At 44.0% G+C, this 137,404-nt stretch overlaps 6 protein-coding genes across 17 annotated transcripts; 2 read left to right on the top strand and 4 right to left on the bottom strand.

The window, feature by feature from the left end:
* Positions 1 to 3,838: 3,838 nt before the first annotated feature.
* ube2j1 (ubiquitin-conjugating enzyme E2, J1) lies at positions 3,839 to 29,210 on the bottom strand. The gene is made up of 8 exons (XM_068343206.1): positions 28,856 to 29,210; positions 17,818 to 17,891; positions 11,520 to 11,651; positions 10,979 to 11,063; positions 9,591 to 9,696; positions 7,663 to 7,792; positions 6,482 to 6,610; positions 3,839 to 5,778 (listed from the first exon to the last, which is right to left on the bottom strand). Exons 1-8 carry the CDS (start codon positions 28,884 to 28,886, stop codon positions 5,500 to 5,502), a joined length of 966 nt encoding a protein of 321 aa, XP_068199307.1. The 5' UTR covers positions 28,887 to 29,210; the 3' UTR covers positions 3,839 to 5,499.
* A 37,235-nt stretch (positions 29,211 to 66,445) lies between these two features.
* LOC137613669 (cilia- and flagella-associated protein 206-like) lies at positions 66,446 to 75,446 on the top strand. The gene is made up of 9 exons (XM_068343050.1): positions 66,446 to 66,586; positions 67,188 to 67,355; positions 68,553 to 68,761; positions 68,874 to 68,993; positions 69,649 to 69,847; positions 69,947 to 70,087; positions 74,327 to 74,502; positions 74,803 to 74,946; positions 75,033 to 75,446. The coding sequence occupies exons 1-9, from the start codon at positions 66,544 to 66,546 to the stop codon at positions 75,252 to 75,254; spliced, it is 1,422 nt and encodes a 473-aa protein (XP_068199151.1). The 5' UTR covers positions 66,446 to 66,543; the 3' UTR covers positions 75,255 to 75,446.
* A 1,196-nt stretch (positions 75,447 to 76,642) lies between these two features.
* On the bottom strand, positions 76,643 to 87,123 carry cfap206 (cilia and flagella associated protein 206). Of its 5 annotated transcripts, none has more exons than XM_068342993.1 (12): positions 86,880 to 87,123; positions 86,188 to 86,271; positions 82,836 to 82,926; positions 82,279 to 82,467; positions 81,510 to 81,677; positions 80,123 to 80,331; positions 79,891 to 80,010; positions 78,506 to 78,704; positions 78,169 to 78,309; positions 77,463 to 77,656; positions 77,038 to 77,181; positions 76,643 to 76,940 (listed from the first exon to the last, which is right to left on the bottom strand). In XM_068342993.1, the coding sequence occupies exons 1-12, from the start codon at positions 86,985 to 86,987 to the stop codon at positions 76,719 to 76,721; spliced, it is 1,869 nt and encodes a 622-aa protein (XP_068199094.1). In that variant the 5' UTR covers positions 86,988 to 87,123; the 3' UTR covers positions 76,643 to 76,718. The 5 variants fall into 5 exon arrangements, with proteins under 5 accessions (XP_068199094.1, XP_068199095.1, XP_068199097.1 ...); XM_068342994.1 differs by having other exon boundaries at positions 77,481 to 77,656; positions 86,880 to 87,119; XM_068342996.1 differs by lacking the exons at positions 86,188 to 86,271; positions 86,880 to 87,123 and adding an exon at positions 85,194 to 86,171.
* A 561-nt stretch (positions 87,124 to 87,684) lies between these two features.
* On the bottom strand, positions 87,685 to 113,053 carry LOC137613737 (uncharacterized). 5 transcript variants are annotated; one of them, XM_068343153.1, is made up of 23 exons: positions 112,843 to 113,053; positions 112,486 to 112,566; positions 112,245 to 112,368; positions 111,994 to 112,096; positions 107,835 to 107,936; positions 107,646 to 107,762; positions 106,006 to 106,166; positions 105,398 to 105,544; positions 105,059 to 105,161; positions 103,615 to 103,743; positions 103,343 to 103,525; positions 102,084 to 102,337; positions 100,607 to 101,446; positions 97,188 to 97,284; positions 96,859 to 96,963; positions 94,586 to 95,851; positions 93,551 to 93,673; positions 92,774 to 92,902; positions 92,203 to 92,395; positions 91,926 to 92,050; positions 91,591 to 91,781; positions 89,257 to 89,390; positions 87,685 to 89,139 (listed from the first exon to the last, which is right to left on the bottom strand). In XM_068343153.1, exons 1-23 carry the CDS (start codon positions 112,859 to 112,861, stop codon positions 88,910 to 88,912), a joined length of 4,956 nt encoding a protein of 1,651 aa, XP_068199254.1. In that variant the 5' UTR covers positions 112,862 to 113,053; the 3' UTR covers positions 87,685 to 88,909. The 5 variants fall into 5 exon arrangements, with proteins under 5 accessions (XP_068199254.1, XP_068199253.1, XP_068199252.1 ...); XM_068343152.1 differs by having other exon boundaries at positions 103,343 to 103,503; positions 103,599 to 103,743; positions 112,486 to 113,053; XM_068343151.1 differs by having other exon boundaries at positions 112,486 to 113,053.
* A 4,423-nt stretch (positions 113,054 to 117,476) lies between these two features.
* Positions 117,477 to 129,573, top strand: rmdn3 (regulator of microtubule dynamics 3). Its single transcript, XM_068343159.1, has 12 exons — positions 117,477 to 117,908; positions 118,467 to 118,656; positions 118,864 to 119,007; positions 120,172 to 120,508; positions 122,606 to 122,708; positions 123,326 to 123,386; positions 123,475 to 123,550; positions 123,643 to 123,720; positions 126,975 to 127,073; positions 128,034 to 128,087; positions 128,826 to 128,900; positions 129,001 to 129,573. Exons 1-12 carry the CDS (start codon positions 117,710 to 117,712, stop codon positions 129,070 to 129,072), a joined length of 1,488 nt encoding a protein of 495 aa, XP_068199260.1. The 5' UTR covers positions 117,477 to 117,709; the 3' UTR covers positions 129,073 to 129,573.
* Positions 129,574 to 129,828: 255 nt separating this feature from the next.
* Positions 129,829 to 136,493, bottom strand: rad51 (RAD51 recombinase). Of its 4 annotated transcripts, none has more exons than XM_068342230.1 (10): positions 136,306 to 136,493; positions 135,157 to 135,257; positions 134,634 to 134,771; positions 134,299 to 134,416; positions 133,985 to 134,076; positions 133,706 to 133,800; positions 133,320 to 133,433; positions 132,271 to 132,400; positions 132,011 to 132,132; positions 129,829 to 130,445 (listed from the first exon to the last, which is right to left on the bottom strand). In XM_068342230.1, exons 2-10 carry the CDS (start codon positions 135,238 to 135,240, stop codon positions 130,322 to 130,324), a joined length of 1,017 nt encoding a protein of 338 aa, XP_068198331.1. In that variant the 5' UTR covers positions 135,241 to 135,257; positions 136,306 to 136,493; the 3' UTR covers positions 129,829 to 130,321. The 4 variants fall into 4 exon arrangements, with proteins under 4 accessions (XP_068198331.1, XP_068198332.1, XP_068198330.1 ...); XM_068342231.1 differs by having other exon boundaries at positions 135,157 to 135,254; XM_068342229.1 differs by lacking the exon at positions 136,306 to 136,493 and adding an exon at positions 136,034 to 136,271 and having other exon boundaries at positions 135,157 to 135,254.
* Positions 136,494 to 137,404: the final 911 nt, after the last annotated feature.

The raw sequence follows: 137,404 nt of genomic DNA, 5'->3' as shown, positions 1-137,404 counted from the left end.
AATAACTGATTAGAGTGTCGAAGAAGGAGAGGAGGAAAGTGTGTTCGTAGGAAAAGAGAGAAGAGGAACAACAAGAGTATAGGACTGAGAGTAGGGACGTTGAATGTTGGAGCTATGACAGGAAAAGGTAGAGAGTTGGTTGACATGATGCAGAGGAGAAAGGTAGACATACTGTGTGTCCAGGAGACCAGGTGGAAAGTTAGCAAGGCTAGAAGTTTAGGAGCAGGGTTCAAGTTGTTCTATCATGGTGTAGATAGGAAGAGAAATGGAGTAGGAGTTATCTTGAAGGAGGAGTTTGTTAGGAATGTCCTAGAGGTAAAACAAGTGTCAGATAGAGTGATGAGTCTGAAGCTACAAATAGAAGGTGTGATGTTCAATGTTGTTAGTGGGTATGCTCCACAGGTAGAATGTGAACTGGAGGAGAAGGAGAAATTCTGGTTGGACTTTGATGAAGTGATGCAGAGCATACCTAGAAGTGAAAGAGTTGTCATTGGTGCAGACTTCAATGGACATGTTGGTGCAGGAAACAGAGGTGATGAGAAGGTGATGGGTAGGTTTGGTATCCAGGAGAGGAACGCAGAAGGACAGATGACAGTTGACTTTGCAAAAAGGATGGAACAAAGCTTATGACAGAGTGCCCAGAGAGGAACTGTGGTATTGTATGAGGAAGTCTGAAGTGGCAGAGAAGTATTGTTAACATGTGTTGTTCTATATTGCACAATTTACAACAGTTCTCCTTTACGGCATTGCCTGTGTGGTGCGCATGCGCAGCGAGGACATGAGTTCAGTTTACTATGGTTTTTGGAGGGAACCTGTTTTCATGTCAGCTGCTGCTGTGGAGAAATAAAAGTCAATGAAACTGAATAAACGTCGTGTTTACGAAATGAATATCAACATCGGTAGCAGAGGATGGTTCAAAGATGGCTGCAAACTACAGAGTACCGCCGAAGTTTGACGAAACCAGACCGTATGAATGTTGGAAAAATGAAGTTGATATATGGGCGCGGGTCACTGAACTCGACAAGAAGAAGCAAGCACTGGCCGTGGCTTTGGGACTGGAAGGACGAGCCAAAGAAATCGCTATGGAAATACCAGCAGATGACTTGGATGAGGATAACGGTATGAAGACATTATTAGACAAACTGGATGACATGTTTCAACAAGAGGAAAAGGACCGGGCGTATGAAGCATATGCGCAGTTCAATCGTTTAATGAAAGACAGTTCGGTTTCAATGGCAGACTACATAATTGGACTTTGAGCAGCGATACAACCGAATGAAAAAGTATAACATGGAGCTCCCAGATGCGGTGCTAGCATTCAAGCTGTTGGACACGGCCTGCCTCGATAAGACCAACAGACAGCTTGCACTAACGCCGTGCCCCGACTTAAAGTTTGCCGATGAAGTCGGCACTCAATCGGATCTTTGGAGGGAAGAAGGCAACATGTTCGACGCCCCGGATACAACTGAACCAGGAGGATGCAGCTTTCTTCACAGAACAACGCCAGGGACCGCAACGACAAGGAAGACGGAACACAACTTTTCAACAAAGGAATGAAAGGACACTGTTAGAGCGGTGTAGGACATGTATGAGGACTGTAAGACAGTGGTGAGGTGGGCTGTAGGTGTGACAGAGGAGTTCAAGGTGGAGGTGGGACTGCATCAGGGATCAGCTCTGAGCCCCTTCTTGTTGCTATGGTGATGGACAGGCTGACAGGCGAGGTTAGACAGGAATCTCCATGGACTATGATGTTTGCAGATGACATTGTGATCTGCAGCAAGAGCAGGGAACAGGTGGAGGAGAAGCTAGAGAGGTGGAGATTTGTCCTGGAAAGGAGAGGAATGAAGGTTAGCTGCAGTAAGACAGAGTACATGTGTGTGAATGAGAGGGACCCAAGTGGAAGAGTGAGTTCACAGGGAGAAGAGATCAAGAAGGTGGAGGATTTAAAGTACTTAGGGTCAACAGTCCAGAGCAATGGAGAGTGTGGAAAAGAGGTGAAGAAGCGTGTCCAGGCAGGATGGAACGGGTGGAGAAAAGTGTCAGGTGTGATAGAAGAGTTTCAGCTAAAATGAAAGGAAAGGTGTACAAAACTGTGGTGAGACCAGCGATGTTGTTTGGTCTAGAGACAGTGTCACTGAGGAAAAGACAGGAGACAGAGCTGGAAGTAGCAGAGATGAAGACAAGACAAAGAGCTTTATTTGTCATTATACACAGGGCTGGTACAATGAAACTGAAAGGCCAGATGGAAAGTCGGTCTAGAGCCGCTGCACCCTGGGAGCGCCGCCACTACGGGCAAACATGACCTAATATTCCTTAGATGCATGTTTTTCCTGATAATGGGGGGAAACCAGAGAACCCGGAGAAAACCTATTCAGACATGGAGAGAACATGCAAACTCTTCACAGAAAGGCCACGTAGGAAATGATGGGGTTTGAACCCCTGACCTTCTTGCTGTGAGGCAGCAGTACTAACCACTACTCCACCGTGCTGCCAATGCTGAGGTTCTCTCTGGGAGTGACCAGGATGGATAGGATCAGGAATGAGTACATCAGAGGGACAGCACATGTTAGAGGTTCTGGAGATAAAGTCAGAGAGGCCAGACTGAGATGGTTTGGACATGTCCAGAGGAGAGATAGTGAATATATTGGTAGAAGGATGCTGAGTTTTGAACTGCCAGGCAGGAGGCCTAGAGGAAGACCAAAGAGGAGGTTTATGGATCTAATGAGGGAGGACATGAAGGTAGTTGGTGTGAGAGAAGAGGATGCAGAAGACAGGGTTAGATGGAGGCAACTGATTCGCTGTGGCGACCCCTGAAGGGAAAAGACGAAAGGAAAAGAAGAAGAAGAATAACTGATTAGAGTGTGCTCTATGATGGGCATTGCAAAGAATTCTTACAGCTTTTTTCTAGAATAAGAATCAAGGCTTTATACCTACTTTTATGTGTTTCCCCACACCTCAGAATAGTTCAGATAGGGTAGAACTAATGCACAATAAATTATATAAAACGCTCTGATTTAGTAGTTTCTGAGTTTTCCACAGTATGGACACACTCCTGGCTAGTTTATTACACCCCACTTCAAAGCGGTGATGTATTGTAATTGTCAGTGTTTGTCCGTCCGTCTGTTAGTTCACCAAATATCTTCACAACCGTTGCAGATAGAAAAATGAAACAAAAAGCATATTACTCAGGCAGCAAAGAGGATGAAAATGACCTTGAGAAAACTAGGTCAAGGTCAAATTTGAATTTTTTTTACACTCAGGAACCGGATAAGATAGAAAGACGAGGGAGAAGGCCAGCGCAAGACCATAGATCAAAGCTACTACTTTGATCAATCATAGCAGGTCAGAGCACTAGCTTTGATCCTACTTAATCTTCAACTTATGCAAGTAGGTCAGGGGAAAATTTTGAAATCAGGGGTGTCGCGGGATGTTGCAGTCTCTGACTGCATTGGTTATGTTTATTTTGTACTTGTCTTACATGAGGCTTCCAGGTTAGCATCTCATCAATGATCACCGCTAGCATTTTGTATTCAGTAACCCACTCAATACCTTGTTCACCTGGATATTTATACTCTTTGCTGCTTCATTTCCCAAATAATGTGTATTTGGTTTTACTCAGATTCAGCACTTGGACAAATTCCTCATTAACTGTCAGGGCTAATCGATGTATATTATCTCCTGTGCATAAAACAGTCCCATCAGCATGTTGGGAGATTTATATAGTTATATATACTCACAAAGCTGCACAAGAAAAGGTGAGATGGGTGACGCAAGTATATTTATACTTCCCACACGGAGTATGTGAAGGTAACAACCCTTTGGAGGGAGGTGTTAGACGACACTGTAAATCATGGAAACATTTCTTTCTTTCAAGCCATTTATTTTCCATTCATGTCACAGTAACCAGCCTTGGGCACAATGACTGAAGCCAGAGACAGGGAGAGCATGGATATTCGTAATATTCACCTTTGCTGCTTTCAAAAAACAGCTGGACGCATGCAGGCGTGAGATGCCGTTCAAATAAAGTAAACTACAGACGCTTTATTCCCGTGAGGAGCAGCTAGATTGCCATGACTACCTCTGCTATTTGTATTCTGCCACAGTGCTGCATGTGCCAAACAACTGTCAGCTATGGGCAACCAGTGAATTCAAACTGCTTCCCTGGTCCTGATCAGGGTCTCAGCAGAGAGAAATACCCCCACTCACATTGGGTTTAGACTGAAAAACACAAAACAGTGGAGGAGGGGGAGAGATTAATTCATGCAAACTCATGAATTTACCGAATCTACAGTAAAATTTACTTTTCAATTGACATTAAATTGAAAATCAATAAATCAATATTTCTGTTCCCCAATTATTACATGTTAAAGAATGAGTCGACTCTTTCTGGACATCAACCTGTAGCAGCTGGAAGACCCTCTTTAGACAGTTGTCTCCTCTGTAGGTGACAATTGGATTCACGTCAGGCAGCATCAAGCTGCTATTTTACTGGTTGAAGTTGAGCAGACATCAAGAATGACACACACACACACACACACACACACACACACACACACACACACACACACACACACGAGAGAGAGCAAGATTTAATCAACAAAGAAAAACAAAATGAAGATTGGAATAGTTTAGAAATAGACTTGGAAAGAAAAGACAAGGTATAAATAAATATTGATGTGGTCCGATGAGGAAGACAGACGTCACAGGGAAAAACAGAAAATCTAGGAGCTTTTAATATATTTTCTCTGAGGACGCATGAGGGGTTAGACACGCTGGTCTACTAGCTCACCAGGAGACGGCCCGTGTAGGTGACGATGAAGGACGAAGGTCCTTCACTGGAGGTTCTACAGTGTGTTTGAACAACTGTAATGTGGAACAAAAGCACACAAATTGCACAAATAAAACGCGATAAACACTGAAACTCTGATTAAATTTGGGTTCAGACTTTTCGTTTGGAGGCGCTCCTCAATGCCCCTAACAGCAACTGCTACAGAGAACTGTGTGTGTGTGTGTGTGTGTGTGTGTGTGTGTGTGTGTGTGTGTGTGTGTGTGTGTTTGCGCGGAAAGACTAACCCTAACAGAAAGTTAAAGCACATAAATAACAATTGATTATACCGCCTACATTCAGCACATTCTTAATTGATTAGATAACAGCAATTAGACTAAATCTCCCCATAACTGTTTTGCTGACATATTACAAGTGTAATTAGATCATAGAAACAAATGTCAGTCTTACGGAACACAATATACAATGGGGGGGGGGGTCCGGCTGCTGATCACAACAAAGCTTCTTGTTTGAAAAAAAATAAAATCATGAAACTGGGAAGTAAAACATTGATTAAAAGACACCCTGGTGGTGGGTGGGGGTGGGGTTGGTGGTGTGGGTGGAGGTGGGTCAAGTTCCTCCCCTCGAGCCCTCTGCTGATGAAGACCAGCGGCTCGTCCTTCTGTCTGCTGGTGTCGCGGGGATTTGGAGAACAGGCGGTGGGTGCTGGCGGGTCACAGCTCGTAGTCGAACTTGTAGTCTTGAGCCAGGTAGATCCTGCGGAGGATGAGGACAGCCAGCGCCAGAGCCAGCACCACGATGAGGAGCGCCGACCCCGTGTGGCTCTCCTGGTGAGGGGGGCGAGGAGCTGGGGGGAAGGTCAGCCTGCTGGCCGCGTCTCTCCCCTCCCTCTGGTGGTGCTGCTGGGCGCGCCGCTGCCGCGGGCTGATTGGGCGCCCGCTCGGGGTCCCAGGGGGCCGAGGTCCCACTACTCCAGTGCCTGGAGATTCCTCCTGTGGAGGAAGATGGTGTCAGATCAGTGTACCCCATAGAAGGTCCCTGCTGCAGTCAGAACACACTGATGGTGAACGCTGGCCACACGAGACCAAACGGCCATCAGGTCCTGACAGGTGCAGCCCCACATCCAAGCATCGCAGCACTCCATCGTTTCTCCAGTCTGAACCACATAACTGATGAGTCAGCCACAGAACGCTGACTCATCCATTTCTGTCTCATGTCTCCACTTTGATCCACCCACCATCAAACATGGAGGCCCTTTGTCTCTGGTGCTGGACCAGCAGACGAACCAGTGAGCAGGGCTGGACCAGCTTTCAGAGAACACATACATTTACTCAATCACAAATAGTGATGTTTGCCTTGCCACCATAATCCAGATGGATAAAAGTACAGAAGTAAAAAATAATTTCAATTTTTAACATTTTCTTACTGTGACATCCTAAAATTAGAGATTTTAATTTTTCTTTGTCTATTATTTGCAACCACAGAGCAGCGGTTCAACACCTATTGACCTGTGTGACCCCAGAGCAGCGGTTCAACACCTATTGACCTGTGTGACCCCAGAGCAGCGGTTCAACACCTATTGACCAGTGTGACCCCAGAGCAGCGGTTCAACCCGTATCTGACCTGTGTGACCCCAGAGCAGCGGTTCAACACCTATGGACCTGTGTGACCCCAGAGCAGCGATTCAACACCTACCTGTTGAGCCTGACTACTTTCAGCAGTTTCCTGGTGTGGAGACACGGATGCGTCTTCCTGGGGGGGTGATGGAGCCTTCCTTTCTGGAACATTGCTCTCACTGGGCTGTCTGGATAAAGTGGACTCTGCCTGTGTGGACACATGATGTTAGTCATCTCCACTGTGCTGGGCTCATGTCTCAGGACTGAACTAATGAACATCATAACAGATTAAGTGTATGCACATCACCACTCACTTTTACTGTACAAATTATTGTACTAGTTAATCCTTCTGGACCGGACCGTGAGCTGATTCTTTGGTGAGTCACTGGTTATTTTAGTTACCATGTGAATTCATCAAAAGAAGCCATTTAGACAGCAATGGATGAATCTCAAACACAAGATGCTGTAGCACATTCAAATAAAAATACCTGCTTGTTGCAAAAGGTGGCATTGCCAATACCATAATATTTCATGCACTGCCAGAGACGTGACCCATAAATAGTCCAACGCAGCACTGCTACACCCTGGCCTCTACTTAGACTAGCAGCTCTGACTACAGGAGGGATCTCAACATTAACTCGATTCCATCACAGCAATTCAATATTTATCTGTATAGTGTTTTTCTCTCTAACAAAAATAATCACAAGAAAAATAAGAATGTGGATTCATTTTAAGCTCAGTGACAAAACAGACATGCTGCAACTTTCTTTTGTATTGCTTTACAATAAAAAACAGATAAACTAAAGTAGAAGGCTAAAGCACAAAGATGATCGGGAGACCGTATCAACACATGTCTAAACTGTAAATGCCCAGTTAAAATCAGCAATAGTAGCCCGAGCTTCTCAGGGTCAGCTGTGGGTCAGTGGTAGAGTGGTTGTCTGTTTATCAGATGTTGGTGGATCGATCTCCAGCCCAGCAGTCCACACGTCAAAGTATCCCTGGGTAAGATAATTAACACCACATTGCTCCCAGTGGCTGTTCCACTGGTGTGAACGGTTCTCGCTGTCACCACCACCGTATGAACGTTTGTGTGAATGGGTGAATGTGAGTCTTAAGGCTAGGATACATAAGTTAAAAAACTCCATTTCTTCTCTGCACTGAGAGGAAAGGAAGCACATAGTAGTAGGTAACGGACGCTGTCAGCTCTCCAACACTGAAATCTGAATCAACTTTGGATCATACATCAGTATGGGGACACACCTTGAAGTTGATCTGCTGGGCCAGTTCTTTAGCCTTGTGATCTTCTGCACTGGGGTTGCTGTTGGGTGTCAGAGCCAGCAGGGCGGAGCGCATGGAGCAGCCACACGTCTCACAGCAGAATTCCTGGGATCTGCCACACGGCAGACAGAAGACAGTGAGGACAACGTGCCTGGAGAGACCCTTTCAGTCTATACAGTACTCAGAGACACGTTTTTACTTCTGCATTCAATGAATCACCAAGTTTCCAAGTGAACAACATGCCTCAGAAATGAAGATGCTACTGTAAACAACAACAACTAAGTTAACGACATATTAATTAAGACTGACACCCAGCATTAATGCATTCCCAGTTAGGCTTGCATGCCAGGCTAAGTGACAAATGAGCCTCTCAGTCATTTTTAAGCACCAGCCCATTCCATTATTACATTTTTCTTTAATATGTCATCAGATCACACGGATGGCTTGTCATGAAGTGAAATAAATGTCTTCCACAATACCAAGAGCACCTGTTATGTAAATGTATTGTATTTATATCCATCCATCCATCCGTCCATCCATCCATCTGATGGCAGTGGAAAACATGGTACACTCTGACTCAATGTCGCCAGCATCCATATTGTACTTATAGAACCCTGAAATGCATTGGTGCTTAAATTCTTCTGCTTTTACTTTACTCGATCAGTAAAAAAAAAGTAAGCAATATGTAAAAACAAAAATGTACGCCTGAAATGTTTTTACAAAAGACAAAGTGCAGCAACATGACTTTGTTGTGCATGCTGTTCACAGTGTTGTGGTAAGTGGAAGACAGCATGAAATCAGACAAAGTGACTGTGACAACAAGTTTTAGAAAGTTAGCAGCCTGCGGAGAGATTCTTTTATTGATTTATCTGCCACAGAAAAGTGTGCTGTCGTCTGGTGCACAGACGTCTGTAATTTGGCTCCTAGATCATGACGCCATGACTTTCAGATGAAGCTGCCAATACATTTCAGGGCTGTGAGAATCCTGCAAACAAATTGGTTTATAACTGGGCTTCAAATTCTGTGTGCAATTATGTGTCTACAACAGTCTTTGTTTGGCATTAAGGGTCTGTTGGCTGTAGTTTTGCTCTCAGTCCATTTGTTCCAACTACATTCACCTTTAGACTTTCACACCAGGCAAGAGCAGCGCCAGTGACAGTATTACCAAGAAAATCTTGTGACTGAAGCTATAAAAACATAAATAAAAGTATAATAAACTGGTGACTTCAAGACACAGCTGTTATTTTTTGAAAACATATTCTTGTTTGAGATTTCCCACTGCCCACCTCAGTTGATTTGTGAGTCACATACTGAGTTTCACAGAAAATAAACTAAAATGGGGAATGACAGAAGAGTGCTGCCTCCATCTCAAACTGAGTAGAGGGACAAACCGTTTTTTCATCAAGGCGATAAACAGCTATGTATTTATAGCAGTGTTCCCTGCCTGTTTAATCTGTGTGCTAATGAAACAGACCCTTGTCTGTCCTTCCAACAGTGCAGTGACGTTTAAACGGACCCAGAGAGTTCCCTGAGAGCATTGTGGTGTGAAATGAAAAGCAACGTGCCAACTCTTGCTCTCTCTAGAGACTAGGTATTCTGGTGATTCTGTAAAACCAGCACTGGCTTGGACAAGCCACTTTCTGCGTTGTGACTCAGAAGTAATCAGCAGGTGACATCTCAGTCCAGGCTCAGGTGTTGATGACAGTACAAGCTAGTATGCAGTGTGTGTTATAACAAAAAACCACATACCAAGCATTTAATGTCAGCAATGATCATATCTGAACCCGTGCAGCCCAAAACACAATATCACATCTCAATGTCTCGCACCATTCATACTCATCTTATCACCACAACAGGGGAACATACATATGCTCTGCAGAATAAACAGATATTCATTTAGCAGTTCTTACTTTTTGGCAAGGGCCCTCCTCTCTTCTGGGGTATAATCAAGAGACCCTATCGCGCCCTCTCCTTTTGTTGGCATGAATCCAATTATAGCTATGAGGGCAGTTCGGACTGGAGGAAGAACACATAAAGACAGGACACAATGAAAACAAGAAATACTTTGAAACAGAATGTTCAACGTTGCTGGGTAAAACAGAGACAGTTAAATAACTCGACAGGCTGCACATGTCATGGTGTTCACCGGCTGTGTTACATAAGTTGGGATGATGCTTTGTTGCCTGAGCTTAAGCCTGGATTTACCCTGGCCTCTGTGAGGACATCCACCACGCATCTGCAGTCACACGTTCTCCAGCTGGCACGAGACGCCACCTACGACGCGGTCGGGTCTGGGGTTTGTTTGCGTCCATCATGACGGACTGTGTTTCACCCAGTCTGTACAACACGACCACTATATCTGACTGTCTGTACATATACACCAGTATGTAGCACGTGTGTGTGTGTGTGTGTGTGTGTGTGTGTGTGTGTGTGTGTGTGTGTGTGTGTGTGTGTGTGTGTGTGTGTGTGTGTGTGTGTGTGTGTGTGTCTGTGTGTCTGTGTGTGTCTGTGTGTGTCTGTGTGTGTGTGTGTGTGTTGAAACTTGTCTTCCGGCATAGGATATGAACTGAAGCAGGAGCCGTCAGTAGGGAGTCTAATCCTGGAATCATCACAGCGGGCCTGCCTCTGTACAATTATCCAGCTAGACCTCCTGTGGTCACTTGAAACAGGATGAGACTCAACACGTACAGTACAACACTACACAACACTTTACCAGCCCAGAGGGGTAAGTCAAATTTCTACGGCATGGCCGGCCATGTACATTATGCTGGGACAGTTTGAGAACAGTTCTTGTCTTTGATTTGATAATATCGATTGAGTCTTTTTGAGTTATAAACATCCGACATCAGGAGAAATGAAAGTATTCCCTTCTGCCAGTAAAGATAGTCTCCATTTGGTAGCAGAGATGTGTGAAATTAGTTGACTTGTTTAGTGAATATGATCGCACCAGAACAACACCCTTTTCATGTACTGTATACTGTTTAAATAACATTTCAATGTCTAAATCTTCATCAACTGGGAATTCATGTCATTCATTAACACTGCATGTACAACACACGTTGCCCGAAAATACTGCAGATTCACTGTAACTCCTGAGAGAAGCTGCTGCTAAATCATGAATATTTTTGCCCAACCAACACAGGACCTTAACGTAATTAATACTCAAGTGGTACAGCACTGCTCTAGGAGGAAAAATATTCATTCTTGATAACTCTCCACATTCTCTCCACAAAACACTGACCTTTAGTTGGTGGAAGAAAAGGAAAATGGGCTGCATGCAGAGAACCTGGATACTTACTGCTCCATGAGGGCTGCCAAGTTTCTGGATGGTGTCCAGAGATGCTCAAACAAATCTTCTTCCCAACTTCAAATCTTCCATTCGGCTAGAAGGAAAGGAAAAAAAGAAGACGAGGTTGGCAATTCAATGAAGAAACAGTAAAACACACTTTCAAGGGTTATGACAAGTAGACAGGAAATACCTGTTTGACACAGTAGAGTGTTGTGAAAGACGAAATGAAAATTCAGACAGTGAAGGAAAACTGAGAAATTAACATATAAAGGAGAAAAAGAAAGTGGACGGTGTCTGTCATGACAATTCAGAGTCCTCTGGCTGACTTTCCTACGCGTTAAAAATACCTCACTTCCCCCCCTGACAGTGGGATGACAACCGAGGCTTTCATCTGATAACTGCCACTTCATCTGTTCCAAACAGAAGACTCTGAGGGTTGAAAGATGACGTCCATTTTTCGCTCTTTGATCATATTATTTGAGAACATCAGGTTCTTCCTCAGCAGGAAGATAATGAGAAAGGATCCAGCCTTGGCCTGGTTCTGTCTTACCGTGAGGAGGATAATGCTAGGGGGCTTCATGGGGTACTCTGGTGGAAGCACAATCCTTCCGTGGTAAACCCCATCATCAAAATCAGAATCTGGGGGTCCTCGCACAGAGAAGTGCCATTCAAAGAGGTTGTCCTGTAAAAAGAGCCAAGAAAAGACAAACTGGGCTCATAAAACCTTTGACTCCACAAAAAACTGTGATGCTTGGTAAAATAACAGATTGTTTATGTGTAATAATCCAAACTCAAGAGAAAACAGTAGAAAGATAATAAATTAAATTCTGACCCCATCAATTGCATCAAATTTTGTTAATACATGTTACTTGAATTAAAGTTTCCTGAATTGGATGTTAGCAACACATTTCAAACAGGTTGGAACAGGGAAAGAAGACGAGAAAAGTAGCAGAACTGTCAGCAGTTCATACAGAGACATGGTTTCTTGTTGATTGCATCAAGGGAGGGAACAAGGCTCAATTCACAAGCATGTGTGAAACACAACTGAATGAAGGACAGTGGACATGGACGTTTTGTAAAACTATGTACGTAATCACATTTTTGTCAATAAAAGTTAGATTTTAGCTTGAATTAATTAACAATTTAGTGTCCTGACAACCAGGCGAAGACAATCATCAGTGGCTCTAGTTTTTGGGTTGAGTCCCTCACTGTTGGCTCTAGTCGTTCTGTGTGGCTTTCTGCTGATTGTACTTATTGAATCTCTCAGCAGCTCCACAACAGAAATCACTTTGCAGCTTAAAGAGAATTAATGGATGAGATGAGAAATGCTGTGAGCAAAAGGAGGGCAAACATTAGAGACTCATCTGGTTTTCACAAAGAAATGACCATCAGGAATAAAGAAACCAAGGACCATCTATGCCTTACAGCAATAGCCAGAGAAACACTGCTTTACCATAACAACCATTAGTATACCCAGTACTTGGGTTTCATTAGATGCTGTATCACTGCAAAAGCTAAGCTACACTGAGCATTGTGTGTACAATGCATATGTGTTCTCAGACATGACAGGTTTATGACTCTGAAAACAAAGATTTGATACAAATTGCATCGATGAGCTTAAAGCGGACAAAACTTTCACATTCCAAAACACACATTCCTGGGAGCGCAATGCTTCTATATACCTTCACACAACTGAAACAATTTGGCATTAAGTTTCACATCAAAGCACCTGAATATATAAGTAATCCTCAACCTATGAACAAAATTGATTCAAAGAGAATGTTTGTAAGTTGAATTGGTCTTAAGTCGTTATTTACTAGATTTCATTCTATAATCATCATTTGAGGTCATTTTATTGTCATTCCTAATCTAAATCTTCTTCTTTTCCTTTCGGCTTTTCCCTTCAGCGGTCGCCACAGCGAATCAATTGCCTCCATCTAGCCCTGTCCTTTGCATCCTCTTCTCTCACACCAACTACCTTCATGTCCTCTTTCAATACATCCATAAACCTCCTCTTTGGTCTTCCTCTAGGCCTCCTGTCTGACAGTTCAAAACTCAGCATCCTTCTACCAATATATTCCCTATCTCTCCTCTGGACATGTCCAAACCATCTCAGTCTGGCCTCTCTGACTTTATCTCCACAACCTCTAACATGTGCTGTCCCTCTGATGTACTCATTCCTGATCCTATCCATCCTGGTCACTCCCAGAGAGAACCTAAGCATCTTCATCTCTGCTACCTCCAGCTCTGTCTCCTGTCTTTTCCTCAGTGACACTGTCTCTAGACCAAACAACATCACTGGTCTCACCACAGTTTTGTACACCTTTCCTTTCATTTTAGCTGAAACTCTTCTATCACACCTGACACTTTTCTCCACCCGTTCCATCCTGCCTGTACATGCTTCTTCACCTCTTTTCCACACTCTCCATTGCTCTGGACTGTTGACCCTAAGTACTTAAAATCCTCCACCTTCTTGAGCTCTTCTCCCTGTAACCTCACTCTTCCATTTGGGTCCCTCTCATTTACACACATGTACTCGGTCTTACTACAGCTAACCTTCATTCCTCTCCTTTCCAGGACAAACCTCCACCTCTCTAGCTTCTCCACCACCTGTTCCTTGCTCTCACTGCAGATCACATTGTCAGCTGCAAACATCAGAGTCCATGGAGATTCCTGTCTAGCCTCGTCTGTCAACCTGTCCATCACCATAGCGAACAAGAAGGGGCTCAGAGCTGATCCCTGATGCAGTCCCACCTCCACCTTGAACTCCTCTGTCACACCTACAGCCCACCTCACCACTGTCTTACAGTCCTCATACATGTCCTACACCACTCTAACGGTGTCCTTTCATTCCTTTGTTGAAAGGTTGTATTCCGTCTTCCTTGTCGTTGCTGTCCCTGGCGTTGTTCTGTGAAGAAAGCTGCATCCTCCTGGTTCAGTTGTATCCGGGGCGTCGAACATGTCGCCTTCTTCCCTCCAAAGATCCGATTGAGTGCCGACTTCATAGGCAAACTTTAAGTCAGGGCACGCCGTTAGTGCAAGCTGTCTGTTTTTCTCATCGAGGCAGGCCGTGTCCAAAAGCTTGAACGCTAGCACCGCATCTGGAAGCTCCATGTTATACTTTTTCATTCGGTTGTATCGCTGCTCAAAGTCCAATTATGTAGTCTGCCATTGAAACCGAACTGTCTTTCATTAAACGATTGAACTGCACATATGCTTCATACGCCCGGTCCTTTTCCTCTTGTTGAAACACGCCATCCAGTTTGTCTAATAATGTCTTCATACCGTTATCCTCATCCAAGTAATCTGCTGGTATTTCCATAGCAATTTCTTTGGCTCGTCCTTCCAGTCCCAAAGCCAAGGCCAGTGCTTGCTTCTTCTTCTCGAGTTCGGTGACCCGCGCCCATATATCAACGTCATTTTTCCAACATTCATACGGTCTGGTTTCGTCAAACTTCGGCGGTACTCTATAGTTTGCAGCCATCTTTGAACCATCCTCTGCTACCAATGTTGATATTCATTTAGTAAACACGTTTATTCAGTTTCATTGACTTTTATTTCTCCACAGCAGCAGCCGACATGCAAACAGTTTTCCTCCAAAAACCATAGTAAACTGAACTCATGCTCTCGCTGCACATGCAATTCCGTAAAGGAGAACTGTTGTAAAGTGTGCAATATAGAACAACACATGTTAACAATACTTCTCTGCCACTCCAGACTTCCTCATACAATACCACAGTTCCTCTCTGGACACCCTGTCATAAGCTTTGTCCAGATCTACAAAAACACAATGCAGCTCCCTCTGGCCTTCTCTGTACTTCTCCATCAACATCCTCAAAGCAAATACTGCATCTGTAGTACTGTTTTTTGGCATGAAACCATACTGCTGCTCACAAATGTTCACTTCTGCCCTTAGCCTAGCTTCCACTACTCTTTCCCATAACTTCATTGTATGGCTCATCAGCTTTATTACTCTGTAGTTGCCACAACTCTGCACATCTCCCTTGTTCTTAAAAATGGGCACCAGCACACTTCTCCTCCATTCCTCAGGCATCTTCTCACTATCTAAGATCCTGTTGAACAACCCAGTCAGAAACTCTACTGCCACCTTTCCTAGACACTTCCAAACCTCTACAGGTATATCATCAGGACCGACTGCCTTTCCACTCTTCATCCTCTTCAGTGCCCTCCTCACTTCATCCTGACTAGTCTTTGCTACATCCTGGTCCACAACAGTCACCTCTTCCAGTCTTTGTTCTCTCTCATTTTCCACGTTCATCAACTCTTCAAAGTACTCTTTCCATCTTCCCATCACACTACTGGCACCTGTCAATAGACTTCCTGCTGCATGTCCTTGCCATCTCTATCTCTCTGTCTTGCCAACCGGTATAGATCAGTCTCTCCCTCCTTACTGTCCAACCTAGCATACAAGTCATCATAAGCCCCTTGTTTGACCTTTGCTACCTCTACCTTCACCTTACGCTGCATCTCCCTGTACTCCTGTGTACTCTCCTCCGTCCTCTCAGTGTCCCACTTCCTCTTGGCTAACCTCTTTCTCTGTATACACTCCTGTACTTCCTCATTCCACCACCAAGTCTCCTTATCTACTTTCCTTCCAGATGACACACCAAGTACTCTCTTACCTGTCTCCCTGATCACATTAGCTGTAGTTTTCCAGTCATCTGGAAGCACCTCCTGACCACCCAGAGCCTGTCTTAACCCCTTCCTAAAAGTCATGCAACACTCTTCCTTTTTCAGCTTCCACCATTTCGTCATCTGCTCTGGCTTTGTCCTCTTCATCTTCCTCACCACCGGAGTCATCCTACACACCACCATCCTATGCTGTTTGGCTACATTCTCACCTGCCACTACTTTGCAGTCACTGATCTCCTTCAGGTTACACCGCCTACACAAGATGTAGTCTACCTGTGTGCTCCTACCACCACTCTTATAGGTCACCCTATGTTCCTGCCTCTTCTGGAAGAAAGTATTCACTACAACCACTTCCATCCTTTTTGCAAAGTCAACTACCATCTGTCCTGTGTATTCCTCTCCTGGATATCAAACCTGCCCATCACCTCCTCATCACCTCTGTTTCCTGCACCAACATGTCCATTGAAGTCTGCACCAATGACAACTCTCTCACCTCTAGGCATGCTCTGCATCACTTCATCAAAGTTCACCCACAATTTCTCCTTCTCCTCTAGCTCACATCCTACCTGTAGAGCATACCCACTAACAAAGTTGAACATCACACCTTCTATTTCTATCTTCAGACTCATCACTCTATCTGACACTCTTTTTACCTCCAGGACATTCCTAACAAACTCCTCCTTCAAGATAACTCCTACTCCATTTCTCTTCCTATCTACACCATGATAGAACAACTTGAACCCTGCTCCTAAACTTCCAGCCTTGCTACCTTTCCACCCGGTCTCCTGGACACACAGTATGTCTACCTTCCTCCTCTGCGTCATTCCTACTTTAAATACTACAGTACTATTCCCTAAGAATGACCAGAAACAATTACAGGACATCAAAACAACACATAATAAACAATAACCAATGCAGTTATGTTCCCGAGTGTACAAAGTTAAAATTTGACCTTGACCTTGTTTTTTCAAGGTCAAGGTCATCATCTCATTTTCATCCCCTTTGCTGCCCGAGTAATGTGCTTTTTGTTTCATCTTTCTATCTGCAACGGTTGCGAAGATATTTGGTGGGCTAACTAACAGACGGATAGACAAACCAACACACAAACACTGAAAATTACAATATATCGCCGCTTTGAAGCTGGATGTAATAAAATACTATAGTACTATAATGTAACTGTATACACTGACGTGAATGTCACTTCCTGGTCATCAAAAGTCAGACATGCTTTATGTTCGATTACTGTGTTTTATTTAATTTTCTCAGCTCACTCAACCAATAGTTAATGTCAACTGGCAAAACATTTAGAGTTCAGCCGTTAATCATTCTGGGCAGAAACCTAACCTGGCCAACATTGGTTCCTACATCATTTAGTTCCTACAGGAGGATGACCCTGTCAAAAATTAATAAAATATGAACTAACTGCAAGCAGGTTGAAACAGAGTTTTCTTATAGGTAGTCTATCGTCTACATTGCTGCTCTAACTTTCGCCCTAACCTGAATTGTCTTCAATCTCCATGTTGGTGAACGTCTCTATGAACACATACATGAACACTAACACTTTTTTTTGTTTTGTTTCCCGCTCAGAAGTTCACAGAGATGTGGATAAAAGAAAGACGAAACGCTGCAGATGAGACCCCATCAGGAAAGACCACAGAAGTCTGACAATAGAGAAAACAGTATACTTAGTCTGATATTTTAACATGACATGAAATCTTAGGGGTGTTAATGTTACGCTGCTCTGTTGTGGCAGAAAGGGGAACTACAGTAGCCGGACATGGCAGTGCATGGTTGTTCATATCTGTGAATGGTTATAGGTCGGATGTTCCTATCTTGAGGACTACCTGTATATGAAGTAAATAATAAGAACCTAAGGCTAAGTGGTATGAAAACAAAATTTTCATTCTTCTTTAATTGACAGCACAACCTAACGACAGGTGCACTGATCACAAACTAGGAAGAGAAAGGGTGTGTCTATGTACGTGTGTATTTGTGTAAACCCGACTGTTTTCTGTTTAGTTATCTCAGGTTAAGGAACAGTTAGTTAGTGTTAGTGTTCATGTTAGAGAATGGCATTGTTTTATTATTCCCTATATATGCAAAGCATGTTGTGTTTCTTTGAAATGAATGGTGGCAGTTAAATGAAACCTGTCTCCTTCTAGGTCCTTCAGTGCAGGTGCATGACGGTAGCTTACCTCCAGTGGTTGTGCATGATAGTGCTCTGTGGGTTCCCTCAGCTCAGCAGCCTCCTTCATCAGCCTCTTTACCGCTGGTTAGTCAAAGGAAACAAAGGCAAAACGACTGATGACACTTTGTGTAGGGTTCACCTCATCACTAGTTTACAAACTCATTGCTAGCATTAAGCAACCCAAATAGCAAGCCTTGTTTGGAAAACACTAAAATTCCAAATTTTGAACAAGAGAAATAAACTACCCCTGATTTCCAGATACAGAGAGCTGCACATGTGCTGCCCCCCTGGGTAACAGGATGCTAACACAGATGGAAAACAAATGGGAAGAGCATGCAGATGGACTTGGCTGTATCTAAACACAATACAGAAAGTCAATACAGAAAGCTAAAACTCACGTTGACTCACACATTCATACAACCATGAGGAAAATCCTACAACATCCAAGTAGGTAGAGCTGAAATGATTGGATAACTACTTAAACAATCCTTCAACAAAAACTATACACAGCAATATGAAGACTGAATAATCATTTCAATTATTGCTTTAGCAAAAAGAATAAATTTACCCCATAGAGATACTGTCAGTGCACTTTGTAAATGCATGGACATATCAGATTAAAACTTTGCCTATTAGTTGCATGTAAAAGATGAGCAGACACTGAGCAGATGATATCAGGAGTCCTGATCCTGCTGTATGCTACAAACACAGCTGAACCACTGAATTATTATTTTTTTATGCGCTTAAGGGGTCTCCTTCTACCCACGGCAGCATTTTGTGAGTTTCTGTTCTGACAAGCTCTCAGAATGAGGCACCAGGAAAACATCTGCTGGCATTAACCCTTGTGTTCTAACCCCAGCCTGCATCACACCCAGGCCTGCTGGGTTAATCTGACCACAAACAACCTCATCTGTCATGGAAGGATTCTCACACAAGTCCTGATGATGATGGTGATGATTAAATCACTGTCCTGACAGTAAAGGACACACACAAGCTCCTTGGTATAATGCTTACTACCAGCTCCACGACTCACAGCTAAGAATGGCTGTGAGTCCTATATAAATATGTGTATTTATATATATAAACACACACACACACACATACACATGTACAGTTGCGATCAAAGTAATAGCAGTGTCTTTAAAAAGGTGAGTAATTGTCAAAATGAAATAAATTGTACTTTAATGAACAAATGCATTGGGAACACTGCACATTCTATTTCAAGGCAAAAAAATTGGAAAAAGTAATTACATTTTATAATATTTCACAGAAAGTCAAGAAAAGTAATGTTCAAAAAAATAGCAGCGCTGAAGAAGAAGAAGTGTACTTTATTAATCCCCACAAGGGGAAATTACATAGAAATTGACATCTGTCTTTGGAAACTCAAAAATGTATAAAGAATTTATTTGCTGAATATCCTAAACTAATATTTAGTGTGATAACCACAGTTTCTGATAACTGCTTCACATTTGTGGTTCATGGAGTCGGCCGACTTCCTGCACCGGTCAACAGGAACTCCAGCCCAGGACAATTGTTCTAGGTTCCACAATTCCTCTACATTTGCCTCTTGAACAGCATTTTCAATGAATGAATGAAAATTTGATAGTTTATCATGAGGTCATGAGTAATACGAACACGTGCTGATGTCACAGTCTCAGAACCATGTGGGCAAAAACCTAATAGAAACTTCAGAAAAGCTGCTGCACCATTGGACGGTAACATCAATTAGTATGCTTCAAATGTTTAACGCTCAACTAGTAGAGCTCTACCAGCTACCAGCCAACTGCAAAGGGGAAAAAGGATGCGGCTGAAAATGAAAGTAATTGTGAAGAGGAAACTGGAACTAAGAGGTATTCATCGAGGCAAAATTGCTTCAGGACGACTAGGATACTGAGCTGGAAATGGAGACTGTGAAATGGGCACCGCAGAAGACGATGTAGGGCAGCAGTTGGGATGGGTGGGAAACCCAATGAGAGGAATGAAGGTGAGGCATCAGCAGAAGGGTTGTGAAACAGTGGAGCTGAGACATGGTCTGTGTTCCATCGGATTTCAAACCAGCCACAGTAATCCCTCAGTGCATACACATGAACAGCGAGGAGTCTGCGTGCATATGTGTTTGTGTGTGTGTGTGTGTGTGTGTGTGTGTGTGTGTGTGTGTGTGTGTGTGTGTGTGTGTGTGTGTGTGTGTGTATTTACAGGGAGGCGGACGGGAAGCAGATCCCTTTTTTACTGCATCATCTGCATCCAAGCATCACATGATCTGGATGCTGTGCATTGAAAGAACCGTTCAGACAGCTGCATTCCAGGGTGATGAAACTCCAGAATGATTTATGGCAGGAGGTGAGCTGATTCTACAGTCACTTTCTAATGCAGAACTCCACACAGATTAATGTGTCAGTGGAAGAAAACTAAAAAATGAGTTAAGACCTGAGCTGAGCTACATTTCCATGAAAAAAATTAATTTGTTTGGTAGATGTTAGCTTTTGGGAATGATGGTGTACTCCTTACAGCCCTGGACCACAACTGGAAAGGCAGGTCTGTTCTAGAACTTCATTTGTCCCCATGGGCATCTGCTTACTTAAAAAACATTTTGTGGGTAAAAATAAATAAATAAAAGATAAAATAATAAATACAACAGATAATTTAAAAAAGTTGAGAGAAAATTTAAATCTCACTGAATCTTCACTGGATGCATGGAGGAACTTAACTGGTTAAGTTAGCTGGGATAGGCTCCAGAAACACCTGTGACCCACTGACGGAAAAGTGACTGAACACAATCATAGTTGTCTTGTCTGTAAGAAAATGGATGGATGAACTTCCTTTCAGAATTTTTCCTTTTACTTGACATTACACTACTGAGCCCTCCTAACAAAGGTGTTTACAGGTGTTAAACCTCTTCATTGTACTCAGCATCTCAACCCTGTTGATAGTCTGATGAAGAACTCAAAACTTGAACTATGAACTATTTAGCATTGACCGATTGTGATTGATTGTGGGATGACACTGGGAGGAATAGTGGGACAATACCGAGAGGAATAGTGGGACAACACTGGGAGGAGACCATGACTTCCCAGTTCACCTCAGGTTGATGTTAATGATCAATAAATCAATCAAGTTCTATTTATAAAGTGCTAGATCATGGAAACATATTTCAAAGCACTTTAACAGACAGAAAAACCCAACTGAACCCTCCAGAGCAAGCATAAAGCGACAGTGGCGGGGAAAAACTCCCTCATTGAGGAAGAAACTTCGGGCATGACCCAGACTCTTTTTGGTGGCCATCCGCCTTGACCAGTTGGATGGAAAGTCTAGTGTAATCTCTGCTCACTTCTATACATACGATATGTAATTCCACTTCCATCACTGATAAACTATTAGATAAATTAAGAATCAACAGAAACCATAGAAAGTGCAGGACGTTTCTCCGTGCAGCTCCATATGTACAAACTAACACATTCAAGAACAGCCAGGAAGTTTAACTGTGCAGCAGCCTGTGAACAATCAAACATGCAGCTGTCAGTGCAGTGACAGCTCCATCCATCACTAATGGACAAATACACGCATGAGGAAAACCTCAGAAGATTTTGCATGAAGAATATTAATGCTTTCAGAATAAGTCTGAAGTTGGGTGAATGACATCTGAGCAAGTAGGATTCAATCACTCTTCTATTCACTCATACATGAGGTATGCTGGTGGAGCATGAAGGGTCTTGCTGGCCCTTCACCATAACAGATTAGAACCCTGGTCTATATGTGTATATACATACACAGACACAGATGTAAATACCATAAACACACCAGTTCCATCCTAAACATTTCAAGAACACCTGAACTACAGAAGCCACTGGCTTCACAAATGAAAACGCTACTCAAGATGTTTGTGAGAACACAGAATAATTATTAATCAGAGGAGACAGCAACACTTACAAAAAACTAAAAGGAAGCAGTAATTATAATGAAAACAGGAATTTGGTGAATTACCAAGGAGAAATGACATGAGGTATGTTTTAAAATTAATTTTTTACCTATGAGAGTAGGTGCAAGGGAAAAATTCATTCTGCCAATGTGACCCCAGGAGGGAAACTTGAGAATGGAGGACATGTGCTGCATAACGGAGTGTGAGGAGGAAATAGACATTTGTCGAGGTTTAGTGATGTGTATGTGTCTATCTCTCGCCTGCCTGAAAAGTGTGTAACAGGCTACCAGATCTGAGAGACAGGAAACATGAAGTCACGTGAATCAGGACAGTTTCGGCTATCATTTATTTCGATGCAATGTGGCAAATATATGATTACAGTCCACCAGATTAAATTAGTTCCATATACTTTAATCTTAAACTATTGTGACCTGGTAATGACTTTTTATTTTAGACAAAGTGCATCATATGAGGATCACTCTCCTACCTATGCTACAGACAGCCCCCTCTTCCCTGCTCTTGCTCTGTCAAGCACAGCAGCATCCTCTACAGGTCCAGTCAAACAGAATGAGAACGCCTCTCACTGGCAGCTGTACTGTCAAAATGTGGACATCAGGAGCTTAAAAGGTGCCAATTCCTTTGTTTGCCACAGAAACACAAAAGTCTCCATCTACTCCTAACATCTGCCGTCTTGATTTTCAAATGTAGCTTTCTTAGAAAAATGATGCTTGTATGTATTTCACTTAATTGGACTGCATTATTAATGAGACTCAGCATACAGGTCAAGCTCATAGATAGGTGGCTATCGGTAAAAAGTGGAGCAGTCATCTTCTAATCACCAAGAGCCTGTGTGGAACGGATGGAGGAAACATCCCAGACACAAAGGCGATGCTGGGTCAGGCCATACTTTAATCCAAATGACCAACATTTCATTGATGTATGCCTGTCTTTACAGCCAGGTCAGTGAGGTGCAGCTGCTCTTGGCAAAATGCAGATTCTGACATCAATCAGTCAATCAGTCTATATTTGTATAGCGCTTAATCACATCAGCAGGCAGTTCAAAGAGCTTTCACAGACAAAACTTGATGGAAACCCAACAGAACCGAACAGACATGAATACCACACATTATCTCATTACAAAATATTTTAATTGCTTTACACGTTTTTCAAAGATTACAGAAGTACCACCCATCAATAAACAGGCAGGTCATAACTTTACTTAAGACTGATCTGACATGTTTTGTTTGTTCAGTACGCCCTCGTTCCTTTCTGTTAATGTGTTCCACAAAGCACACGCAATTAACAAATAGCAATAGAGCAAAAAAACTATTTATTTTATTATTTACGGTAATTTAAAAGTTTATGAACCCTCCCCATACTGATATTAAACCACATTCTATCAGTATTACCTTTTCCCACAGTATTATAAACTGCAATTTTGTGTCTCACATAAGTCCGAGACTGACGGAACAGAGTGCACTTCTGGATGCCGTCAGCCAATAGAATGCAGGTACTGTATCACTTGACTGCCTACCAAAAATCCGCGATAAGGTGAAGTCGCAAGTGTTGATGCGCGAATGTGTGTACCTTGTTGTTCCATAGTTTATGATGTTGAATTTTGCCCCTGAGTGGGAGTGGGATCCTGGAACACAACGCTATATTGGGACAGACATCAGAGGTGGCAGCAGCTCAGTCCATCAAGTTTTGGGCTGGTGACCAGAGGATGGCCGGTTTGAGACCCGCATGTGCCAAAACATTTGGAGTGAGGTGCCAGTTCACCTTTTAAGCACTACCGAGAAGCCCATGAGCAAGACATCGTCCCCAACTTGCTCATTTGGGTGCACCATAAAGGAGCTGCCTGCCGCTCTACCTCCCCATTACTTGCATGCCCACAGGCCCCTGGTGTGTGTTAACGGCCTGTAGCCACATATATATGTGTGGGATTAATAAAGTTGATTTCATATCATTTCAATAAAACTGAAGTACATCCTTAATGATACTGGAAAAATATTATGCAGTTGTTTTTGTTTTATGCAACACCTGCTGCAAAATGCAAGAGGAATTTTCACTACATATCTTGAAATGCTATAAACCTTTTGGGAAAGACTGAATGATTCTAAAAGATTTTTTCCAATGCCATAAAATGCACATCAGCAAATTCGAGATAACAATCACAACAGTAGTTGTATGCATGTCTGAAACTGTTTTAAAGTTGCTTCGTATGAATATTTGCACTGCTGTCACCTGGTTGGCATTAGCTTTGTTGCTACATGCTGCTTTGTGTGTGCCTATGTTTTCCTGCAGCAGGTATGTTTAATCAATAGTAACCTGTATGCTTACCCATTTTGTGGATTTCTACAAGAAATGCATGTAGATGCTGTACATTACTACCTCTCATACTGAAAATCAGAGGGGACCACAGTATCTCTGATCTCCACACATCTCTTACCACCACTGTCCCTGTCAGAGCCTGCACACAAAATTTGGCAGGGAATTCTTCATATCCTCTGCTAAATTTGGTGTCCTATGAACATTTGAGCTCCAATTATAAGTAGGCATGACATGGGAAAGCCCTCTCCACACAGGACCCTCTGGCCTCTATTGGGTTAGCACAGGCCCAAGGCAATAGGGTGATAATCCTTGCATGCCAAATCATATTATGCAACACATATTTTGAGTGTTTGCCACTGGGAATGGTTCAGAGTGGGCCAGAGGAGAGGAAACACGGTTGCATAATAAGGACTCGAAAGATGTGAAAGGTTGAAAGCATAGAGGAGGGGCAGAAAAACTTCTCAGCACTTTCCTTATCGTTCTTTTCTTTGAGATGCTTCCACCATATGGAGCTAGATGGTAATGCCAGAATTAAAAATGAGAGTTGATTGAATTGACTCTTGAATGAGGTGAAAATAACATGGTATGTTCAAATACAGTACATATGGAACACTGTAAAATTTACATACCAGTGAATGACCTGTAACCATTAAGCGACAATGGGCGGAAATGTGGATGTGATCTGAAGGAATGTACAAAGGGCTGTCATTGATCAAAAGAAAAAGGCTGGGGGTTTTTTAATTTCCTATTTCAGGCTGTTAACATTTTCTAGTATTTCTCTTTCATGAGTGCAAAGAATTTAAAACTGTATTGAACTTTTGTCAATGCCGGACATGGACCAGCAATCCTCCAATGTAATTGTGGACTGACCTACTGCCTATCCGTTAAAAACCCTACTATGTTTTGTAAAGATTCACTGTGTACCTGTTTAGACCACTTCATTCATCTTCTATACTCAGTTCTTCCGCTGTCGAGGGTAACGAGTGTTTGACTGCGACAGAAGCCTATCTCGGCCAACTGGGGGCATGAGGCAGGGCACACTCTGGGCATGACGCCAGTACACAGTGGGGCCACACAGAGAAAAACCATGCACGCACATCACATCTACAGGCAATTTGGATCAGCCAATTAACCTGAGGCTCATCTTTTTGGAGGTGTGAGGAATCTGAAGAGAACCCACGCAGACACAGGGAGAACACGCAAACTCCACACAGAGCGGGACTCGAACCGAGAACCGCCTTGCTGTGCGGCCACAGCACTACCCACTGCACAATTTAGCCGCCCACATCTTATATTATAAATGAAAATAGTGACAATTAGTCACCACCACTGTATTTGTGCAAATTTTAAAATTACTTCTACATAATACAGAGGAGTAAGGATTTGGTGCAGTCCATGAGTTATCCAAACTTATGCTGTGAACTTTAGACAGATGTTCCCTCTTCTGCCATTTTCTCCCATCTGGAACAGCTCCATCATTTTACTAACGCTATAGATTCAGATTATTGCACAAAAGTGAATTAATCTGTAATTAAAATATACAATTACAGATTAGAATATCCCCCCAAATACTGTACTCCACTCCCCTGTTGGTATGGAAGACTTCAGAGTGATTAACCTCTAACTTGTGCTGAGTAACCAATCACACACTCATGAAGGGAGGGTTAAGAGTAAGAGCGCAGGCCGAGAGGGGGTGTTGATTCAGAGCCAATTTATTTGATCAACAATCACACAACGTTAATGTTTGATTGATGATAATTCTTTTACACATGACTTGATAAATGCCGTATACGTCCCCTATACCAGTATCTCTACTGGTTTCAGGGATATACTACACAAGACTCCAACACCACATCAATGTCATCAATTACTCCACATACATAAATAAATGGAATTTCCTCCAACGTGTAATGTTACGTTCCTCCCTGCTGAAGAGGGCTACTCTGACTCCAGATTAGGAAAATAAACCACGGGGCCCCCAAAACCAACCCAATCATCCAAATTGTGGGAATTCTTCAAACACAGAGATGGGATAACACTAAGTTTGAGACCTTAAAGAGCATGTTGATATCTTTTGACAATATAATAGCATCTGAAACTGTTAAAGTGTCTAACCAACAGGTTACTGTCTGCTGAAGAGATGGATATGATCATTATATTCTTGTAGAGAACACTGGCAAGATCATCTTCTTGTTTTGACTATCTATGATGTTAACAAACCTCGTTGTTCCAGGAAGAATGTAAATACGGTTATGCTCTTAAAAGGCTAATATCTGGAAGTGGATAAGAGTATGAACATCTGTCAAAATGCAACGGATGAACTAGTTGAAAACATTTTATGTCTGGGCTTGCACTAGGAGGTAGTATGACTAAGCCACTGTGGCTCAGTGTAAAATAATTGAGTAAGCCACAAAAAGCCACATTCTGTGTCCAAGACAGCGATGCAGCGTGCCGCACCAACGAGCAACACTTGTCACGGGGTATTGCATAGTTTTGTACTAATATTTTTTTTCTCAATATTCGATAGTATGATTTTTTGTGTATGTGTGAGGGAAGGGGGGGTATCCTGCCGTGGAACCCCACCACCACCACCACCAACACCATTGGTATGCCATAGTTTAGTTTTGTTTGTTTTTTAATTCGATAATGATTTTTCATTTCAATTTAAAAAAGCATGAAAAATAGCGAGCGAGGTGAATACACATTTACATGCATCGCTGTTTATTCCTGCTGGTCATAGGGATCAAAAGTCTAAGACTACAAAAAAGTACTGATATTATCTTTCATTTACCTTCTGATCGGTCTGTCACCACTCCTACCCCCTCTCAGCATTCACCATTTGTTGTTCAATTAGAGTTTTAATACAAAAACTACTATAAAACACTATTTTCAATTTCTTTCAATCGATAGTCCTCGCCTTGTCGTACACCAATTCCCAGATTTAGCTTGTAAAAATAGAATCCTTTTTTTTTCATTGGACGAGATGAGGTCATGACCCATGTGCATATTTACTGATCGGCAGCGTTCGGGTCACTTCGGCTATTTTCGTCGGTATGCGGAAATAGCTGCATGCTTTTGTTTTCTTATGTTATCGCTCGGGGATTTTCGTGAGTCCAAAAAGTTGTAAGTTTTAGCCTTTTTTTCCTAAAAATAAGAACGCCACTGTGGCTACACGGGCTAAAAACCTTGTAGCCACTCTGGGATTTACTTTGCCTATGGCGTAGTGGCAATTGGCTAGCACAAGCCCAGCATGTCTGAGTTTGTTGATTACATGTTGTAATGAGAGAGATGATTGTTGATTCTGAGGGACGGGAATTCCACAAGTCTATTGGCTTCTACCAGTCAGTCCTTTTTTTTTTCGGATGTTATTGTTGATGTTGTAAATGTGATGAAGGTGTGAAGTCTGTTATATTAACATGTCCAACAACAATAAACTAAATAAATAAAAAAATTAAATTAAATTAAATCTAATGAAACAGTCTCCTACGTGCTTTGTAAAACTGAAAGATTGCCTTAATTCTACGTTATGCAACGCCCAAATCACACACTGTTTCAAGTGGTCTTAGTGAGATAATTAGTGTGTCGGTGGGTGAAGTGAAAGATCTTATTAGTACTGTATTACAACTCTCTGCTCAACATGGAGCCAATCAGCATACATCAGCAAAACTGACAGCTCGCTGACTCCAAGTGACACGATTAACTAGAAAAAGCTGACAAGCTAACTCCTGGTAGTTTAACACAGAATGGAAATAAATTAGGTTTACACAATTTGACTCTTCTGTTTTGGTCATTTTTACAAGTTTTGACTGGATAGATATGTAAGGAGAAGGAGGTGAATATCTGGTGAATACAGATGGAGACAGAACAAGTGTAATGAATGGAGCATTCAATGCAAAATTTTAAAAAATTAAAATTTTTATAAAAAGTTGAATTTAACCTGACAGCATTACTGCTTCATTGTGTCACAACTCACCGACATGGATTTATATTTATTATCATCTGATTTCTGCCCTCCAAACATCTCAAAATGCAAATCAGAGAACTAAAGGCGGCCTTGCCCCTGAACTCCTTATAGTCAGCTCAGTTTTTTGCCTATGTATTTCTATTTCTCTTTCTCTTTGTGACGATAAAAAATAACATTACTATTTAATACTAAACTCGACACTTAAGCTAATTATATTTCAACAGCTGGGATAGGTTCCAGCTCCCGTGACAGCTTTATCTGCAGTCGCGGGTCACAGGGAAAATGGATGAAAATTTTAGCATTTAATGCTAAAAGTAATCTACAGACTAATCAAATAATACATCAAAATTGATCAAAAAGAGTCATCAGTCGCAGCCGTAATTCTGAACATGAGAAACCACCTGATAATTCCACCTGAGCAGCACCAGTAGATCTAGAATCCAGCTGTAACCCAACATTTTAACGTGTTTTCTAACAGTCTGGGACTCACTGGTCACAAGGACAAGAACTGATCTACAGTGAAAGTCACAGAAATGTTCTCTCTTCTTTGTGACCCCATCCAGTCTTCTGTTACACATCCTCTGCTGTTATTACAACGTTGAACATCCACACAAGCACCACGTAGCCCTTCAGGTCTGGAAGTAGCGTGAGCACTGGGGGCTGGGGGGGATCCCGGTGGACACCCCTCCTGTCTGAAGATGAACATCAACTACAGACAGGCCACAGTGTGAACACACAGTAGATAAAACACACATCACTGCCTGTTTACAGTGTCTCTGAGCCTTATCATCGTGTAAACTGGCAGTGGAACACAGCTGCTGGAGTGTAGTTTACCTGGACTCTTCAGATTGTATTTGCTCTCCATGCTGACAGGTGTGAACACCTGCTAGGTGATCAGCTGCTCTCGAGTTCCTCTGCTAACTGCAGAGCTAGCCACAGCTAGCTACAACACAGCTAGCTACAGCACGTAATAGCCCGGCTGGCTACAACACGTATTAGCCCGGCTAGCTTCCGGAGCAGGTCGGGTGTAGTGTCGGCTGTTCCGCTCCCCGGTGTGTCGGTACGTAGATTAAATAAAACCTCCACTAAACTCTGTCGAAAAAATATTCAGAGTTGTTTCTAAAGTGTTGTTTCCGAGCTTTCGGCTTTGAAGCGGTTTGTTAAACATTTCCTGCATGACGTCATTTGTGGAAACGTAAACAGGAAGTGAGCGATAAGGAGACTTCCGGAGAGTGAACCAAAATTGAGATTGGTTTTATTTGTTTTTTTTATTTTATTTATTTATTTAATCTGGATATTTATTGTTAATAAATACGCTACAGATAATAAAATGTATGAATTTAATCCTGAATGGCAAATATTTATTTATTTATATATTTATTTATGTACAGAGCCCCTTCGCGCATTATGCCATCAACATTTGCGACTTCACCTCATTGCGGATTTTTTGGTAGACAGTCACGTGATACTGTACACGCATTCTATTGGTAGACGGCATCCGGAAGTGCGCAGCGTTCCGTGAGTTTCGGACTTCCGTGAGACAGAAAAGTGCTTTAAACAGTCTTTCAGAGTATTTTAAAGGTAATACAGATAGAAGGTGGTTTAATGTCAGTATGGGGAGAGTTCATAAACATTTAAATTACCATAAATAATAAGATAAATAGTTCATCATTCTATCCCAGAATTTGTTAATCGTGTGTGGTTCCTGGAACGCATTAACCGCGAGTAACGGGGGCTTATTGTATGTATTTATTTATTTATTCATTCATTCATTCATTTTGCAGGAACCTATCCAAGCCAACTGGAGTTGTGAGGCAGGGCGACGCCAGAGCACCACGTATGGACAGACAAGCACGCTTGCAAAGTTAATTTTGCGTCAGGAAAGTAGTGCATCCCTGGATGCATTCCGACATGATATTTATTGATCCCAAAAATAATAACAGAATCTACAGTAGAAGCCATACACAAAGATTGAATTTTGCCAATAGACCAATATAACTAATTTAATTTTAATGATTTTATTAATAACAACGTCACCACAGTTTAAATAAAAAGAAAAAAAAGAATCAAATTGTATATTATTTTTATCAAGATGTTAATTCCTGGTAGACATTCTTAAAAACACAGTTTTAGTAATGACGAGATTTAAATACATGCTATTCATTATTTTGCTGGTTGCATAAGTATTTAGTTTTAATTATGCAATAAACTTTTCTATTACTCTGTCTCAGTAAATTTCCACACACTTGAACTCATCTAATTTGACACATACACACATAAATACACACACACACACATTCACACACACACACACACATAGGACATAGACAGCGGTCTCAGTTCTCTTTAGTCTGACACACACTCACATACACACATACATACAACACACACACACACACACATGGTTGCAGAGGCAGTTCCATTTGGAGGACGTAGGCAAATTAATCTGACACACACACCTACACCTACACACCCCCACACACTCAAAGAAATGTTCCACTTTTGGAAGTCTTCACACTCATGGGGTGATCAGGAATTAGGCAGGATTGTTGACAGGATGAGACCGGAGACGGAAACTACGTCGAGAAGATTCGGCCGAAAACCTGTCATGATCGGATTGGTCCAGAAGACACCACATCCCCTCATGCATATTCTTAATCTGAATTGTTTAAATTTGACCGGGCCAAGATAGAATTTGCTGTTCTTCAGCTGCGTCTGATGTAAGACCCATGTAGTACCGGCAGTCAGGGACTGTGGTATAGCCCGGATATCTGTATTAGACTTGTCAGGAATAAACTTTTTAAACTTATGACGATCGGCTATGTCTCCTACTTTACCTCAATAACAAGAACCCACGGAATAAAGAAGCTTTGAAAAGACTTTGCTTCAGTAGTAAAGAAAGATGTAATAGGTTTTTTTTTCACTTTCACTTTTTTTCACTTTTCACTCAATTTGCCATTAAATAATATTTTCTCCTCTTCACACTGCACCAAGCTGAATGAGCCTTCTCAACACACAGATTTCTAAAAGCTGAACCTCAATTATTTTTTCTTGGGTGCTGACATTTTAGCCATGCATAACCCATGGAAACAATCGAGTCCATTGCGGCACAAATGTTCAGATTTTTGCTTGGCTTCAGCATCTTTATCCATACCATCCACAGTAATATCTATCTCTGTTTCTTCATTAACTTTTGATTGATATTTATTCAAGAAAGCACTCATTGGCACATGGTTTTTCTCCTACTTTTGCTTCTGTTTTGGAGGCCTGGTGATAATGTAAGACTCACTTCTCGTTCTCCCACTGCAAGCGTGTAAAACAAGCAGACGTGCTACCGTGTGGTCGATTGTGATAAGGCTGTATTACACAGAGGAGTCTCAAGATGAGACTCTCGCGCGAGATCAAAACTTAACCACAATTTCTGGATTTTGAAATTTAAGTGGAGAAGTGGATAACTTGTGAATATTTTTGTTGAATGGAAGTTCATTTTTTCCCCATTATATATTATACTAGCAGGAATGTACTGTACTGTTATTACAAACCAAGCGCACCCAACATAGTCAAATATCAACATGGTTACGTAACGACTTTGTGTTGGCAAATCATGGATTGCGTTGGGCGGGCATTGTGAAGCTGTAGATGAATGTTAGCAGGCTAACTGGGGAAAGAAAGCTAACTAATGGTGAGATTGGGAAAGGAGCTAACGCTAAAGGAAAAGGCACCTGTCAAAAGAGCAATTGGAAAAGAAATTTTAGAGAAGTGATAGTAGTAGCTGACTACATGAACACAACTGTATGGAGTGTTTTTGTCAGATGCCCCAGGAGCATTTTGGATACAACATCGATTGTCCCATTTCAAACGGAAACCATAGCTGGACAGACTGTTGGTGCTAGCCAGCTGGTTTCGCTCAGAAATCGTTGTTTTCTGTGTCGTTCCTGCTGTTTTAGACATGAAAATTGTTGGAACAGTTATGACATTCTAAAATGATGTTAACTGAAGTCCATGTATAGTTAGTGGTGGGCAGATGAAGCCCCATGGAGCTTTGAAGCTTTTCATCCCAATCGGTTCACTGCGGTTCGAAGCTTCATGAGGCTTCATTTGCTCTAGTACAACATCTACTGGAGGGTAAAATATCAGCTGGCATGAGTTTCAAGTGTGTTGCATTTAGCAGAAAGCCTGTGAATAAAACTGTCAGCGAAATAAGGAAGTATGAAAGTATATTTTAGTGAAGGCAGTACAGTGTGTGTGTGTGTGTGTGTGTGTGTGTGTGTGTGTGTGTGTGTGTGTGTGTGTGTGTGTGTGTGTGTGTGTGTGTGTGTGTGTGTGTGTGTGTGTGTGTGTAAAAAATAAAAAATAAAATCTTAATAATTCCTGTAGGGAAATTACTTTTGTTTAACTCCAAATGTTTGCACACGTAAACAGTACACACACACACACACACACACACACACACACACACACACACACACACACACACACTGGCAGTATGGAAAATGATCATTTGGACATGAAAAAAATGTAAATCCAGTAAACATGTCTAGTGAGGGGTGGGGTGGTTGGGGTCTGGACAATGATTGTGCTTTTGTAATGTTGAGGTATAGCCGGTGATCATTTTTGGGTCATATCATCATTGGTTTTTATTTAAAAACAACATTCTTGTTCACTGTGGCAGGTCTTAGGTGATTTTTTTTTTTTTTTTTTACAATATCTCCCCTGCTTTAGAAAACACCCGCCTTACATCGCTGTCAAAACTTGTAGCACAAACCGAACTGACGAAAGACATAACCGCAACAAAAAGCCTCGCTGACCGATGCCTTGCACCATATTGTTCACGTGATTCCTTCTGGCAGATGCACTGTGATTGGTTGGGTGCTTGATTGACAGGTAGTGGGTGGAGTTAAAACGTGACAGTTTGAGGTTTTCAAGTGAGCTTATTCAAATATATAGGTGGGGAGATTATATTATATCGTGGAAAAAGGTAGAATCAATTTGTTTTTATCGTAAGTATTCTAACCTTACATTCAAGGTTGTCTGATGGAAGTTAACGAGAACCCTGCACACACAACTACAGGCAATTTGGGACCAGTCAATTCACCTGAAGTGCATGTTTTTGCAGGTGGGAGAGAGCCAGAGAACCCACGCAGATACGGGGAGAACATGCAAACTCCGCACAGATCGGGATTCGAACCAAGAACCGCAAAAATGTTATGTCTAGTCATGGTTCACTGTATATTTAGTTGATTTCAGTATGATATTATTTCTCAGAGGTCTGAAAATCATAAGTAGAAGCTACTCAGTTCAGTAGTGGAATACTGTAAAAATCCATGGAATTTTTTTAAACAACTAGATTGCTATATTCTATGCAATTTACTGCAACACTTGTTTCAACTCCATCATTTTCAATTTAAAATCAGTGTAATCCGGGTTAATCTTGGACTCTTTTTTCAGTTTTTTCCACTTAAACCTCATCCAGCTGAACTTTTCATTTTGTCAGACTAAGCAAGACGAGAGCAATCAGTTACATTGATGAAGACAAAGAGAGGGAAAGTGCGTCTGCATGTGTTGACAGAAACTTGGAGATAGTATTAGACTTTGATATCTCATATTTTATTGCACATTTTGGGAAACATAGCTTTTTCTCCCTGAAATCATCGCTGCATCAAAGTATTCACACAAATAATTTTATTTCTTTTCTTTTTTTCATCTCGTTTTAACACCATCAGTGTTTTTTTTAACATATGGATTAATTTAGTAAATTTATGGGAACCATTATTGCAGTGTAATCATTGTTAAGGGCTGTTACGACATAAATCCCAGTTTGTTGTCACAAACATGCATTATTTAAGTGTTTTGTTTGTTTATGATGTTCCTACATGTAATGGAAATTTGCATTGTGTGTGTCCTGATTGACTCTCATCATATCATTACTGAAAACATGCTTCAAAACCTCTCCATGCAACTGCTGGGCTGCGTTACATCTTTGTTTGGACACAGAGAGGTCACAGCAGGTCACCGCCAATCAAACCATATAGGGATCAGACACAGTACCAGGGTTACTCCTCTCTAAGGAGAGGAAATGGGGAGGAGATGGAGACCTGTTCTCAGTTCACTCTGTTCATTTAAGTTTTTTTGGTCCATTCCAGTGTGCAAGGTCGCCTGATAAGGATGTTTTTCTCGGGGTATGTGAACGCATCCTACACTGCATTCCCAGGTGTAGGGAGGGCTTCCCCATACTGCCTGTTTTTTCCAGCAGTGTGGTGTCACCGAAAGGAGGGGTGCCTGCAGGATGGGGCTGGCCACACCGACTCACAGGCAGGCCTTGTTTGTTTAGATGTATAAAGGCGGAGAGTTTCCGGTTCCAGGTTAGAGTCAGCTGCAGGATGCATATGTGACATACACAAAAGTGTAGTCACATTTTTGTAATATTAGATAATTGTCTTGTACTTAGAATAGCCTTCATGTGGATTGTGAATAAATAGGGATCTATATTCTAGGAATACACCTATTCCACATTCCGCCACAAGGTGGCCGCTACGTTTCCAGAGACAGGTTAGCTAGGTGCCTACGTGACGTTCTTCTTCAGATGACCAAGAAAGAGAGGATAACGAACACCAAAACTGACTCTGTCTCGTGTTTTTCCCTGTTTATTCAGGTAGGTATAACGCTGGCACATGAAAAACGTTTATTATGAGTACTTTGTATTATAAAACAAAACTTGACTCAGTTTTATGCCAGAAATGACATTACTTTGTAGTAGTTTAATGTATGTAGCGGAATCTAGGGTTTTATGCTAACTTTCATGGCAACAGCCATTACGGCCGTCCGCTACCGTGACATGTAGGTGGTTTTCACTGATGTTATTTTTGTTGCTCCTTTAGTCTTACAAGCTCCTGTTTTATGTTTTGGATGTGTGATTTATTGTTTACATTGAAAGAGTACATTTCCGTTTTTTGTATATTGTTAATTCTCTCCAGTTTTGCCTTGAAGTGCATCCAGTTGTCTTTATTCACTATATTATACTGATACAGTGTTAGCCTGTTAGCAGAACAGAAGGGATATTGTGTTTTGTTCATGATTATTTCTTGATTTATCTAGTTACATGATGATAGAAATGATTACATGATTCTACAAATACTTTAATAGTGATGTGATGATTAAAAACAATAGTCATTAGGGATGTGATGGTAAAAAAACAGAATGGACTAATTCTATGCAGTAAGTAACATGATTGGTAAAAATCAAACATTATTACAGTATATGGATGCTGAGAAATGAAAACATATGGGAATATGGACATGTATGTAAAGAAGAATGTATTGAATTGATGATGAAACTATGGAGAAAATATGTGTCATTGATATTTTGTGAACATGATTTATGATTGAAATGATTGAACCTCTTTAAAACAAAGAACAGTAAAGTGATTTAAGATACATGATTGTTAATAAATAGAGATGACCAAGGAAGAGAGGATAACGTACACCAAAACTGACTCTGTCTCGTGTTTTTCCCTGTTTATTCAGGTCTACCTAGCAGAGCAGTTTAAAATATAATCTGTTTTACTAGCCACACCCCTGGGGCGTGTAACAGATTCTTGGGGGCTCGTCCGGGATCAGTTCCTCCCACCAACCTGGAGCGGATCCAAAAATCCATACCAGTGACCCAGAGACTTGACGAAGGCAACGTACTGATGAACCTGCAACACAGAGCTGGTGATGTGGCGTGCTGAATGTGTGGCGTGCTGAATGTGGGGCCGAAGAGAGCTGTGATTCGCTGCGAGAAGAGACTGTGAGAGACTTGGACTGAGCGACGAGTGGTGAGGAAAGGACTTTTATCATGGCAGACAGTGGGAGGAGAGACCTGGTCTGGGAGATCAGGAAAAACCTGCTTGCGTTGTCACCTGATTAACTGTTCCAAATTGCCAAGGAGGTCGGCCCAGTTCCAGGTGAAGACCCGTCAACGCTTGACCGTGAAGACACAGAAGGGTGTTTCAATCACATCCAAGGGTTCATGTACAGTAAGCACTTGCTAGAATCTGAAGATACGGGTATGGTTAAATTACTTAATTTGAATGATGCTATTGTTAAGATCCTGCCGTCTCGCAGCAATGTTGCTTTACCTGTTGATTCAACTGTAAATGAAGAGTCCACAGATGTAGCCATTCAGTCTTGTGGGTTAGCCCATTCAGACACCATTAATATGCCTGCCACTAGTTCAGCTATTGGGACCTCTGACAATGTAGCACGTTCTCAGTCACTCAGCATCTGAGGTACTGCTACCACAGCTAGCATAGACAGTGATATACCAGATGATGTTCAGAAAATGCTTGAAAGTTTTGAGGAATTGGGTAAGAAACTACATCAGTTCATGACCAGTCCTACAACCCAGCCTACCTCACGAACCACAACCGTACAACCTGCTTTACAGAACAATAACACAACACACATGGATGTGGCCATTTCACATTCCACGCAGCACTCCACATCTGCACACTTTACACCCCAAAGCAATAACACACACAATTTGAACATGTCCACCTCACACCCTACTACACACACCACACCTGGACACACACTTGTACACCCTCCTCCACAGAACCATGACACACCACACCATGCCCATCAGTCAGACACAACTCACTCATTCCACACACATGAGAAGATGGTGTCCCTGAAAGACCTGCCCTACCTTCACCGCCGTGAGTTTAAAGTACAAGGGGGCCAGATTGGTGATCATTCATCTGACATCAGCTACAACAGCGTCTGTCGGCAGATGGAGGAAGGATTAAAGGGCAATTTCGGACGTTGAAGTGGTGAGAGGTGTGCTGCGGATCATTAGGTCTGGCAATTTCAAGGATATGCTCATGAATAAGGAAGATATGACTGTAGCAGAACTCAAGGGGTTTCTTCAGTCTCACTTGGGAGAAAAGAGCAGCACAGAACTCTTCCAAGAACTGATGTGTGCAAAGAAGAATGGGCACGAAACTACAGTTCCTGTATTGTGTAATCGGCCTGAAGCAGAGAATCCTGTTCACATCGAGACAGGCTGAAACTGAGATTAAGTGCAGCCCAGAGACAGTTCAGGGAGTCTTCCTGCACACCGTATACCAGGGATTAGGCCACAAGCACAACGACATTCGCAGAGAGCTAAAGCCATTACTCTCTGACAGCACGGTGGCAGATGAGACCATCTTGAGGCATGTCATGAAAATAACAAGCGATGAGAGTGAACAACAGCGCAGATTGGGCTCAACCCCCCGTCAGAAGCACACAGCTGCACACAGTGCACAAGTCGACGCAGCACCTGTGAAAGAGTCCAATCCAAAGAAAGAGACTGCTGATCGCAGGAACAAGACAGTGTACAGCAGCTCACAGAGAGAATAGACTTGCTGACTAAGTTGGTTGACTCATTGGCTGAGACAGTGCAGAAAGACCGTGCTTGCCGCTGTTCTTCTCCTAAATCCCAAGTGGCCAAAAAGGAAAGACAGTACGGCTGCCAAAAGTGTCTCGAGAAGGGTTTACAGGACTGTAGACACTGCTTTTATTGTGGCGACGAGGGTCACAGAGCAGTGGGCTGCTTAAAGAAAACGAGGCGTCAGGGAAACGAGAACCGGTCACTGAGGGGGGACAACCAGTGACCAGGATGCCCTCTACGTCCCATCCTGAAGATGTGCAACCACAGGATCACCATGGCGGTGGTGAAAATAGTCCTCAAAGACTGAATGCGGATGCAGTTACTGTGAACAAAGAACGCCGTCACAGAAAGGCGACTGCCCGGTCCCCAGTACATCCTTCACCCCCCAATGAACCGATTGCCAGACTGATAGGAAGGAAAGCAGAAACTAAGTGTCTCTTTAATGGCTTGGCAGTCAGTGCCCTGGTGGACACTGGTGCCCAAGTGAGCATCATTGACCATTCTTGGAGAGAGAGATACTTACCTGACCTGGACATTCGACCACTGGCTGAGCTGATGGAGGATGAAGAAAAGCTTAAAGTATATGCGGTGAATGGAGACCTTATTCCTTTTGATGGTTGGGTCCATATAACTGTAAACCTGCCGGAAAACCAAGACCCCGACTTGGCAATCAAAGTGCCATTCCTCGTAGGCCACTTGCCCTTGGAAACGCCACTGATTGGGTTCAACGTGGTGGAAGAATTGATAAAGGGGAAGCCAGACAGACTATTCCCAGTATTAACCCAGCTGCTCATGGGAGCTATGTCAATCCCCAATGACACTGCTGAGACCATAGTGCACTTTGTCCAGGCCAAGAAACCCGATGTGCATCAGGGACGTCTGAGGACAGGGCAGCAGGACAAAGTCATCCCCGCTGGCAGTGTCGCCTGGGTAAAGTGCAGACTCCCACCTAACCTTGACCCGTCTGATGCTCTGGTGTTATTTGAGCCTGATGAGAGTAATGTTCAGTTGCAGCAGCTTGATGTCGGCGAGGGTCTGCTGGAAATCCAAAACGAGAACAGCCCATATGTAGCGGTTCCTGTGGGAAACCACATGAAACATGACATAACCTTGCCACGCAAATCAGCCATGGGTAGTGTCCAGCCAATTAAGAAGATAATTGACACTGACTCACCTGGAAAGGACACAAGAGCCCACAGTGTCACTGCCTCTCCTGCTGATGCAAGTCCGTCACCGCTAAAATGGGAGCCGCCAGTCGACATAAGTCACCTCGATGAAGAACAGCAAAGGGTTGCAAGGAAGATGCTGTATGAGGAATCAGCAGTGTTTGCCAGGGACGCCAATGATATCTGGTGCATCCCAAGTCTACAGATGGCGATAAATCTGAAAGACAACATCCCTGTGCAAAAGGCATACTCGTCAATACCAAAGCCCTTGATTGCCGAAGTGAAGGAGTACATCCAAGATCTCCTTGCAAAGGGATGGATCGTAAAATCGAAGTCTCCTTATTCAGCTCCTGTCCTGTGCGTCCGCAATAAGGATGGCTCGCTTCGCCTTTGCATCGATAATCGACTTCTGAACCAGAAAACTGTTCCATGACAGACACCCGTTACCCCGGATCCAAGATCTGACTGACACCCTGGGTGGTCATTCATGGTTCAGCATCCTGGATCAGGGCAAGGCGTACCATCAAGGTTTCATTGACGAAGGTTCAAGACACCTCACCGCATTCATAACGCCCTGGGGGTTATACGAGTGGGTGAGGATACCATTTGGCCTGTCAAACGCACCCGCAGCCTTCCAGAGGAGCATGGAAGAGATGTTATGCTCCCTCAGAGATGAATCCTGTATACCGTATCTGGACGACATTCTATGCTATGCAAAAACATTCGAGGAGCATGTAGAAGGAGTCCGCAAAGTCCTGAAAGCGCTTCAAGAACATGGCGTGAAACTGAGACCCGAAAAGTGCGAACTGTTTCGAAGACAAGTCCGGTATGTGGGTCGTCTAGTATCGGCAGATGGTGTGCAAATTGATCCAAAAGACCTGGAGGCTGTGCAGTCCCTCAAAAATAAGACTCCACAGACTGTTGGCGATGTCAGAAGACTCCTAGGATTCCTGAGTTACTACCGCAGTTACATCCAGGACTTCTCCCGCATTGCAAAACCAGTATATGAGCTTCTCCAAGTTAAACCGAACCAGTCACAAGTCCAGACCCAGCAAGGAAAGAGCAAAGGCCCTCAATTGGCCTCTAGAACTCCTGTGAACTGGACCGGCGGACACCAAAGAGTTCTCGAACAGCTCATTGACCTACTTACCAACCCACCAGTATTGGCCTACCCAGACTTCAGCCTGCCATTCTCATTGCACACTGACGCCTCAGAGCAGGGTCTCGGCGCTGTACTCTACCAGCGGCAGGAAGGCAAGTTGAGAGTGCTGGGTTATGGCTCCCGAACGTTGTCCCAGGCAGAGAAGAACTATCGTCTGCACAGTGGGAAGCTGGAATTCTTGGCACTAAAATGGGCAGTGTGCGAGAAATTTAGAGACTATCTGTATTATGCTCCACACTTCACCATTTACACAGATAACAAGCCCCTAACGTACGTTATGAGCACGGCAAAGCTCAACGCCGTTGGACACCGTTGGGTCGGGGAGTTGTCTGACTTCCGGTTCGAGATCAAGTACAGACCTGGGAAGGTGAACGTAGATGCAGACACCCTGTCACGTCTACCCCTTGACATGGACAAGTATGTAGCTGAGTGCAGTGAGGAGCTGTCACAGGAAGTTGTGCGTGCAACCTGGGATGGAAGCATGGCAGCCCAGAAGCAGGATGTAGCCTGGATTGCAGCCCTCACACTCACCACAGACACTATGCCGGAGCCCTCAGTCATCCCAACCATACGCCGGGATGAGCTGATCAAAGCTCAAAGGGAAGACACAGCGATAGGAGAGGTTATCAAGCTGAAAGAGACCAACGCAGTGTTGAACAACGACACAAGACAGACCACAAGTAGGGCAGCAAGCAAGCTCCTCCATGAATGGAACAAACTGCACCTGGAGAGTGGACTTCTTTTCAGACAGACCTATGAAAGGAAACAGTTGGTTCTCCCTGCCAAATACAAGTCTATGGTTCTGAAGCACCTTCATGATGATATGGGGCACGTAGGAACAGAACGAGTACTGTCCTTGGCAAGAGAACGCTTTTACTGGCCGTTTATGAAGAAGGAAGTGGTCGACTATGTCACGAGGAAATGTCCCTGTATAAAAGAGAAAAAGCCAGTTAACCATGTCCGTGCTCCTATGGGGACAATCACGTCAAACTCACCATTAGACCTTGTATGTATTGACTATCTGCACCTGGAGACCAGCCGAGGCGGGTACGAATACATCTTGGTCGTTGTGGACCATTTCACAAGATTCGCGCAAGCTTATCCAACAAAGAACAAGTCCGGGCGGACAGCAGCTGAGCGCATCTTTGATGATTTCATCCAACGCTTCGGATACCCTGGCCGCCTACACCACGACCAGGGGCGTGAGTTTGAAAATGAGCTCAAGACCCTCCGCCAGAAGTCTGGAGTTAGACATTCACGAACGACACCGTACCACCCACAATGCAACCCAGCAGAGAGGTTTAACCGAACACTCTTGCAGATGTTGAGGACACTCGGTGCAAAGGAGAAGGAACGCTGGAAAGACCACCTCCAACATACTGTACACGCCTATAACTGTACGCGTCACGAGTCTACTGGATATTCACCCTATTATCTCCTGTTTGGGCGACATCCCCGTCTCCCTGTAGACTTGTTGTTTGGTCTGATGGAAGAGAAAGACACTGTGCCACACAAGAGTTATGCAGAGAAGTGGGCAAGAAAGATGTCTGAAGCGTACAAGATTGCCAGCGAGAACAGTAGACAATCAAGTGCACGTGGCAAGTCCTACTACGACAAGAAACTGAGAGGTGTAGTCCTACGTCCTGGAGATAGAGTCCTAGTAAGGAATATCAACGAGCGTGGTGGCCCAGGAAAGCTCCGATCTTACTGGGAAAAGAAGATCTATATTGTCAGAAGTCAACTGTCTACGTCGAGTGCCTGTAAGGGAAAAGATACAAGTCACAGCACCTGTGAGGAGAAAAAGAACTGATGAAATACTCACAAGGGGAGAACAAAGTCAAGAACAAATTCAAGTGGAAACGCAACCAAGCACATCGTACCTACCCGACACTGATCAAGTGTTACTTGAACCTGGAAGTGAAGTTGATGAAAATGTTATTCCTGTGGAAGGAGAGATCATTGCTCCCTCCCCTGCACTTGACACACCTGATGGGATCAGGCGGTCCACAAGAGAAAGGAGACCAAGAAAGATGTTTACCTACCAGACACTTGGTGAACCTTCGCTACAACCATATTCCAATGTCAATACAGTCCATGCATACACCACGCCATACATACCAACCTACTCATCTTACCATATTCAACCATCCTTCCTATTTCTACCATACATGCCATACTCTTACACACCCTACACATGCACTACACCCACACTTTATTGAGTAGTTGAAGTTTTGTTTTGATTTTCTAAGAAAGAGATTTGGTTTGAAATGCCAGGAGCCATTTCTTATTTTGTCAGAGAGCGTGTGACATACACAAAAGTGTAGTCACATTTTTGTAATATTAGATAATTGTCTTGTACTTAGAATAGCCTTCATGTGGATTGTGAATAAATAGGGATCTATATTCTAGGAATACACCTATTCCACATTCCACCACAAGGTGGCCGCTACGTTTCCAGAGACAGGTTAGCTAGGTGCCTACGTGACGTTCTTCTTCAGATGACCAAGGAAGAGAGGATAACGAACACCAAAACTGACTCTGTCTCGTGTTTTTCCCTGTTTATTCAGGTAGGTATAACGCTGGCACATGAAAAACGTTTATTATGAGCACTTTGTACTATAAAACAAAACTTGACTCAGTTTTATGCCAGAAATGACATTACTTTGTAGTAGTTTAATGTATCTAGGGTTTTATGCTAACTTTCATGGCAACAGCCATTACGGCCGTCCGCTACCGTGACATGTAGGTGGTTTTCACTGAGGTTATTTTTGTTGCTCCTTTAGTCTTACAAGCTCCTGTTTTGTGTTTTGGATGTGTGATTTATTGTTTACATTGAAAGAGTACATTTCCGTTTTTTGTATATTGTTAATTCTCTCCAGTTTTGCCTTGAAGTGCATCCAGTTGTCTTTATACACTATATTATACTGATACAGTGTTAGCCTGTTAGCAGAACAGAAGGGATATTGTGTTTTGTTCATGATTATTTCTTGATTTACCTAGTTACATGATGATAGAAATGATTACATGATTCTACAAATACTTTAATAGTGATGTGATGATTAAAAACAATAGTCATTAGGGATGTGACGGTACAAAAACAGAATGGACTAATTCTATGCAGTAAGTAACATGATTGGTAAAAATCAAACATTATTACAGTATACGGATGCTGAGAAATGAAAACATATGGGAATATGGACATGTATGTAAAGAAGAATGTATTGAATTGATGATGAAACTATGGAGAAAATATGTGTCATTGATATTTTGTGAACATGATTTATGATTGAAATGATTGAACCTCTTTAAAACAAAGAACAGTAAAGTGATTTAAGATACATGATTGTTAATAAATAGAGATGACCAAGGAAGAGAGGATAACGTACACCAAAACTGACTCTGTCTCATGTTTTTCCCTGTTTATTCAGGTCTACCTAGCAGAGCAGTTTAAATTATAATCTGTTTTACTAGCCACACCCCTGGGGCGTGTAACACGTACGGACGCCCAGCATTGGTTGATGCTATTCTGCCTGGGTCGTTGGCTCTCCAATCCGTGTGTCAAGGTAAAATACGAAGCACATTTGGAATGACACCATATGATTGCTTTAGCTCAACCAAAGAATTGCCTGTACAGTGCTATGCTCTGCGGGGACTAAACGACACATTTAGTCTAACATCATAGAAGTGATTTTGGGTTCTGTGCTCTGAGGAGGATGAAATACACTTTTATTCTAACAACACAGACATGTTTGTTTGTTTGTTTGCTTGCTTGTTTGTTTGTTTTTGCTATGCACTGCGGGGGGGAAAAACTACACGTTTATTCTAGCATCATAGAGGTCTTTTGACTTATCGTTTGTTTGTTTGTACCTATTGTTTGTTTGTGTTGCTATGCTCTGAGGTGAAAAAACCACTCATTTATTCTAGCATCATAGGAGTCTTGTTGCTTTATTGTGTGAGTTTTCTGTGTACCTACCTCTGCGGACCTGTATAAAAGTTTTTCACAAAACACTACATTACAAGGTGAACGAATGTATGTAGCAGACAGCTAAGTCATTACTGACCCTTCATCAGGCAATGCAAAAGTACATGTTACACTCAACATGCAATAGTTGAAACATCAAAATGGTGCATAATTATTACATGACATTTACTATTCATGACATTTACTATACATGAATCCTTAACAGCAAAACATTCAACATTCAGCCTCATAATTTCTAACTGAACAGTATGTCAGATCAGGAAATCATGTTGCAGAACCGCAAATGGATGTTTGACCAGAGGCTCATGTCACACTAAATCATGTGTTATCCACTTATTCTGCATGTGCGCCCACACACTTTAATCCATTCAGTAGATCTCTCTTGCCACACACAGATGCCAATGGCATTAAAATACACACTGCGGCAAAGTCAAAACCAAAGGGAATCAAGCACAGTGACCCTTTCCTGTGCGTTTGATGCATGATCTATGGTTCTATAGTACTGATGCTGAATGTAGAGATTTTCTTCTGTGGCTGATTGTTCCTCTATGTCCAAGTATTTGTAGCATTGTAAGCTAGGAGCAATGCAATTGCAACTTATTCCTCAGTGTAAATCTTCACCACCAGCAATAAAATCAAACTCTATGTATCAATATACAGTAGTCATTTTTTATGACAAAGGATAATGAACAAAACTGTGACCATAAAGCCTTGTGTTTGAACCACCCTGAAGGGAGGATGCAAGAGAAATATATGAACCACTTTCTGTCAAAATTTTGACCTCTAGATCCTGGGCCTTGTTGGACCTGTACCTCTTCCCAGAGGGCAACAGTGAGAACAGACTGTGGGTGGGTTGTGAACTATCACTGGTGATACTTGTGGCCCTATGCAGACATCTGGTGTTATAGATGTCTAACAGAGAGGATAACTGTACACCTACAACCTTCCGAGCTGACTTCCGGACCCTTTCCAGAGCCTTCCTGTCAGCCTGAGAGCAGCTGTTAAACCACACCAGGATATTGTTGATGAGGATACTCTCCACAGAACACCGGTAGAAGGACAGCAACACTTCTCAGGGACCTTAGACAGTAAAGGCGCTGTTGTACCTTTTTCACGAGGGCATTGGTGTTGGTGCCCCACGTAAGGTCCTCTGAGATGTATGTTCCCAGGATCTTGAGCATCACTGAACCGTTCCACCAGGTCCCCTCAGATTTGAAGAGGTGGGGGATCCTCGCTCTTCCTCCTGAAGTTCAGCACCATCTCCTTGGTTTTGGAGGAGCTCGGTGCCAGGTTTTGATGGAGGTGGTGAGGTTCAGGACGTCCTCCCTGTAGGCTGATTCATCATTGTTTTTAATCAGCCCCAGAATAGCTATGTCGTAAGCAAATTTCACAAGGAAGTTGTTGCTGTTGGTCGGGGTGCAGTCATGCATGTCCAGGGTGTACAGCATTGGACTAAGCATACAGCCCTGGGGTGCCCCAGTGCTCACAACCACGGTTGTGGAGTAGTAATCCCCAGGTCTGACTGACTGCCTGCAGTTTGTGAGAAAGCTCCCGATCCATGAGCAGGTAGGTGTGCTCGTCAGTACCCAAACCGCAGAGCTGAAGTCCACGAACAAGATCCTCGCATAGCTGCCCGGGTGTTCCAGGAGTTCACACACTGTGTGGAGCACTTCCATTCAACAAACTAACTAATGAAAATTGTTGCTGTAATTTGATCTTTTAATAAGCCATGTATCTTGCTATGATCCAAGGTTTTGAACAAGTGCGATGGTGGTGTGTGGCCACAGCGTGCACATCTGATGTTGCTCACAGTGGTCCTCAGTGTGCTCAGGAAGCTTACGTGTATGCCCAGACACATGAAAAATTAGAGGGAACATTGCCCATACTCCCTTAAAACGCTCTCACCCATCGGAGCATTGGTATTACTGGACAGCAGATCAGAAAAAGAAAAGGTAGACCCCTAAGAAAACAAAATGATAGTGTGGATAGCACAGATAAAGACACAGAAAAAGCATAGCAAAAACATAGCTTTTACGGGACAACACCCTCAGTGACAGAACACACCTAAACCCTGATCAGATCTGACAACTTCTGGTCCTTCTGGTCCTGAACACCACGTATTTCCAGTACAGAGAGAGCTTCTATAGGTAGAAACATAGATGGGCCATGAGCTCGCCGTTGTCTCCTATTGTGACCAATTTGTACATGGAAAAAGTGGAACACAGGGCCCTGACCTTGTTCAACAGAACAACACCAAGCCACTGGTTCCACTACTGTGACGACACATGGGTCAAGATCAGAATCCACTAGGTGCAAACTTTGACTGAACACATCAACTCGGTGAACAGCAACATAAAGTTCACCAGAGAGGATGTAAAGGACAAACAGTTTGCCCTTTTTGAATTGTGAGGTCCACAGAGAAGGAGGTTCACCTTCCAACAGGACAACGATCCTAAACATTAAGCCAAATCTACAATGGAATGGTTTAAAACTAACCATAAAAAGGTGTTAAGTCCAGACCTAAATCCAATAGAGCATCTGTGGAAAGATCTGAAAATTGCTGTGCACAAATGATCTCCATCAAACCTTAAGGAACTTGAGCTGTTTTGTAAGGAGGAATGGGCAAATATTTCTGTCACAAGTTGTACAAAACTCAGAGACATACCCAAAAAGACATGCAACTGTGATCACAGCAAAAGGAGGTTGTACAAAGTATTAACTCAAGGGGGCCAATATTTTTGCACGTCCTACTTTTCAGTTTTTTATGTGTAAACACAATATAAAATGTTGAATAAATTTGGTTCCACTTCATGATTGTGTCTCACATGTTGTTGATTCTTAAAAAAATATTTTCAGTTTGTTATCTTTAAGTTTGAAGCCTGAAATGTGGAAAAATGTCAAAAAGTTCTTGGTGGCCAATACTTTTACAAGGCACTGTATATATTTAAAATCAACTTAATAGACAGAAGAAATATAGTTTAAAGTTGTTTAAATGGTGTGAGATTAGTTGTTTTTTTTATCGATGTAATTTATGATTTTTGTCTGGTAAAACTGTTATGTGGTTGTCAAAGATTTTGTTGTGTAATTCCTCATTAGAGGTTGATCTCCACTCACCGTCTGATCTGGAGACGATATGCTGACATCAGATCGTTTTACCACTGCTAAATCTGACTTGTTATCACAGACTGTGAGACTCTGTTAAAGTTGATGGAAGATAAAATTCAGAGTACTTACAAGATTGCAAATGGTGGCTAAGTGGGTATACCAATGTAATATCATAGAACACCCCCCCTCCACCGGGGGGGTGGAGGGGGCTCGGACAGAGGGCTAGAGGAAACTGGCTTAAGAAGTGAAACATGGAAAGCTAGGTGGACATTCAGAGAAGGAGGTAGCTTCAGTCTAACAACACTGTGTGTTGTGTGTGTTCAATTACGTAAGGGCCAATGTACTTGGGCACCAGTTTCCTAGATTCCACCTGATATGGAAGGTCTCGAGAGGACAGCCAAATATCCTGGCCGGGCTGATAATCGGGGGCTGGTGTGCGGTGACGGTCTGCCAATCTCCGATTCCGAGCAGCTGTGCGGGTGAGAGCTGCTCCCACCACACAGGAAGAGGGCAGGATAGTGTCTTCAGAAGAATCCTCCACTGAAGGTGCAAGTCTGATGCAAAAGAGCATCAGGCTTGATATTCTGAGACCCAGGCCGGTGGGTGAGCGTAAAATTAAAGCGGCCAAGGAACAAGGCCCACCGGGCCTGGCGAGAGTTGAGCCTGCGGGCGGAACAGAGGTATGATAAGTTCTTGTGGTCGGTCCATACCACAAACGGGTGAGATGAGCCCTCCAGCCAGTGCCTCCACTCCTGAAGGGCTAGGACCACCGCCGGCAGCTCCCGGTTCCCCACATCATAATTCCTCTCCACTGGGGATAGCTGACAGGAGAAGAACGCACAAGGATGCATCATCTGGAGGGCTGGGAGAGAACCACCCCGTCCCCTGAATCAGAGGCATCCACCTCCACCACAAACTGAGAAGCAGGATCAGGGTGAGACAAAACAGGAGCAGAGGAAAACAGGCACTTCAGCTTATCAAAAGCAGCCTCAGCTGCAGGCGACCATTCAAAAGGGACCTTGGTGGATGTGAGTCTGGTTAAAGTAGTAGCAACCTTACGGTAAAAATTGGAAAACCCAAGAAATCTCTGAAGGTGTTTTCTGTTTGTAGGAGTGGGCCACTCGGTCACTGCTTGTACTTTGGCAGGGTTGGTTCTGATTTGCCCCTTCCCCACAAGAAAAACCTAAAAAGCTAACAGGAAACATGAAATTCACACTTATCGGGCTTATAAAAGAGTTTATTCTCTATTAGTCGCTGTAACACCAGTTTAACGTGCTGGACATGTTCCTGAGAAGTGCGGGAAAAATTTAAATATCATCAAGATAGACAAATACAAATTGATTAAGCATGAAGAAGAAGAAGAAGATTTTTTTTTATATTTTTTGCAAAAACGCTTTAATCACATTCAAACATTTTGCAATTTCACATTAGATGAAGCACTAAAGTGACTCAGAAGAAGATTTTTTTTTCAAAAAAAACTTCAATCACATTTAACATTTAGAACATTTAGAACATTTTACAATTTTTCATTAGATGAAATTTCAAAAACACTAAACACTCAAAAACACCAAGAAACAAAGGGAAATACAATATAAAAATTACTACATTGTAACAGGAAGTTTGCAAAAGTGAGGTGGTCATCAACTAAAGTGCATAGGACATTTTTGTAACACCAGATGTTCCTAAAGTTATTCAGGTCTTTTGTCAATTTATAGAAACCAAATTCTAGTTTTAAGCGACATCTGATGTTACAGCAAAAAACAGTAGCTGCTTCTTGAACAGTATTGCTTTCAATTCTCCTCTTCCTGGTCACATAAATTGCAAGTTTTACCTCCCCAGAAATATAATTTAAAAGCTGCCACTTTCTCTGATTCGATCTATTGTACCCAGCACCGTAGATGAATTTCCTGATACTAAACTTTTCACTGAACAAATTAAAAACATTCGTTAGAAGAGTGAAGAGCACTGCAGGTCTCCCACACTCACTGAAAGCATGAAAGACTGTTTCACAAAGGGGACAGAAAGGACACTGGCTGGACACAGCTGGGGCGAAAACAGAGACAAAAGCATTGGAACCGACAGCACCATGCAAAATCCTCCACTGGAGGTCGGCTGTTTTTTTCTTGAGGGGAGGTTTGTACAGAAGTCTCCACTGTGGGTCAGGTCCATTTCCCGTCATCCTGTTGGCCCAGGTAGTAGGTGCTCTGTTACACAGGTTTTTCTTGTTGATTGATTTTACACATTGTTTGTACAGTATTTTTTTTGTTGGCTGTGTGCAGGCTGATCTGTCGTTCATCTCCGAGGAGAGGACCCTCCAGTTCTCCAAACAGGGGACTGATGTGGACCTCAGGGAAAGGATCTTTGCTGTCTGGCACAGTCCCTGTACTATAGTCCAGGAGGAGGCTTCTCTCCTTCCCGGAGAGTCTTTGCCTCCACAGTTGTCACCCCCTCTGAGCCACCCTGGTGGACTGGATGTTCAGCAGGGAGCTCACAGCCTGGGCATCCGCCAGCGCAGGCCCGGCGTTGTCCACCAGCTGCTAGAGGGACATGGTCCTGGTTCTGCAAAGCGCTGCAGACAGACCAGGTGTGGCTCCACTGCAGACGTCCAGCCTGGCTCCATGCACTAGTGGTTCCTTCAGTAACCAGAACACAGAGTCAGAGCTTATTCCTGTGCTGCTTTTAAATAGGGCCCATGACATAAAAACACCATGATAAAACGGAGGCAAACCATTTGACTTTAGAAACTTGGAGTCCATTAAAAACAGTGCAGCATCCAGGTCCAAGTTGCTCACACGTCTGAATATGCAGCTGGCCACCTCTCTCCACGTCAGATCCGCTGGTCCGGTCAGAAACCGCTGGATGAACTGTAATCTGAACGTGGCTGTTCTGCTAGCCAGGTGGATGAGGCTCTGCCCCCCCCCTCTCTTGATAAAAACAACACTCCTTGAGGCACCCAATGCAGCCCATCCCAGAAAAAGTTAACAAGTTTGGTCTGGCTTTGGGCTAGAAACCCTGATGGGGGGTCCCTACAGGCCAAGCGGTGCCACAGCTGTGAGGCCACCAGGTTGTTTATCACTAAAACTCGACCTATGTACGACATTCTGGGGAGCAACCATTTCCTTTTTTTAAGTTTCCCTTCTATTTTGTCAATGACGCCCTCCCAGTTCTTCCTGGTTGTTGTCTCATTTCCCAGGTACACACCGAGATATTTGAGACCATCAGTCTTCCAACACAAGTTTTGAGGAAGAACCGGGAGGTTGCCATGCCACTCACCAACAGCAAGGGCTTCACTTTTGTTCCAGTTTACTTTTGCAGCAGTTAAAACATTGACTGAGTTTGTCAAACCCACCAAAACATCAACATCCCCCTGAAGGGGGCACACAAACTGCCGTTAAACTTTCGAATACTCTCAATGTCACTGTACAACACCTTGATCTTGGCAATAAACTCGGTGCTGAACCGAAACCTCTCCATAGTTGTCCAGAGGAAGCTGTGCTCGACATGGTCAAATGCCTTTTCCTCATCTAATGAAATGAGAACAGTGTTTATACCCAATGATCTGGAAACCTCCAAAACATCACGAATAGGTAGACATTGTCTGCCATGGACCTGCCGGACACACAGTAGGTTTGATCCCGGTGGATGACCTGCTCCATAGCTTCCCTCAGCCTGGTAGCCAAAGCCTTGGACAGAATCTTGTAATCGGTGCAGAGCAGTGACACAGGGCGCCAGTTCTTGATGTCCTGCAGATTGCCTTTTTTAGGCAGGAGGGCAACGACCGCCCTCCGGCAGGACAGTGGCAAAGAGCCTGAGGCTAGCACTTCTAGCATATCACGTGCTAGAATGTCCCAGAAGGCTGTATAGAACTCGACCGTCAGACCATCGATACCCGGAGATCGTCGTCCCTGCATGTTCTGCAGGGCAGTGTGGAGTTCCTCTAACTCCAGTGGCCGGTCGAGTTGTGAATTTGTCTCTGTGGAGACCTGAGGTAGCTCTGCACAGAACTCCTCTAACAGTGGCTGGTTTTCTCGGTATTCACTGTCATACAAAGATGAATAAAAACTCACAGCTCGCCTTCTGATCTGTCCGGGCTCTGTCAGCTCCTGTCCTGTGTCAGACAGCAGGAAGTGGATCAAATTGTTCTGTCCATGCTTTTTTTCCAGGCCGAAGAAGAAGCTAGAGGGAGCATTCATCTCTGTGATGTTTTTTACCCTGGATCGGACTAGGGCACCCTGCACTTTAGAATCCAACAGGTCGGCTAAAGCCATTCTTTTGGACTTGAGGATTTCAGTACACCTCTGATTTCCTGTGGAAACGCTTGTCTCTAACTCCACAATCTCAGCCTCTAGGTGTTTCATAGACCAGCAGGTGTCACGTGTGACGTTCAGAGTATACTGTTGGCACAGGACTTTTATCTCTGTTTTGCCATAGTCCCACCACTGGCTAAGAGAGGTAAAATCATCTTTTCTAATTCTAAAAGTGCTCCAAAAATAACTGAAGATCTCTCTAAAGCCTTTGTCCAAAGCTAAAGTTGAATTAAAATGCCAGTATGCACTCCTAGGTAAAATATTTCTCATCACAACGCGACATAAAACCAGAGAATGATCAGTATATGCAGCTGGCATTATATTACAGTCTTTGAAAGCATTGAAATGGTGTTTAAAACAGTAAAAGCAATCCAGCCTGCCTAAAGACACCCTGCCTTCTGTCAGGTGGGACCAAGTGAACTTTCAGCAGTCTGGATACATCCTCCTCCACACATCCACTAGGCCATGGAAAGAGACCAGCCGTTTCAGAGTTTGTTGGGATGCTGGGTAAGGCTCTACGTGGTTACGGTCTAACATCCCGTCCTCAGTACAGTTAAAATCACCACCCAAAATTAAAAAGTCTTCCGAGTCACAGCTATCCAGCTTAGCTTGTATTATTTCTAGAAAGCTCTTCCTCTCTGCACCGTTTGTTGGAGCATAAATATTTACAAAAACCAGGGTGCGGTGTTCAAAATGTGCCTTCACTAAAAGACACCTCCTCTTTACGACATGCTCGATTTCTAGAGATGTTGGGTTAAAAGTTCTAGAGAACAGGAAGCCCACTCCACCACTCAGCGTGGTGTTATGGTTCAGGATCACCTGTCCTTCCCACTCCTTCATCCAGTCCACCGCATTGTTGTCATCACTGTGTGTTTCTTGTAGAAACAGAACATCAATAGTTTTCCTAGAGGGTGTTACAACTGTGGAGGCAAAGACTCTCCGGGAAGGAGAGAGGCCTCCTCCTGGACTATAGTACAGGGAATGTGCCAGACAGCAAAGATCCTTTCCCAGAGGTCCACATCAGTCCCCTGTTTGGAGAACTGGAGGGTCCTCTCCTCGGAGATGAACGACAGATCAGCCTGCACACAGCCAACAAAAAAAATACTGTACAAACAATGTGTAAAATCAATCAACAAGAAAAACCTGTGTAACAGAGCACCTACTACCTGGGCCAACAGGATGACGGGAAATGGACCTGACCCACAGTGGAGACTTCTGTACAAACCTCCCCTCAAGAAAAAAACAGCCGACCTCCAGTGGAGGATTTTGCATGGTGCTGTCGGTTCCAATGCTTTTGTCTCTGTTTTCGCCCCAGCTGTGTCCAGCCAGTGTCCCTTCTGTCCCCTTCGTGAAACAGTCTTTCATGCTTTCAGTGAGTGTGGGAGACTTGCAGTGCTCTTCACTCTTCTAACGAATGTTTTTAACTTGTTCAATGAAAACTTTAGTATCAGGAAATTCATCTACGGTGCTGGGTACAATAGATCGAACCAGAGAAAGTGGCAGCTTTTAAATTTTATTTCTGGGGAGGTTAAACTTGCAATTTATGTGACCAGGAAAAGGAAAATTGAAAACAATACCGCTCAAGAAGCAGCTACTGTTTTTTGCTGTAACATCAGATGTCGCTTAAAACTAGAATTTGGTTTCTATAAATTGACAAAAGACCTGAATAACTTTAGGAACATCTGGTGTTACAAAAATGTCCTATGCACTTTAGTTGATGACCACCTCACTTTTGCAAACTTCCTGTTACAATGTAGTAATTTTTATATTGTATTTCCCTTTGTTTCTTGGTGTTTTTGAGTGTTTAGTGTTTTTGAAATTTCATCTAATGAAAAATTGTAAAATGTTCTAAATGTTCTAAATGGTTTTTTTGGAAAAGATCTTCTGAGGCACTTAAATGCTTTCATCTAATGTAAAACTGCAAAATGTTTGAATGAGATTAAAGTGTTTTTGCAAAAATAAAAAAAAAAAATCAATTTACAGTTCAAAGCAGTTAAGAGTTTTATTTTGAAAGGCAATATTATTTTCTGATGTTGCCATTACCTGTGGAAAAGGGAAGTTTATTTTGGAAGGTCGCAGGACGCGCGTAGCGTCACGAGGTAAAAACGAGGTAATTCGTGTAGAAACGGCAAGGTGTACGGGGAGAGAAACGAGTGATAAATTAGTTATAAACAAATGGTAGAGTAAACGGAAGTTTAGCTCCAGTCGATAGTGGCAATGAGGTAAGTTAATTGAATTTATTCGGGCCTGTAAACTTCATGTTTATCGTGTATATTTTTGATTTTATATTGTATGAACTTATTTGCTAATGTGCCATTGTCTCATTGATTCATTTTGTTTCATTTTAGCTCTTACGTTGGTCTAAAACGTTGGTCTTTTAGGAAGGAGCTAAGACTTTTAAGAAGGAGCTAAGACACTTTTAGGAAGGAGCTAAGACTTTTAAGAAGGAGCTAAGACACTTTTAGGAAGGAGCTAAGACAGGCTCTGGGTGGTCAGGAGGTGCTTCCAGATGACTGGACAACTACAGTTAATGTGATCAGGGAGACAGTTAAGAGAGTACTTGGTGTGTCATCTGGAAGGAAAGTAGATAAGGAGACTTGGTGGTGGAATGAGGAGGTACAGGAGTGTATACAGAGAAAGAGGTTAGCTAAGAAGAAGTGGGACACTGAGAGGACTGAGGAGAGTAGACAGGAGTACAGGGAGATGCAGCCTAAGGTGAAGGTAGAGGTAGCAAAGGCCAAACAAGGGGCTTATGATGACTTGTATGCTAGGTTGGACAGTAAGGAGGGAGAGACTGATCTATACCGGTTGGCAAGACAGAGAGACAGAGATGGGAAAGACGTGCAGCAGGTTAGGGTGATTAAGGATAGGGACGGAAGTCTATTGACAGGTGCCAGTAGTGTGATGGGAAGATGGAAAGAGTACTTTGAAGAGTTGATGAATATGGAAAATGGGAGAGAACAAAGACTAGAAGAGGTGACTGTTGTGGACCAGGATGTAGCAAAGATTAGTCAGGATGAAGTGAGGAGGGCATTGAAGAGGATGAAGAGTGGAAAGGCAGTCGGTCCTAATGATATACCTGTAGAGGTATGGAAGTGTCTAGGAGAGGTGGCAGTAGAGTTTCTGACTGGGTTGTTCAACAGGATCTTAGATAGTGAGAAGATGCCTGAGGAATGGAGGAGAAGTGTGCTGGTGCCCATTTTTAAGAACAAGGGAGATGTGCAGAGTTGTGGTAACTACAGAGGAATAAAGCTGATGAGCCATACAATGAAGTTATGGGAGAGAGTAGTGGAAACTAGACTAAGGGCAGAAGTGAGCATTTGTGAGCAGCAGTATGGTTTCATGCCAAAGAAGAGTACTACAGATGCAGTATTTGCTTTGAGGATGTTGATGGAGAAGTACAGAGAAGGCCAGAGGGAGCTGCATTGTGTTTTTGTAGATCTGGAGAAAGCTGATGACAGAGTGCCCAGAGAGGAACTGTGGTATTGTATGACGAAGTCTGGAGTGGCAGAGAAGTATGTTAGAACGGTGCAGGACATGTATGAAGACTGTAAGACAGTAGTGAGGTGTGCTGTAGGTGTGACAGAGGAGTTCAAGGTGGAGGTGAGACTGCATCAGGGATCAGCTCTGAGCCCCTTCTTTTTCGCTATGGTGATGGACAGGCTGACAGACGAGGTTAGACAGGAATCTCCATGGACTATGATGTTTGCAGATGACATTGTGATCTGCAGTGAGAGCAGGGAACAGGTGGAGGAGAAGCTAGAGAGGTGGAGATTTGTCCTGGAAAGGAGAGGAATGAAGGTTAGCTGCAGTAAGACAGAGTACATGTGTATGAATGAGAGGGACCCAAGTGGAAGAGTGAGGTTACAGGGAGAAGAGATCAAGAAGGTGGAGGATTTTAAGTACTTAGGGTCAACAGTCCAGAGCAATGGAGAGTGTGGAAAAGAGGTGAAGAAGCGTGTCCAGGCAGGATGGAACGGGTGGAGGAAAGTGTCAGGTGTGATGTGTGATAGAAGAGTTTCAGCTAAAATGAAAGGAAAGGTGTACAAAACTGTGGTGAGACCAGCGATGTTGTTTGGTCTAGAGACAGTGTCACTGAGGAAAAGACAGGAGACAGAGCTGGAGGTAGCAGAGATGAAGATGCTGAGGTTCTCTCTGGGAGTCACCAGGAAGGATAGGATCAGGAATGAGTACATCAGAGGGACAGCACATGTTAGAGGTTTTGGAGATAAAGTCAGAGAGGCCAGACTGAGATGGTTTGGACATGTCCAGAGGAGAGATAGTGAATATATTGGTAGAAGGATGCTGAGTTTTGAACTGCCAGGCAGGAGGCCTAGAGGAAGACCAAAGAGGAGGTTTATGGATGTAATGAGGGAAGACATGAAGGTAGTTGGTGTCAGAGAGGAGGATTCGGAGGACAGGGCTAGATGGAGGAAATTGATTCGCTGTGGCGACCCCTGAAGGGAAAAGCCGAAAGGAAAAGAAGAAGAATAAGTTGGTCCAAAACGTTGGTCAAAGAAATTGGTAAGTGAACCATGCATTAAAAGTCATTAGACCATTAGTCCTGGCTATCACTTATTTTGACTGGTACTCTACAGTAAGAGCTTGACAATCCCCACCGCCATGCTGCACAACGTGGTTCAACGGTCTCAAGGTGTGGACTCACAACGGACAGCAGGTGGTAGAAAACTACATTCAAAATGAAAGGGAGCCTCATCTGTGAGCCTTGAGGACATTAATGAACAAATAATTTGTTTGCTGAAAGAAATTCAGGATTCCAAAGGATTGCTTCAAAATGGCAGTGAAATTACACGGCAAGAAATAAAGGAAAAAATTAAATGCAAAGAAGAAATGTTGGCCGACTTGCAATGCAAAGCCCAGAGCACGGCAGATGAGCCTCGCCGCTCCGAACGCACCAAAGTACCAACAGAAAAAATGCTTGCTTATCAAAAGGAAGAAGTAAGTAAAAAGGAAAAGGGACTTACCAGTGTATATGAACAATGGAAAACTCAAATACGTGAAGCAAGAGAAGGACTAAAGTCAGATGAATGAAGCACAACTGTCGTTACTTGTAGACATTTTAGAGAAAGGAAGAGATGACATAATAAAATGCTATATTGAAATAAGAGCTCATGTGACACCAACGGCGGATTTAAGGCGAAAAATAGATGCATGTGAAGCAGTAACTCGTGACATTATCAAAATCATATACCAAAGACTCTCAGGCGTTGATGGAGAATTTGACACAGAACGTGAAAAATGTCGCCTGCATGAGCTATTAAGTCACAATTATGCACAGTCCATTTATAGCTCTACTGCGACACAGTCAAGTGTCACCCTCTCTTCATACATTACATCAAAACGTGCCGATGCAGCGGCAGAGTTGGCTGCAAAAGAGGCAGAATACAGAATAGCGCAAGACGAAAGAAAGCAAAAGGAAAGGATAAAAGCTTAGAGGAGCAACACAAGAAAGAACTGGAAACTGAAAGATCTGAGCTGGAGCGTCTGCAGGCTGAAAGGGATGTAGAAGCAGCTCGAGCCAGACTTGAAGCCTATGACAAAGAAATAAAAATGAATGACATCCAGTCAATAAGGAGTGAGCAGGTGAGCCCAGTTCCTGTGTGACAGCCCCCTGCAGCTAACACAGCCATATTGTCTGCCCCCCTTGGTGTTGCTCAACTAGCGCAAGCTGTGCAGGACAGCATAACAATGATCAGGCTTCCAGTACCAGAGCCGACAGTGTTCACTGGTGAGCCGATTCACTTCATTGAGTGGAAAGCCTCCTTCATGTCGCTGATAGACCAAAAGAGCATTTCTGCTGCAGATAAACTGTATTATTTAAAGAAGTACGTGAGAGGTCCAGCCCGTAAATGCCTAGAAGGTATCTTTTTCAGGAAGGATGAAACAGCCTACCAAGATACTTGGAAAGAACTCAATCAGCGATGCGGCCAGGCATTTGTTATTCAAAAGGCCTTTAGATAGAAGTTATCAAGCTGGCCAAAAATACAGTCTAAAGATGCTGAAGGACTAAGAAACTTTGCAGACTTCACAAATGCTTGCTCACTAGCCGTGCCTCATGTAAAAGGCTTGGAAATATTAAATGACTGTGAAGAAAATCAACGATTAACACAGAAACCTCCAGATTGGGCAGCCGCCAGATGGAATCGCCAGGTAACAAAGGATCTGATGGAAGGTAAAGATTTTCCCAGTTTTGAGGACTTTGCTGCATTTCTCCTGCTGGAAGCACAAGTTGCCTGCAACCGAGTTACCTCCATCCATGCTCTTGTTCTTCTGAGGTATACAACGACAAAAGGAACCTGAAGGACATTAAAAGGAACGAAGCAAGTGTCTTTAATACAAAAACAGCTGAGCATTGTGACCAGCAAACACCAAACAGAGCACATGTGGGTTCTCCATGCATGTTGTGCCAAAACATACACCAGTTCCACAAGTGTCCAAGCCTTATGAAAATGTCTCTGGAAGACAGGAGGACATTCATTAAAGACAATAAACTATGTCATGGTTGTTTGGGGCGGCAGTGGCTCAGCGGTAGAGCAGAAGTCTTCAGACCAGACATCGCCCAGACATCAGCAGTTCAAATCCCACTCCCACCAGACATCCTCGGAGTGTGAGCTGACAGTGGGAGGTGCCAGCTCACCTCCAGGCCACTGCCGAGGTGCCCTTGAGCAAGGCACTGTCCCCCCCACAAGCTGCTCATTTGGGGCACACCCCGAAGTCGCGACCCTTCACTCTGCCTCCCCATGTACTAACAATTGTACTAACCGCATGCCTACAGGCCCCTAGTGTGTGTTGTGTTTGTTCAGGGGCCTGTACACAACTTTGTATGCATGGTTTGATACATATACGCATGTAAAAAGAGTGTAAAGATAATTTCCCCATAGGGGATCAATAAAGTTGACTTTCTTTCTTTCTTCTTCTTTCTTTAAAACAAGGGCACAGTGCTAAGGATTGTCGACGCCGCCTCACTTGTGACACTTGTATGAAAAGGCATCCGACCTGTCTTCACGATGAGAGCTACAGCAAAGATGTGAAAGGAGAAAGACAAAGAAAGAGTTTGGAAAGTTTGAAAAACAACACAGCAGAGGCAGCAGCTGTTATGTCACTTAATGTAGCCAGAGAAGGACATTCTGCTAGTACTTCAATGATTGTTCCAGTTTGGGTGTCATCAGCTATAAACCCATACAAAGAAAAACTTGTCTATGCTCTATTAGACACTCAAAGTGACACCACATTCATAGAACAAGACGTGTGTCATGAACTGCAAGTTGAAGTTTGTCCTGTGAAACTAAAATTAACCACCATGATGGGAGAGAATGCACTTGTAAACAGTGGAAGGGTGTCTAGTCTCTGTGTGAGAGGTTACAGTTCTGCAACACACATTCCCCTGCCACCTACATACACAAAGGACTATATACCTGCAAACCTTGAACACATACCAACCTGTGAAACAGCCAAACGCTGGAGTCACCTGTCATCAATCAAAGATGAAGTCCCACCGCTACTCAGTTGTGAAATAGGTCTCTTGATTGGTTACAACTGTTCCAGAGCCTTAGCACCTAAGCAAGTGATACTAGGCAAAAATGATGAGCCGTATGCTGTTCAAACGGAGTTAGGGTGGAGCATAGTTGGCAGTTCAGCACCTTATCTCGAATCAGGTATGATGGACAGCCTTTGTCATCGTGTTGCTGTGAAAGAGGTACCCTCAGTAACTCCCATTGATGCAGTTCGTGCATTAGAAGGTGATTTCAAAGAAGTGAGTGGAAATGACAAAACAGTGTCGCAGGAGGATCTCATCTTCCTTGACAAACTTAAAGCAGGCAAAAGAAAAATGAACAGGGACATTATGAAATGCCATTACCCTTTAAGGAAAGGCCATACATGCCTGACAACAAACAGCTTGTAGAAGTCAGACTCAACCACCTGAAAAGGAAGCTCTCCAAAGATGAGACATTTAAGAAAGATTATGTTAAGTACATGAGTGACATCATCAAAAGAGGTGATGTAGAGGAAGTCCAGGATGATGGAATCCCTGGTGAGAAATGGTACTTACCTCATCATGGCATTTATCACCCAAAGAAACCAGAGAAACTGCGTGTCGTCTTTGACTGCTCAGCCAAGCATAAAGGAACCAGCCTTAATGAGCACCTTTTGTCGGGACCAGACATGATGTACAATCTTACTGGAGTCCTTGTCCGCTTCAGGCAGTATCCAGTTGCTCTGATGTGTGACATAGAAAAAATGTTTCATCAGTTTAAAGTGCTAAAAAGTGATCGTGACTACCTCTGCTTCTTATGGTGGAAAAATGGAGAGTGCACAACCACAAGAGTACAGGATGACAGTACACCTCTTTGGTGCTGTATCTTCCCCAGGATGTGCAAACTATGGTCTAAATCACCTGGCCAAAGAGAACAGCCTCAAAGCCTCAGCCCCAAAAGAAGCACGAGAACTATGTACTAAAGGGGGTCTGCGTCTCCACAAGTTTGTATCAAACAACAACGATGTTCCAGCTGAGCGTATCACTGCTCTGTATCAGTCAGTGCTCTAGAAGCGTAAGCAACCGGTGACCACCTCTCTCCATATTTTTGTAACATCACTGCCCCTAGTCCATAAGAAGACGTCTCTGTTGAAATCTACAGTTGCTTGTTAGGGTCATACAGTTGAAGAACTGGTGAAGAGGAAAGGTCACGCTTCAAGCTGCAAAACGTCTCCTGTTGCTCAGGACCCCAACACCACTGATTCTTTTTAGACAGCAGGTCTCTCCGCGGTTTGTCTTTTACAGATAGATTAGGGATGAACTTCCCCAGCTGATTCACCATGCCTAGGAAGCTCCTCAGCTCACTTATGTTCTTTGGCTCTTTCATGTCCTGCACATCTCGGGTTTTGTCTGGATCTGGCCTCATGCCCTCAGCTGATAGAACGTAACCAAGAAACTTTACCTCTCTTTTTCCAAACTCACACTTAGACATGTTAAGGGTAACACCTGCTTTCTCTGCTCGCTCCAGCACAGCATGCACTCTGGTGTCGTGCTGCTCCTTTGTAGACCCCCAGATGAAGATATCATCCATATGGCAGACAACTCCATCTTTGCCAGCAGTAACCTCAGTCACCATCCTGTTTTGGAAATGTTATGGGGCAGAGGAGATTCCAAAAGGAAGGCGATTAAAATGATAACGCCCAAACGGTGTAATGAAGGTGGTATAGAGAGCTGATTCTTTAGTCAGGGGAATTTGCCAGAAACCCATATTTGCATCCAACTTGGTAAAATATTGTGCACCAGTGAGAATACCTAAAGTCTGGTCCACAGCTGGAAGGATGAATTTCTCTCAACACACTGACTCGTTCAGAGGTGTCATGTCCACACAAATACGGACCTCCTGTTTGTTCTTTTTCGGGGCTACTACCATGCCACAGCACCAATCTGTTGGTTCTTCCACCCGGCTGATAACCCCTAAACTTTCCATCCTCTCCAAATCCCTATTTACTTTTCCCATGAGCGGTAATAGAACTCGCCTTGGTACTTTAAGAGAAAACGGCTTGGCGTCAGGTTTGAGCTTAATTGCATAAGGCTTCTGAACCTGCCCAAGTCCATCACAGAGCTTATATTTTCTTAACAGTCTCTTTGTCTATGGTGTCTATTCTAGCTACTAGCTTGAGTCTCACTGAAGCTGGTCTGCTCAATAGCGCCACCTGTAGATCTCGAACTACAAAAAGTTTCTCTGTGGTGTTCCTCTCTTCATATGAGAGTTTTTCCGTTGCTAACCCCATGACACTCAGCTTTGCTCCACCTGGGCCAAAGAGCGGTTTTTGGGCTTTCTCTGATTTCCCATTTCCTTGTATCAGTCTTTTATACACCTTCTCAGGAATAGCTTTAACATCTGCTCCAGTATCTATTTTAAATGTGATCTTACTTCCTCTGATGTCGATGTCAGCCATCCAGGGATCATCACCAGAAGTCACCTCTCCTAGAAACAGTCCATCCATATCCTCAGCAACTTCATTTACTGTGTTGGTTGACCTGCACACTTTCCCATAATGTCCACGTCTACCACAATGCTGACACTCTGCACTTTTAGCTGGGCACTGGGATGCTGGATGAAAAGGTGATTTACCACATTTCGGGCACAGCTTGTGGTCAGGTCTGTTCTGTACAGTTCTCTTAACTTTTGGTTGGCCCCCTGCTTGTTCTTTATTTTTGAACTGTTTCCTCCTCTTCATGTGAATAGCATCCATAGCTGCTCCATTAGCACTCATCTCCCCTCTCAGGTCTATCCGCGGGCGTTTGATTACCTCAGCCTGTCTCGCCATCACTATAGCTTTTGTGAGGGTGAGGTCTTTATCAAGTTGAATTCTTTCTGATAATGCGGAATTCTTAAGACCCACTACTATTCTGTCCCTCAAAACTTCATCATGCAGAGCACCATATTCACAGTTATCAGCCAGTGCATAAAGTGCTGTAATGAATGAGTCCACTGTCTCTGTAGGCTGTTGTACTCTCTTGTTGAATTTAGCTCGTTCATAAATCACGTTCTTCTTTGGAACAAAATATGCATCAAATCCACTCACTCACTCGTTAAGTCCAGTCCTTGTAGCACATCATTAGCCTCGTCTCCCATGCAGTATACCAGCGTATTAACTTCATTCGCTTCGGAAGAATTGTTCAAGTCACTTGCCAGTCTGAAGCGCTCAAATCTCCGAATCCACTTCTCCCACTCCTGTGGTTTTGAGAAATCGAATAGTTAAGGCGGTTTGATGGTGAACATCGCTGTCGGAGGTGTCGTAGCTCCCGTTCTGTTCGCCGCCGCCTCGAGCTCCATGTCGTGGTTTCAATATCGCCAGAAGGTAACTTCACCGTTAGTCTCAACTCCTGACACCATGTTGCGTTACGTAGGGCTCCTTTACCAGAAACAATGACGGCTACCTTCAGGCTTGCGTTACCATCTTTTACTCATTAAGATGATCAGACATACAACAACATACAGCACCTTTCTTTTTGGAGTCCCAACCCGGAAGTACCCCCTAAGGCCCACCTTATGACCTCTCAGATTGCATGCATGATTAACATTACACCACACTTATAATCCGGTGCGCCTTGTATATGGAATAAATTATAAAACAAACAAATTATTAAGGGTACGTCTTATAGTCCAGTGCGCCTTATAGTGTGGAAAATACTGTACTTAAAATCCTCCACCTTCTTGATCTCTTCTCCCTGTAACCTCACTCTTCCACTTGGGTCCCTCTCATTAACACACATGTACTCTGTCTTACTGCGGCTAACCTTCATTCCTCTCCTTTCCAGGAAAAACCTCCACCTCTCTAGCTTCTCCTCCACCTGTTCCCTGCTCTCACTGCAGATCACAATGTCATCTGCAAACATCATAGTCCATGGAGATTCCTGTCTAACCTCGTCTGTCAGCCTGTCCATCACCATAGCAACAAGAAGGGGCTCAGAGCTGATCCCTGATGCAGTCCCACCTCCACCTTGAACTCCTCTGTCACACCTACAGCACACCTCACCACTGTCTTACAGTCCTCATACATGTCCTGCACCGCTCTAACATACTTCTCTGCTACTCCAGACTTCCTCATACAATACCACAGTTCCTCTCTGGGCACCCTGTCATAAGCTTTCTCCAGATCTACAAAAACACAACACAGCTCCCTCTGGCCTTCTCTGTACTTCTCTATCAATATCCTCAAAGCAAATACTGCATCTGTAGTACTCTTTTTTGGCATGAAAGCATACTGCTGCTCACAAATGCTCACTTCTGCCCTTAGTCTAGCTTCCACTACTCTTTCCCATAACTTCATTGCATGGCTCATAAGCTTTATTACTCTGTAGTTGCCACAACTCTGCACATCTCCCTTGTTCTTAAAAATGGGCACCAGCACACTTCTCCTCCATTCCTCAGGCATCTTCTCACTATCTAAGATCCTGTTGAACAACCCAGTCAGAAACTCTACTGCCACCTCTCCTAGACACTTCCAAACCTCTACAGGTATAGGACCGACTGCCTTTCCACTCTTCATCCTCTTCAGTGCCCTCCTCACTTCATCCTGACCAATCTTTGCTACATCCTGGTCCACAACAGTCACCTCTTCTAGTCTTTGTTCTCTCTCATTTTCCACGTTCATCAACTCTTCAAAGTACTCTTTCCATCTTCCCGTCACACTACTGGTACCTGTCAATAGACTTCCATCCCTATCCTTAATCACCCTAACCTGCTGCAAGAAGAAGATGAAGATGAACTTTATTAATCCCCTTTACTGGGAAATTACTATTTTCACTCTTTTTACATGATTTTGTGTTACATGCAGGATACACAGTATTAGTAGGATATACAGTATTTGTGCATGCCCCCCTGAACACACACCACACAAGTGACCTGCGAGCATACATTTAATATCACAGCACATGGGGAGGAAGAGAGTCAAGGGCAGCCACTTCAGGTAGAGCCCCAACTGAGCAACTTGTAAGGGGATGGCACCTTGCTCAAGGGCGCCTCGGCAGTGGCCGGGAGGTGAGCTGAGGCCTCCCAGTCAGCTCACACTCCGATGTCGGATGTCTGGTGGGAGCGGGAATCGAACCGCCGATGTCGGGGCGATGTCTGGTTGGAGGACGTCCACTCTACCGCTGAGCCACTGCCGCCCCCATGTCCCGTAATAATTCATTAATCAGCACTTGAAAAACCCTAGGGGCATTAGTGAGTCCAAATGGCATGACCAAATACTCAAAATGACCGAGAGAAGTGTTAAACACAGTCTTCCACTCGTCCCCCTCCCTAATTTGAACAAGTGATAGGCGTTACGAAGGTCCAACATAGAAAAGATGGTCGCTTGGTGGAGATGTCCAAAGGCTGTATCAATGAGTGAAAGGGGATATTTGTTCCGTATGGTAATGTCATTTAAGCCCCTATAATCAATACAGGGCTGGAGTGTCCCGTCCTTTTCCACAAAGAAGAATCCTGCCCCCATCGGTGACAATAAGGGACGAATGAGTCCAGCAGCAAGTGAGTCAGCAATGTAGGTCTCCATGGCCTCTCTCTCGGGTCTGGATAGATTATAGAGCTTACTCGTAAGCATGGGGCACCAGGGAGCAAGTCTATCGCACAATCATAAGGTCTGTGACGAGGGAGAGATGTGGCGCAGTCCTTGCTAAAAACTTCCTGGAGGTCATGGTACTCTGAGGGAACAGATCTACTGGTGAAGGCGGAGGAGGTGTGGACGTTATGGAAACAGGAATGGCAGAATGCAAACAATGTGAGTGGCAGAACAAACTCCAGTTGGTGATTGCAGAGGAAGACCAGTCTATGTGTGGGTTGTGGAGCATTTACCAGGGGAGATATAACATTAGTGGGGAACTGGGGGAAAGAAATAATATACAGGGAAATTACCTTGTGATGGTTCCCAGAGAGCAACAAGGACAAAGGGGCTGTACGATGAGTAACTTGAGCTAGAAGCCCCCCATCGAGAGCAAACACATCTTTGGGTTCACTAAGGGGCTCAGTGGGTAAATTTGGCACTAGTGACAAACTCACTGTCAATAAAACTCAGCTTTTAGGAGCCAGCCACACCCTGAGCTTCACGTAATAACAGACCTGCCGAGCATACCAAATGAACAGAACCATGACAGCACCACCAACACTGTTAACACCGGAGGTGGGGACCTGCTTCGGGAGTATGGGGTTTGGGGCACTTTGCTGAGGACTATCCGGTCCCTGTATGACTAAAGACTTCGGCAGGTCTGCCCTCTATCTACCAGTTCTGTTCATAATCTTTATGGAAGTCCGTTTTGGAGACGAAAGGATTTCAACTCTGCTTTTTGCAGATGATGTTGTCCTGTTGGCTTCATTAAACCTGGACCTCCAGCGTGTACTACGGAGGTTTCCTGTATACAAGCTGTTCAAATGACTTTCTGCAGAGGAAGAGGTATCTGGGGAAAGTGAAGTATGAACATCCTTTCTGAGATTTTTGCCTCCGCAATCCAGTTCCAAATAAGCGGTTGAAGATGATTGATGGAGATGAATTAATTCTTGTAGGGGAGTAAAATCAAGCATCACAACTATTTAGTATGTGGAATAAAAATCAGAGCGTTCTGATACAAGCTGGTATCCTAGCAACAACAGATGAAAGATGAAGATGAAAACAGACCTTTGATTATGATGGAACAACCACTTTTAAACAACTTTGGCTATAAAAGGGACCAGTTTGGTTCAGAGACCAGAAGTCACTCTGAGTGCTCGGGCACACAAAATCTACAAGGAAGAGGAGAAGCAAACGTGATTTACAAAGAGATGAATTACAAACAAATGAAGGAGCAGCTGAAACCAAAGAAGCAGATGGAGAAGACAATCTGTGGCCTGAAAATCCTGCTGGTTTATGGATGTCCAACTGATGGGCCACTAACCATTAAAGATATTGAAGAACTTCAAGAGGTCCAGTAGAAATCCTGAGGCCAACTCCACCTCACAGATAGATCAGATGGACTGTTGGTTTTATTCACTCCATTGACAGACATTTATCTTCATTTTCAGAGATCCAGTTGTGGTGTACAAATGCTTATTTCTTTATTGAACGTGTCAGTGGTCTGATTTAAACATCAGAAAATTTTTGATTCAGTGTTAGCTTGCAATTGCCTTGAAGCCACCCGTGGTTTATATCTATTTCTTTTATTCTATTTATTTATTTATTTCTATTTCTATCTATTTCTAACTCCAGCTCTTTCCTCTTCACAGCGGTGTCTACATGAACTCCGAGAAGAATGCAGCTTGACTCTGGACACCATCAAAATGCAGCTGTATTTTAATTTGAACTACACCTCCAGATGTGAGTGATGCTGACTGATTGCTTCTATAAGGATATACAGAAGCTGTAGATCAAAGTCATTCAGACTCATTACATCAGGGCTGGTGGCTTAAATAGTAAAGTGGCTCGTCCAATCATCTCGAGGTGGGAGGTTTAAATCCTTCTCTACATCCCAGTTATTCTCTGTTGTGTCCTTGTGCAAGACACTTCACCCACCTTACGTCACACAGGAGTATGAATGTCAGGTCGTCTTTATAAATGAGAAGTGGTTCTCAGCTGGTTGATCTTGTCCAGCTGTATTTCTTTTAGAAGTGATTTTTTCCTGTATATAGTTCACTTTTCACATTTACCTGTAACACGTCTGTGAGGTTTCAATGTGAAAACCACAACTAAGCCCTCTGTGTGTTCATGCAGCGGAGTTTCTTGACAGAATCCAGCAAGAGACAGAGAGGAAGCTGAGTCCATTGAGAACAGAGATCACAGACACCTGGGGGAAAACATCCAAAGAACTGAATGATTTGTACCGAAAAATCATCACCTACATCCTGCTGAGCTCCGGCATGGGCTCACCTACAGATGTAAAGGCTGAGGGAGAGGCTGCAGGTTTACCTTCATTTCTTTTTCAAATGTTTGGAGATCCAGATTCAGTGCAGTGACAACATTAAACTTACTGGGGACCAGATTTAAAGTAGTGCTTACATTAGTTTGTAGTTTAAGTAAAGATAACTGTTTTGTGTTATGAGTTTGTCAGGGATATAAACTATACATTAATCTCACAAATTGGATAAAAATGCTAAATCTGTTTAAATATCCTACCTGGGCTAAATTCAGGAATTTCTTTGAGCCACTTACTCTGCTCTCAAACAGTATGAAGCTGAAGTCAAAGATTTTAGACACACATTGTTTTAAGAACAATGTTAAAGACACATTGGCTGTGGCCTGGGGAATGTTTTCTACTCATCTTCAGTGTTTAAACCACTGAACTGTCAGGAACTGAAGACACACAGATGCTCAGTGCAGGAACTGTGTTGTGAAGTCAGGACGGTGACTTGAGATTCACAAAGGGTTAATAAACCTGGGTGTGACATTTTTCATCTTTGACTGTGACTTGCACACTAAAGGTGGTGTTTGTGGTGTTTGTTGTGTTGACATGATGTTGCTGATGATGATGATGAGTGAACTTCATCCTAATCTCGTGTCCTAGCCGCCCTGCGGAGCATCTTCCCCCTGACTGGACTGGTGGGCTTCATGGTGCTCCTGAACAGGGACAAGGAGCTGCAGCTCCATGAACTGGACTCCATCGTTACAGGGATCAGACTCTTTAACAGCGCCAGGAGGAAGAGAGGAGAGGAGGTCAACCTCTGGAATTTAGGTGCAGCACCAACAGCTACAGACACATTTAGACCACCAGGAGCATAGTGGGCTACCCCTGTCCGTTTGTAGTTTTGCATTCTCACTAATGCATATGATATAGGCGTGCATCACAACGGTTTTCTTCAATCTGTTCAAAATGGACATTTTTAGACAGTTTTGAATTTTTGTATTGAAACATTCAAAATGCCATCTTCATTGTACTTTTATTCTGCCATCCTAATACCTCCAGAGCGATTCACACGATCACAAACTGAATTTTTTTCCATTAGCCGAGTATTTGTGTCCTTGGACACAAATGTTACTGTTAATATGTTAAAAAAATAGTTTTAATTTCTGATTCCAACACAAATATTTCCACCTTTCAAAACAAGAATATAATATATACGAAGTATTACAGCCTCAACAATTCCACCTGCTGAGTAGAGAGAAGATGCAGGTTAGCATTATTCATCGTAGCGCTCACTGACTGTCGTTCGTTAAGTGACTCCTGGAACGTCACATTCACGTTTTCAGAACAAATTGCTGCTTTGATTTCTAATTTTTTTCAATTGCAATAATGAATTACAAGCTGGCAATATTTTCAGTGTGATATCATAAATTTGTCATTGAAGCACAGAAAACACAGGAGCCTCCGCCTGGCCCAGGTGGGTCCAGATGATCCATGGATGAAACACAGACTGTCATGGACAGATGTTCAGAGAATGGGCCTTTGGTCACAGCCCCATCTAAAGCTTGAACGTGTCCATCAGAAATTCAAATACACTAAGTTATTATTACACCAATGCTAAGAAATCCAGACCTTATCATTTAGTAACTTATTATTTTATAAGATCAACATGTTTTTAATGTACACCACATCAAAACACCTGACAACAGCTCAATGATATCACACGTCATGTTGGATTAGGGGTTAATTAAACTAAAACATCTATGGGCCTGATGATTTTTAACTGGTGGTGTCACCTTATTTTAAATCTTCAAACACATCATTATACAAGGTAACATTTTCACATTTGTAACGAATAAATTCACCTATTGTGGGATCAATAAAAGTTCATCTTATCATTTTATCTCACCTCACCTCACCTTCATCACCTCAGCTCACCTCATGTCAACATCTCATCTCTCATCTATCTTATCTATCTCAATGATGGATGCATTGTGGAAATGAAGCACCTCTACCTTCTCTCCCCAGTTCCTGGTCATGAAGATCTTCCACTCATCAGTAAAGAAATTGAAAGTGAACTGACTGCATCCCAGTGTTTGGTGTGGAGGTACACAGCTCTGCTGGAGAGGCTAACAGTTGGTGACAGTTTGCCTGGAGAGTGTGACGTATCCATCGTCCTGCTCAAACTGGCCCTTTACAATGTCAGACAACATGAAGCTTTCCTCAAGAGGCTGCTGGTGAGCTAACAGTAGCTAGACAGTGGAAAATATGAGATAAGTAAAAGACAGGAGATGAAGTCATGTTATATTGGGCCAGTTGTAATATTTTCTATGTTTTGTTGACCACAAGGTGGAGGCACATTTGTGTTGCAAACACATTGAAACCCTGCAGACTCAGTTCTTGCCACACATGAACTTCCTCAAAGGAGCAATGAAGTCAAAGTCAGCTGTGTACACTGAAGAAGTTTTCGTAAGTTCCATCGTCACTGCTGTTAACAGGAATATAAATATGTTAGCGTGGTTGGAAATACGCACACATTCTTGTTGAAATGGATTTCACGCTCGTGTCTTTGTGTCAGTAAGGAGCAGGAATCAGACTGGGATCAGCCAAACTAAGCATATAGACTAGAAACAGGGGGAAACAGTTATGGTTATGATTTTGAGTCCTGTACATGCTGGATTTGTTTCTTTGTTAATCACAGAACTGTCTTAACTTGTTATCCTGAGAGACATTTGTGTCTGTACAGAAAAAGCTGTGCTATAGATATCCAGATATGCTGCACAGGCATCCTGGACACATGGATGACATTGTTCCAGTATTAACACTTTGAGTCCACACACATTTGTGGTTTTCTTCTTTCTAGTGCAGAACAGAAAACAATTGAGAGGTGCTGCTTTAAGCAGAGGCTCCATCTTGCCTCTTGGTGGCGCTGTGGTACATTTAGTGGGAATGGAGAGGACAGAGACAGGATGAACTCCATTTAACACACAACCTGAAAAAGTACTAGCGATGTTTGCTGAGCTCCTACTTCAGAGGAATAACAGCAGGTTTTCGACCACCATTGTACCGTTGCTATGTAGGTGGTACACACAAATGAAAAATGTTCTAATTATTTCAATTACAGATCTGGTTCAAGGTCCTGTCAAAGTTGTGGTCTGGGCTTCACAGTGAGGCTGAAAGGTTGGACAGTCTCAACAACATAAGACTCAACCTGCAGTCCTTCATTGCCTATCAAGACAAAGTTTTCTCTGAAGCTCATTTGGATGGTCTGCTGGAGGCTTCAGAGGTGAAGACAGATGAACAAAGAATGGCTCAGTCCTCAGGTAGGATTCATGTCACCAAAAGAAATGGGAAGTCAGTGTCGAACTGAACATATTGTCCCAGTTGGTTAGAAAATGGTTGTTCTTGTTTATCCCTTTCAGATGAGCGTATTGTTCCAGCTGAGATGAAACCACAGGAATGGCTTCTGCCTGAAACCATGGCTCTTTTTAATGAGATGCAGTTGCAATTCAATGGAGCCTGTGGCTATACACTTGTGAAAAGAGGTGGTCTGCTACTTCCAGGTACTCTCTCATGATGCACAGGATTAGGATATTACTTCTTCTTCTTTTCCTTTCGGCTTTTCCCTTCAGGGGTCGCCACAGTAATTCAGTTTCCTCCATCTAACCCTGTCTTCTGCATCCTCTTCTCTCACACCAACTACCTTTATGTCCTCTTTCACTACGTCAATAAACCTCCTCTTGGTCTTCCTCTAGGCCTCCTGCCTGGCAGTTCAAAACTCTGCATCCTTCTAACAATATATTCACTATCTCTCCTCTGGACATGTCCAAACCATCTCAGTCTGGCCTCTCTGACTTTATCCCCAAAACCTCTAACATGTGCTGTCCCTCTGATGTACTCATTCCTGATCGTATCCTTCCTGGTCACTCCCAGAGAAAACCTCAGCATCTTCATCTCTGCTACTTCCAGCTCTGTCTCCTGTCTTTTCCTCAGTGACACTGTCTCTAGACCAAACAACATCGCTGGTCTCAACACAGTTTTGTACACCTTTCCTTTCATTTTAGCTGAAACTCTTCTATCACACATCACACCTGACACTTTCCTCCACCCGTTCCATCCTGCCTGGACACGCTTCTTCACCTCTTTTCCACACTCTCCATTGCTCTGGACTGTTGATCCTAAGTACTTAAAATCCTCCACCTTCTTGATCTCTTCTCCCTGTAACCTCACTCTTCCACTTGGGTCCCTCTCATTCACACACATGTACTCTGTCTTACTGCGGCTAACCTTCATTCCTCTCCTTTCCAGGAAAAACCTCCACCTCTCTAGTTTCTCCTCCACCTGTTCCCTGCTCTTGCTGCAGATCACAATGTCATCTGCAAACTGTCTAACCTCGTCTTTCAGCCTGTCCATCACCATAGCAAATAAGAAAGGGCTCAGAGCTGATCCCAGATGCAGTCCCACCTCCACCTTGAACTCCTCTGTCACACCAACAGCACACCTCACCACTGTCTTACAGTCCTCATATATGTCCTGCACTGCTCTAACATACTTCTCTGCCACTCCAGACTTCTTCATACAATACCACAGTTCCTCTCTGGGCACTCTGTCATCAGCTTTCTCCAGATCTACAAAAACACAATGCAGCTCCCTCTGGCCATCTCTGTACTTCTCTATCAACATCCTCAAAGCAAATATTGCATCTGTAGTACTCTTTTTGGCATGAAACCATACTGCTGCTCACAAATGCTCACTTCTGCCCTTAGTCTAGCTTCCATTACTCTTTGCCATAACTTCATTGTATGGCTCATCAGCTTTATTACTCTGTAGTTGCCACAACTCTGCACATCTCCCTTGTTCTAAAAATGGGTACCAGCACACTTCTCCATTCCTCAGGCATCTTCTCACTATCTAAGATCTTGTTGAACTACCCAGTCAGAAACTCTACAGCCACCTCTCTTAGGCACTTCCAAACCTCTACAGGTATATCATCAGGACCGACTGCCTTTCCACTCTTCATCCTCTTCAATGCACTCCTCACTTCATCCTGACTAGTCTTTGCTACTTCCTGGTCCACAATATTCACCTTTTCTAGTCTTTGTTCTCTCTCATTTTCCACGTTCATCAACTCTTCAAAGTACTCTTTCCATCTTCCCATCACACTACTGGCACCTGTCAATAGACTTCCATCCCTATCCTTAATCACCCTAACCTGCTGCACGTCCTTCCCATCTCTGTCTCTCTGTCTTGCCAGCCTGTATAGATCAGTCTCTCCATCCTTACTGTCCAACCTAGCATACAAGTCATCATAAGCCCCTTGTTTGGCTTTTGCTACCTCTACCTTCACAGTACGCTGCACAGTACACTACCCTGTACTCCTATCTACTCTCCTCAGTCCTCAAGTGTCCCACTTCTTCTTAGCTAACCTCTTTCTCTGTATACACTCCTGTACCTCCTCATTCCACCATCAATGTCCTTATCTACTTTCCTTCCAGATGACACACCAAGTACTCTCCTACCTGTCTCCTGATCACATTAGCTGTAGTTTTCCAGTCATCTGGAAGCACCTCCTGACCACCTGTCTGAACTCCTTCCTAAAAGTCACGCAACACTCTTCCCTTTCCAGCTTCCATTATTTTGTCCTCCTCTCCGTCTTTGTCCTCTTCATCTTCTTCACCACTAGAGTCATCCTACACACCACCATCCTATGCTGTTTGGCTACACTATCGCCTGCCACTACTTTACAGTCACTGATCTCCTTTTAGATTACACCGTCTACACAACATGTAGTCTACCTGTGTGCTCCTACCACCACTCTTATAGGTCACCCTATGTTCCTGCCTCTTCTGTGGCTCAGTGGTAGAGCGGGTCGTCCAAATGATTCAAGATCGGCTGTTTGATTCCTGCTCCCACCGAGTGATTTGTCGTTGTGTCCTTGGGCAAGACACTTTACCCTCCTTGCCTCCAGTGGGACACTCACTGGTGTGTGAATGTGTGCGATTGTTCCGGTGGTGGTCGGAGATTGGCTGCAGATTGGCAGCCACGCCTCCGTCAGTCTGCCAAAGGGAAGCTGTGGCTACATACGTAGTTTATCATCACCAAGTATGAATGAGGAGTGAATATATAATGGATCCAATGTAAAAGTGAGTTTGAGTGTGTCCAGAAAAGCGCTATATAAATGTAATCCATTATTATTATTATTATTATTATTATTATTATTATTATTATTATTATTATTATTATTATTATCATAGCCATTTCCATCCTTTTTGCAAAGTCAACTACCATCTGTCCTTCTACGTTCCTCTCCTGGATACCAAACCTGCCCATCACCTCCTCATCACCTCTGTTTCCTACACCAACATGTCCATTGAAGTCTGCACCAATGACAACTCTTTCACTTCTAGGCATGCTCTGGAATTTCTCCTTCTCCTCCTGCTCACATCCTACCTGTGGAGCATACCCACTAACAATACCTTTGATTTCTAGCTTCAGACTCATCACTCTATCTGACACTCTTTACCTCCAGGACATTCCTAACAAACTCCTCCTTCAAGATAACTCCTACTCCATTTCTCATCCTATCTACACCATGATAGAACAACTTGAACCCTTCTCTTAAACTTCTAGCCTTGCTAACTTTCCACCTGGTCTCCTGGACACACAGTATGTCTACCAACTCTCTACCTTTTCCTGTCATAGTTCCAACATTCAACGTCCCTACTCTCAGTCCTATACTCCTGGCGTTCCTCTTCTCTCTCTTCTTACGGGCACACTTTCCTCCTCTCCTTCTTCGACCAGGATTAGGATATTACTAAACTGTGAAATTCAGGCATATGGGCCACTGTCAACATGATGGGAAAAAAATAATAGTGTCTTCTGATCAAATGTAAAGTTCCTCCGATAAATCGGAAATTCTGGCCATACATGATATGATACATGCATGATCCATGATACATAATACATACTGTATGTACTTTTCAAGTTGCAGGAGTTTCCCTGGTGTTTTTCATTTATTATACACGATTTATTATATTTAATTGATAATATTACATAGATCAAGCAACTGCACCTAGGGCAGCACAGTGGCACATGGGTTAGTGCTGTCGCCTCACAGCAAGTAGAGCCCAGTTTCATGTCAACCTGGGGAGTTTCTGAGTGGAGTTTGTATGTTCTCCCCATGTCTACATAGGTTCTCCCCGGGTTGTCTGGCATCCTCTCACCTCCAAAAGCATTCAGCTGACATGAATTGTCACTATAAATTTTCTGTAGGTGTATGAGCATGAGTGCATGTTTGTCTCTGTGGCCATGCAATAAACAGATGACTTATCCAGGGTGTACCCGACCAGCACCCATAGTCAGCTGGGATAGGGTCCAGCAGAGCCTGTGTCCCATAAGCGACTTAAGATGAGACAATTTTTAAAAATTTCCCAAACCCTCCCTTAACAATCTTTAGTTGAGAGGCGGTGGAGCATCATGTTTATGAGTCAACATCACTTATCAAAATAGCAGCTAGTCAGCACTTTTTTGTCTTTGAAAGAGGGAGTAGCAGTCTGAGAGCATCACCTTAAGGTCAACGTATAGTGGATGTCATGTTCCATGTACCTGAAGCAGCAGTGCCCCTGAGAGTAATCTCATACTCGACTAATAATCATTTTGAGTAGGACCGCACAAAGTTTAAATAAAAGCTGAACCAGTCATATTTCCATATCAACATATCAATAACCATTTGAATGATGTGCATTCTTATAGTATTCTGTTGGGCTTGAAGTTAACTGTAAGGTGTGACACTTGTTTTGCAGGTAATCCTCACATAGGAGTCCTGAAACACAAGGACAAGTTCTACGTCTTCAGCTCCAAAGACGCTGCCATGAAATTTGCCAAAAGTCCAGATGACTTCATTGCGGAGGTTGAAGAGAAAGCCAAGCTCTCTCCTGAACTCATTCAGCTCCTCAATCTCAGCCAGCAGCTTCCCTGGGTCAGTCCTTACTCTGAGGTCAGGCCTGTATTCCATTGCTTCAGTTCTGGAGGCATATGTACCACATCCATTCCACATTTTGGATGCATTCAGTATAAATGTGTGTTCCTAGTACAGCTGTTAAAGCCACCGCAATTATGGTTTGATAATGTATTCTAATATTTCCAAAGTCTTTCTGATTGGCAGCACTGAGACAAGCTGAGTGCGTCACATTCTGCTGACAGTTCAGACTAGTAACTTTTTCCAAACACTCTTTTGGGAGTTTTGTCCAAACTTCACTGTTCCCTTGTGGCTTTCCAGATGCAACCAGAAGAGAGTGTACTGATGAAGCCCACTATCACGCGTGAGAGCTGTACACAGACCAACATCCAGCTATTGGAGACAAACGTTGTCAAGTCATTTACATGGAATGAGTGGGAACTGCGAAGAAAAGCTATTAAACCGGTGAGCTACATTTCACTAGTAGAATGGATCATCCACCATACCAAAAAACAACTGTCAACATTTTGTTTTGCATTTCAAAATTCTAGGCCAATATCAGGGTCAAAATGACACGTTCCACACAGACTGATCTGAGTTATATGAGACGAGAAAACGACACTCAGACCTGGCTGCCCAAAGATGCTGCCTGTCAAACCAAGAGAGACGGCGAGACCACCATGCCCAAACCTCTGGTCTATGTGTCGGGTCTGAGGGGACGAAGAGACGGACCTGTGGTGAAAACAGTCCTGACCAGATCTATTGATGAATAATCAACATGTCCAAAATGCCTTGGGCTAAAAAGCTGAAGAGCTCCTCCCTCGGTGAGGACAAATGGAGCTGCTCAGAACTGGCTTATGAGAAAGTTAGAATGCAATCCGAGTTTTCCTCACTAGCCCCAGGGATTTGGTGGAAAGGGAAATTCACATTATGGAAGTGCAGATGAAAAACTGTTGATTGTCAAGTGTCAATGCAAAATAAAAATTTGTTGGTTTTTGTTTCTTCACCAGGATCTGTCTGCCTGGTTTAATTACTTCTGTGTCTGACCCTGCCTGATTCCTGGACCTTGTCTTTTCGCGTGTCTTTTCTCTGATTCGTCTGCCTTTTGGATTTATTTATTCAGTACCTGAACCCTGCTTTTCAAATTTAACTTTGAGACTCTTGACCCGCGTGCTTGTATGTCTTGGGTTCCCCCTGCCAGTCTTGTTCAAGGTGTGACAAAACAATCAGACCAAAATGAACCCAGCCGACAATAACCCAGCCCAGATGGAACCACAAACAGCATGATCTAAATCCACGACCCTCAGCTTATCTTTCTGGCTGAGACACTGCAGGCTTCGGCTGACCGCCAGGAACGTAGCATGGAGACTCTCCGGGAACAACTGGCAAGGCTCTCAGCACCTCTTCAGAGTCCTCCGCTGTTCTCGACCAAGTGTCCAGAGGCCTACCGTGTCCGAAGCTCGGATTTTGTCCCCGGAAAGCTGTTCCGGTGCCCCAGGTACCTGTCGTCCTTTTCTGTTCCAGTGTTCATTCTCAAGCTGCAGCCCTCAGCCCGCCGGGTTACCCGCCAAACAGTTTCTCTTCTCATGTGCTTGTCGGGTAACCATAGAGACCCCCTCTTTCCACCTCATTCACGCTTCTCAGCAACCTGTGATATTAAGATACCTGTGGCTAAGGAGACAAAGCCCACACATAGACTGGGCATCTGAAACTATCCTTCAGTGGAGTGCACGCTGTCATGCAGTCTGTCTTAAGGTTGCCCTGTCTACTCCCAGTTGTTTTCGTCCAGCAGAGTTGCCAGAGATGACTGGAATACCAGAGTATGTGGATCTGAGGGAGGTGCTCAGTAAAGCGTGGGTTACTTCTCTGCCACTACACAGACCATATAACTGCCATAGACTTTCTCCTAGTCTACCGTACCTAGGGATAACCCTAAGTAGGGGTAATCCTAGTCTACCCCTACTTAGTAGACTACCCCTACCTAGTCTACCAGTCTACCCCTACCTTGTGGTAGACTGTTTTCATTATCAGTTTCAGAGATGAAAGCCATGGAGAAGTAGGCTGGAGGCAAGGACTTCATTACTGCTCGCCCCACCTGATATTTATGTTCAGTTGCCTCAGCTTGTTAACAGCTGTCACACAATCAAAGACTCCATTGAGTTTATGCACAGCTAAAATAATACCATGCTTATGCAATTTTATTAGTCACGTCAGCAAAGGCATTTTGGACATGATGGTTATTCATCAATAGATCTGGTCAGGACTGTTTTCACCACAGGTCCCTCTCTTCGTCCCCTCAGACCCGACACATAGACCAGAGGTTTGGGCATGGTGGTCTCGCCGTCTCTCTTGGTTTGACAGGCAGCATCTTTGGGCAGCCAGGTCTGAGTGTCGTTTTCTCTTCTCATATAACTCAGATCAGTCTGTGTTGAGTGTGTCATTTTGACCCTGATATTGGCCTAGAAAGAAATGCAAAAGAAAATGATCTGTATCTAATTCATGTAACAACTGTTCTGTACGGTGAATGATCCATTCTGCTCGTGAAATGTAGCTCACCAGTTTAATAGCTTTTCTTCGCAGTTCCCACTCGTTCCACTCATATGATTCGACAATGTTTGTCTCTATGGGGTGGATGTCAGTCTGCGTACAGCTCTCACACTTGGTGGTGGGCTTCATCAGTGCACTCTCTTCTGGTTGCATCTGAAAAGCCACAAAGCAACAGTGAAGTTTGGACAAAACTCCCAAAAGACTGTTTGGAAAAAGTTACGAGTCTGAACTGTCAGCAGAATGTGATGCAGTCAGCTTGTCTCAGAGCTGCCATCAGAAAGACTTTGGAGACATTAAAATACATTATCAAACCATACTTGCAGTGGCTTTAACAGCTGTACTAGGAACACACATTTATACTGAATGCATCCAAAATGTGGAATGGATGTGGTACATGTGCCTCCAGAACTGAAGCAATGGGATACAGGCCTGACCTCAGAGTAAAGACTGACCCAGCGTGGCTGCTGGTGGAGATTGAGGAGCTGAATGAGTTCTGGAGAGAGCTTGGCTTTCTCTTCAACCTCCGCAATGAAGTCATCTGGACTTTCGGCAAACTTCACGGCAGCGTCTTTGGAGCTGAAGACGTAGAACTTGTCCTTGTGTTTCAGGACTCCAATGTGAGGATTACCTGCAAAACAAGTGTCACACCTTACAGTTCACTTCAAACTCAATAGACTACAATAACAATGCATATCATTCAAATGGTTATTGATATATTGATATGGAAAAATGACTGGTTTAGCTTTTGTTTAAAGCTTGTGCAGTACAACTCTATTGATTGCCTCTATTGATGAGTCGAGTATGAAGTTACTCTCAGAGACACTGCTGCTTCAGGTATGTGGAAAATGACATCCACAACACGTATGTATGTATGTATGTATGTATGTATGTATGTATGTATGTATGTATGTATGTATGTATGTATGTATGTATGTATGCATGTATGTAATATGTATCATGGATCATGCATGTATCATATCATGTTTGCCAAGTATTTCCGATTTGCGGGAGGAACTTTACATTTGTTCAGAAGACACTATTTTTTTTTTTCATCATGGTGACAGTGACCCATATGCCTGAATTTCACAGGTTAGTAATATCCTAATCCTGCAACCATAGTTGTGCATCATGAGAGAGTACCTGGAAGTAGCAGACCGCCTCTTTTCACAAGCGTATAGCCACAGGCTCCATTGAATTGCAACTGCACCTCATTAAAAAGAGCCATGGTTTCAGGCAGAAGCCATTCCTGTGGTTTCATCTCAGCTGGAACAATACGCTCCTCTGAAAGGCAGAAACAAGAACAACCATTTTCTAACCAGCTGCGACAATATCAACCAATCAATCAATCAACTTTTATTTATATAGCGCTTAATCACATCTGAAGACATTTCGCTTTACAGATAGAAAGCCAACAATGACCTCCAATATGTTCAGTTAGACACTGAGTTCCCATTTCTTTTGGTGACATGAATCCTACCTGAGGACTGAGCCATTCTTTGTTCATCTGTCTTCACCTCTGAAGCCTCCAGCAGACCATCCAAATGAGCTTTAGAGAAAACTTTGTCTTGATAGGCAATGAAGGACTGCAGGTTAATTCTTATGTTGTTGAGAATGTCCAACCTTTCAGCCTCACTGTGAAGTCCAGACCACAACTTTGACAGGACTTTGAACCATGGCTGAAATTGAGATAATTTGAACATTGTTCACGCTGTCTTTGTGCTTCTGCTCGACAGGTGGGGAACAATTATGGAAGACAAGAAATCCAAAGGCCTGCAAATCCCGCCCCCATTTCAGCAACAACAGCATATTTTGGATTTCAAATTTCAAATTTTCAAATTTCAAATCTGTCCTATCTGCCACACTCTCTGTCTGTCTCTCTCTTTTCCTTGACCTGTCTCTATTCCCAGTATCTTTCCTTTCCCACCCAACCAATCAAGGGCCGTTGGGTGGGTCCTGCCCGGAGTTTCTTCCTCACTGAGGGAGTTTTTCCCGCCACAGTTGCTTACTGTGGAGGCTTCTGTTGGGTTTCAACAGAAGAACAGTTCTTTTCTGTCTTTTTTACTGCCTGTGGGTCTGAGAGGACTGTAATTTCATCTGTGCTGTATGTCCTGCATGTATGGTAAATTTGACAATAAAGTTGACTATAACTATGACTATTTGTGTGTACCGCCTACATTGCAACAGTACAATGGTGGTCGAAAATCTGCTGTTATTCCTCTGAAGTAGCTCAACGAACATTGCAAGTACTCTTTCAGGTTGTATGTTAAATGGAGTTCATCCCGTCTCTGTCCTCTCCATTCCCACTAAATGTCCTACAGCACCACCAAGAGGCTGCTTAAAGCAGCGCTTCTCAACTGTTTTCTGTTCTGCACTAGAAAGAAGAAAACTATATATGTGTGTGGACTCAAAGTGTTAATACTGGAACAATGTCATCCATGTGCCCAGGATGTCTGTGCAGCGCATCTGGATATCTATAGCACAGCTTTTTCTGTACAGACACAAATGTCTCTCAGGATAACAAGTTAACATAGTTCTGTGATTAAAAAAGAAACAAATCCAGTATGTACAGGACTCAAGCTCATAAACTAGGACATACTATTTCTGTTTGTGTGCGGAGCTAATGAATAAATCCTAATTACTCAATGTAATTTAGTTTTAGGGGTCAGTTTTACACATTTGGACAGATGCTGTTTCCACCTGTTTCTAATCTATGTGCTTAGTTTGGCTGATCCCAGTCTGATTCCTTCTAACTGAAACAAAAACACGAGCGTGAAATCCATTTCAACAAGAATGTGTTTGTATTTCCAACCACGCTAACATATTTATATTCCTGTTAACAGCAGCAGTGACGATGGAACTTACGAAAACTTCTTCAGTGTACACAGCTGACTTTGACTTCATTGCTCCTTTGAGGAAGTTCATGTGTGGCAAGAACTGAGTCTGCAGGGTTTCAATGTGTTTGCAACACAAATGTGCCTCCACCTTGTGGTCAACAAAACACAGAAAATATTACAACTGGAACAATATAACATGACTTCATCTCCTGTCTTTTACTTATCTCATATTTTCCACTGTCTAGCTACTGTTAGCTCACCAGCAGCCTCTTGAGGAAAGCTTCATGTTGTCTGACATTGTAGAGGGCTAGTTTGAGCAGGACGATGGATACGTCACACTCTCCAGGCAAACTGTCACCAACTGTTAGCCTCTCCAGCAGAGCTGTGTACCTCCACACCAAACACTGGGATGCAGTCAGTTCACTTTCAATTTCTTTACTGATGAGTGGAAGATCTTCATGACCAGGAACTGGGGAGAGAAGGTGGTGGTGCTTCATTTCCTAAATGCATACATCATTAAGATAGATGAGATAGATATGAGATGAGATGACATGAGGTGATTTAGGTGATGTGAGGTGAGATAAAATGATAAGTTAAACTCTATTGATCCAACGATAGGTAAATTAACTCATTGCAAATGTGAAAATGTGACATTGTATAATAATGTGTTTGAAGATTTAGAATAAGGTGACACCACCAGTTAAAAATCATCAGGCCCATGGATGTTTTAGTTTAATTAACCCCTAATCCAAAATGACGTGTGATATCACTGAGCTGTTTTCAGAAGGTGTTTTGATGTGGTGTACGTTAAAAACATGTTGACCTTATAAAATTATAAGTTACTAAATGATAAGGTCTGGATTTCTTAGTATTTGTGTAATAATGTGTAATAATGATGGACACGTTCAAGTTTTAGATGGGGCTGTGACCAAAGGCCCATTCTCTGATCATCTGTCCATGACAGTCTGTGTTTCATCCATGGATCATCTGGACCCACCTGGGCCAGGTGGAGGCTCCTGTGTTTTTCTGTGCTTCAATGACAAATTTATGATATCACACTGAAAATATTGCCAGCTTGTAATTCATTATTGCAAGTGAAAAAAATTAGAAATCAAAGCAGCAATTTGATCTGAAAATGTGAATGTGACTTTCCAGGAGTCACTTAACGAACGACAGTCAGTGAGCGCTACGATGAATAATGCTAACCTGCATCTTCTCTCTACTCAGCAGGTGGAATTGTTGAGGCTGTAATATTTCGTATATATTATATTCTTGTTTTGAAAGGTGGAAATATTTGTATTGGAATCACAGAAGAAATTAAAACTATTTTTTAACATATTAACAGTAACATTTGTGTCCAAGGACACAAATACTCGTCTAATGGAAAAAATTCAGTTTGTGATCGTGTGAATCGCTCTGGAGGTATTAGGATGGCAGAATAAAAGTACAATGAAGATGGCATTTTGAATGTTTCAATACAAAAGTTCAAAACTGTCTAAAAATGTCCATTTTGAATAGATTGAAGAAAACCGTTGAGATGCACACCTATATCATATGCATAAGTGAGATTGTGAAACTACAAATGGACAGGAGTAGCCCATTATGCTCCTGGTGGTCTAAATGTGTCGTTAGCTGTTGGTGCTGCACCTAAATGCCAGAGGTTGACCTCCTCTCCTCTCTTCCTCCTGGCGCTGTTAAAGAGTCTGATCCCTGTAACGATGGAGTCCAGTTCATGGAGCTGCAGCTCCTTGTCCCTGTTCAGGAGCACCATGAAGCCCACCAGTCCAGTCAGAGGGAAGATGCTCCGCAGGGCGGCTGGGACACGAGATTAGGATGAAGTTCACTCATCATCATCATCAGCAACATCATGTCAACACAACAAACACCACAAACACCACCTTTAGTGTCCAAGTCAAAGTCAAAGATGAAAAATGTCCCACCCAGGTTTATTAACCCTTTGTAAATCTCAAGTCACCGTCCTGACTTCACAACACAGTTCCTGCACTGAGCATCGGTGTGTCTTCAGTTCCTGACAGTTCAGTGGTTTAAACACTGAAGATGAGTAGAAAACATTCCCCAGGCCACAGCCAATGTGTCTTTAACATTGTTCTTAAAACAATGTGTGTCTAAAATCTTTGACTTCAGCTTCATATTGTTTGAGAGCAGAGTAAGTGGCTCAAAGAAATTCCTGAATTTACCCCAGGTAGAATATTTAAACAGATTTAGCATTTTTATCCAATTTGTGAGATTAATGTATAGTTTATATCCCTGACAAACTCATAACACAAAACAGTTATCTTTACTTAAACTACAAACTAATGGAAGCACTACTTTAAATCTGGTCCCCAGTAAGTTTAATGTTGTCACTGCACTGAATCTGGATCTCCAAACGTTTGAAAAAGAAATGAAGGTAAACCTGCAGCCTCTCCCTCAGCCTTTACATCTGTAGGTGAGCCCATGCCGGAGCTCAGCAGGATGTAGGTGATGATTTTTCGGTACAAATCATTCAGTTCTTTGGATGTTTTCCCCCAGGTGTCTGTGATCTCTGTTCTCAATGGACTCAGCTTCCTCTCTGTCTCCTGCTGGATTCTGTCAAGAAACTCCGCTGCATGAACACACAGAGTGCTTAGTTGTGGTTTTCACATTGAAACCTCACAGACGTGTTACAGGTAAATGTGAAAAGTGAACTATATACAGGAAAAAATCACTTCTAAAAGATATACTGCTGGACAAGATCAACCAGCTGAGAACCACTTCTCATTTATAAAGACGACCTGACATTCATACTCCTGTGTGAGGTAAGGTGGGTGAAGTGTCTTGCACAAGGACACAACAGAGAATGACTCCCACCTCGAGATGATTGGACGAGCCACTCTACCATTTAAGCCACCAGTCTCGATGTAATGAGTCTGAATGACTTTGATCTACAGCTTCTGTACATCCTTATAGAAGCAATCAGTCAGCATCACTCACGTCTAGAGGTGTAGTTCATATTAAAATACAGCTGCATTTTGATGGTGTCCAGAGTCAAGCTGCACTCCTCTCGGAGTTCATGTAGACACCGCTGTGAAGAGGAAAGAGCTGGAGTTAGAAATAGATAGAAATAGAAATTAATAGAATAAAAGAAATAGAAATAGATATAAACCATGTGTGGCTTCAAGGCTCAGGGTTCACACACTGCTGCCTCATGTACACAATAGGACAGGTCCTCTACAAATGCACACTAACACTGAATCAAACATTTACCCATAAACAGCATCACACCCTCGATCTCATTCTTACCCACGGTGTAGACTTGACGATTTTCCTGCAAAACGACTTTTTGTCAGATGACTCCCTAGTTCCTTTTGACTTTGCCCTCATTAACAATAACCCACAGAATAAAACCATCTTGACTAGATCAGTCACTGATTCAGTAATAACTAAATTTAAAGAAAAAATCCCCTCAGCCTTGGAGTCAGTATGCTGCCCTGACCCTTATTCCAGTACTAGCCAAAATATCGAATTTCTCACAGACAATGTGGCTAACATCCTAAAAACAGCTCTTGATGACAATAGCCCCGTTAAAAAGAAAAATTAAAAAACAGTAAACGTCAGCCCCGTGGTTTAACTCGTCAGTCCGCAACCTTAAACAACGCTCCCGCAGACTGGAGAGAATGTGGCGATCGACAAAAACTGACCTAGCCTATTCAACCTGGAAAGACAGCTTTCTGTCATATAAGAAGGCTGTCGGTAGAAGTAGAAAAACTTACTACTCTACTTTAATAGAGGAAAATAAAAACAACCCTCGGTTTCTTTTCACCACTGTAGCCAGGCTGACTGAGAAACACAACAGTATCGAGCCTACTTTAAATCTTGAATGTGATGACTTTCTTAGGTTTTTCCAAAGCAAAATTACAAATCTTAGAAATGAGATCCATTATGTGCTGTCAAACACAAATAAGATAGCAGAGGAATTGACTAATTCTGGCAATACCCTGGAGTTTGTTCAGCAAATGGAACTCCCCGATTTAAATTCCCTAATTTCCTCTGCTAAACCCACCACCTGTCTACTAAACAAAATTCCAAGTACGCTCCTCAAAGAGGTTTTACCATTGATAAATAAATCTCTGCTATCCATAATTAATCAATCCTTAAAAATAGGTTATGTACCTCAATCTTTCAAAGTGGCTATGATCAGGCCCCTCCTTAAAAACCACACCTAGATGATGGCATCCTCTCAAATTACAGGCCGATCTCTAACCTGCCATTCTTATCTAAGATCCTAAAGAACGTAGTGGCCAAACAACTAAATGACTACCTGTTAGAGAACACTCTGTTAGAGGATTTTCAGTCAAGTTTTAGAACAAACTACAGTACGGAGACTGTACTGCTAAAAGTCACAGATGACCTTTTAACAGTGTCAGATAAAGGTCTTCTGTCTGTTCTAGTCTTATTAGACCTGAGTGCAGCATTCGACACTGTTGACCATAATATTCTTTTAAGGAGATTGGAAGAGGAAGTTGGAATTAAAAACTCAGGACTAGACCAGTTTAGGTCATATCTATCCGACCGATTTCAGTTTGTCTATGTCAATAGACAAAGTGAGAGTCCCTTGATCTGAAGATCAAGGGACTTTCACCTGTGGAGTACCTCAAGGATCTGTTCTGGGGCCAATTCTGTTTAATCTGCATACAGGTATGTTACCTTTGGGAAGTATTACAAGGAAACATAACATTAATTGTCACTGTTATGCTGACGATACTCAATTATCTTTATCAATTAAAACAAATGAATCTCATCAGCTAATTAAATTGAAGCCTTCCTCGGGGATATTAAATCTTGGATGCTTCACAATTTCTTAATGTTGAACAGTAACAAAACTGAAGTCATTATTATTGGGCCGAAGCATCTTAGAGATGATTTCTCTAACATTGCAATTCACTTAGATAGCATTGCTCTATCCTCCACCAATGAAGTCAGGAACTTGGGAGGGATTTTTGATCAAGATCTGTCTTTTGATTCTCATATGAAGTCTGTATCCTGGACAGCCTTCTTTCACTTTAACCTTCTTTTACTATCCTTTAAAGACACAGAAAAAAAATCATTCATGTCTTTGTTACTTCTGGATTGGATTACTGCAATTCTTTTTTATCGGGCTGTTCTAGCTCCTCTATTAGGACTCTACAGTTAGTTCAGAATGCAGCTGCCCGCTTACTGACTGGAACTGGGAAGAGAGAGCCCCTCTCTCCTGTCCTAGCATCACTACATTGGCTCCCGATTAATTATAGAATACAATTCATACTCCTTATGATTACATATAAAGTTCTCCACTGTAAGGCTCCATCTTACATTGAAGATTTCATTGAAGTGTATCACCCACCCAGGGCCCTTCGATCCGAGGATGCAGGATTTCTGCTGACCCATCGGGTTGTTAAGAGTAGAGCAGGAGGCAGAAGCTTCAGCTATCTGGCCCCTTTATTCTGGAACGATCTCCCAGCCTCGGTCCGGGGGGCAAACTCCCTTAGCTTATATAAGAGTAGACTAAAAACTCTCCTCTTTGATAGAGCCTACAATTAGAAATAACACACGCCCCACTAGATATGCTGCTATAGGCTTAGGCTGCTGAGGGTATTTTTCTCCATCTCTCCCGTTAAAGGGAGATACTCTAGAGCTCCTGTCACTTCTCCTTCTCTTTCCTTCTCTTTCTATGCTCCTAGAAGTTATTACTACTGTCAAATCACACTCTTTGTCTGCACGATACTGCTGCTGTCTTTGTGCCTCTGTTCCACAGGTGAAGAACGCAGATGGAAGACAGGATATCCAAAGGCCTGGAAATTCCGCCCTCAATTCAGCGACAGCGCACTATGGACATTAAACTCAAACTGGCCTATCTGCAACTCCCTCCCTCTCTCTCCCTCTCTCCCTTTGTCTCTTTTACTTGACCTATCTCTTTCCCCAATGTATTTCTCTTTCCCAACCAACAGGTCAAGGCAGATGACTGCCCTCCAGAGCGTGGGTCCTGCTCGGAGTTTCTTCCTCAATGAGGGAGTTTTTCCCACCACCCTCGCTTATGCTTGCTCTGGAGGGCATTATTGGCTTTCTATCTGTAAAGCGCTTTGAAACGTCTTCAGATTAGATGAAGCGCTATATAAATAAAAGTTGATTGATTTATTTTCTCATGTTTAAATCAGACCACTGACATGTTCAATAAAGAAATAAGCATTTGTAAACCACAACTGCATCTCTGAAAATGAAGACAAATGCCTGTCAATGGAGTGAATTAAACCAACAATCCATTTGATCTATCTGTGAGGTGGAGTTGGCCTCAGGATTTCTACTGGACCTCTTGAAGTTCTTCAACATCTTTCATGGTTAGTGGTCCCTCAGCATGACATCCATTTCTGGGGTCCAGTAAAACAGATTTAACCTGCAATCAAATAAAATAAGTGTTATTTAAAATGCATTGATTCATTCCATAATTCATGAACACATGATTATACAGAAACAAAGATCAAGTTTACTTTCACTACAACTCTTAGCTTTGCTAGCATTGCTAACACCTAGCTAGCTGAAGCCAAAGCTAAAGCTAAAACTTAAGGTGAAGCTAAAGCTGAAACTGAAGTTTAAGCTAAAGCTACAATTGAAACTAAAGCTAAACCTGAAACTTATGCAACGCTAAAGCTGAAACTGAAGCTAAACTGAATCTAAAACTAAAGCTGAAGCTAAAGCTGAAACTGAAGCTTAAGCTAAAGCTGAAGCTAAATGTGAACTTGAAGCTAAAGCTGAAACCGAAGCTAAAGCTGAAGCTAAAGCTGAAACTGAGGCTTATGTTGAAGCTAAAGTTGAAGCTAAAGCTGAAACTGAGGCTTATGTTGAAGCTAAAGTTGAAGCTAAAGCTGAAACTGAGGCTTATGCTGAAACTCAAGCTTATGCTTAAGTTGAAACTGAAGCTAAAGCTGAAAGTGAAACTTATGCTGAAGCTAAAACTGAGGCTAAAGCTGGAGCTAAAGCTAGCCGTTTCTTCGGCTCACTGACCATACAGGCCACCGTAGCGTCTGGCAGCGCGTGACCTCTCGCCGCACACAGGCGCGTGACCTCCCCGTCCAGCTCCGTCATGAGGCTCTCTGGGGGGCTCCTGGACATCTCGACCCACACGACGACCCGTCCGTGGCTTCCTGATGTTTACCGGCTACGTCCAGACGGTTTGTTGACACCTGTTGCCATGGGAACCCCGCGCGTCTTGACGACCGGGTCTCACATTACGGTGGTGTCAGAGAACACGGGCTGTTCGTGCTGGGGCTCCTGATGGAGGTGGTGCTCTGACACCTCTTCAGTGGGGGCCCCTGGGTCTGGTACTTGATGTGAAATAAGTTTAGGAACCAGTGTGTGAATGGTTTAACACGAGATTAGACACAATATGTAAAAATACATTCATGTTTACATCCCGCTTCAAATTTCAACTTTTGTATATTTTTTGCACATATCCCAGGAACCAGATAAGATAGAAAGACGAAACAAAAGGAGTTACATTCAGGGAGGCAAGAGGATTAAAATTAGATCACAACTTTGACCTTGAAAAACTAAGTCAAGGTCAATTTTGTAACTTTTATACCTTTCAGGTACAAATCTCTGAAACCTGATTAGATATAATCACAAAACAAAAAGCAACATTTTCAGGAAGCCAGAGACACAAAAATGTGTAGATCAGGGTAAAATGTTGAATTCAGGAGTGTTGCGGGATGTTGCAGTCTCTGACTGCCTTGTTTGATGAGTTTTCATGAGTTGATTTTTTTAACACTGGATACAATTTGTTGACGGTGGAGCACAAAGGAACACAACGTTTGGATTAAAATATTTATTGTAAATATAGATGACAAACATGATTGTCTTGCAATTTTCATGCAAGATGCAGTCACGATAGCAGGCAGGATCTCAACGCCACACTGTGGCATAGCTTCTAGACAGGCAGACAGGGCAGCTTGTTCCTGTTGGCGGGTCAGGGTCATGCTGAGGTCACACACAGTCCACTGAGTTCTGAGCTTCAGCTCACAGGACAACCACAACCTTCAAGGAGACAGACAACAAACAGAAAGCATGCAGACAAACACAGACATGCAAAAGGAGCAACTAAACTACATGCAGCAAAATATTTTCATGCAAAAGATATAATATTCAAAATGTTAAAAAGACATGGCTGGTAAAGGGTTTAGAGTTCCTGGCTGTGACAGATGGACCAAACTGGAATGACTCTCACTTAACACTACTGAGCAAGTTAAAAAAAAATATCATGCAACAACTGTTATCAGATCAGAAGACATTAAAGAAAGCATAATATTAATATCAAAACACTGCACTCAAATATAATACAGAGAAACACATCACAACACAGGAGCAGTAGCATCAGCTGACATCTGCTTCAACAGAATTAGTGATGAGCATTTCCAGGGCAACACGGTCACATCACATCTGTCAACAGCCACGGACTTCACCACACTTCAGCCAACAAACAGCAACACGACCCAAGATCAAGTCAACTCCAGTGGAAAATCAGCCTGTGTGAAATCAGCCAGTCAGACCCAGACGATCCCGTGTTACTGCCTGACCACTGCACAGCTGCACGTTTCAAAAGGAACCACACTCTCCCAATTTCTAACACATAAAAAGATTGACTTTTAAATTTTATGATTTGACATTAACACTTAATCAGTGCAGAGTTATGTCCGTCAATAGCTTATGATATCACTCAAAGACCAGCTTCAACTCTCCAAACAATATACTGCAAACACTAGACCAGCAGAACATGTAAAACAAGACATTTAAAAGTTGGGATAAACCCTGTTGGACAGCAGTTTGATGACAAACGCCAGTTTGGTTCTTGCTATGAAGGCAGATCCCAGTTAAATTGGAGTTCACTAGTCAGGATCAATACTCATCTAAACTGTATAAAAATTCATTAACATCTGAAAAACATTTTAAAAAACCTCCCAACAGATCCGTGGCAGTGTGCCGGAGCTGGAACTATATTGCACTTAGTGAAGAAAAATCCATTCATTCATGTGTTAACATCAGAAGCACTTCAACAGGACGATCTGTGGTCCATACTCCTCATACTCCTCCTGACTGATCCAAGCAGAGCTGAAGGTGGGCTGGCTGGCCAGTGCTGCCCCCCCGCGCCACACAGAAAAGTCCCTGTCCTCGGGACTGGTGACACGAACGCTGTCCCCCAGGGTGGGAACCAGCCCTCTGATTTCAGTCTGGAGCCGCTCCGGTAGGCCAGCCAGCAGAGTGTTACCACCTTCAGTGAGAGACGTCAAAGGGTTAATGACGGCCAGCCGTCGGGTCGTTCATGGATGCTGAAGGACACACTGATCTGTCACTAACGTGTAACACCTGAACAGATAACCACTGGTACCTGAAAGGACAATGTTTCCCAAGAAGCTGCGCCGCAGGTCAATGTCTGAGCTGAGGATTGACTTGAAGATGCTCTCGTGCATCCCATAATGGTCCCGTCCAATCAGCTCCGGTTTGAACAGAATCTCAGGGGCCCTGCATGCACAAGGGGTCAGGAAGACACAGATTGTTATCAGCCTGGCATGAGCACGAACAGATACGGATGAACTAAAGTCAATGTTGCACTATTTTTCCTGCGGTTTAAAGGAGACACTATCTGGATAGTGATAGTTTAGATAGTGATGTTTATAGCATGATAAAGTAGAAAAAGGGGCCTAATTATGAAAAACACATTTTTTTCAGGTCTCTACATATACATAGTGGACCTCCCTAACACTACCAACTCCTAGAATCTGGAAAACAAACGTATCCTGTAACTACAGAATAGAAAATTGTGCAAAACTCCATAAAAACGATTCATTTCAGATCAGCGCCTGTCGTGACGTAATAATGGGAGTGATTGACAGACTGACTGACAGAGTGACTGACATATCCCATCTGCAAGAACACCTCCCTCGCCACCGATAAGGGCGTGGTCATCCCTGAGGGGGAGTTTGTTATCAGGCAAAGGTAGCAGTGTGTGGTAACAACCTGGATAAGAGTAACACACTGAAAGTTCCTCGCAAGCTGTTGAAGTCAGCTAGAAATCTCTATCGTAATAGAGAATCGATGAAAATAAAAATGTATACATCGGTATGTACAGTTTTTAGAGTCCTAGTCATTCATCTGCCAGATTTCCAACTACACTGTATTTGAAATGTCTTGCCCTAAACTGATCCGTGGTCCTCAACATCTTCGATTGAATATTGATCAAATCACTTCCAGTCCAGACATTTTGTTTAAAGCAGCTGGCATCTGTGCTCCCTCTGTCAACACATGCCTCTGCGCCCTCCCGGAGTCGTTACGTAGGCCACATGAAGGTGCACTACCGTCCACTCGCACTTAGTCGAGAGCTTTTTAAACTTTCTGTAACTTCATTACTCTTCATTCTCTCGCTGCTTTCTCAGTCAGCCAAACCCGATTGGTGGTTCATTGTGAAACATTAGATCAGCTGATCGAACTGAGACCGGCTGGTAAACATCACAGAGGATTTGTGGAGAAAAACACACAGTGTTTGCAAATGGGAAGGAAACCAGTGGAGACAACAGGTGATTACAGATAGGAGGTCATTAAAGCTGTGTTTCCCGATAATCGTCATGGACAACGAGATCGCTGGCTAACACCACCAGGGAGCGAAGCTAACACAGTCTAATGAAGCATGGGATGTTACCAGAGAGGTAAGACGAAACGTGGAGGCTTTGTTCTTGTATTTGTGACGTACATTAAATTGTTGGCCGTTGGACGCTGTCCCTACATTACCTCTGTCCGCTAACCCTACATCTCAGCGATGACGACGACAAATGGAAGCTAGGACACTAAAAACCGTAAAAAACCTGTGTATACAATTTTATTCTCTTATCTATTCTGTATTTTACACACACACACACACACACACACACACACACACACACACACACACACACACACACACACACACACGACTGATGCAGATCTAACTAGTTAGCTAAATACTAGCTGACTTCAACAGCTTGTGAGGAACTTTCAGTGTGTAGCTTGGATCCAGGTCGTTACCACACACTAATACCTTAGCCTGAACATGAATTCCACCTCTGGGACGACCACGCACTTATCCGGGTGGACATGTCAGTCAATGAAATATGGCTCAGGATACGTCAATCACGCTGTCAATCACTCCTGTTATTACGTCAAGATGGGAGTGGTGACCTATTGGATCGTTAAGATGCTGTCCAGACAAAAGATTCCAAATATCTATTGACGCAGGACGTGTTTCTTTTCCAGATTCTAGGATTTGGTAGGGTTAGGGAGGACCACTATGTACGGTGCGCCACCGCGCATCAATGCTTGTGATTTCACCTCATCACAAATTTTTTGGTAGGTAGTCACGTGATACCGTCCACGCATTCTATTGGTTGATGGCTTCCAGAAGTGTACTACGTTCCGTGAGTCTCGGACTTCTGTGAGACACAAAAGTGCTTTAAACAGTCTATCAGAGTGTGGGAAAGGTAATACAGATAAAAGGTGGTTTAATATCAGTACAGGGTTCATAAATGTTTAAATTACCATAAATAATGAAGGTAGTTTGTTGTTCTATCGCGGAATTCGGTAATTGCGTGTGGTTCCTGAAACGCATTACCCGCGAAGAACAAGGGATTACTGTATATGTAGAAACCTGAAAAAATGTGTTTTACATAATAAGACCCCTTCAATCCATTACCTGAACCTCTCAGTGCTGAGAGTGAAGATCCGTCCGTCTGGCATGGTGTAATGCATCTCTGTGCAGGACGCCCCCCCTAGATTCAACTCCGTTTCATAGTTCAGAGCCACAAAGCAACACTTCTCCTTCATCTCCCGAACGATCTCCATCTCCGCTGTGGTGCTCATGTTCACTCCTTGTTCCTGCAGAAGCTGTAATTGTAGAGAAAGCTAAATGATTGTTGGCACTGAAGCCACAGATTAACCTTCAACATTTGTCACCAGGACATAAAGAATGGACACAGCTACCCACATTTAATGTAGATCTTTGCTGACAAAGTGAAAGCGGATTTCTACCTTTTTAAGGTGCATTGTGACATCAGCACCAGCCAGAGGGAAGCGCTGCACCGCATGAGGTAGACAGTACCCTTCAAATACAGGTACGCTGTGACTCACTCCATCTCCAGAGTCAAACACCACACCTTAGAATAAACACAGAACCAATCAATCATGACACCATTTCTCTTTGATAAAGGCAGCTGTTATTTCCACAAATCAACACATCTGCACTTTAGAACTTTATTTATTCTTTTCCATGTAGACCAACTGTATGTGAAATCTAAGAAGAGATCACCAGTGGTTCTTCCTGTTGCATAAAGTGCCAGCACTGCTTGCAGGGCCACGTAGGTGAAGGGAACGCTGAACGACTCGAACATGATCTCCACCATCCGCTGACGGTTCTCTGTGGGGTTCATGGCGGCTTCAGTCAACAGAACCGGGTGATCCTCTGGATCCACACGGAGTTGCTGGAACGTGTGGTGCCAAATCTAAAGCAAAAAGAGTCCCTTCTTATAATTGTTACTGGGTAAAGGTGCATTTCTATTCTGCTTGTTCAAAAAGGCGGGTATAGCAGGAAGACAGACATCCACCCATGTAATCAGCCTCCCGCAAAGGATGCTCAATAAACAGGTGAAAATCGGCTCACATCCTGATACAGACCATACCTCAGGGCACTGGCACCATGATTGACTCTCGTGTTCTACCCTGAACGTATCCTCATCACTCCTTATAGGAGGTCTTAATCAATCAGTGTTAGACCAATCAGTGTTAGACCAATCCCAGAGCCTGATCATATCTGTTGACCGTGGGTAAATGTGGGACATTGAGTGTTTTAAATGCCGGACACCAGATAGATTCCTTCTCACCTTCTCCATGTCATTCCAGTTGCGAATGATCCCGTTCTTTATGGGATGCTTCAGAATCAGCACCCCTCTCATGTGCTGGGCTTCCTGTCCAATGTAGACTTCCCTGTCAAAGTCACTGTTCATAACTTCCTGCAAAGACAAAACATTAAATGAGGAGAATGGCTAGTGGCAAAATCATACCATATTAAGAGGAAACTCTAATAATCAGAAGAAGTAAATCCCAGAATGCTGAGGGTCGAGCATTATTGAGAACCAGGAAATGAGATCACACTCCAGTTCTAGCTTTCATACTGCGTTCAGACTGCAGGAAAATCCTATCTCAATCCGATTCCCTTTCATATTCCAGCTTTACGACTGACTGTTCACACTGTTTTTAGCGAGTGTCCAAATGGGATACTCAATGGGATCCATGCTCAGGGGACTGGTTCCCAGAACCCTCTGTTGTAGGACATGAGCTGCATTGCCATTGACTCATGGTGGCATCTGCTAGGGCTTCATTAGCTGTTCTCCTACCGGACACACACTTCCACTGGTTTGTTGTGTACAGTTGACATCTACTACATGTCTGTCCTTCCTGGGGGAGGGACCCATCCACTTTTCTTCCCGTTTCTCTGTTAAAAAGGGTTTTTGGGAGTTTGTCCTTGTCCTTTGTGATGGTCCGTGTTCAGAGGTCTTGGGGCTGGACACTCAATGAAGTCCAAACCTGTGTTTCTTGATTCTGTTCTATATAAATATAACGTTTGTAGGAGGAGCAATGCACAAAGAACACGCCCTTACCTCATACTTCGGTGTCCCAATAATTGTTGGATACACAACATTTGGGAGATCTCTATCTGCAAATCCTGCCTTCATCAGACCTGATCCTGTGTCCAGGACTATGGGAGTCCTGAAATCTGTCGCCTGCAGTCACAGAAAAAAACTGAATCAAATGAACCGAAGTATACCGACTCATCTCAATGCACAGAGTTTGCTTCAATTTTTTTAACGAACAAGTGACAAGAAGCAGTAGGTGTCAGTTCACTTCCTGAGCACTGCCGAGTTGCCCTTGAGCAAGGCACCACCCCCCTACAAGCTGCTCACCACAAAGTAGCTGCCCGTTGCTCTGCTTGTCACTGTAAAGAAAACTGCATGCTTTCAGGCCCTTGGTGTGTGTGTGTGTGTGTGTGTGTGTGTTGCAGGGGTCCTGAGTTTCCTCTTTGTTTCAGTGGACAGAGGAGGGTGATAGCTGCTTGGCTTCTCTGTCAGTGGATGCTGTTGTGTCGTCTGACAGGATGCAACATACCGCGACACAGATGTGTACCTAAAAAGGTATAGAAGTGAAAATTTGACCTTGACCTAGTTTTTCAAGGTCAAGGTTGTGATCTAATTTAATCCCCTTGCCTCCCTGAATATAACGCCTTTTGTTTCATCGTTCTATCTTATCCGGTTCCCGGAGATATGTGCAAAATTTTTTACAAAAGTTGAATTTGACCTTGACCTAGTTTTCTCAAGGTCATCATCTCATTTTAATCCCCTTTGCTGCCCGAGTAATGTGCTTTTTGTTTCATCTTTCTATCTGCAACGTTTGTGAAGATATTTGATGGACTAACGGATGGACACACACACACACACACACCCATCTATTTAAATGTGCTTGTGGTTTGGTTATTCTAAATATAGTTTGACACCTAATGGTCCTTGATTTTGCCTCCAGCTTTGAAAGAGGCTTCATCATCACTGTGGAATGTCTACCTGAGGTCAAGACCTGAGGTCCAGTTTATCTTCAGGAATGTGAGACAGAAGGAAATGACGACCCTAAAGAAATGAACGTACCACACTCACACTGTTGATCTGGGCTTCAGCCACAGGAGACCTGGACCCTGTGGTCCTCATGTTCTCACAGAGCTCCTCCGAAGAGACTCCAGGCTGCTCATCTGCCCCACTGGGGTGGAGCTCTAGACGCTCAGGGGGCAGCTGGGGTGATGACTGCTGATCTGTCCCATCAGTCACGGGGGGCACAGCCTCCTCTGCTGTCTGGAGCCAACATGAAGACACACCTGAGGGACCCGTTTCAACTCCATGTGTTTCAGACAGGAGCTGGACAGGAGCAGGGTGGTTGCTGTGTTCCTTCACATGTGGACTGAGAACCACTCCGGGATGAGCGACATCCTGTGACCGCTCCCAGAGACCTTCATCCTGAAGGGCGGACACGTCTGGAACCTGCAGCTCTGCAGCTCCAGTCTCTTTGTGATCCACCGGGAGCAGAAATGTTCTCGACTTGGGGACAGGACCGCAGGGCAGCGTCCCCCCAGGATCAAACGCTCCATCATCTGGCCTCGTTTCAGGTGTTAAAACAGCTTCAGGTTTGCATGCAGCAGCATCGCCGCTGGATCCGTCCAGTTCTTTCAGAACGTGATGCTGAACTCCCACGTCTCCAGGAGGCCCATTCAGATCAGGGCTACTGATGAAGGTAGTCCTGTTGGAGTGCACTGGCTCAGCTTCTGGTGTCAGGTCTTCTCCAAAAGCTGCAGCATCAGGATCCAGGACAGCCTGAACGTGTTCACACTGATCCTGAGATGTGTTCCAGACTGAGGACACGGGGTGTGTTGTCAGGGATCTGCTACCTGACAAAGGTTCCTCACAGGGACCCTCAGCTCCAGCCACCTCCACAGCCTCTCTCCTGCCGCCCTCATCCTTCAAACTTTCCTCCAGCTGATCCACCTCCCTCTTCTCCTTTTCCAGCTGTAAACGAAAAGCCTCTCTCTCTTTGCTCAGACTGGACTGTCTGTTCACGTCTGAAGGTTTGGCCCCTGAGAGCCTCTCCTGTGGCTTTTCTTTGCTGTGTCTGAGCATTTGGATGCTCAGGTTCTCCTCTGTGATCAACTCATCCAGGATCTGGACTTTTCTCAGCTCTGTCAGAACATCTACTCCGCTCTGGAATCCTACTGTATCTGCAGCACATTGACCGAGGTCTTCGGGCGACATGGGGTCGTTCTCTGATGCAGGTGACCCCAATTCACTGTGGTGATCCAGTTCTGCAGAATCAAGGTCATCCTCCAAACCAAGAATGCCTGCTTCAGCCAGCTCATTAGAGGACATCTTTAAAAGGAGGAAGAGTAGATAAAGTATAATAAACCACAATATTTACTGACAGAAAATGATGCAGCAATGTGACGTGAAAAAACATTTTGTTTACATGAAGTGAAGTTAAATGCAATTCCCTCCCTGATATTAATGCAAAACCAAAAATCCAAAACTATTTGGGAACTTAATTTAGTGCACAATCTCAGTTACTCCATGCTGACTATTTGTGGGTCTGAAGGAAGACACTGACTCTGAGTCAAGCCGTGGCGCCAGGAGAACGACTCAGTAACACCATGACAATCCTACGATGGAACCTCGCTGCCCACCTTTAGTGAATAATAACAATAATAAGTAGTTTCACAACTATGGCAGAAATGTGAAGATATTTTTGAACTTGATTTCTGTTCTGTGACAGAAGAAAATACATGTTCTGTAACCGCACATACATGTTCAGCCAATGTTTATCCACACTTCGATATCAGCAGTGCTTCTAATAGCATGGATCATTTTTCTGAGTGCTTCAAAACCTAATAGCTTTATACTGTAGATTCCAATACCAATCAATCAATCAATCAACTTTTATTTAATAACGTAAATCACATCATTAGAGATTTCAAAGCGCTTTAACAGACAGAAAAATCCAAAAGACCCTCCAGAGCACAAGCGACAGTGGGGGGGGAAAATTCCCTCATTGAGGAAGAAACTTTGTACAGGACCCAGACTCTGGAGGGAGATGATAAACCTTGACCGGTTGGGTGGAAAAGAAATATACTGGTGAGAGAGACAGGGCAAGGAAAAGAGAGACAGAGAGAGTGGGAGGTAGGCCAGATAGAATTTGTGTCCTAAATGTGCTGCAGTTTCCATGTAATAAAGTAAGTAGTGTTCAGTACTTGACTGCACTGCACAATTTCTAATAGATATCTAATTCGAAGTTGTATTTACAATACATAAAATAACCTTCTTGTGTCCTCCCTACATCCCAGTCTTCATCCTTTATTTGCTGTGCCTTGTCTTTGACATACCGCTCTATGCTGATCCTCACTGTTCCACAGCCAGGGGTCCTCCTGGTCCTCAGACCTCAACAGGGCCTCCAGCTCAGCCTCTTGAGCCAGGACATGTTCTTCTTTCTGTGGAGAAACACATTTCACTGCTCAGCTCAAGAAATCTCAATGCAGTCATACCTGGTCTAACAACTCCTGTACAGGATAACCGCTTTATGTCAAATCACATTTATTCTCCATTCATTCAGTTTTGATCACATGTCAGTGGACATTAATTACACTATGCTATACACTGATTAAGTATCATCTAATAGATATCTATCCATGTCTTGAGTTAATAATCTTCTTGCCTCCAGTATGTCATTAGTCCTCTCCAGGGTCTTCTCCACCTCCTTTAAATCTCTCTGTTCCTTCAGTTCCCAGTCCTCTAGGGATACGTCAATTAAGCTGAAAAAAAAAAGTTTTGAGTCATTAACGTCTTCCACAAAACAGGACAGTTCCATTCACTTCAATTGATCAATCAACTTTTATTTCTTCTTCTTGGCATGGCTTTTTTTTTAAATGTTCATATATATAACGTGGACTGGATTATAAGGCGCATCTGATTATAAAGTGCACCTTCAATGACTGGTCTATTTTAAAACTGTTTTTACCAGAATAGGGCGCCCAGCATTATAAGGCACATAGAATAGAATTTGAGAAAATTAAATGCTTTTAGGTCCGCCTTATAGTGAGGAAAATACTGTATTGCCTCATCTGTAACACAGATGATGGTTTAACAACAGACAACAACCACAGTTCCTGTCATTTGGGATCTCATGTGGTCGAAATCACAAACTGCATTTAAACTTAGTCTTCTTCTCCTTTGGGCTTTTCCCTTCAGGGGTCACCACAGCGAATCAGTTGCCTCCATCTAAGCCTGTCTTCTGCATCCTCTTCTGTCACACCAACTACCTTCATGTCCTATTTCACTACATGCATAAACCTCCTCTTTGGTCTTCCTCTAGACCTCCTGCCTGGCAGTTTAAAACTTACCATCCTTCTAACAATATAATCATTATCTCTCCTCTGGACATGTCCAAACCATCTCAGTCTGGCCTCTCTGACTTTATCTCCAAAACCTCTAACATGTGCTGTCCCTCTGATGTACTCATTCCTGATCCTATCCATCCTGGTCACTCCCAGAGAGAAACTCAGCATCTTCATCTCTGCTACCTCCAGCTCTGTCTCCTGTCTTTTCTTCAGTGACACTGTCTCTAGACCAAACAACATCGCTGGTCTCACCAGTTTTGTACACCTTTCCTTTCATTTTAGCTGAAACTCTTCTATCACACATCATTTAAAAAGCACTTAATCACATCAACAGACATTTCAAAACACTTAGACAGAGAAACCCAACTGAACCCTCCAGAGCATAAGCGACAGCGGCGGGGAAAAACTCCCTCATTGATGAGGAAGAAACTCCGGGCAGGACCCAGACTCTGGAGGGCGGACCCAGACTCTGGAGGGCGGACCCAGACTCTGGAGGGCGGACCCAGACTCTGGAGGGCGGACCCAGACTCTGGAGGGCGGACCCAGACTCTGGAGGGCGGACCCAGACTCTGGAGGGCGGACCCAGACTCTGGAGGGCGGACCCAGACTCTGGAGGGCGGACCCAGACTCTGGAGGGCGGACCCAGACTCTGGAGGGCGGACCCAGACTCTGGAGGGCGGACCCAGACTCTGGAGGGCGGACCCAGACTCTGGAGGGCGGACCCAGACTCTGGAGGGCGGACCCAGACTCTGGAGGGCAGGTTGGGTGGAAAAGAAACACAGTGGAGATGGGGACAGGGCAAGAGAAAGACAGAGACACAAAGGGGCAGATAGGCCAGATAGTAACTGTCTGAAGTTTAGATCCTGTTGCTGAGGTGGGGACGGTATTTTCATGCTGCGTTCACTGACTCCTGGGGTCTTGTCTTCTATACTTGTTCCCCACCTCAGTTCCACATCAGGACAGCTACCAATTTCAATAAGGAACAGTGGAGGGTACCAAAATAACTGTCCTGTCCTGTGTTTGTCATTAATCTCTTGGGATCTTGAATAGTGTCTCAATGCTTGGACAAAGATTACATTAAATTAAGATCTAGCGCATGTCAAAGTCTGATGCTAATATATTCCAGACCTGGTGATCCAGAATGTTTCACTTTACAAGGGTCATAGAAAATTCACTATTGTGGGATACAAAAATCACAAATTTGAGCCAACATCAGATTGGCAGTGAAACTGCGGTTTCACGTGGGTGTCAAATTTGATGCATAGAAAGTCAGCAAGATCCTGAAGAAAATGGCTGTAGGTGAAATCTTTTTTTTTTCTAGAATAACTATGAAACTAAATTCATGTGATTCCAGATTCAATGGGTAGGTTTTCATGGTTAAGAAGTGGTAAAATGGAGATCAAATCACCACAGGACTATTGTTTCTAGGACTCCTGCTAAGTGCTGTTTAGTTGAAATGTATTCAACCACAAATCAAGACGGAAGAAGTAATACTCGTGTGTTTGACAGACAGGAAGTAGCAGACAAGGGATATGAAGGAAGTAGACGGAAGACAGAGCAAGAAGCAACAATCAGTACTCTGATCTGCTCATTGATTCAAGTATTTTCATTATAGGACAGTTGCAGTGGAAACAATACTCCATCTCATGGAGTCAGACCATTGTTCTTTCACTCAAGATACTTAAACTCCTTCACTTGTGGAAGGACCTTAGTTTCCTGCTAAGGACCATGACCTCTCTCCATCTACCGTTCAATCTTCGTTCTGACCCTCACCTAGGGTCATGAGCGATGGGACATGACCGAAATAACGAGATCGCGGATACAAGCAGCTGAAATGGGCTTTCTCAGGCGGGTAGCTGGTGTCTCCCTTAGAGATAAGGTAGAGACACTGCTGTTCACGAGGTGCTCAGAGTAGAGCCGCTGCTCCTTCATGTGGAAAGGAGTCAGCTGAGGTGGTTTGGACATCTGGTGCGGATGCCTCTGGGGTGCCTCCCTAGGGAGGTGTTCCTGGCACGTCCAGCCGGAAGGAGACCTCGGTGCAGACCCAGGACCAGGTGGAGGGATTACCTGTATATCTCAACACTGGCTTGGGAACACCTTGGGATCCCTCAGTCAGAGCTGGTGGATGTGGGGGGAAAGGTAAGTTTGGGGCTCCCTGTTGAAGCTGCTGCCCTCACAACCCGACCACGGATAAGCGGTGGAAGATGGATGGATGGATGGAGTCAGACCAACTGATTATGTGCAGTAATCGTCAGGTAAATTGTCTCAAGTCCCACTCTGTGTGGAGTTTGCATGTTCTCCCCATGTCTGTGTGGGTTTTCTGGCTTCTTCCCACCTCCAGAAACATGAACTTCAGGTTAATTGGCCAGCTTCAATTGCAAAGATGTGAGTGTGTGAGTTTGTCAATGTGTGGCTGTGCAGTGCACTGGCATCGCGCCCGGAGTGTACCCTGCCTCACAACCCCAGACTCCAGCTCCCCGTGACCCACGACAGCGAATGAAACGGGTATGAAAATGAAAGAATGTTTCTCATTTGCTTCAATTCAAGGTTTTTAAATTTATGATGATCTTAAGTGAATGTTACCTCTGCACCTTCGAATAAACACCTAACGTAACCATCTCCATACTAACCCAGGTAGACATGTCTCTGCAGTGCATTTATGTAAAGTTGTGTGGGTTGTGTTCAAGGTCAACCCAACTATAACAAACTGTACTCACATTTTGAAAGTGGTGCTCACCTGTCAACAGAATCTGGTTTCTGGGCGTGGAGGTCATAGGAATCCCAAAGGAGAGTGTGAATGTCCCCCGCGGGGCAGATGGACTGCTCTCCTCCGTCTGTCAGCGTACTGGACAGGACGTTATAAATAGGACTCAGCTCAGCATCCTCAACAGCGCTCTGTGAATGCAGCATCCAGTCCTTGTTCTGTGGAGCTGTGGACCACGTGCTGCTCAGGACCTCGGTGCGGGTCAGCTGATCTGAAGACCAGTTGGAATGGTTGGCAGTGGTGCGGGGGTCACAGGAGTGATGGTCTCTTGGGTTCTGAGTGATGGTCACGGTGTACGAGTTGTTCAGATCATCTACTGGTAAACTGAGCCACGGATTACTCTGTTGTGCAGCGGTGCGTTTCACTTTGATTTCAAAATTGAGGGCCTCTCCTTTTGGTAGGACCTGAATGCTGGTTCTCGACGAGTTCCCCACTGAACCACAGTCAGACTGCTCTCTGTGATCTTCTGAAACAGAGTCCACTTCAGGACTTCTGAAGCCTGGTCTCCCAGAGTTGTTGTTCTCTCCTGATCTAGACAGACCTTCTCGTCCTGCTGTCCCTCCCCAGGCCTCCAGATGGCTGCTCCCAGCCCCATGGAAGCCCGAGTCAAACGAGCTGAGGGACTGGGGTTTCCCTTCAGCTGACACCGTCCCAGAAATGAGTTCACGCTTAGAATCATCTGTAGCACTAACAGCAGAGGAACGATCCACACGGCTGCTCCTCAACCACTCAAACTGCCACTGTAAGGCCAGCTGGAGATGTCCCACAGCCACGGGGCCTGAAGACATGAGCAGCTTCCTCAAGGTCACACATCTGGACAGAAAAAAGACAACATGAGGACAGGAAGGCTTCCATATGGCTTCAATGGTGTCACCACCAATAAATGACTGACGTTTTTGTATTTGAATTGAAATGTCAGCACATTACTGTGTTGTTCATCACTAATGTCATGTGATTTTATTCCATCTTGTCTTGTTATATCCTTCAAAGTCCACCTAATATCTTCACAACCGTTGCAGATAGAAAGATGAAACAAAAAGCACATTACTCGGGCAGCAAAGGGGATGAAAATGAGATGACCACCTTGACAAATCTGGGTCAAGGTCACATTTCAACTTTTGTACATTTTTTACACACCTCTCAGGAACCAGATAAGATACGAAGACGAAACTAAAGGCGTTATATTCAGGGAGGCAAGAGGATGAGAATCAGATCACAAGCTTGACCTTGAAAAAGTAGGTCAAGGTCAAATTTTCACTTTTATACTTTTTTAGGTACACATCTCTGAAACCTGATGAGATATCACAAAACAAAAAGCAACAGGGTAAAATGTTGAATTCAGGGGTGTCGGGAGGTGTTACAGTGTCCCGACTGCCTTGTTTGCTCTGCCAACAGTTTCAGTATTTAACTGACAACACTCCTGAACTTGTGAAATAAAAGGCGTTCTTACCGATGAGACATCTGCTTGCCTGCCAGCTGGAACTCATCATCTGGGATCACATCGGACAGATGGGCCAGTTGGACCAGATCCTTTAACTCTGGTGGGGGGTTCCTCCTCAGGAAGGCGTAGATTCTTTCCCTCCAAACAGGAACGGTCACGGAGCTGCTCCTCTGCTGCCGTGTGTGAACATGTTCTCCATCCACACCCGACAGCAGGTCCTGGAGGAAGCTCTCACAGAGGACCAGGTGGTACCAGCTACTTGCCTGCGTGAACAACAGGGTAGAATGTCAGGATGTGCCATTGTGGAGCCTCTGGGGGGGGCGGCAGCACAGATCAATTCTATGGCTACTGTCAGCAGACACTAGAGAAAGCTTCACCAACTCTCTCTAAAGACTCATTGATGGTTTCTCAGTCATTTGCTAAAGTTTCTGAGCAATAGATTCATGTATTGATCACTTCATGTTATCTGCCACTGACCTTTTAACGTCATTAAAATGTTTTTCTATGCAGTTCCTGGTGATGACTGTGGTGACTGTGGGTCACTGGTGAGCTGGATCTGAAGCTGGCTAATCAGTGTTAGCATCTTAAAGGTGAACGTATCACTCCTCATACATACAGAAATGTACCTGTACATTTTACAGTACTTTTGTTAGCGTTTCAGCCCTGTAATATAATAATGACATGAAATCACTTATTTATCCCCTGTAGGGGAAAGTATTTATCAACTCCAGGTAATTGTGTGTGTGTGTGTGTGTGTGTGTGTGTGTGTGTGTGTGTGTGTGTGTGTGTGTGTGTGTCTACACTGCTCAAAAAATTTAGAGGAACACTTTCAAAACACATCAGATATAAATGGGGTTAAAATGATCTTGAATATCCTTCCTGATAGATCAATATTCCACAGGTTTCACTGATCGCTAAACTCTGACTGAAGTGTTCCTTTAATTTTTTTAAGCTCTGTGTGTGTATATATTTATATATACAGTGAAACACACACACACGTCCTATAGGCATGCAGGGAGGCAGAGCGGCCCCCAGTGGTGCGCCCCAATGAGTAACCTGTAGCGGGACGGTGCCTTGCTCCGGGGCACCTCGCTCCGGGGCACCTCGGCAGTGCTCAAAGGTGGTGAACTGCCAGGTCACACTCCAACTGTTGTGATCCAGGTGGGTGTTCAATTAGCCACCCATCCTAGTGGGTGAGCTGCTGCCGCCCTAGTGGTCAGTGTCACATATTGCACTCTGTGCCTAAACCCACGGCGACACGGACTTACCTTGTTGTAGCTCCAGTGGTATCTGGAAACGGCTGTGAGGTGTTGGTGGATGAAGGTCACAGCGGAGCAGAGCTTCTCCTTCAGCCGCCCCAGCTCCAGAATCCACGGCTCCCTGGGCCGCCCCTCAGGGGGAGGAGTCTCCACCCAGGTGTGGATCACATCTTCAGCACAGCGAACAAGTGCCTGGTGGGTGACCAACCAGAACACAGACAGTAGAACCACATGACAGAGGAGACATCACTGACCATCAGCCTACCAGACACAACAGGTACCATAGCAGGAGTGTGTGTGGACGCCTCAAAGTCAGACAGCAGCAGCGCCGCCCTCACGGCGTCCTTCTCCACCTCCATCCTGTACAGCTGGAGTTTGTCTTCATAAAGAGTCGTGATACGTTCTGTGATCTGAGGGCAGAAGTAAGAACCTTCAGAACACAGAGGCTGTTTGATGTTGAATCACAAGCAGCAGGGCTCGAAATTGCGACCATTTTGGTCGCATATGCGCCCAAATTTTAATCAGTGCGACTATTATATATATTTGGCAGCACCGGTGCGACAAGGTAAAAAAATCTGGCGCGCCTTTTTTTTCCTCTTCTCTCTCGCTCTTTCTCTCTCTCCATAGAGCAGGGGTCACCAAATGGCGGATCGCAGTCCGGTTTCGTGATGGTTCTGTCTGGACCCGTGATCACTCCATGATAAATTCACAAGAGTAGATTTTCTTCAGGCATTTTTACTTGCAGCTCGCGGCTACCGACGGCGGGCGCTGCTCCTCCAGTTAATACGGTAATAGTGAGTTGAGTTCAGCCAATCAGATCGTTTGTTTACCCTGAGCGGTCAGCATACCAGGAAGTGAGACAGCTCGCTGCTGCTACCGCTGTGAGTTTACCGCTACAGGAGCACAGAGGAAGGGAGACAGCAGAGCTCCAAACGAAGGAGGTTAACAAGGAAAACCGCTGGTTAACAATGAGTGGACGAAATTTATGTTTATTCCTCTGTCAGGCAGTTCAAATCCATTTTACCTCATATGGTCTGAACACACAGCATGAATTAAAAGTGGTAACATGAAGCGCCACTATGAAACAAAGGACAGATCTTTTGCGCAGAATTATCCCCTGAAGTCCGAGCTGAGGGCAAAATGACCCAGAAAAATGCAAATGAATGTCCACTGAAGGCATGGTAGAGTTTGGGGGCAAATAAAACATCTTTTAGTGACGTTTTAAAATACAAAACAATCCAATAACAACCGAAATGGTTCAGACCAGGTACTGGGCTGGCCTGACAGCCCAGTACCTCATTCAGTTTTGTGTGGATGTGGGGAAAACACGTAGGCGCCAAGTGTGCACCCTCGAACGCACTACCGCGACAGTTTGTTTGATGCGGACACGTGAGTGTGGACCTGCCGGAGAATGTGCGCGAAACAGTCTGAGCAGGACCGTGGTCCTGCCAGGAAACAATGAGAGCGCAGCTGCGGCTGCTCTCCTGGGTGAGAGAGACAGGCGCACGGTACGGAGATGGACGGAGCGTCTCTATCGCTCAGTCACTGCCTCGCTTTTGGGTAGGTGCTCCTAAAGTCTTTGCTGGTGCTACTAACTTCTAAATTTGGGAGCACCAGTGCTACCAAGAAAAAAAGTAGATTTCGAGCCCTGAAGAAGACAAGACCTCTTCTGCACAGCTGAAGAGACCCAGCAGACCCAGACCCAGCAGACGTCCAGCAGCTCACCTGCAGAGCGTCTTCCCTCAGCTGGAGCACCTTCAGCTGGAGACGGGCGGCGGAGAAGCCCTGAAGCCACAGCAGCTCCACCTTCTCTACCGCCGCAGCGATCCTGACACACACACACACACACACGAATGAATGAACTGACTTCACATCATTAACCCATTAGTGTTCTGCACCAGCTGATCTCCTTCAGTGGACTTCCTCCGACACTCTGGACATTCATCAGTGTTTTCTTTCTGCTCTTGACCAATCCCATAATACTTCACTCAGTGAAGCATCATGGGATCATCACTCGCTGCTGGGAAACCTGTCAGTGTCAACCTGCAGTAGGATCTGTGGTACCTGCTGTGGTTCTGGAGCATTTCAAACGCCGTGTGGGTGAAGAGGGCGGTGCCGGCCATCGCCTGGAAACACGGGTCCTTCTCAGGGTGACGCAGCTTCTCAACCACCAGCTCACATCTCCTCAGCAGGTCGTCCAGCCCCACCTCCCTACAGAAAGGAACACGCAGAAAAATATCACCACCAGCTGGTCGGGAACCAGTTTGGAACCATTTGGGCTTCACCTGCACCAGGACAGGTTTAATATACAGAAGAGTAGCAGAGAGATTAGAGAGGAAAAACACCGACTCTGATTGGACAAACAACTATTTAACAAAACCCACATGCAGTTCATTTTATTTTGGAAATCAAAATAGTTTTTCTCTCTGTCGACTTCACTGCATGAACGTACGAACTGCCACTGAACATCATGAACATCAGCCACTGCTGCAGACACCGTTTGTCGCTCCATTCACTAACGCCTTGTGGGTAATGAATAATATCATTATGATCCATCCATCACTTTTCTTGTAGACGATACGAATGCACGAACTCTACTGTGTTGCAGGTGGTTTTGTCTGAACAGGACTGGCCAGTGAAACCAGTGAAGGGACTGGAGAAAAGAGCTTAACCTCCTGAGCTGCTGGAACTTGGCTTCATTGGTGGAGCAGAAGGCGTGCAGTTGGCTGAGGGAGGGGGGCAGCGGCTGCCTGCAGAGAGCCTGTAGGCTGGAGATGCAGGGGGGCAGCTTCTGGACCACAGACAGGAAGTCTCTGTCGAAGGAATCCATCTCCTGTAAGGACGAGACAGAACCATCATCACAACACCAGACAGCTCCATCATGTGTTCATTGTGCTGAGAGACAGGTTTCAGTTAACATGTGACTCGTTTTACGTCCAATCAGCTGTAAGCATGGCTTCTGATGACTCGTACTCTAATTCACCACAGCTAACAGTCCAGACAACAGTTCACCTCTGTAAAGGGAAGGTTTCCACCAGCCGGTCAAGGGTTCGACTGTTGAGGGCAGAATCTGAACCTTCACCTTTAATGCTGGAAAACTTTTGTCTCAACTTCTTTGTAACAAAAGGTTTTCAACAGATACACAAGAGAAAAGTCAAACGTTTGCCGAGAAGCCCCCAGATCCCCAACCACCCCAATCAATCCCCAGAATCACTCTCATACACCATCCAACCAGGGTTCAGGAAACACACACTAGTTTTCTATCCTCTTGTCGTTGAACTCAAGCTGAGTGTCACTGGAGACAATGGACTGAGCTGATGAACAATGGCTGCTCTAATTTATGCTCAGTAGATGCAGATGGAATCTGCCACCACAGCCTGACTGTAAGAGGGCTTCTGGGGGGGGTGCTGCACCCTAAACACATCCACTACACACAGAGGTGCTCATTAATCCCTTTATCATGTAGAAACACCATACTTGAACGTAGCTGAATGCATAATGTAATGAAGGAGGCTCTCCTTTCATTTGCTAATGATGTCTTGTCATTACAGGACGTATTTACACAGGCATCACCACGGAAACAAAAATACACACAAACCACTCATGAACACACACACAGCTCAGCGTCTCCTGACCGGGGGAGTCGAGCTCACAGCATTAGCTGAAGAACATGGTGTTGTACGTGTGCTCCATAAGCAAAGTAACTGAGTAACACTTCCTGTGACAGCGCCAAGCAGAGCTAACAATGTCAGTGTGTGTGAGAGTGATCACAAGACAGCATCATGGGTTCACGTCTCACACAAGCCTCTTTCACAAAGACAACTCATCACTGAACAATATTGTCTGTGTTCTCAGACTAGTACAGTAATCCCTCACGCATCAACGCATCAACGCTCACGACTTCACCTCATCGCGGATTTTTAGGAAGTTACGTAGTCATGCGCATTCTATTGGCTGACGGCATTCCAGAAGTGCGCTACTTTCCGTGAGTCTCGGACTTCCGTGAGACACAAAAATGCTTTAAACAGTCTATCAGAGAGTGGGAAAAGGTAATACAGATAGAAGGTGGTTTAATATCAGTATGGGGAGGGTTTAGAAAACTTTAAATTACCGTAAATAATAAGATAAATAGATCGCAGATTCCTCAATCGCGTGTGATTCCTGGAACCCATTGACCGCAAAGAACGAGGGGTCACTGTACCAAAAAAAATCTTATTTTCTTGCTTTAAGGAGCTCAGGTGATTCCAGCCTTGAGTATGACTTCTGAAATCTATATGTTCAATTGACGGAGACATTTTCCGACGCCATTTACCTTAATGAAGGAAACCCAACTCTGGTGACAGTACATAAAGTAACCGCCCAGCTGTGTTGTGAGCTGGCTTCTGTCAATGTAGTTTGAGAGCTCTGAGACTTCTTTCAGGAGGACTTTCTGCAAACATAAAAAAACAGTGTGACCTTCTAAAAATTAAACTAGACCACACCTAGAAGGTCATTTATCCACCTTTAAGGATGAAGACTTGGATGGAGCAAGCACTTTCAGCAGCAGCTTCACAGCGTCTTTCTTTCGAGGCTGAAGGATGTACACACTGTGGACGGTGTCGCTCTGCAAAGAGAAAACACAACCACGTACAGGCTGAGCACAAAACCAGGACGTTTCATATCAGTGTTAAATCACATGACTCATTCTGTCTCACTTGACACCTGTATGAAGAGGAGGGAATGATTAAGACATTAAAAATCACAATAAAAGCAGCAGAACATGATCAAGGTCAAGCACCAAACACACCAGCAGTGGAATCCAAGAGAAGAGCTTACAGAATGGCTGCACTCGATGTCGGTGCTCAAGTCCTTTGAACGGAAGCAAGTCAGTGGCCTCACACACCTTTACATACACACACCCCAACTCTATTGCTAAATGCAAAATAGTATTCCTTCAATGCAATTATAAAGGAAATAAAGAAAGAATGGGTGGCTGAGCGTCATCAGTGGACTAATTCTGTTGGACCTTGCCTTATCCATTGGTGGAGATCTGTCCTGTGGTTTGTTGTAATCCTCCTAACAAACTTTCTTCTTTTCCTTTTCCCTTCGGGGGTCGCCACAGCGAATCAGTTGCCTCCATCTAAGCCAGTCTTCTGCATCCTCTTCTCTCACACCAACTACCTTCATGTCCTCTTTCACTACATTCATAAACCTCCTCTTTGGTCTTCCTGTAGGCCTCCTGCCTGGCAGTTCAAAACTCAGCATCCTTCTACCAATATATTCACTATCTCTCCTCTGGACATGTCCAAATCATCTCAGTCTGGCCTCTCTGACTTTATCTCCAAAACCTCTAACATGTGCTGTCCCTCTGATGTACTCATTCCTGATCCTATCCTTCCTGGTCACTCCCAGAGAGAACCTCAGCATCTTCATCTCTGCTACCTCCAGCTCTGTCTCCTGTCTTTTCCTCAGTGACACTGTCTCTAGACCAAACAACATCGCTGGTCTCACCACAGTTTTGTACACCTTTCCTTTCATTTTAGCTGAAACTCTTCTATCACACATCACACCTGACACTTTCCTCCACCCGTTCCATCCTGCCTGGACACACTTCTTCACCTCTTTTCCACACTCTCCATTTCTCTGGACCGTTGACCCTAAGTACTTAAAATCCACCTTCTTGATCTTCTCTCCCTGTAACCTCCCTCATCCACTTAGGTCCCTCTCATTCACACACATCTACTTTGTCTTACTGTGGCTAACCTTCATTCCTCTCCTTTCCAGGACAAACCTCCACCTCTCTAGCTTCTCCTCCACCTGTTCCCTGCTCTCACTGCAGATCACAATGTCATCTGCAAACATCATAGTCCATGGAGATTTCTGTCTAACCTCGTCCATCATCATAGCGAACAAGAAGGGGCTCAGAGCTGATCCCTGATGCAGTCCCACCTCCACCTTGAACTCCTCTGTCACACCTACAGCACACCTCACCACTGTCTTACAGTCCTCATACATGTCCTGCACCGCTCTAACATACTTCCTTTTTCAGCTTCCACCATTTCATCTTCTGCTCTGCCTTTGCCCTCTTCATCTTCCTCACCACCAGAGTCATCCTACACACCACTATCCTATACTGTTTGGCTACACTCTCGCCTACCATACTTTGCAGTCACTGATCTCCTTCAGATTACACCGTCTACACAAGATGTAGTCTACCTGTGTGCTCCTACCACCACTCTTATAGGTCACCCTATGTTCCTGCCTCTTCTGGAAGAAAGTATTCAATATAGCCATTTCCATCCTTTTTGCAAAGTCAACCACCATCTGTCCTTCTGCGTTCCTCTCCTGGATACCAAACCTGCCCATCACCTCCTCATCACCTCTGTTTCCTGCACCACCATGTACACTGAAGTCTGTACCAATGGCAAGTTTCTCACTTCTAGGTATGCTCTGCATCACTTCATCAAAGTCCAGCCAAAATGTCTCCTTCTCATCCAGCTCACATCCTACCTGTGAAGCATACCCAATATCAACATTGAACATCACACCTTCAGACTCATCACTCTAGCTGACACTCTTTTTACCTCCAGGACATTCCTAACAAACTCCTTCAAGATAACTCCATCTCCATTTCTCTTCCTATCTACACCATGATAGAACAACTTGAACCCTGCTCCTAAACTTCTAGCCTTGCTAACTTTCCACCTGGTATCCTGGACACACAGTAAGTCTACTTTCCTTGTCTGTATCATGTCAACCAACTCTCTACCTTTTCCTGTCATAGTTCCAACATTCAATGTCCCTACTCTCAGTCCTATACTCTTGGCGTTCCTCTTCTCTCTCTTCCCACGAACACACTTTCCTCCTCTCCTTCTTAGGTCAACAGTACCGATGGCGGTCGTTGTTAACCCGGGCCTCGACCGATCCAATATGGAAGTCATAGGTTTGATTTGGCCAAAGTTTTACGCCGGATGCCCTTCCTGACGCAACCCTCTGTATTTATCTGGGCTTCGGACCAGCACAATAAGACACTGGCTTGTGTCCTCTTGTGGCTACATTGTAATCCTCCATGTAATCCTCCTAACAAACAAAGCAGCTAAACTAATGGGGAATGATGAAAACATAAGCTCCTTGAGGAACAATGTGGTAAATCCATTTTCATACTTCCATATTCATTCATTCATTTTCCAACCCGCTTAATCCGCTAACGCAGGTCGCGGGGTATCCAGTGCCTATCCTGGCAGTCTCAGGGCGTGAGGCGGGGGACACTCCGGGCACGACGCCAGTGTACCGCGGAGCCACATAGAAACAAACAAACAACCACTCACACACACACTCACTCCTATGGTCAATTTGGGACCGGCCAATCAACCTGAAGCGCATGCTTTTGGAGGTGGGAGGAAGCCGGAGAACCCGGAGAGAACCCACGCAGACACGGGGAGAGCATGCAAACTCCGCACAGAGCGGGACTCGAACCCGGGTCCGCCGTGTTGTGAGGCAGCAGCACTAACCACTGCGCCACCGTGCCGCCCTACTTCCATATTATTAAATGTCATTCTCTAATCACCATTTGAGGTCATTTAAATGTCATTACTACTCTAAATACTAAAGTTCTATTCCCTAAGACTGACCAGAAACAATTACAGAACACAGAAAAACAAACATTTGATTACTGTATTTCCATTAACTTTTTCAGTTAACTTGATCAATAATTAACATCAAAAATCAAATCATTCAGAGTTCAGCGGTTAATGCTTCTGGGCAGAAACCTAACCCCCCAACATTGGTTCCTACAGGAGGACAACATTGGTTCCTACATCATTTAGTTCCTACAGGAGGACAACATTGGTTCCTACATCATTTAGTTCCTACAGGAGGACAACATTGGTTCCTATATCATTTAGTTCCTACAGGAGGACAACATTGGTTCCTATATCATTTAGTTCCTACAGGAGGATGACCCAGTCAATAATGAATACATGTGAACTAACAGCAGGTAGTGACAGAGTTTTCTTACAGGTAGTCTATCGTCTACATTGCTGCTCTAACTTTAACCTGACCTGAATTGTCTTCACATCCATTTCACATCCAGGACCTGATGGCCCACCACACATTAATGAAGCAATTGTGAGTTTTCCCTGTCACAGCAGTTATTTATCAGGTTTATTAGGAGAAAAGATGATCCATCCTGAAAAGTAAAGCAGAAACAATGGCGCTTTCTTCTTCCTGCTGGTTCACTCTGCCCACCTGATGGGCCCACAAAGCCCTTAATGTTAGCATTACCAAAGCCAAGTCTGCCTCAGGAACAACTCATCCTTCACATGAGAGCCACGACTCCACTAAACTTCTTTAAGCCAAAAATAGCTTATTGAAATTCCTTTTACACAGACGAGCATGATTGTGTAACCTTAACTCAAGTCCAGAGACCCAGAGACACCTGAAGGGTCAACTGGACCCAGTGGGCAGGGCCAAGTCTTCAGGAGGATATGATGGCATACCAGACATTCTGTCTTCCACATTTGTTGCATGACTTTCACTTAAGGGAGCTTCACTTGATTCCAGTGAAACAATCCCTCCAAAATCATCTCTTAGCTGTACACGTGTGGGTGTGTGGATGTTTCCTATAAGGAACTAAACATGCAGCAGGACAGGCTCCGCAGCAGCCGACACCACGGCCATACCTCCAGCAGCAGCAGCGTCTCAGCCACCAGTCTGACCACCGGGGGTCCGGCGTGCCTCAGGTCCACCACCACTGACACCAAACTCTTCTTCTCCTGCTTCTTACTGTGGAGACACAAGCATCAGTCAGCTTGTAGCTCCTACGTCTCACACACACACACACACACACACACACACACACACACACACACACACACACACACACACACACACACACACACACACACACACACACGTGTCTGACTCCACATACTTGTGCAGACACAGGAAGTAATTGATGAAGTCCACCACTTCTGCTTTGCTGACTTGTGAAGACAGTTTGTGTTGTTGGTGTGGGGGGAACACCACCAGTGGACAGCCGTGCTGGTCGAAGGCTCCTACACATAGGACACACAGCTCACCATCAGGGCACTAGTGCTTCATTCTACACGGCTGTGACAGTCTAGTCTATGTAGGAAGGTCTGATCTCTAGTCTGGTGTGGATCAGCAGCTACCGGGGAACAGCACCGCGCCGGACTGGAGCACATGATCCGCAGGCAGCGGCCGGGAGAAGCCCTCCTGCCCCGCCTGGAAGTCTGCAAAGTTTGACGGAAACGTTATCATCACAGGAAACAACAAGTTCCACACTCCTGGTTCCGGCTGGAGGAGCCGGGCAGGAAATTACCCGCGACGCCGGACAAAGTCAGCAGCAGCCGGTATGAACATGGTGACGACATAAGCTGGTACGAAGTGACGACATAAGCCGGTATGAACAGTGACGACATAAGCCTGCATGAGCAGTGATGACGTCGGATGTCTGAAGCTGGATTCAAACTAAAGCGCAGAGACGTGCGTCGGGTCGCGTCCTCTACCTGGGACGCGGCGGCTCATCTCCGGGTCCTCCCCCCGCGGCCAGCCGCCTCCTGAGGGGGGGTTCGGTGTGCGGGTCGAATCGAGCTGTCTGTCTGGGGATCTGTCCGCCTCTACCGCGGGACTCGAGCGCAGCACCGACTGGATCTCGGCTGGTCGCGGCTCGTCTCCGCCATGTCCGTCCGGTCCGCCCGCCGGTCGGGTGTCGCTCCGGTTGTAGGCTCGGAGGGAGGCGGAGACAGGGGAGGGCCAGGAGGTGACCCCCCCGCCCACACACACACACACACACACACACACACACACACACACACACACACACACACACACACACACACACACACACACACACACACACACACACACACACAGTGGTTAGGGATAAGGTTAGGTTTGGGTTGGGGTTAGGTTTAGGTGAAGCAGAAAGAAGAAGACATGGAAGTTAATACCAGTGACATATTGTCCCTCATCAACACCTTTCAGAAACCAATAACACGCCTGGACAAATGAGTATGTATGTCTTCACATAAGGGACAGGTCTATTTTAAGGACAAATGTGATTTTTTTTTTGGTTTTAAATAGTTGCACCACTACTGATGAATAAACAGGTAGGGTTAGTAGTCAGCTATTCTCATGGATGAATCTGCAGTCAGCTGGACTGCTGTGCAAACTTTGAGTTTTAGAACACTGCATTGTTCAATATAGCAGGAACAGGTGGGCAGGTTACTTCAGTTTTCACAGGTAAATTTGCTTATCATTGGGATTAGGGTTAGTCCCACTCTGGAGGATACTGGGGTCAAGTCTTCTGGATACATTTTTTAAAAATCTCAGCCAGGTTTGAACACCTGCAAACTGGCGTCAAAAAGGTGCTTTTGATTGGGCAAGTATTTTGAATTGTGAACTATGCAGTTTTAGAGGAAATTCTCTACCTCCGCTGCTGTGACTGAAAAGGTTTTTGTTCCCTCGACCTTCAGGGAATGCAACCCTCATATCCACATTTAGTAATATTGACATTTCACCACATGAATGATATGAATGATATGTTACATGAAGAAAGCATGCATGGTTTTGAAAACAAATGTGGAACTTTATTGGTTCTAAGTTTCTCTAAGGCTTTATGTATATGTAGGTGCCTGGTAGAAACAAACCACTTTACTGCAGCAACACTCGCTGAACTGGTTTGGCTGCATATCTCAGCGGAATACCTCCCAGGACCTTTATCTGACTTCATCTGACACTACCACTGCAGTAGGAAGGTTTTAATAATAATAAGAATAATACAAACAACTGAAAAAACTAGTTTACGTCCAATGTCTTTAATAAGTCAAGAGGCAAACAGGGTCATTATAGAAGAGAGAAACCAGACCCAGACTCTGGAACAATGAATGCAGATCATAATGAAACCTACTGAAAAAATCCACACACTTAACACCTATATCGTAAATAAAATAAATGACTGAGACTGTAAGACAAAGCTAAATGATACCTGTGCATATCAGATCAAAACCTGTCACATTTTGAATTCATGCTAGCAGCAAGACATGAAGCCAGCACAAAAACATTGATAATGAATGCTGCTACATATGTGAGTGCAGTTGCAGTTGATTTTGGTGTTATGAAATTAAGTGCGAGTGACCAGATGAATGTTGAGACTCGGTCACTGACCAGCAGACCCTCTTCCTCGCTTGATTGGTTGACATTCAGATGTGGATCTTTGTAAATGGATTCAGAGACTGAATGGAACTATAGGGTTATTTTTTATGAATAACCCGTTTCATATATGTAATATCATGATGACATAGTGACGTACTGTGTATTCAATTATATACTGTACTTCTGTTAGTATATTTAGACCAATGCTGCACTGTAGTTTTTTTTTACAAATTCAACAGTGAATTTACCAGAAGTGATCACAGCTGTCAGTAAAGGTCAAGCCACTCCCACAATTATCTAATCACTTTTTTGTTTGACTAAATCTAAACAGTTTAATGCATTTCCTATTTAATGCAGAACAGTTCTCTGTTGGACGTTGTCTCTTATATGTTCCTGTTGGTCTCTACTGTAACTCTCACTCTTTTAGATTGAGTTAGGTTTGAAAAGTCCCTTAAGCCCATTCCTTTTCCAGTACAGCTAATGGACAAGACAGAGGGTTTGAAGTGTTCATTCTTCCACATTCAACTCGTAGTTTGCATACTGCAAGCTCACAGAAGTGGAATTCAATTATTCTGTAACAGGCCAAGTTTTGACACAACAACATTTGTAGAAAACAAAACTTTTATTTATATATATATATATATATATATATATATATATATATATATATATATATATATATATATGTATATATATATATATATATACTGTATATATATGTGTGTTAGTCAGAATACTGCAGTTTCGAGTGCTTCAGGTATGGAGAGCTTGCTGTATTTCCTGGGTGCCCCTTTATCACCATGTTCCCCTTCTGTAGCTCGGCTAGCTGGCTGACTTCTCTCCGTGTCGCGTTTATCTTGGCCTCTAACCGTCTCTTCCATGGAGGGTATTGTTTGTTATGCCCTGTGTTGATCTTATATCCCAGCATTTCGAGGATTACTGTTGCTGTACTGTGGATCAGCTTGTTGGTCTCAGTTATGTTCCCTGTGGGGATGGTTCTTATTGCAGCATTCACATCTTCTAGCAGATCTTCTGAAGGTACTTGACAACTTAGCTTCGGTATTTGTCGGAGGCTCAAGGTTTCCATTTGGGTCACGATCTTCCTTCGCAGGTCAGCAGCTCTTGTATTGAGGCTGTGTATGTCTCTTGGGGCTTGGTACCCAATCACGGATTGTGGGGGGGTGATATCCCCCCGCTGACCTGGCGTCCTGGCTCCCCCTTGCCGTAGCATTGTTGTTGTATTTCATTGATCTGTAGTTGTGACAGCAGTTTTCGGTTACGGATGTTGGAACACTGGGCTAACAGCTGTTTCTTTGTTAGCCTTGATTGTGGGTTTCGAAGCATCCATTGGTCCCACATCCGTCCCAAATATCCCCTCTCTCTGGGATTACTTGTGTAGTAGCATTCCAACAACTCCGTATTCTCCGCCCTTGTCCATGTGTGTCTTGTTCCAGTAGCCCATTTCTCATCAGATTGCCCTGGTTCCCTTGCATCTGACGCGGACCTTGTTAACCCGGGCGACGTCCAAGCCGGTATGACTCTGTCATTATTGTGTTCACTCATATTTTTGAGGTAGGCTCGTATAGCATTAAGGGTCTTGCCTAAGGACCCTCACTGGATAGTGCCCGCCATGTCTGGGGTTCGAAGCCACGCCCACACCCTCCTGCATTCCAGACCACGCCCTACAGACCACGCCCCTTTCTGCATTTTGTGTACGTTGACTGGATAGTGTTTGTCCCGACCGGGATTCGAACCCACAACCTCCTGCATTCATATATATATATATATATATATATATATATATATATGCTCAAACACGGTGTTATTTTTGGACAAATTGTGGCCAGCACAGAAGTCCAACAACTGAACATTTGGTTCCGATCAGGCTGTTCCTCCCAATCACAGTCCTCCAGGTTATGATGTCACTGCCCACATGATGCCACATGATTTGCTTGTTGTTTGTTTGTTTTCAGTTTGGTCATGTAATGTAGTATTACAGCTACTTAATGACTTTTCTTTACTCACAGGGCCCTTTTCCTCCGACACGCAGGTGATACAACACATTTCACCATCCAAGACGTGTCTGCAGAGGTGATGGAGGTCATCATTGACTTTGCATACTCAGGTTCTGTCTCTGTGACAAAGAACAACGTACAAGATCTGCTTATAGCAGCTGACTATTTGCTTATAGATGGCATTGTAGAGGCATGCAACAACTTCCCGGAAGAGAATCTCACTCCAGAGAACTACATTGGTGTCCGTCGGTTCACCATCACAGGTCCTCAAGTGCAGCACAAGGTTCACTTCCTGTTAATGAATAGGTTTGAGGAGGTTGTTTCCAGCCAGGAGTACCTGAGCAAAAAACCTCACATTTACCTGCACTCTGGTTAAAGGGAAGACGACGTCTGTCATTATGCTTCATTCAAATGTTCAGGCTCAGTAATTATCATGTCTTTTACCTGGGTGCTTTTACACCTGCAGCTTAATTAAATTGTATCAGGGCAAAGTAACAACAACAACCAATGCAGTCAGAGACTGCAAGATCCCGAGACACCCCTGAATTCAAAATTTTACCCTGACTTACTTGCATAGGTCAAAGATCGTTAGTGCTATCATTGATCAATGCAGTAGCTTTGATCTACGGTCTTTCACTGGACATCTCCCTCATCTTTCTATCTAATCCGGTTCCTGAGTGTACAAAAGTCATCTCCAACAGCTGCTGGAGAACCTGGCATACACGGCAATCATAAAACACACAGTACTGTTGAAAATCCTACCATTGTTTGTTTTTGAGCTGTGAATTCCTTAAAATCTTTTGGATTTTGTGTCAACGTGATTATCCTTTAATTTGACTTTTATGAATAAACATGATTTTAAAAATCAAATATTTTTTTCTTTTTTTAATAATTTTTTGAAATTTATATCATTTTTTTATTTTTTATTTTTCTTCGTCCTCTTCTTCTGCTTCTTTTTGTAAATTCAAACCGGATGTTAATGTGTCGTAGCTTCCTGCGGTCCTGAAGATGATGGAAGCAGATTAGTCTCATGTAATTGCCTGAATAGAGGACCAACGTTTACTCTAATCGTCACTCCTGATTGGTCGGCTTGGTGACGTCATGCTAACGTGTTAGCAGTGAGGACTAGCTTGATGGTGTCCCGCGGAGGTGGAGGCAGTAACCGGCAGGTGGTCTCCGTAACCGAGCCGCGGTCAGCGGGGAAATGAACGTGCCGCTCGGCAGGACGGGGCTCATCGGTCTGGCGGTGGGGGCCGCGGCCGGTCTGGGCCTGGTAGCCTTCATCATCTCCAGGGGGGTGAGGAAGAGGAGGCAGAGAGCCTCACCGGAACCCCATCGGGCTGCTCCGCGGCTCACCGCGGCGGATGGAGCCGCTCTGCGGTGGGAAGCGCTGGACGCGCAGGGTGGGTCGACTCGCTGTCCGCGGCTGACTCTGTGTGTGTGTGTGTGTGTGTGTGTGTGTGTGTGTGTGTGTGTGTGTGTTTGTGTGTGTGTGTGTGCGCGCGCGCGTTTGTGGGGGTGGGGGGTCATCCATCCCTTCCTCCCTCCTTCCTCCCTCCCTCCCTCCCCCCCTCCCTTCAGTGTTGACCCCAGGGGTGTGTGGTGAAGTTGTGCCTCCGTTCACACAGATGTGCCTCCTGTCGTCATGGAGTCATATTAGTGCCATCATCACATTGTTCATGCGTGTTTTTGTGTCATTCGTAGCTTTTGCTATTTTTAACTAAACATTTTTGATCACAAACATTAAACACCACAACAGATTTACCAACACAGTTTACTGAAAACTAAAAATGATGACAGAGATCTTTGTGGTCTTTCACACATATATTATGGATGCTAACATATCACAAACGATTATTACTTTCAAAACCTGCTGTCACGGCAACCAGAGGATGGATGACAAAGATTCAGGTCCAACAAGTCCAAAGCGTGTTTGTTTCAGTCTCACGTCTCCCCTGCAGAGCTGGAGGCCCAGCAGCAGGCTCTGACCGCGGTGGAGACGGTGGTCCAGGGTCTGGCCCCCGAGCAGCAGCTGGAGCTCAGGGGCCAGCTGGACCAGGTCCTGAGCTGCGTGTCGTCACTGCGCTCCGAGGTGGCCGAGCTGAGGGGGGGCCTGCAGGACATCGCCCTGCAGATCATCCAGGACGTCAAGTGAGTGACAGCTGTGAAAGGAAATATCACTGTTCACTAGTATCACAATCATATTGTTTAGAGTTTTTCACATCCCTCAGTACTGGACCTAAAGTCCAGTATCAGTGCGTTTAGTAATGGGCTAAATTATTATGGGATGAAGGTCTGTGGGGGCCAACATTGGTCTTGTTTTGCTGATGGGTGTGTGTTACTCCTCTCAACATTCAGAAAGGGAGTGGAGGACAGCCAACGCATACGCCGTCGCCGCCACATTAGCCATAAAGAGCGAACCGACTCGACCAGCTCCAGTTCCATCTACTTCACTGCCAGCCAGGGCATGGCCAGCGCATATGAAGAGACCAGCGAGGGGGGGTACGTCCTGGATTGGTGTTGAGAAATAGATCTGGGTGTGTGTGTCTTTTTCTTGATGGGAAAACAGGAAACGGTGGGTTTCCAGGCAAGAACCCAAAACCTTCTGGCAACAACAAATGTCACTTCGACCTCATCCTGTATTTCCGGGTTCACACAATCATGTTCTTCTCTACTAAAAACTGACCTGTCTATTCGCTTCCTCTTGGATTTGAAGTGTGACATAAACATGTGGTATTTTTCCCCTAAAGGGGGCTTATTGTTAGGGTTGTGCTCAGTGTTCTTCCTGCTCCTATTCTACTTCTTCCTACTACCTGGAAACTTTCCACATTGATTTAATCATTTACCAAACATCTTCATCTGGAATTGTGTGCCAGTAGTTCTCATGGTGACCAACCTTCTAAGTTATGGTGATGATGGTGTGCTGTATGTTTCAGCACCAAGCTACTCTGACATGTAGCCAGAAGGTTCATCATTGATCTCATGAGGCCAGAAGAGATTTTCCCACATGCTTTTGGGAGACGTGATAAACTTATATCCTGACATCAGACAGCTGTTATCACACATGTTCATCAAACTCTTACATTTCCTGATGACCCCGACAAGAATCTAAAGATGTTAAAAATGTCAAATTCCATTTCTACTGTAGCCCAGTTTTCTATCAGTTTAAATCTGATCAAAAGGAACCAATCCACTAATCCATCTGGGATGTACACTAATCCCTCGTTCCTCGTGGTTAATGCGTTCCAGGAACCACACGCGATCAACGAATTCCATGATAGAGTGACAAACTCTTTATCTTATTATTTAGGGTAATTTAAACGTTTATGAACCCTCCACATACTGATATTAAACCACCTTCTATCTGTATTACCTTTAAAACACTCTGATAGACTTTTTAAAGCACTTCTATGTCTCACGGAAGTGCGCTGCGCTCTGAGAGTCTCTGAACGCAGTGAACTTCCGGATGTTGTCAGCCAATAGAATGTGCGTATGGTATCATGTCACTACCTACTAAAAATGTGTGATATGTTGATGTGCGACTGCGAGAGGGATTACTGTGTGTAATGAACTTTTCAGTAGAAGTTGACCTCGGTTAAGTGAGTGATGATTTCCGTTATTCTGGAGGAACATACTGTCTCTGACCGGCCCCCACCTGTGTCCCAGGTACTCGACCGCCTACGCTGAGTCCGACTACACTGACCGGGACACGGATAGAGAGGAGGGTGAGCAGGAACGTGAGCAGGAGTCAGAAGAGGAGGACAAGAGCTGTGCCACTGTTCTCACGCTTCGCCAGGAAGACTCCCAGGATGAAGAATTGGACGAGAGGGGGTTAGAAGAGGAAGAAGAAGGGGAGGATGCTAATGGGAGCAGGCTGATGCTGGTGAATGAAGTTCCCAGTGGAGAGTTGGCTCTTCTTTTGGCTCAGAGCGACATCCTCCACACAGGAGACGCCAGATTGAAGGAAGAAGGCTTCTGTCTACTGCTGGACAACAGAGCAGAGGTGAGTGGCTTGATGCTTTTCCACCAGTAACAACTAAACAGCACCACATTTGTCGCTGGTTAAGGCTCGCACAGACCAGCGAAAGCAATTGCAACGTCTGGTTAGGTCATAAAACCATAAAATAGTTTAGGAGGTTAAAATAGGTAAGAAGTTGACCAGCAAGTAGCAGCAGCAAGTTCCCCCAGCATTTTCTAGTCAGCCAAACCAGAACAGTCATTCAGGTAACTAAAGCATAAACAGCATAACCAGTTTACCAAATTCTCAATCACATTCCAAACCACTAAACCCATTGAATTCTTCATACTCGGTGTCTCTTCATTCAGCTTTCAATCGACTTTTATTTGTAAAACGCTTAATCACATCAACAGACATTTCAAAGTGCTTCTGAATAACTCTGCCAACTCCAGAGGGAGACTTTTTTTGGGGTATGGCTGTCCGGGCTATGATTCTTTCTGCTGCTCGATCATCTTCAGCTGCGTATTTCTCTACTTGCAGCTTGCAATCTGCAGAAAACCCATCACTCATGACCATAGGTGAGGGTAGGAACAAAGATTGAACGGTAGATGGAGAGCTTCTCCTCTCGGCTTAGCTCCCTCTTTGTGACAACAGAGCTGTAAAGCGACTGCAATACCGCTCCTGCTGCCCCACTTCTCTGTCCAATCTCAGGCTCCATTGTTCCCTCACTCGTGAACAGGACCCCAAGACACTTAAACTCCTTCACTTGTGGAAGGACCTCATCCCCCACTCGGAGAAGACAGTCCATCAGTTTCCTGCTGAGGACCATGGCCTCAGATTTGGAGGTGCTAATCCTCATCCCCGCCACTTCACACTCAGCTGCAAACCAGACCAGTGATTGCTGCAGGTCACAGGCCGATGACGTTGCCTTTCCGGCCACCAGGCACTTGCTGATGGGCCCTCCGTCCAGGCCTGGCTCCAGACGTGGGCCCCGGGCTTCCTCCGGGCAGGGTCACATTTTTTCCTTTTCCGTTTTTCATGTGATCTTCTGGAACCGTTCTTTGTCTGGCCCTTCACCTGAGACCTGTTTGCCTTGGGTGACCCTACCAGGAGTACAAGACTCCTGCCAACATAGCTCCTAGGATCCTTAGGGCGCACAAACCTCTCCACCACATTAAGGTGATGGTTCCTTTCATTTTAGTTGAAACTCTTCTATCACACATCACACCTGACACTTTCCTCCACCCGTTCCATCCTGCCTGTACACGCTTCTTCACCTATTTTCCACACTCTCCATTGCTCTGGACTGTTGACCCTAAGTACTTAAAATCCTCCACCTTCTTGAACTCTTCACCCTGTAACCGCACTCTTCCACTTGGGTCCCTCTCATTCACACACATAAATACCTACTGAAAATCTGCGATGTAGTGAAGCTGGGCATCTTGAAGCACAAATCCAACAACAACAGTCAAGTCAACTTTATTTACAAAGCACTGAATCGCACCAGTTGTGCAGTGAAGTTGGGTTGTGACTGATAGCAGGGCTATAGATCCAAGGTACTTATTTTTATCATTAATGTTTTTCTGTGACATAGATACGTGGATCCCCATTGTATATGTTTTTAGAGTACCGACACTGTATGGTTCTGTAGCATGTAGTTTACCTTCAGAGTGAAGAAAGAGGGGAGGATGGAGGAGTTATTGGGGGTGTAAATCAGAGTTGTCATCAGAGAGATGGTCACCTCTACCACTATCTTCACTAGCCATTGTTTTATCATCATGATAAACAGTAAAGTATCCATGGTACGAAGCCTGACGCTCTGAGATGCGAATATAAACAACAATGAACAACCACAAGAGGGGGGGGCAAGTGTTAGAGCTGCGTGAACACAGAGGTGCTGCTTGACAGGGGTTGTGGCCGAAAAGGGAACTGCAGGACAATAGTCGGGATGTGGTGGTGTGCGTTTGTTTGTACGTATCTCCAAATGTTCGTAAGTTGAGGACTACCTGTTCATATATATGTACAAATATATAAATGCAGTATATATATATGTATGTAGGCACAAGGAAAATACTTCTTGTCCTACATTGGGTGATAAATGTAAATGATTGTGAGTAACTGAACGCTGGTGTTTCTCATCAGCATGGAGACAACAGGGAGTATCTGTGGCGACTGGCTCGGGCTTACACTGATATGTACAAGTTCACTGCAGACAAGCAAAAGAAAATGGCTTATGGACAACAAGGTAAGATGATTATCACAAGTTTCCACCCAGAGATTTTAATCAAGATGAAAGTTTTCCATGTGAGCTCAGGCCATTGGCCAGTGTGTCAAAAGGATTCAAACACTATGAACTGTTCAGGGAAATACTCCAACCAAACACTTGTGGTACATGTTGATGTTGCTTAAGTGTCTCTGTTGTGTGTGTGTGTGTTGGAAGACATTTTTAATAGGGCAAACAGCAGAATGGAAGTTCTGCAGGTTGGATCAATACTAATATTAGGAGTCACCACCTCGTTTCATCCTTTTCCATTTTAGATGAACAATATTTTTTTAATATTTAATGTTCGTTTGGCAAGATTTTTCTGCTGGATGCTCTTCCTGCTTGGGACCAGTCTATATTTGATACCGGCTTGTGCCCCATAACGTTGTTTGGCATGTCTGTCCAAAATAAGTGATTCACATCAGCTTTTCATTATTTCAGTCCAAACATCCTATCCCTTACGCCTTAGATGTGTTCTCAGATTACTGATAAAAACACTGCAAAGTAGATTTCTGATTAAATGTCGGCCTTTTAAAGTAACTTTTTGATGGACTCTAAACCGTGTGGACTTTGAGATGACGTGTGACCTGGTGTTGTAGGTCGAGAGGAGTCTGAATTGGCCCTGAAGATGAATGGTCTGAATGCTGAGTGTCACAAATGGTGAGACTCACCAATTATTTGTAAAGTTAACAAACCTCACCTTGGTGACTATTTGGGGATGTTTTGATTGGTTCCTATTATCGTTCAGGTTTGCCGTGTTGACAGGACTGACTACCCAGCATGAGAGCATGCATGGTAAACTGAAGAACAGCTTCATATTAAAGGTAACACAAGAATACTTTTTTAACTACACTTGCTTACAGATAACTTTTTATTTTTTTCAGTGTATGAGTGAGTTCTTTCTGCCTGTCCTCAGGAGCATCTGGACCAGGCGATTGCTCTCCGAGATAACGACCCTACGTCCTTCTACCTGCTTGGCAGGTGGTGCTACGAGGTGAGGCAAGTTGAATCTGCTCTCATCACATGTAGACTACCTACCCCTGAGGAAGGTAGTCTCCGAGGGTCCTGTAGACCCCTGAGAGTCCTGTAGACTCATGAGGGTCCTATAGACCCCTGAGTGTCCCGTAGACCAGCGGTCCCCAACCTCTTTAGCTCCATGGACTGGTTTCATCTAAGACAATATTTTCACGGACCGGTCTTCATTTGCTCGATAATCATTAATGACTCAAGGACAGCTGTAGTTTAATAATAAATCATCTGCAGTGGTTTTATGTAAAATGCAGACATCAACAGACAATAAACAACCTTTTTTTCATAAATTGATAATCAATATCTCTGTAAACCAAATAATGGTAAGAAATAATTATATTAAAAACTTGTTTGAAGTTACTGCACTGATGAGGGTTATTTTGAAATATAGCGACTTACAATCAGTACATTCAACATAGGAGAAATACTGATCGTTTCTAATTAAAGAGTGAACAAGTACCGTATTGGCCCGAATATAAGACGGTGTTTTTTGCATTGAAATAAGACTGAAAAAGTGGGGGTCGTCTTACATTCGGGGTGTAGACATTGTACCCATTCACAACGCTAGATGGCGCCAGATATCTTTAGAGCGAATGCTGAACTAACTCCCCAGGCCAAAGCGAACCCCTGTCACGAAGAAGAAAAATAAAATATATCCATCCATCCATCTATCCATTTTCTTCCGCTTATCCGGGGTCGGGTCGCGGGGGCAGCAGCTTAAGCAGGGAAGCCCAGACTTCCCTCTCCCTAGCCACTTCGTCCAGCTCCTCCGGGAGAATCCCAAGGCGTTCCCAGGCTGCACCGATCCGCCTGTCGATCTCCCGCTCCATCGTACCCTCACTCGTGAACAAGACCCCAAGATACTTGAACTCCTTAACTTGGGGCAGGATCTCATCCCCAACCCGGAGAGGGCACTCCACCTTTTTCCGACTGAGGACCATGGTCTCAGATTTGGAGGTACTGATTCTCATCCCAAAAGCTTCACAATCGGCTGCGAACCGCTCCAGTGAGACTTGGAGATCACAGCTTGATGAAGCCAATAGGACCACATCATCTTCAAAAAGCAGAGACGCAATACTGAGGTCACCAAACCGGACACCCTCAACGCCTTGGCTGCGCCTAGAAATTCTGTCCATAAAAGTTATGAACAGAATCGGTGACAAAGGGCAGCCTTGGCGGAGTCCAACCCTCACTGGAAACGAATCCGACTTGCTGCCGGCAATGCGGACCAAACTCTGACATCAGTCGTACAGGGACCGAACAGCCCTTATCAAGGGGTTCGGTACTCCATACTCCCGAAGCACCCCCCACAGAACCCCCCACGAGGAACACGGTCGAATGCCTTCTCCAAGTCTACAAAACACATTTAGACTGGTTGGGCGAACTCCCATGCCCCCTCATGGACCCTGTGGAGGGTGTAGAGCTGGTCCACTGTTCCACGACCAGGACGAAAACCACACTGCTCCTCCTGAAACTGAGACTCGACTTCCTGATGGACCCTCCTCTCCAGAACCCCTGAGTAGACCTTGCCAGGGAGGCGGAGGAGTGTGATCCTCCTGTAGTTGTAACACACCTTCCGGTCTCCCTTCTTAAATAGGGGGACCACCACCCCAGTCTGCCAATCCAGAGGCACTGTCCCCGATGTCCACACGATGTTGCAGAGGCGTGTCAACCAGGACAGCCCCACAACATCCAGAGCCTTTAGGAACTCCGGGCGGATCTCATCCACCCCTGGGGCCCTGCCACCGAGGATCTTTTTAACCACCTCGGTGACCTCAACCCCAGAGATAGGAGAGCCCGTCTCAGAGAACCCAGACTCGGCTTCCTCATGGGAAGGCGTGTCGCCGAAATTGAGGAGGTCTTCGAAGTATTCTCCCCACCGAGTCAGAACGTCCTGAGTTGAGGTCAGCAGCGCCCCATCACCACTATACACAGTGTTGATGCTGCACTTCTTCCCCCTCCTGAGACGTCTGATGGTGGAGCAGAATTTCCTCAAAGCCGTCTGGAAGTCGTCCTCCAAGGTCTCACCAAACTCCTCCCACGCCCGACTTTGGTGGTTGCTGAGGCAAAAAAATGAAAAATAGCGGTAAGAAAGAAAAGAGAAGAAAATAAGAGAAGAGATAACAGAAAATGGAGAAACGTAGTGACAATCTGGAGAAAAGTGGATTGAGGATCGGCCAGGTTAACCGGCAATTGAGGAGAAGTTATAATGCAAACTTCAAGATGATGGTGATAAATGAGGTAGAGTCTTCAAACAATTGCAAAGCGGCTGTGAAATATGGTGTCACAGAGTGTAATGTATGGAGATGGAGAGCTCAAAAAGATCGCCTAAAACATGCTCACAGTCAGAGAAAAGCTTTCTGTGGTCCTCACAGAGCGGCTGCTTCCAAGAGCTCGAGATGTGATACAGCTTTTTCATGATTTGAATGAGGCAAAATCACATGCTTTTTCTCTCGAATACATTGTTATAATCATTTGTTTCAGATGCACTGTAATTATTTTCTGTATAAAAATTAAATTTTGTGTTCAAAAAGTCTTTTTTCAAACTTGAGTCTTGAAAAAGAGGGGGTCCTCTTATAATCAGGGCCGTCTTATGTTTGGGCCAATGCGGTAAATCAAATAATAAAAATTACAATAATGAGAATTAGTGTTTGGAGACTGCTGATCTAGGGGTAACGGGAGACAATGACACCTGAAGTGTGTTCCGGACGTCCAGTCTACTCCAGTTTGGTTTTCTGTACACTCACTGCAGAAAATCCCACTTCACAAAGACGTGAGGTTGGAAATGGAAGCAGGGTTTAAGATACTTTTTGGGCGATCTCAGGATAATCTGCCTTGACTTTAATCCAGAACACTGGAGCGGTTGTGGTCGCTTAATTTAGGGGTAACGGCTGGTAACCTGTCATGTGACCGAGACCTGTCAACCGGGACAGACGCACGCATTTGTCTGTGGGTCATTGCACACAGACATCACTTTTCAAAATAAAACATCTTTCAGACTCTGAAATAAAACAGAAGTAATGTAAATTATTTTTTCTTTCTGTGCGGCCCGGTACCAAATGACCCACGGACCGGTACCGGTCCATGGCCCGGGGGTTGGGGACCACTGCTGTAGACTCATGAGGGTCCTGATTCAGAACTGAGAGACTCTGTGTGTGTGTGTGTGTGTGTGTGTGTGTGTGTGCGTGTGTGCGTGTGTGTGTGTGTGTGTGTGGGCAGATAGCTGGACTGGACTGGTTGGAGAGGAGGGCAGCTGATGCCCTCTACCAGAACAGCCCTACTGCCACACTACATGATGCCTTGGAAAACTTCCTGAAGGTACCAAACGGATTATTGTCAGAGGATTTTGCTGCTTCATTCTTACCTGGATTGTTAAATAAATAGTTAAACCTCAGTTTATGTCGTTTCAAGTTTGTCATTCCCGATTATACATCTTTTTTCGGAAAAAATCCACAGAAAAATAAAAACCATTTTACTCCACTGTCCGCCACAAATATTGGAATCGTAAAATCACTAGTAAACCATTAAAAACACATAATATCATGTTAGTGTACAGAAAATAAGAATAAAAACACATATTGTTAGCCCGTAGCAGTGACCTGCGGTGAGGTTTACATTAGTGTCATTGGTGTATTTGCCGTTAAATTAGTAGCCTGACAATAAAAACTGTCAATATGAGTGAACCACTTGGTTTGAAAAGAGCGGGTTATTTTCTGATCTGATGTTCGAAGCAGATCTTTAAGCTCTAATGTTGGTCTTTTATTAATTACATCCCGCTTCAAAGCGGTGACGGATTGTAACTGTCAAGTGTTAATTTGTCCGTCTGTCCACCAAATATCTTCACAACCGTTGCAGATGGAAAGATGAAACAAAAAGCACATTACTCGGGATGAAAATGAGATGATGACCTTGACCTTGAGAAAACTAGGTCAAGGTCAAATTTAAACTTTTGTCTCAGGAACCGGGTAAGATAGATAGACGAGGGAGAAGGCCAGTGTGAGTAAGACCATAGATCAAAGCTACTGCTTTGATCAATGACAGTACGTCAGAGCACTAGCTTTGATCTTTGACCTATGGAAGTAGATCAGAGTAAAAATTTTAATTCAGGGGTGTCGTGGGATGTTGCAGAAAAGTACTTGTTCTAAGACACTTTAAAACAGAAGTAATGCATATATGTCACAGATGACTTATCCATTGATGTGATCTTTCATTCTTTGCGTGGACGTGATGGTAACACAGAACGGTCCACATGTGAAGCGTCTCTGTTTGATGTTGCAGGCAGAGGAACTCAGTCCAGGGTTCTCCAGGATGGTGAGGCTTTACATCGCAAAGGTGATCAAACCCCTGGTTCCACAGACCAACCTGACCTCTGGCATTCTGACATGTGTCCAGCAGAGGGCAGCGTGTTTGTTTGACAACTGTTCATCACATTCATTCATTCTTTGTCACTCTGTCTCCATCATAATCTGGGACACATTTTAGACAACTGCTTAAATGAAGGAAATCTTCATATTCACACATTTTTTTAGTATCAAAGGTAATCCAATATCCAGAAGTGATTACAAGAATTATTAGTCTTCGAAGGACACCACCTGTTTTTCTCGGAGGGCTGTGGTTTGTTCCAGACCAGACAAAACTCCGAGAGACCAAACAGCGTTGGTGTAAAAGCACTGGAAGCATTGATAGAATGGTTATGAACTGAGTTGGTTTGTCTGGACAGGGCTGAAGCTAAATCCTAGAGTCAGAGTAAAATGACATCATTTCTCTAAAGAGGAACTCACATTGTGCCCAGTAATACTCATCCATGTTCACTGAAAGGATGTAAACGGAGATGGGAACACCCAGTCGATCTGTAGGTTAAAAATATCAAATGATCCAAACTCAGATATCAGTGTGTCTATGAATAAAAAATGTGTTTGAGAATTATTGCTGTAAAAAAAGAACACGTAATACTTTATTGTTCCACCAGTCTGGCAGTCAGCTTTGAGACATTGAGGTGTGTTTTAGTGTTCTATAGTTTGCCAGTGTGTTGAAGCACTAGAACCACTAAGCACGTTGTTTGACCTGTAGTGTCACAAGGAGCTGGGAAACATCTCTGAGGCCACCAACTGGACTGAGCTGGCTCTCAAGACAGAAGCAAACGATGTAAGAGCACTTAACCCTTCACATTCCACAGCAGAGGCGTCAGAATGTCTGGCTGAAAATGATTAATGTCTCTAATGCAACATATGATTCTGCTCCCCAGATCATTTTCAAGGAGGAAGAAGCTCATGAGTTGGAGGCTCGGCTTCGTGACTTAACTGACAGAAGTGTGTAAGCCGTCTCCAGCAGGGGGAGCTGAAGAGCTCTGGATGACCCGCCCTCCCCCTTCCTGGTGGATTTTGTGGACGTACAGTCACTGTGAAATGGAGTTTATTGATACTTATGTTTACTGAAAGCTTTAATGTAGTTTATCACCGATAAAAATACAGGATATATAATTTGATGTTTAAGTGTTTGCCCTTTTAACTCGAACTAGGTTGTTTATAATTGTAAGGATCAGACTTAATTTTACGCTTCCGCTTCAATTCAGTTGTGCTCTACAAGCTATGTGATGTTTACAGTGAATGAGCATGAGGAGCTTGAAGCAACAGTGGAGGGGGGAGGACGGTAACATCACAAACTCCTGGTCTAAAATACTTTTGTGACTGAACGTATCTGAATATTTGTGAATCTTGGTTTTCCTTTGAAAATGTTTACAATCTTTGAGCTTTCTTTTACATTCTTGTTCCAGAGGAAACCTGTGGCGTCTCTGGGACAGTAATTAAAACTACTTGATGAGCACAGGTCTCAGCGGCTCTATCTTTAACCGTTCCTTCTCGGTGGTCAGACCCTGAACTGATCCTATCAGGTGTGTTTACAGTCCACAAAGTTCTAGTCCCATCATCTGGATCCCAAATCCAAACAAGTATATTTCTGAGGAATTAAAATTGGGTGTTCTTCTGTTGCTGACTTGGACTTCAGTGCGTTTAACAGAACTGTTCTGTTGTACATGTATCCAGACACACAACAATCACAGCAAAAGACAAGTCACTCTAATAGTAAAAGAAATTTAATTTAGTGATGAAGGTATATACACGTGTTCTGGTAGGGACACAAAAGTGTGGTGGAGACGGTCAACAAAGGAAAAAAGTATTAGAAAAACAAAAGTTACAGCTCTGTGGGGAAACAACTCATCCATGGAGAAGAATCAACTGAGAAAGCATTTCAGAAAACTTCAAAAGATGATTAAAGTCTTTAACAAATATCTGATATTCAGTCTAACAACTTAGTAAATATTTCTCTTATTTTTATTATCTTGAGAGCAAGTCTGTTTTCTTGGTTGAGTTTGGTGGTGTGCTTCAACACTAAACGTTCCTTTGTGCTCCTACAGCCTGGATCAACCAACATGTTATCACGCTGGATCATGTGACCTCGTGTCACCTTTGACTGACTGACCATCAGTCTGCAGGGGGGGGTCAGCGGTGCAGGTGGAGCAGACGTGACGTTACATGAACCACCACCCCTCCAGCTTCGCCCCCACCAGCTCAGTCCTTGGCGTCGCCCACCCCGTCAGCGTTAATGGCGAACATGGCTTCAGCCTCAGGCAGGCAGGGCGAGTCGTAGATCTTACAGATCCTGGTCTCTCCTCTACCTTTCCTCAGGTACAGACTGGAAACAAGAGCAGGGTTTAGCTGAGAAACTGGTGACTCAAAACGTAATGTCGTTACGACTCCGTTTGTAAAGCATCTTGATATCATCGATCCAGTCGTGTGAACGTGTCCACACGACTGGATCGGCCAGCGAGGCTTTTTGCTGTGGTTAAGCCTACCGTCCACACAACAACACATATCCGGGACCAAAACACCGGCCAAAGTGACGTTTTTTGTAAACGCCATGTCTGCGTTGTGATGTGGACGCTGTAACCGAAACTTTTTGTACCTGGGGGGTGTCTCCCTGTGACGAAAACCGCTGTGACGTTAGTGTGTGTGACCCGTGTCTACATGTACACACAATGGACGGAGTTAAAACCAGCTATTTTCTGACGTATAACAGCTCCACGTCAAAGACACGTTGATGACCATGCTGACAGTTGGATATTTGTTCGTCTGTTTCTTTATGAGTCATGAAGTTTATATATACAGTGATACCTCTGTACTCGACCGCCTCTATACTCGACCAAAAAATTAGAGTAGAAAATGTATCGGACCCCGAACAGATTTTCGGTACTCGACTAGCCGAGTCGACCCGAACGCGCTCCTCGGCCAGCGGGTAAGCGTCAGTTCGACTCAGACCGCCAGCGTAGTAACACATACGCAAATTACGTACACAAAGACGTACGGAAATTATAGCAAAATATGAAAGTGGTGTACGAGTGTCCGACCTCGCGTCGCAGTACGAAATGGCAAAGTCAACCATTTCCACTATCTTGAAGCAGAAGCAACTGACAATGGACAGGTTCCTTCTTAAAGAAAAGAGGAAGGCTACTGCCCAGCCAGATTCACCTCCACGGAAGAGAGAGAGAAGGGAGAAAACCCCTGAAGGCGCGTTACCTAGCGTCATCATGGAAGGGGATTCCCCTTCCATGATGACGCTAGTGCCATCAACCACTCTCCAAAACGTAAGTAAATTATACAAAATGGTTTATAATGCTTTATCTTTATCATGTACTGCTTGCGCACATTTACGTCTTCATTGTTGTTTAGATACACGTTCTTATAATATTTTAGGTATTTTTATAAATGGTAAGAACGGATTAAAATACTTTCCATTATTTCTTATGGGAAAACTGGTTTCGGTGTTCGAACAAATCGGTGCTCAACCACCACCTCAGAACGGATTATGGTCGAGTACAGAGGTATTACTGTATTTGTTTATTCATTCATGTTCCTCACCAAAGACACCAACGCCAGTTCTGGGTCAGATCTGGAGGCACTGCTCCCTGGTGGAGAACTCTGATGGGCACACCTGGTTTATAATACCAATACATTTGTTTTCATATGTTTGATATGAAGTCTGATATTATTGTTTCATGGTGGAATTTCCACAGGTTCCCACTAGTGTGTATATAATTTTAAGAATCTGATGTAGTAACGCCGTGCCTCTTGAAGTGTGAATGAGTGAGGGATCACATGTGTAGAACCAGTTCTTTTAGACTGACGTGCATCAGCTAAATGTTTGACACCAGCTGACAGTACCGTTGTCAGCACCAGGGGCCCCCACCCTGCTTAACTCACCGCGTGGTGGAGGCATGTGCCAGGATGTTGCCTCCGATTGGTTTCTTGGGGTCTGCAGAAAACATGGCGGCCCCGTCCACCTGTGCTACCACCTGGTTGGTTATCACCACGGCAACACCAAACTGTTGGGATGGACAATAAAGAAAGACTCAGCGGTCACCTCTGGGAGCTCTGCTTCTGAAACGAGTTCTGTCATCAATAGTTGGTATTGTGATGGTCCCGTTTGACACAGACTGACCACACGCCCTCCAGGTGCTCACCTCGTCTGCCAGCCTGAGCAGCATCCGCAAGAAACGTCCCAGGTGTCCCTGACGGGCCGACAGCTCCCCCCGGCCAGAGTAGTCCGTCCTGTACAGAGCTGTGGCGCTGTCCACTATCAGCAGAGCATACCTGTCAGACACACACACACACGCACGCGCACACACCTCTGAGTGTTTTCAAACTGTAAACATCAGATCCTTTGGCTTCTTTGTGTCGGGAAAGAAATTAAAATGATATTTAATAATAACCGGTAATAACTATCATAAACTGCAGCCTTTACATCAGTTTGGATTAAATGAATGAATTAAATGGTTCCTGTCGTGCAGACAGACGGCATCCAGAACTTTTTTGAAATGACCAGTTTTTGAACTGACTAGTTTCTGAACTAATTAACCCACTACATTTAGAGCAAATTAGGTTCTAAACTAAGTATTGGACTAATTACGGTAGGTTTTGAATTATTTAACAAACATTGTATTCATATTTACGTTATTATGTAAGTATTGTTTATGTTTAACACCCATCCTGCTTTGTTTTCTCAATTTCCCCTTGGGGACCAAAAGTTTTTTGAATTTGAATCCGTGTTTTCTGTACTGCTTCACTAACATCCAGCAGGAGCTGACAATCTTCTTCACTCTTCCATCCCATAACTTCAGTCTGCACTGAGACTAAAACCTGACGCTGACAGTGACTCTAGTGATTTATTGTGCACTAACATGACGTGTGAATTACTGCATCACCAGCGTTACACTTTAGAGTGAAATGATGTAAACATGATTTTTATTTTTATACGTGTTCTTTTGAAAACCGACGTTTAATGAGAAGCGATGTCAGCCCAGGGGGAGCTGTATTCAAAACAGACTTAAGTGATTTTCTATGAATTTTTTTATCTGTCTCGTATCTGTTGTTATCTGCACTGAAGACTGAACCCAGTTCGGTTGTTGGATCTGACAATGACAGTAAAGTCATTCTGGATTCCATTTCCAGATGTTTTTACTACTTTAACACACACTCGTTTCCTTCACGTTCCACACGACTGAACACTCACCTGGACTCGGCCATCATGGCGGAGGCCTGGTACAGGAGCTGGGTCTGGTGGTCCGTGTTGAAGGCTCGAGCGTAGGCCACGTTATCCAGAACGTCACTGCCCACCAGCCCAAACCTGACAGAGAGTGTATGTCAAACACTGCCTCAAACGTGTGTGTGTGTGTGATGAGTGTGTTAAGCATGACATCACAGCAGGTGGCTGTAAAGGAGCACAGAGACAGTGGCGTGTTCACTCAGATCCTGTCCAATCAGGCATCTGTGGGAGGAGCCCAGAGGCGCTGCTGTTCCCTTCCAGCCTTTCTTCTCCCAGGACTCAGATCCAGTATAGGGAACCAGTAGAGAGTGGGAACACGCTCCAGTATTTAACTCTTTAGACAACAGACTTGCCTCTCTGCGACGGCCAGAAGTCTCTCTGGTCTGAAGGTTCCCTCCGTATCGATGTACATGGACTTGCCTTCGCCCCCCCCCTGGTCGATGGGCAGCTGTGGACATGTGGAAGAACTTCATCACGCTCAGCACTTTGACCCGCCCACCGCCCCAGCATTCATGTCCATTAATGCAACTGATGGGATTCAAACGGTGCAAAATGTCCAACAGCTGTAACGACCAGCAGAGACCAGTGGCTCCGCCAGACGGCCAATCACTGAGGGGCTGGAGCCACCCTACCTGACAGGTGACAGCCAGGGTGTGGCACAGCTGAGTCTTCCCCGTCCGGAACTCCCCGAACATCTCGGTGATGGAACCCGTCTCAATCCCACCTGGAGCAGAAACAACCAATCAGCTCAAACCCCTTGACACAGAGGATTTCTGGGTAATGTTTGGTGTAAACATGTGGACCGTCCTCTAACTTGTTACACACGTGTCCTGTGGCTGTTCTAAGGTCTGAGCATTACCTGTAAACATCTGGTAGCTGCTTGTGCCTTTATTGCGCGCACACACACACACACACACACACAAACGCACACGCTGACGACACACACCCTGCAGCAGCTTGTCCAGCTCCTTGGAGCCAGTGGAGATCTGGATGATCTCTGCTCTCCTCTGGTGGAACTCGGTGGCTGTGGTGAACCCCATGGGCACCAGTTTGGCAGCCTCAGCCTGAAACAGCAGGAACATGAAGTAATGTTAATCAACAGAAGCTTGGCTTGTTACTCAGTGTTATTTGCATATTTGTTTCCTGAGTCGCCGTGGCGACTGACTTCCTCTGATCACTAGCTACCTCACCAAAAAATGTGCACCCAAAAGAGAACACAAGCCAAACACACTGTCCCCAAGCCACACACTGTCCCCGTGTGTGTGTGGGTGTGTTTCTCACCAGGATCTTGTCGGCCTTGGCCTCGCTGATGCCCTTGATGTTCAGCAGCTCCTTCTTGGGCGCGTAGGCCACCGCCTCGATGGTGTGGAAACCTGCATCCTCCAGCTTCTTGATGTCACTGGCACTGATCCCACATTGCTGCACACAGTGACAGGACCAGGCTCGTCACGGCGGGACGTTTATGGTTTGAATTATAGGCTTCTAAGAAAAACTAAAATACTTTCTCTTAAATATCTTAACAGCTACACTAATAGTTAGTTGGCATGTAATTGTGATCTATTATACAGTTGACAGATAGTGAAAGGTTCTCTTTGGAATCCTGAATGTACTGTAACTAAGTTTTAATGAGTAGATGTCAGAATAATTAGATATTTTATTCAGCTTTAGAAAATCTACAATGACATGAGATGTGAAGACCTTAAAATGATCTCTACCAGCTAAACCCGGCGGGAGTTCGTCTGGATGAGTTGAAGCAACAGATGATCGTTCTGGTCATCAACCCCCCCGCACTGACAGAACCCACCTCCAGCCTGCTCAGTGGCTGTGGCCCGAAGTTCTCCTCTTCTTCCGTCTCCGCCTGAAGCCGGGCCTCAGCCAGCATGGCCATGGAGCCGGTCGGACCTGCTGGAGAGAGGAGCGGAGAATTCATTCACCGTTTGGGGGCTCAGTTTTACAGTCATAACAAGTTGTTGTCAGGCTGAAACTCAAGAGGGGGAACACGCTTTTTTGGTTTCAGCTCCTAAACTATGGAACGGGCTCCCGCAGCACATCAGGCAGGCTTCTTCACTCTCGCTTTTTAAATCTCTCCTTAAAACCCACCTCTCCTCCCTGGCGTTTGGCACCCTTAAGAGTTTTGTGTACTGTTCCACATTATTTTAATTGTTATTATTTGATATTATTTCCACTTTTAACTTGTATTAAATAGTTTTACAGGATTTTTGGTTAATATTTTATTTAACTGCATTATGTTCATGATTTTAAGGCGCGTTTGTTGTGTTTTTATCCAGTTACTATGCAGCACTTGGGAAACCTTGTATTTGAATTGTGTTATATAAATAAAGTGGATCGGATTGCTGCGCGACGATCAGTTCAAACGTGGAACTCAACAGAGACGCTTGTCGTTGCTCTCATGCAAAATCACAACAAGGAGAACTTTTAGCGCCGCTCTGGTGACTAACATTAAGTTTAAATGAGTTATTTTACGGCAGACTTCAAACAGCTGACAGGCGGTGAACCGGTCAGCTTCAGCTTCAGCTTCAGACACAGGTTTTAATGCACTAAATGTTAATTCAGCTGTTACCATGTTAGCATTAGCGCAGCTGTTAATTTAGCTGTTAGCATAAGCAAAGCTGTTACTCCAGCTCCGCACCGGGTGAGCTCGTTCAGGAGTCTTTAGTTACCTTTCAGCGGTGAACAGACCGGGTCAGTCCCGTCAGGTTAAATCACAGTTTTTCTCGTCACCTGGTTCTCCTCCCGCCGAGAACAGTCTCCACCGTCAAACCGCTGCTCGATAGACAAAACTCCCGCGCAACACCGACTCATATAAGGTAATGACGTAATGACGCCAGAGAAGGAGGGACGTGCAGAAAGTATGTGACGTCATCTCTCACAAGCTCATTGATTGGTCACAGAGTGTAGCTAGCTACGGCACACAGCGCCGGTCAGCGAGTACCTTCCGGCGGCGAGAAGCGGCCGCGGAGCGCGAAAGAATCTCCACACACTAGTCATCAGAAGGATTTAGAACAGGCGTGAAGTGGGCAGCCCCGGCTGGGGTCCTCTGAAGGCCCATTCCTCCCGGTGCTTGTAGTCCCCCTGTGTTGTGCTCCGCTGCGGTGCATCATGGGAGGTCACAGTAGGTCAAATCACCCTTATTTCCTCTGGAACAGGCAAAGGAAGCATTTATTCGTTCACAAACCTTCACTATTTTAAAAAAATTAACAATACAATTCTAAAATTGGAGATTAGCGTCGAAAATAAAAATTTAGTAAATGACGAAATGAAAACTAATGTTTGTAGAGAATATTCTGTGTTTTCTTGAGGAGATTACACTGGATGATGAAGACATTCAGATGATTTATCAAAGATCCAGACCAGCTATATTGTACTTTCAAAAATATATGAATGCAAACTTTTGGCCATTAACTATTATTTATACAGATATCAAAGTTTTTTCAGATTTCTTCAATGTTTCTGACATTTTTAAAAATCACTTTATGTTCACCATATGATTTGTGTTTTTCAAAACATCATTTTCACTTCAGTGTTCCACAAAGGAACAAGAAATGTTGTTCCACTTCAATCTGGAGCTACAAAAATGTAATATGAAAAGGGGAATGAATATGCCAGACAAACCAGATTATCTTCATTAAATCCACATTTTGCTTTAAAAGCTGTGTTTGTCTAATCTGACACCTTAGGTTTGTATTTTCTTGTCCATTCTCGAGAATAAAATAATTTTATTTCAGAATTTTCAAAATGAGGTGAAATATTTGGAGTAACGATCAGTTAAAATCTTAAGGACATAGAAAATTATAATGCTCAATTATAATGTTCCAGTTATTTTGCAAAAAAATCAAAATATTTTTAATAAATGGTGACAAGGCTGTATATTAGTCATTTGTACAATGTTGGGATTTTTAGTAAAAGGAAGGCCATGCCAGACTAATGTACCAAACATAATCTTAGGATGAACTAGGCAGGTGAAACCAAAGCATGTTAAACCAGATTTACCGTATTAGACTTTTATTTAGAATATTAGACAATATTTATTT

The sequence above is a fragment of the Antennarius striatus genome, chromosome 19, assembly GCF_040054535.1.
Source record: "Antennarius striatus isolate MH-2024 chromosome 19, ASM4005453v1, whole genome shotgun sequence".
Lineage (NCBI taxonomy): Eukaryota > Metazoa > Chordata > Actinopteri > Lophiiformes > Antennariidae > Antennarius > Antennarius striatus.
This window is presented reverse-complemented; position numbering and strand designations above follow the sequence as displayed.

Coding starts and splice junctions, on each gene's coding strand:
- LOC137613669 (XM_068343050.1), top strand. CDS start 66,544: ATGGGCTCACCTACAGATGTAAAGGCTGAGGGAGAGGCTGCAG. Junction 67,356..68,552: donor GGTCAACCTCTGGAATTTAG/GTGCAGCACCAA, acceptor TTCTCTCCCCAG/TTCCTGGTCATGAAGATCTT. Junction 68,994..69,648: donor TGTACACTGAAGAAGTTTTC/GTAAGTTCCATC, acceptor TTTCAATTACAG/ATCTGGTTCAAGGTCCTGTC.
- rmdn3 (XM_068343159.1), top strand. CDS start 117,710: ATGAACGTGCCGCTCGGCAGGACGGGGCTCATCGGTCTGGCGGTGGGG. Junction 118,657..118,863: donor CAGATCATCCAGGACGTCAA/GTGAGTGACAGC, acceptor CTCAACATTCAG/AAAGGGAGTGGAGGACAGCC. Junction 122,709..123,325: donor AATGGCTTATGGACAACAAG/GTAAGATGATTA, acceptor CTGGTGTTGTAG/GTCGAGAGGAGTCTGAATTG.
- rad51 (XM_068342230.1), bottom strand. CDS start 135,240: ATGGCCATGCTGGCTGAGGCCCGGCTTCAGGCGGAGACGGAAGAAGAG. Junction 134,077..134,298: donor GCTGGACAAGCTGCTGCAGG/GTGTGTGTCGTC, acceptor TTTCTGCTCCAG/GTGGGATTGAGACGGGTTCC. Junction 133,801..133,984: donor CCCTGGCTGTCACCTGTCAG/GTAGGGTGGCTC, acceptor ACATGTCCACAG/CTGCCCATCGACCAGGGGGG.
- cfap206 (XM_068342993.1), bottom strand. CDS start 86,987: ATGTCCAGGAGCCCCCCAGAGAGCCTCATGACGGAGCTGGACGGGGAG. Junction 78,705..79,890: donor TGTACACTGAAGAAGTTTTC/GTAAGTTCCATC, acceptor TCTCAATTTCAG/CCATGGTTCAAAGTCCTGTC. Junction 77,657..78,168: donor AGGCGGTCTGCTACTTCCAG/GTACTCTCTCAT, acceptor CTTGTTTTGCAG/GTAATCCTCACATTGGAGTC.
- LOC137613737 (XM_068343151.1), bottom strand. CDS start 112,594: ATGATAACGTTTCCGTCAAACTTTGCAGACTTCCAGGCGGGGCAGGAG. Junction 112,097..112,244: donor TACTTCCTGTGTCTGCACAA/GTATGTGGAGTC, acceptor GTGTCTCCACAG/TAAGAAGCAGGAGAAGAAGA. Junction 101,447..102,083: donor GGCAAGCAGATGTCTCATCG/GTAAGAACGCCT, acceptor TTTTCTGTCCAG/ATGTGTGACCTTGAGGAAGC.
- ube2j1 (XM_068343206.1), bottom strand. CDS start 28,886: ATGGAGAGCAAATACAATCTGAAGAGTCCAG. Junction 11,064..11,519: donor CTAGCATTATCCTCCTCACG/GTAAGACAGAAC, acceptor CTTTCCTTCTAG/CCGAATGGAAGATTTGAAGT. Junction 9,697..10,978: donor TTGGCAGCCCTCATGGAGCA/GTAAGTATCCAG, acceptor TTCTTCCTCCAG/TCCGAACTGCCCTCATAGCT.